At 43.0% G+C, this 144,179-nt stretch overlaps 4 protein-coding genes across 6 annotated transcripts; 2 read left to right on the top strand and 2 right to left on the bottom strand.

Annotated features, from left to right (window-relative positions):
• The first annotated feature begins 4,683 nt into the window (after positions 1-4,683).
• On the top strand, positions 4,684-19,618 carry LOC149451123 (uncharacterized). 2 transcript variants are annotated; one of them, XM_089690961.1, is made up of 6 exons: positions 5,328-5,457; positions 7,165-7,216; positions 9,367-9,529; positions 13,634-13,893; positions 14,637-15,164; positions 18,966-19,618. In XM_089690961.1, the coding sequence occupies exons 3-6, from the start codon at positions 9,430-9,432 to the stop codon at positions 19,488-19,490; spliced, it is 1,413 nt and encodes a 470-aa protein (XP_089547087.1). In that variant the 5' UTR covers positions 5,328-5,457; positions 7,165-7,216; positions 9,367-9,429; the 3' UTR covers positions 19,491-19,618. The 2 variants fall into 2 exon arrangements, with proteins under 2 accessions (XP_089547086.1, XP_089547087.1); XM_089690960.1 differs by lacking the exon at positions 7,165-7,216 and having other exon boundaries at positions 4,684-5,457.
• A 7,829-nt stretch (positions 19,619-27,447) lies between these two features.
• Positions 27,448-44,006, bottom strand: RPL18 (ribosomal protein L18). Its single transcript, XM_089690959.1, has 7 exons — positions 43,870-44,006; positions 37,425-37,511; positions 37,225-37,332; positions 34,468-34,566; positions 33,473-33,596; positions 31,203-31,272; positions 27,448-27,566 (listed from the first exon to the last, which is right to left on the bottom strand). The coding sequence occupies exons 1-7, from the start codon at positions 43,870-43,872 to the stop codon at positions 27,491-27,493; spliced, it is 567 nt and encodes a 188-aa protein (XP_089547085.1). The 5' UTR covers positions 43,873-44,006; the 3' UTR covers positions 27,448-27,490.
• A 132-nt stretch (positions 44,007-44,138) lies between these two features.
• On the bottom strand, positions 44,139-63,094 carry LOC149451121 (speedy protein E4A-like). Its single transcript, XM_089690937.1, has 6 exons — positions 63,049-63,094; positions 57,529-57,587; positions 56,733-56,822; positions 52,702-52,787; positions 50,543-50,702; positions 44,139-44,165 (listed from the first exon to the last, which is right to left on the bottom strand). Exons 1-6 carry the CDS (start codon positions 63,092-63,094, stop codon positions 44,139-44,141), a joined length of 468 nt encoding a protein of 155 aa, XP_089547063.1.
• Positions 63,095-82,913: 19,819 nt separating this feature from the next.
• Positions 82,914-142,569, top strand: SPHK2 (sphingosine kinase 2). 2 transcript variants are annotated; one of them, XM_089690957.1, is made up of 7 exons: positions 82,914-83,161; positions 94,186-94,348; positions 99,746-100,485; positions 117,935-118,084; positions 118,174-118,268; positions 122,895-123,010; positions 137,654-142,569. In XM_089690957.1, the coding sequence occupies exons 3-7, from the start codon at positions 100,071-100,073 to the stop codon at positions 138,660-138,662; spliced, it is 1,785 nt and encodes a 594-aa protein (XP_089547083.1). In that variant the 5' UTR covers positions 82,914-83,161; positions 94,186-94,348; positions 99,746-100,070; the 3' UTR covers positions 138,663-142,569. The 2 variants fall into 2 exon arrangements, with proteins under 2 accessions (XP_089547083.1, XP_089547084.1); XM_089690958.1 differs by lacking the exon at positions 94,186-94,348.
• The last annotated feature ends 1,610 nt before the right edge of the window (positions 142,570-144,179 follow it).

Genomic DNA, 144,179 nt, shown 5'->3' with positions numbered 1-144,179 from the left:
AGAGGAGTACGGCTGACGCTGGGAGAGGAGGGGTGTATTAGAGGAGTACGACTGAAGCTGGGAGAGAGGTGAATTAGAGGAGTAGGGCTGACGCTGGGAGAGGAGGGGTGTATTAGAGGAGTACGACTGACACTGGGAGAGGAGGGGTGTATTAGAGGAGTACGGCTGACGCTGGGAGAGGAGAGGTGAATTAGAGGAGTACGGATGACGCTGGGAGAGGAGGGGTGAATTAGAGGAGTACGGCTGACGCTGGGAGAGGAGGGGTGTATTAGAGGAGTACGGCTGACGCTGGGAGAGGAGGGGTGTATTAGAGGAGCACGGCTGACGCTGGGAGAGGAGGGGTGTATTAGAGGAGTACGGCTGACGCTGGGAGAGGAGGGGTGAATTAGAGGAGTACGGCTGACGCTGGGAGAGGAGGGGTGTATTAGAGGAGTACGGCTGACGCTGGGAGAGGAGGGGTGAATTAGAGGAGTACGGCTGACGCTGGGAGAGGAGGGATGAATGAGAGGAGTATGGCTGACGCTGGGAGAGGAGGGGTGAATTAGAGGAGTATGGCTGACGATGGGAGAGGAGGGGTGAATTAGAGGAGTATGGCTGACGATGGGAGAGGAGGGGTGAATTAGAGGAGTACGGCTGACGCTGGGAGAGGAGGGGTGTATTAGAGGAGTACGACTGAAGCTGGGAGAGAGGTGAATGAGAGGAGTACGGTTGACGCTGGGAGAGGAGGGGTGAATGAGAGGAGTATGGCTGACGCTGGGAGAGGAGGGGTGTATTAGAGGAGTACGACTGAAGCTGGGAGAGAGGTGAATTAGAGGAGTAGGGCTGACGCTGGGAGAGGAGGGGTGAATGAGAGGAGTACGGTTGACGCTGGGAGAGGAGGGGTGAATGAGAGGAGTACGGCTGACGCTGGGAGAGGAGGGGTTAAATTATAGGAGCATAGCTGACACTGGGAGAGAAAGGGTTGTATTAGATAAGTACGGTTGACGCTGGGAGAGGAGGGGTGAATTAGAGGAGTATGGCTGACACTGGGAGAGGAGGGGTGAATTAGAGGAGTATGGCTGACACTGGGAGAGGAGGGGTTAAATTAAAGAAGCATAGCTGACACTGGGAGAGGAGAAGTGAATTTGAGGATTATGGCTGACACTGGGAGAGGAGGGGTGAATTAGAGGAGTATGGTTGACGCTGGGAGAGGAGGGGTGAATGAGAGGAGTACGGCTGACGCTGGGAGAGGAGGGGTGTATTAAAGAAGTACGGCTGATGCTATGAGAGGAGGGGTGAATTAGAGGAGAACGGCTGACGCTGGGAGAGGAGGGGTGAATTAGAGGAGTACGGCTGACGCTGGGAGAGGAGGGGTGTATTAGAGGAGTACGGCTGACGCTGGGAGAGGAGGGGTGTATTAGAGGAGTACGGCTGACGCTGGGAGAGGAGGGGTGAATGAGAGGAGTATGGCTGACGCTGGGAGAGGAGGGGTGAACTAGAGGAGTATGGCTGACGATGGGAGAGGAGGGGTGAATTAGAGGAGTACGGCTGACGCTGGGAGAGGAGGGGTGTATTAGAGGAGTACGACTGAAGCTGGGAGAGAGGTGAATTAGAGGAGTAGGGCTGACGCTGGGAGAGGAGGGGTGTATTAGAGGAGTACGGTTGACGCTGGGAGAGGAGGGGTGAATGAGAGGAGTATGGCTGACGCTGGGAGAGGAGGGGTGTATTAGAGGCGTAGGGCTGACGCTGGGAGAGGAGGGGTTAAATTATAGGAGCATAGCTGACACTGGGAGAGAAAGGGTTGTATTAGATGAGTACGGTTGACGCTGGGAGAGGAGGGGTGAATTAGAGGAGTATGGCTGACACTGGGAGAGGAGGGGTGAATTAGAGGAGTATGGCTGACACTGGGAGAGGAGGGGTTAAATTAAAGAAGCATAGCTGACACTGGGAGAGGAGAAGTGAATTTGAGGATTATGGCTGACACTGGGAGAGGAGGGGTGAATTAGAGGAGTATGGTTGACGCTGGGAGAGGAGGGGTGAATGAGAGGAGTACGGCTGACGCTGGGAGAGGAGGGGTGTATTAAAGGAGTACGGCTGATGCTATGAGAGGAGGGGTGAATTAGAGGAGAACGGCTGACGCTGGGAGAGGAGGGGTGAATTAGAGGAGTACGGCTGACGCTGGGAGAGGAGGGGTGTATTAGAGGAGTACGGCTGACGCTGGGAGAGGAGGGGTGTATTAGAGGAGTACGGCTGACGCTGGGAGAGGAGGGGTGAATGAGAGGAGTATGGCTGACGCTGGGAGAGGAGGGGTGAACTAGAGGAGTATGGCTGACGATGGGAGAGGAGGGGTGAATTAGAGCAGTACGGCTGACGCTGGGAGAGGAGGGGTGTATTAGAGGAGTACGACTGAAGCTGGGAGAGAGGTGAATTAGAGGAGTAGGGCTGACGCTGGGAGAGGAGGGGTGTATTAGAGGAGTACGACTGACACTGGGAGAGGAGGGGTGTATTAGAGGAGTACGGCTGACGCTGGGAGAGGAGAGGTGAATTAGAGGAGTACGGATGACGCTGGGAGAAAAGGGGTGAATTAGAGGAGTACGGCTGACGCTGGGAGAGGAGGGGTGTATTAGAGGAGCACAGCTGACGCTGGGAGAGGAGGGGTGTATTAGAGGAGTACGGCTGACGCTGGGAGAGGAGGGGTGAATTAGAGGAGTACGGCTGACGCTGGGAGAGGAGGGGTGTATTAGAGGAGTACGGCTGACGCTGGGAGAGGAGGGGTGAATTAGAGGAGTACGGCTGACGCTGGGAGAGGAGGGATGAATGAGAGGAGTATGGCTGACGCTGGGAGAGGAGGGGTGAATTAGAGGAGTATGGCTGACGATGGGAGAGGAGGGGTGAATTAGAGGAGTACGGCTGACGCTGGGAGAGGAGGGGTGTATTAGAGGAGTACGACTGAAGCTGGGAGAGAGGTGAATGAGAGGAGTACGGTTGACGCTGGGAGAGGAGGGGTGAATGAGAGGAGTACGGTTGACGCTGGGAGAGGAGGGGTGAATGAGAGGAGTATGGCTGACGCTGGGAGAGGAGGGGTGTATTAGAGGAGTACGACTGAAGCTGGGAGAGAGGTGAATTAGAGGAGTAGGGCTGACGCTGGGAGAGGAGGGGTGAATGAGAGGAGTACGGTTGACGCTGGGAGAGGAGGGGTGAATGAGAGGAGTACGGCTGACGCTGGGAGAGGAGGGGTTAAATTATAGGAGCATAGCTGACACTGGGAGAGAAAGGGTTGTATTAGATAAGTACGGTTGACGCTGGGAGAGGAGGGGTGAATTAGAGGAGTATGGCTGACACTGGGAGAGGAGGGGTGAATTAGAGGAGTATGGCTGACACTGGGAGAGGAGGGGTTAAATTAAAGAAGCATAGCTGACACTGGGAGAGGAGAAGTGAATTTGAGGATTATGGCTGACACTGGGAGAGGAGGGGTGAATTAGAGGAGTATGGTTGACGCTGGGAGAGGAGGGGTGAATGAGAGGAGTACGACTGACGCTGGGAGAGGAGGGGTGTATTAAAGGAGTACGGCTGATGCTATGAGAGGAGGGGTGAATTAGAGGAGAACGGCTGACGCTGGGAGAGGAGGGGTGAATTAGAGGAGTACGGCTGACGCTGGGAGAGGAGGGGTGTATTAGAGGAGTACGGCTGACGCTGGGAGAGGAGGGGTGTATTAGAGGAGTACGGCTGACGCTGGGAGAGGAGGGGTGAATGAGAGGAGTATGGCTGACGCTGGGAGAGGAGGGGTGAACTAGAGGAGTATGGCTGACGATGGGAGAGGAGGGGTGAATTAGAGGAGTACGGCTGACGCTGGGAGAGGAGGGGTGTATTAGAGGAGTACGACTGAAGCTGGGAGAGAGGTGAATTAGAGGAGTAGGGCTGACGCTGGGAGAGGAGGGGTGAATGAGAGGAGTACGGTTGACGCTGGGAGAGGAGGGGTGAATGAGAGGAGTATGGCTGACGCTGGGAGAGGAGGGGTGTATTAGAGGAGTACGACTGAAGCTGGGAGAGAGGTGAATTAGAGGAGTAGGGCTGACGCTGGGAGAGGAGGGGTTAAATTATAGGAGCATAGCTGACACTGGGAGAGAAAGGGTTGTATTAGATGAGTACGGTTGACGCTGGGAGAGGAGGGGTGAATTAGAGGAGTATGGCTGACACTGGGAGAGGAGGGGTGAATTAGAGGAGTATGGCTGACACTGGGAGAGGAGGGGTTAAATTAAAGAAGCATAGCTGACACTGGGAGAGGAGAAGTGAATTTGAGGATTATGGCTGACACTGGGAGAGGAGGGGTGAATTAGAGGAGTATGGTTGACGCTGGGAGAGGAGGGGTGTATTAAAGGAGTACGGCTGATGCTATGAGAGGAGGGGTGAATTAGAGGAGAACGGCTGACGCTGGGAGAGGAGGGGTGAATTAGAGGAGTACGGCTGACGCTGGGAGAGGAGGGGTGAATTAGAGGAGAACGGCTGACGCTGGGAGAGGAGGGGTGAATGAGAGGAGTACGGCTGACGCTGGGAGAGGAGGGGTGAATGAGAGGAGTACGGCTGACGCTGGGAGAGGAGGGGTGAATGAGAGGAGTACGGCTGACGCTGGGAGAGGAGGGGTGAATGAGAGGAGTACGGCTGACGCTGGGAGAGGAGGGGTGAATGAGAGGAGTACGGCTTACGCTGGGAGAGGAGGGGTGAATTAGAGGAGTATGGCTGGGAGAGGAGGGGTTAAATTAAAGGAGCATAGCTGACACTGTGAGAGAAGTGAATTTGAGGATTATGGCTGACACTGGGAGAGGAAGGGTTAAAGGAGCATAGCTGACACTGGGAGAGGAGGGGTTAAATTAAAGGAGCATAGCTGACACTGTGAGAGAAGTGAATTTGAGGATTATGGCTGACACTGGGAGAGGAGGGGTTAAATTAAAGGAGCATAGCTGACACCGGGAGAGGAGGGTTTGTATTAGATGAGTATGGCTGACACAAGCTGTGTGCGCTCACCCATTGCTCCTACTCTCATTTGTTCAGGAGATGTGGGAGGACATAACCAGTGTATTCTGAGAGAATTTATACCTTCCAACAACAACTTTCACATCCGTAAAACGAACCACCGGAAACCACACTTTCACCTATTATTCCTTGCCCATACATCAGACAGAAAGCGCCATCTTTAAATCTGGCAAACAGTCAGCTATAGGGCAGGTTCACGTCTGCCATCTTGTTTTCAAAGTGAGGCTACAATTAACTTCCTTTTAATGTAGTCCAGGGTGAATGTACAGTCTTTCTCTTTGTATTGTGTACAGATATTTTAGTTCTGGGTCACATTTGTACAGCTGGGTGTCACAAAGTCTATACATGGAGTCTGAGTGTGAAAATGAGATCTCCGAGCGAGAGACGGCAGAGAGCGACACAGTCCAGCCCAGCAATGATCCTAAAAGCAGCTGCCATCTGATACAGGTAACAGTGCTACACTGACACTGACTGTACACGTGTTTTGATACAGCTGACAGCGCTGCCCATTCACTGACACCGACTTTACATATATCATCTGTCACAAGTAACAGTGTTATACCTCCACAGACACTGACTCTAGATGTCGTCTGTTACAGATAACAGTGCTATACCTCCCCAGACACTGACTGTACATATGTCATCTGTCACAAGTAACAGTGTTATACCTCCACAGACACTGACTCTACATGTCGTATGTTACAGATAACAGTGCTATACCTCCCCAGACACTGACTGTACATATGTCATCTGTCACAAGTAACAGTGTTATACCTCCACAGACACTGACTCTACATGTCGTATGTTACAGATAACAGTGCTATACCTCCCCAGACACTGACTGTACATATGTCATCTGTCACAAGTAACAGTGTTATACCTCCACAGATGCTGACTCTACATGTCATCTGTTACAGATAACAGTGCTTCCCATCCACCAACACTGTCTGCACACGTCATCTGTCACAGGTAACAGTGCTACACCTTCACTGACACTGACTGTACACATCATCTGTTTCAGATAACAGTGCTGTACATCCACCAACACTGACTATACATATGTCATCCATTACAGGCAACAGTGCTACACCTCCACTAACACTGACTGAACACATCATCTATTACAGATAACAGTGCTACACCTGCACAGACACTGACTGTACACATGTCATCTGTTACAGGTAACAGTGTTTCACCTCCGCTAACACTGTCTGCACTCATATCATCTGTCACAGGTAACAGTGCTACACCTTCACTGACTACACATCATCTGTTACAGATAGCAGTGCTGCCCATCCACCAACACTGACTGTATATATGTCATCTGTCACAGGTAACAGTGCTACACCTTCACTGACTGTACACATCATCTGTTACAGATAACAGTGCTGCACATCCACCGACACCGACTGTACATATGTCATCTGTTACAGGCAGCAGTGCTACACCTCCACTAACACTGACTGAACATTTCATCTGTTACAGATAACAGCACTACACCTGCACAGACACTGACTGTACACATGTTATCTGTTACAGATGACAGTGCTGCCCATCCACCGACATTGACTGTACACATGTCATCTGTTACAGGTAACAGTGCTACACCTCCACTGATGGTACAGATGTCATCTGTTACGGATAACAGTGCTACACCTCCACCGACACTGACTGTACATGTCATTTGTTACAGGTAACAGTGCTACACCTCCACTGACTGTACACATGCCATCTGATACTGGTAACAGTGTTGAACATCCACCAACACTAACTGTACACATGTCATATGATTTAGGTAACAGTGCTGCATCTCCCCCAACTGACTGTACACATGCCATTGGATACAGATAACCGTGCTACAAACTCCATTGACACTGTTCACGTAGCATCTTATTCAGGTAACTGTACTACCCATCCACTGACTCTAAACATTCCAGCTGATTCACATAATAGTGCTACGCATCCATCGACACTGGCTGTACATGTCATTTAATTCAGGTAAAAGTGCTACCTATCGACCGACACTGACTATACATGTCATCTGCTTCAGATAACAGTGCTACCCATTCACCCACACTGGCCATACATGTCAACTATTTCAGGTAACAGTGCTACCCATTCACTGACACTGACTATACATGTCATCTGATTCAGGTAACAGTGCTGTCCATCCACCAACACTGGCTGTACATGTCGTCTGATTCAGGTAAGACCCCTTTCACATGGAGCGGAACCCCCTCCGATCAGCAGGGGATCTGTGAGCACACAACCACACCCACTAGCTGTCAAAATACTGAACAGTTGTTGCATTTGACTGGATGCAGGTGCTGTTCAGCAGAAATTTCTCCACCGACTGTCGAATTCCAGCCAGTTCCTCATGAACCAGCTGAAATTTGCTCTGTGTATGGCTGTCTTTAGGGCGGCTACAATCACTCACTGTACTATAAGAGGAGCAGCATTGTCAACCTGTGTAGAGGTTACATATAGATTTTGATGAAATTTAACCCCTTAGTTCCTTCGCCTCCTGACCCTTTAAGAGATTTCTGATGCTGGAAGGTGGGGCAGGATTTTTGATGATGTGACTGCCGTGATTGGCTGTCACAGGTCACATGAACAGAAAGCACCAAATCGCAAGTAGAGATTGGGAGCTTTCCGTTAGCTGCCAGTAACTGTGCCAGGAGCGCACTCTCGGCACAGCTGTGTTTACATTGTGGTTGCATATATGCGTCCTCTTGGCATTAAGGCCCTACCGCCAAGAGGCTACATATATGCATACCGCTGGCGTGAAGAGCTTATTAAATTTTGACTCCAGCCATTTTTGTGTTTATTGAAGTCAGCAGCTACAAACACTGTAGCTGCTGACTTTTAATAAACACACACTTACCTGTCCCAGGGTCCAGCGATGTTCTCACCCACGCCGTCCCTTCTCTTCTCTCCACAGCACCAGCATCTCAACTGTGGGCACCAGGCTGTGAGAGCTTGCAGCTCTACAGCCAGGTGCCCACTGCACATGCGCGAATTACGCTGCGCTTCCTGATTGGTCCGGCAGTCTTCTGGAACCTGTTCCAGGTTCCCAGGAGACTGCAGTAGGAAGGAGGGGGCCAAACGTCCTGCACACTGCTCCGTGGGGAACTGAGCTGTAAATGGGAGCGGGTACCTGTGAAAACCCGGTAACCGCTAACCCCCCCCCCCCCTCCAAAAGGTGTCAAATATGGCAGTGGAGGGGGAGGAGGCAAGCAAATGGAGCTTCCACTCTTGAGTGGAACTCCGCTTTAAGCAGTTATGGGAACCTATGGTGTTTTTTTTTTTTTTCCCTTTTGGATGAAAAGATTTAAACCTCATCTCCTGGGAAAAGACAAATGCTCCCTTGCAGTAGGGCTGGCCCCACACTGCAAGGGTTACATGCCATTTAGGTCTAAGGAGCTTCAAAAAGCAGTTTGACTTACCTGAACGCCTGCTCTCCTGGAAGCTGGCACTCTCCTCTACTCCCTTATGCTCTAGCAGTGGATTGTCCCTTGGATCCTCCCATCCAGGGTTAAGGGCTCTGCATTAGACCTGAAGATACCAAAGGACCTACAACCACCAGAGCATAGGAGAGAAGAGGCAGCAGGTATAGGTCTTACAGCCTGGAGGAAGTCTGCAGGAGTGGGTAAATAAAACCCTTTTTCTGGTCCCCTAGACCCAAATGAGCATTAAGGCCTTGCAGCGTAGGGTCAGCTCCACAGCATGGGAGAATTTTTACTTTCCCTGGAATTCAGCTTCAAACAATATGAATAAAAGTTGACCATTGTAAGCACACTGTCAGTAGCCCCTCTCATACCTTATTGACACTAGTGACAAATCTTGCAAAATCACACAAAAAAAAAAACACTTATCATGCTTGAAGTGACATTCATTCGTAATGGCACCAAAAGGCACCAAGTCAAGTAAGAAGGGTTTCTTTTGCATGCAAGAGTGAATGGTACTAAAAGCATGGACAAGTGAAGTTTGAAAAGGTGCATAAGCGTCTTTTCCGCATCTGTGGAGTGTATGGCAGCTCATTAAAATGAACCTATCTCACTTTACACTCTCAAGTGCTGCATTGCAGGGAGGCCGGTGGCAGGTCAGATGCTCCTCCATACAATGCTTTTATTAGAGCAGCAGTGAGTGTCTGAGTAGAGCATGAATGGTGGAAAAAGTAAATCCAGGCACTGTAGGGGGCCTAGTACATGAGGCTGGGCTGGATTGGTCATTTTCTTATTTTAAAGAGGTTTGCTTTCAGCTCCCTAATTTTTTACTTGTATTTTTTGTCAATATATATTTACAGTGCCTGATTTATAGAACTGTATACATACATGTTTTCTTCCTTACAATCAGGATACGGAGCTCTCAAACATTAGTCCTCTTGATTATGTCACGGAACAAGAAGTTGCAGAAGACATGTGCATTTCCAAGAGAAAGCTAAACCGGAGAAGAAAGGATGGAAAAAGCATTAGAAAAAGAGCACAAAGTTATTCTCCGCAGATGTCAAAAGAGGCAGGTATGAACCAGACTTATGTAAAAGGATACATGCACATTATTATTATTATTATTATACAGTATTTATAAAGCTCCAATAGTTCGCTCAGCGCTGTACATTACAAAGGGGGACAGAACATGTGACAGAACAATACAATACAATGCAAAACATGAGGGGATCAAGGGCCCTGCTCCTTCAAGCTTACAATCTAGGAGGGAGGGGATGGTGGCACAGGAGGAGATAGCTGTGGGGGATGGAGTGGTAGGAAGAGTGGAGGAGGTTGGCAAGTTAGCAGGGGGTGGGGTAGGCTTCCTTGAAGAGATGGGTTTTCAGGGTGCGCCTAAAGGAGAGGAGAGAAGGTGATAATCTGATGGGTTGGGGTAGGGAGTTCCAGAGGATGGGTGACACCCTGGAGAAGTCCTGGAGGCGGGCATTTGAGGAGGAGACCAGGGAACTAGAGAGAAGGAGGTCTTGTGAGGAGCGGAGTGTGCGTGCTGGGTGGTACTTGGATATTAGGTCAGTGATGTAGTTCGGGGCAGTATGGTGGACAGCTTTGTACGTCAGTGTTAGGATTTTGAATCTGATCCGTTGCGCAATCGGAAGCCAGTGGAGGGATTGGCAGAGGGGGGTGGTGGAAATGGAGCGGTTGGAAAGGTAAATGAGTCTGGCAGCCGTATTCAGGATCGACTGAAGCGGGGATAGCCAGCGGCGAGGCAGGCCAGTGAGGAGGAAGTTGCAGTAGTCGAGTCGTGATATGATGAGGGAGTGGATGAGCTGTTTAGTGGTTTCTGGGGTTAGGAACGTGCGTATTTTGGCGATGTTGTGGAGGTGGAGTCTGCACGAGTTTGTTAAAGATTGGACTTGGGGCTGGAAGGATAGGTTGGAGTCCAGAATGACACCCAGTACTCTGGCCTGCGGGGCGGGTTTGATGGTGGCGTTGTTGGATGTGACGGAGAAGTCAATGGGGGGTGGTGTCCGGGCTGGGGGGAAGACAAGAAACTCGGTTTTGGAGAGGTTCAGTTTAAGGAAGTGGAGCGACATCCAGTCTGATATGTCGCTCAGTAGGTGGGTGATTCGGGCGGAGACCGAGGGGGTGAGGTGGGGGGTTGAGAGATAGATTTGTGTGTCGTCGGCATAGAGGTGGTAGTTGAAGCCGTGAGAGTGTATGAGTTGGCCAAGGGAGGAGGTGTAGATGGAGAAGAGAATGGGCCCGAGGACAGAGCCTTGAGGGACCCCAACAGAGAGGGGGAGTGAGGGGGAGGTGGTAGCATTATAGGTAACGCTGAAAGAGCGTTGTGACAGGTAGGATGAGAGCCAGGAGAGAGCAGAATCTCTGAGGCCGAGGGAGTGTAGTTTTTTGAGGAGGAGGGGGTGGTCGACTGTGTCGAAGGCCGCAGAGAGGTCAAGGAGTAGGAGCACTGAATAGCGGCCATTAGCTTTGGCGGTTAGCAGGTCGTTGGACATGGATGTTTGCAGGCGTAAGAGAGCTCTAGCATGAAACTCCGGCCATTTTTCCACATCCGGAGAGCCGCAAGTGATGCATACAGCCATGGCTATATGCGCTTGTACTTGTAGACTTGTGCATGGTTCCAAGGTTCTTTACCTGCAGGAGTACTAGCAGCCAGGCATTCTGTCAAAGTCACTGTTCTGGTTAAATGATCAGTTTAGGACAGCCTTTCTCAACCTTTTCAACACAGAGGAAACCTTGAAATAACTTTCCAGTCTCTGGGATCCCCGGGTAAAAATTATCATATCTAGAACTCATCATACATTAGTGTGATGGTCAGTGGGAAGACTGCTCCATACACTTGTGGTCACTGGGAGCAATTATCCCCTTACAGATAGATAAAAAGATCAAAGGTTTCAGTGGGAATTTATCTGTTAGGCAGAAATTGCTCAATGCTCAAGGAACCCCTAACAACCTCTGGAAACACTCTAGGGTTCCATGGAACCGTGGTTGATAAACCATGGTCTAGGGGTATGCTTTTTCTGATGATTTATAAACTTGATCTTGGTGCATTGTAACTGTGGGATACTCCAGCAACATTAAGTAGTAACTTGAGGACACCAACCTTCCTCCACAATATTCCGAGCACAGTCCTTTGCAGCAGCAAATAATGGGCTGAGTTACACAGGGACACCATGAACAATGTCCACTTGTCAGCAATGTCAGTAAGTGCTGACTCTAATGCCAGAGGGATAGCCGCTGCATACAGTCAATGGGATCTTTCACACCGTTCTGTATTCACTAATGACCTTGGATGATTGGATGCCTCCTTCCAATATCTTCCAGATGCTTCCACTGAACCAGACCCCAAAAAGAAGTCCCTCAGTCATCTCCAGCAGACTTCAGCAGAACAGAGCCCCCCCCCCCCCCAGCTGGGACCTCAGTGAGCAGTAGAAAGCACAGCCGGACTGCCCAGAAGGGAACCATCCCTTCGGGCTGGGATCTCCACCTCCTGGACAAGAACCCCTCTGTTCCAGGCCTTTTCCAAACCTGCAACCAGTGAGGCACCAGAATAGCCCAAAATAATTATAGGCAGCTCAAATGATTACAGTGGAGCCAAAGACTAAATCTTCCTAGCCTAGCACCTATCTAGGATGGTGCTACATGTATTTACCAAACATGGAGGTTTTGCATTCAAGAAATACATTATACACGGGTAAAAGCCAATACAAAAGAGCATTGTGTTTACACAAGTACACGTGCGCACAGCCATAAACTTATATGGCCAGCTGTATGGGTTGCCTGCGGCGCCTCAGTCAAGCAAAAATGCCAGGAGTGTTTTGCTAGACCTCCCATGTGCCTACAGACATTTGTGTTTGTACCCTAGATTTGATTCACAGACACCCTAGTCTTTGCTGTCACGTGCATACAGTATCCTATAATGTGATGCTTTTCCGGTACCTTTGGAGTTGCCTCTATTTGTGGAGCAAACTTCAAGGACTTATGTCTGGCCATAATAAGGACTAATCTCAGGCCATACACTTTGCAAATTTGATCGCATGGTCAGAGCAATTCAACAGATTTTAAACTACAGCGGTACACCACTCAGTTTTAAAATGATATAGAATTTAGAATGACAAAACATGAAGTGAAAACCAACTTAAAATGTCTGAAGTGTTTTCAGTTGTGGAGCTTACAACTTGAGGCTCAATTCATAAAGTTGTTTTTTTTTTGGATGTTATTTTCTGATACAGCTTCTATCTCAGAAGGCCTAATTCATACCAGGCTTTACTTTGTCTGCTCTGTAAGCAATGGTGTTTTATCACCAATGCTATTATAATGCTGTTGATGCTATTTGAATGGTCAAATGGCTCAATTCACAAAGCTGTGGCACAAGGTTCTATATTTTAGCCATGTGACTGTAATTTTCAAATCTCTTTTGGGCTGAAAATACATCACCTAAAATAACATAAAATAAGGGTTCTTATCATGGTGTGGTAGTAATCTAAATTGAGCATACTATATTGAAACACATTTACCATGATTACCGCACAAGTTATGTTAGTATGAACTTCAGTGTGCAGTAAAATTAACTCATTCATATTCGTGGACTGAGCCTTTGATGTGCCTGTCTTGTTGCCCCCAGCCACAACTGATGAAGACTTTACTGATGGCCCACCCATCTTTCTTGGAATAGTCATTGTATTCTGATGGTCCACCCAAAGCCTCTTCCTTCACGTATCCAATGTATTCTGATGGCCCTTGATGATTCCTGTAAATTTGGTATAAATTATTACCTTTCACAATCCTCCTGGCCAGACCTGTACCTGGTCTTCTGCTATAGTCATTGGTTATCTTTTTTTCTTTGCCATCTGTGCCTCATTGGCAGATTTCCCTTCACTTCATATCCTAGATGCTCTCCAGGAAATGAGAGAGTATCTTTCCAATATGGGGAAATCCTCCCCTTAGACAGTTGTCATGGGAAGAAGTGTCTCAATGGAAGATTTCTCTATTTCTAGTCTGGTGACAACTCGACATTTTGGGCTTACCCTCACTTTAAGGGTCACCACTTCGTGATGTAAAACCTATTCCTAAAATTCTGTTTAAATACTTGATGTTTGTGGTTATTGTTTTACATACTCATGTTTTTGTTTTGTTTTTCTCTTTCCTTTCCTCAGTGGAAGTTCAGTCCAGCATTGGAGACTTGGTTTTGGCAGCAGAGATGATGGAGAAAGCAAGTGAAACAATATTCCAAGACCCAAGTGCAGTGAATGAGTACATTATACATGACCATGGAGAATATTGTGTGCCGGATGATCCTGAGCTCCTGAAAAAGATGGTGAAAGAGCTAAAGAAGGTATCTCATCAGCAGAGCCAACGTCTCCTCTCACTGCAAGAAGCACTCAACAGCAAAGAGATTCAATGCCATACTCTGCAGGTACTGTGCATATATCATACTGCCATTAATCACTGTTGGCAAAAGGCCCTTTTCACCCTACTTTAAAAAACAAAAAAAATTCAAATTAATGCATATTCAACCTTAAGAACTAAAATGTCATATATTGCAACTCACCTGTGCTTAAAGTAGTATTAGACATTCACCATTTCTTTCAAGCTTAACACATTGAGCACAATAAAATAAACATTCCCCAGTAAACTATTTGTCACAATTCTTACCCCAGCAGTTGTTGACTAACAGTTGTTTTGGATTTTTTTTGTCAATCATATTGGTTTCCCCATGACAAGCTAGGTGCCATAGATGTCTTGACAGTGTACATTTATGGCATTAAATCCAGACTTAAGCAATATGAGTTTGTGTATCATGCATCCATCCTTTGGCCTCATTCACACAGACAGTGAGGCTCCAATGCTGTGAACAGGATGTTTTTCCAGTTTCTCTAGCTTCTACGTGTTGTGGCATGCAGCCCATTGAAGTCTATTTGGATGCAGTGGCTGCATGGACACAGCTGCTCTTCCCAATGTGACAGGGATGCAAGTGCGTGTGAGCAGCCCTGAACGCAGACAGTGTGCATTTTAGGCCACTCGCCCACCTGTAACATTAAAATGAACAGCTGTGTCCGTACGGCCGCGGCACCCTAATAGAATTCAATGGGCTGCATGCCACAACATCTAATTAAAGGCTTTATTTACCCTGTTTTCTACTTTTATTCCCAATTAAAGGAGCAGTGGGAGAATGAGAGATGGATGTTGATGACTGACATGGGTCAGCAAATTTCCCAGCTGGAATCAGAGATAAGAAATTTGCGCTGTGAAAATGAGATTCTGGAGAAGAAAAACAAAGATTTAGAAGAACAACTTGAGAGAAGTTCTGGGACAGTTCTGTACTTGGGCCAGCAGGTAAAGCACCAGGAGAACAGCAGGAATGATGGCGGATTCTGTATGAACAGCATCAAAAGTGATGGCAAGTGGGTACGTTTCTATACAGGCTTTGACAGCTATGAGCATCTCACAGACTTCCTCAACTTTCTGACTGCAGATCAAAAACTGTGCTCTGGCAAAATCCGTAAAAGGTCTGAGGTTGGACCTCAAAGTGCTCTGAGTTTAGAAGACCAGCTCCTGCTTGTCCTCACAAGGCTTCGTTTGGGTTTGTTGCTTCAGGATTTATCCTTTCGATTCAGAATATCAGAGTCCACTGTCTCCCGTTACTGGCTGAATTGGACAGATCTTCTACATGCAAGGCTTACTCAGGTAATATCCTGAAAAGTGACCTTTTTATCTACAATGGGGTTTATTCATTGTTTCAGACAAGTTAGTGAATTGGAACAGCTGCTTTTATTGTCTATTGTGTTATTGGCTGTGAATATTTCATGTAATAAATCCAAAGTATTTGTCTTTACTCTACATCAATCTTTCTCAACCAGGGTTTGTGGAATCTTAGGGTTCCTCCAGTGGTTGCTAGGGGTTCATTGAGCTGAGAGCAATGGTGAATTGATTTTCACTAACATCCAATGTAAAGGGGTCCCTTCTACACCATACGCTGTGTCCTACGCCACCATCTTCTTTGCCTCATCAGGAGGCCAACTGTCTCTTTTGACAGGAGGCCAGCTGTCTTTTGTGACTTTCAGAAGGGAGGATCAGTAAAATTAGGTAAACATAAACATTACTGTAGATTACCCAATTTTGTACAGATATTGATGCTCAGCAACAAAACTAAGAAGATCTGGCCAACCTGATTTGCCATGAAGATCTTAATATGTATGTCTAGCCAGAACCTTTTTATGTAGAGTGGAGAGTGGTTAGAATCCCTGTCTGGCTTTTACTGCTATCCGAGGTTCTGACATAGGTTTTTCCAGACAAGAAGGAGATATCTGCAACCAGGGGCGGACTGACAACTCATGGGGTCCCCGGGCAATAGGGGATCATGGGGCCCCTGTGTCCTTGCCCAAACTCAAAAAAGCCTATGAAAAAGGTACCAGAGGCAACTCATGGGGCCCCCTACTGACCCCGGGCCCTCGGGCAGTGCCCAAGTTTCCAAATGGTCAGTCTGCCCCTGTCTGCAACAGGTACACAGACAGCAATGAAAATCTATCAGGGGTTCTAGCCTTCCCTACATAATTAAAAAAGTGTGAGTGAGTGTGTATGTATATATATATATATGTATGTGTGTGTATGCATGTATGTGTGTGTGTATGATATATATATATATATATATATATATATATACACACGTTGGCGCCGGGGAAATTAATGTTTTTGCCTTAGATAACAGTAACAGGATTTCCAACCCTTCCCCACTGTGTTCAAAGCGTAGTATAAAAAGTTTAAATGTTTTAGCTGAACATGAATTTTAATAAGTCCTCTGATCAGGTTTTGCTAAACGTACATCTTAAAGGGACTCATTAAAGAATTATGGAGGCTGCCATTGCTGAATTGTCCTTTGGAGAATATTTGTTCCCTGGCTGTTATGCTGTTGGATTGTCTCCAATTCTAGTCATTTAAACAAGAAAAGTAGATTGTCTTTGTATAGTAATATGACACTTTCCTTATACCCATTTACAACATGTTTGTTCCCAGTTTGTGGTCTAAAAATATTTAAGCCCCTGTACGGCCTTCTTGACAGGTCACTTTAAAGATTATATCAAGTCCTTACTAGCATTCATTTCTGTTTTCTCCATTAAAACTGTTCTTACGGATCAAGCACCACCTGCAGGCTGTAGTAAGGTATTATCTAATTTGAATTTACCTGCATAAGAACTCTAGTTCAGTGCAACTATACAAGTCCTCATGCACACTGGGCGTTTTCACAGCGGCTGTTTTTGTCTTTTGCCATTTTTTTCTACATCTAGTAAACCCCCCTGCATGTTATCCTATGTGTCCATGCACACATAGACTGTAATCAATTGGCTGGGACGTTTTTTGGCTGGAAAAAAAACCCAGGACTAGTGGGTTTCTAGAGGAGTTTTTTAGCTGTAAAAACACTCTAACGATGAAAAACACGGTAAACCGGTGTTTTCTGACTTTTTTTGACAAAAAACCCCTGCAAAAAAGCAAACGCGGGTAAACACGCTAAACGCTAATGCAAAAATGCTAAAAAAAAAGCTGAAAAACTCACGTTTTTAACGTGACTTTACACAGCTAACATTGCCACCGTTGACAAAACGTCCAATGTGCATGGGGACTAAGGGTTATAAATATGTTCAATGCACTTTACTCCATTTACATGTCACTTGTTCCAGTATTTGTATAAAAGGGATCGTTACCCAACAGCAGGAAAATCTGCTGCCATATTTTAAACTGTGCTGCTGTCTGCCACCCATTATTTCTTCATATTCATAATCATCCTAAAATGTATCTAAAGCCAATTTTGTAGTTTTAAATAAATTGGTGCGAGAGGCTAGAACCCGCACCTGTTCCCGCAGCCGCAACCACCTGCATGGTGAAAAGCAGGAGATGCACTGAAAATTGCAACCACGCTGGGAATTATACTGTACTTCCTAGTTCCTATGTGGGCTGCGTTTTTTTTTTTTTTCTTTCAAAAATGGTTCAGGGACCTTTTCCCTGCGTTTCATGAGCCATGGTAGCTCATTCAAATGAATGGCTTCCTGTGCCTGCACAAACCACAGTTCGCACAGCCGTATATATGGGAACCTAGCCTAAATCAGGACTTTTGCTAAAAACAGGTAAATAGCCCATTAAAACACAAAATAAGAGACCCAGTGTTGGCTGCCATATTCATGTTTGGTCCAGAGATTTCCCACACAGTACTTTAATTTGCCACTAGATGTCAGGCTAGCATTATTTAATATACTTCTTCTGAGCCCAGGTGGTCACAGATCTGCCACAGCCTGTATAAAGACTGCAGACAGTGAAAGGCAAAGCCACACAGTGATTAGCTCCTCAATTTCCTTTTCACATATTTTTATCAAACTCTTTACACCCTGTTGAAAAAAAAAAAAGCCTGTTACAGGACACATTCTGGATAAAAGTGCACAGATGTGTCCCAAAGAAAATAAGTGAATGGTAAATGTCAACTATGATTAGTGGGGAAAACTCATTGCTGACATGGTAAAAACACAGGGACCACGTGTATCCGGCATCCCTGGTGACGTCACTGCGATGTGGAGAGTGACGTCACCCGGGACGCCGGATACACGTGGTCCCTGCATTGACAGGCATTCAACTCTCCACTGCTTCCCTCTGAGCGGACGTGCCATCCATCTTGGAACCTGGCTTCTTAAAGCCACAGGCTGGTGGTTTATCATATAAATTGTCATTGAAGGCACACCTCTATATAAGGTGTTTTACATAATTACAAAACTACACAGCGCCTGGCTCCTGTTTATATTGTTACAGAACACAGTAGCTCAAACTGAAATTTACACACATTTGATAGCTTAGCCCTTCCCAGAAGGCCCAGTCATATGTTAAAATCCCACTTTAAATTAGAAGTTTCAAAACCTATAACTGTGAAAATAACTAATACAGTAAATAAAATAAGAGGCCAAAAAAGGTTTATATTATTTATACCTATACTGAGAAACCTAAGTTACTACGGAGGACCTTCTTTTGAAACTCCTACTTGCCTGGCTGTCTCTGGCTTCAATCATTTGAGTCAATGACCCAAAATGAGCACTCTGCCAGTGAAATCAGAACACTGCTTGTATTATACGTGACAGCCAGATAACTAGCCTTTTCCAAGGAGAGGTGAGCAACTGCAGTCTACATATTATTCTCACTGCAAGGTAACTTTAATATGGCAGTGTGTCAGCTGGAATTCAGCTTTCACAAATATGGCAAAATTTATACTGAATTCTGGTTGATGGGATTTTTTTTAAATGTTCGCATTATTGTATGAAGATGCCAATGTTGTTTCATCAAACTCCCACTTCATCCCTGACGCCCTTCCTTTTCCCTTACCGTATGAATGAGGACTCACATTTTCAATTGTTCTTGTGATTTGCATGTTTATAAAAACTATGGACTAGACAGCTGATGATTGGTTTATTGTATATCTGCAATTTGTTCACAATTGTTTATTCCCCCTTCTAGATACCCATCCTATACAGTGCCAGATACCTAGAGCTCTTTGAACCCAAGAGAACAGTACAGTATCAAGGACTCAACTGTACTGTTATGGACTGTACAGATCTGTTCTTTGAAGTCCAGGCCAAGGACCGCACTAAGCCATCTTCTACACACCCCTCCAGAAACCATTATTTAAGGCGAGGTTACGCCATTGCTTCTTCCAATGGATTCATCACGTTTTCATCTAGCTTACCATTTGGAATAGCTACCAAGGTTATGGATGGACAACCACTTGAAGAAATAGTTGGTGGAATTAGCCCACTGTTGCACTTTCCAAATTTTATGCAAAATTCTCCAGTCCAGCTGACCCACCAGCAGCAGGAAATGAGCAGACAGGTTCTCAGTCTGCTGAGCCTCATAGACAAAGCATTAAACTTCCGATTTTTAAAGTGTGTATACCCGCAGAATATGGAAGCACAGGTGGATCGAGCCTGGATAATCTGTTGCTACTTGGCTTGCTTGCTACACGATCCCATGGGATTATCCTAAAATTGACTATGGGATATAAACAGCTGAACAGATAATGTTTTGCTTGGGTCCGGTTTTATAATTTTGCACTAAAATATTCCAGTTCCAAATTACATAAAGATGGTCTGAATAGATCCCTATTCTCAGTATAGTGGACAATCCTCTTTTTTTCTTTTGGTCTGCTTATGACAAAGAAAAAACCTTCAACTCAAAGGACAGGTTCACCTTTTGTAACATGTTACACCTGTATATAAGATGAAATGTTACTGTGCTCCAGTCCCTGCATTTCTCCTGACCCCCCGCTGTGACAGTGGGCAGGGGTTCCTTTCCCCACACCTGCTGTCACAATGTAAAACCAGCACAGCTTTGCCATGCTCCGCCCACAGAGCTGCGCCTTTGATTGATAGATATCATTGAATGAATGAACTACAAGTACTGTCTACCACCATGGACGATGGCTTGCTCTTCTCAATGAGCTGTGACAGTGTTGGTGAGTGCTTGTGTAGTTCATTGATCTTCCTGCAATTCAGTAGTTGTCTGGCCATATACAGGTACAGGTAGACAGCTATAGGTTCCTTTTACACGGGTGTGATCTGTTCAGTCACGTTTTTGCGAAGAAAAAATGGATTTAGTTCACATCCGTTTATCCATCTTCCGTTTTACATCAGTTTTTCATCTGCTTCTGTTATTTAAATAGAACAAAAATACAGACTTGTTAGGGTTACATAAAAATGGACCTTAATAGAAGTGATGGATGTAAACGGATGACGTCTGTTTACTTTAATTTGCCCATAGGGATGCATTGCTGTCCGTCTTTCATCTGTCAACAGATGGATGAAAAACGAAAAATTGGGAAACCGGAAAAATGGAACACCCGTGTAAAAGGGGCCGTGGGTGTCTGCAGGAGCCTGACAGTGCACCTGCGATCCATTGATCATGTGTGCAATGCTTTACAGTCTGTAAAATCTTGTGCATTTATTTATCTCTTACATAAGGTGAACTTATACTTTAATTATAAAAGGTAAGGTTGCCATCCTTCCATAAAAGAATCTACTCTTTCTTTTGAAGTTTCAGTCAAAACCCGGGCAATCTAAATTGATGTAGGCAGGGGTTATTTTGTGAAAACTACATGGTGTTTATTAGATCCAGAGGTATAGGCAGCTGAAAAGATATATACATGTTGGATTTTGTTTAAGAGCCGGTTCACACCAATGAGGGGCAGAGGAGCATATTGTCCCACATGGGAACTAGATCAGAAACAAGAATCGGCCGCTATTCCATTGCCACTCTGAATTGGAAGTACAGTACAAGATCAGGATCAACTAGGCATTTACAAACAATCCCAACATGCATCATGGAAAGGTTGTGTCGATACAGAAGGTAGAGGTAGGAGTACACCAGCATTTTTTTTTTTGTAGCTCGGTCATGCTAGGTATTACTATAAGTGGTGATTGCTATGCAAATAGAACAAACGGCTTACTTATGGTGTAAGTTAACCCTCGTAGTAATTAAGAACACACATTTGGAGCAAGTTATCATATGCTACTTGTGTAACTTTCACCATAAGGAGCCACATGTTCCACCAGTGTAGACGTAACTTGCCACTCTGAAAGTGTTATTAAACCCATAACAGTAAAATAAGTATGTATATGCAGTAAAGCATGCTTGTTATACTCACTGTGGAAACTAAGGGGTTAATCCCCTGCATTGTGTAAAACCGCTGTTTGATCCTGACCTTCTCTGATCCTCCCCTTCCACTGTCCCCTCTTATCTCCTGTTAAAACATGTCACCTGGAGTCATTTTGCACATGCTCAGATTGGTGTGTATTGCTAGAGAGATTTTTTTTCTTGGGAGAGTGCATTTGATCAGCACAGGGCCAATCAGCGCTGTCCTGACAGAAGTCAGGGGTTCTTCATCCTCCTAGAGCAAAATGAAACCGCCTGTGCTTTGCTGGACACTGATAGAAGTCACAAGACTGCTCCAGCTGCTGATGAAAAAAGGTATTTAGCAGTTTATATTTACTAAAATATTTGCACTTCCATGTTCTGTGTACTGTGGGAGACCAGATACAAAGAATGCAGGGTCCTGGGTTTTGGCTTTTTAGAAGCGTTAAAAATGCTCACCAGTTTTATAAGCATTTGCGAAGAGTTAAAACCACACCATAAACTGTAATGTTATTAATGCTCCACAACCGCACAGCAAATGCCTCACGAACGCCCAGTGCGTTTGGGGAGTGTCACTATATACTTGAATGGGGGGTGTTGAAAGGCTTCAAACTACTCCTGACTGGACATGAAGCAATGCGATGCTAACGCATCGTGTTTTCATAATGTGAACAGCATTGTGTGCTGCCCATAGTATAATTTGCATAGGTGTTTGAAAACACCTCTCAAACGCCTGCTTTCAAAGCCAGTGTGAACTAGGCCTAAAGCTCATTAACCTCCCTGGCGGTATTCCCGAGTGTAGCTCGGGGTAAAGTTTCAGTACCAAAAGCGGTAACCCCGAGCTACACTCGGGCTTACCCTGCGGCGCTGCTCCACGATCCCTCGGTCACTTACCTTGTCCTGCGCTCCCGCGATGTCCCTCCTGCAGTGTCCCCAGCAATGTAATCCGGCGAATGCCGGCATCTGTCATCTGGGTTCCGTCCTCTGCGAGCATCAGGACGTATGGGGGACGGAACGGCGGGAAATTTGAAAATGACAAAAAGTGACATTCACTAAAATCACATAGTAAAACATTACTGTACCAAACCATTTCACATACATTTTGTCCCTACTGCTTTGTCCTGTGCCCTGCCTGCATTTTTACTGTTCTTTCTGCCTGGAAACTGAGAAACGTCCATGGTGTCCAAAAAGCGTCCCTTTAGGTCAAAAGCGGTTTTAGACCAGCTAGAGAACAGCGATAGTAAATCAGAACCACTTGCAGAATTGAGTGATAATGATTTGTGGGGAAATTCGTCATCAGACACTGAAAACGATTTTGCGACTTTGCTCAGTGATGTGCGAACTTGGCGTTCTATTTCAAATTTCAGTGTTTTTGGTTTGATTATATTATTGAATTAAATATATTATTTTTTATGATTATTAAATTATAATTTATTTAGTGTTTCAAATTTTAACATACCCGGGATGTTTACTAGACTCTTGTTCGGACAGATTTCAGTGAGTTACTCCTAAAAATTACAGCCTACAATAAAAAAAAATACATATTTCCATGCAAAAAAAATGTACAGCTATGAGCACAGAAATATGGACATAATCAGACCGCTAGGGAGGTTAATGCCTGTCTAACGCCCATACTAAAGCTCAGTAACGCCTGTCTCATGCCTATACTAAAGCTATAGGAGCGTTCCGTAAGAGTTAGAGCTTGTTCACACTTGACTAAATTTCTAACACTTGAACCATTAGGGCCCTTTCATACTGATGTGTTTTTACCTTGCTAAAAACACAATAATAATATTTCCTTTTAAATCCTATGGGACTCCTCGCACCAATGCACTAGGAGTGCAGTGCATTTTGAAATGTCCTGCACGCTGGATGTGCTTATGTGTTTTTAACAGGGGCGTCTCTAGGCAAATGCGGGGGGTGCGTGCTCTACTGGGCGACACCGGACCCACGCCAAGAAAAGGTAAGTTGTAAAGCAAGCCGATGATCCCCGCAGGATGGATCGGATCTGTGGATTGATCATAATGGATCGGAGTGCGATTGGATCTGTGTATTGGGGAGCATAACGGATCGCACTCCGATCCATTATGCTCAATCAGCAGATCCGATCCATCATGCGGGGATTGTCAGCTTCCTTTACAACTTACCTTTTCGTGGAGCGGGTCAGGTGTCAACCTGTATAGGATGCATGCCGATGATCCCCTCAGGATGGATCGGATCTGTGGATTGAGCATAATGGATTGGAGTCAGATCCATTATGCTGAGTCCGCAGATCCGATCCATCCTGCAGGGATCGTCGGAGAGGGTGACACCAACCCTAGGGATGCCCCTGGTTTTTAACATACTTTTTCAACAGAACAGTGTGAAAACACCCTAATGATTTTGGTGGTGTTGAGCTTCTAAAAGTGAACTAAGTGGGCCAGTTCACACTATAGAAACGCAGTCCAGATGCATTCCGGATGCACTTCTGCATGCGTTCCAGAGCATTTTTAATGCAGCTGTCGCATCCAAGGACAGGTAACCTGCAATTTATTAATTTTTGTTTTTGGGTTAGATACATTTTAAAATGTATAGTGAGGATATATTCCCCAATTTATTTTTGTTAATTTATAAAAATGTGACCTCAGTGAGTCCTCATGCACACTTGTTTTTACAGCTGCTGTTTTTGGCTTTTGACGTTTTTTTCTACAGCTAGTAAACCCCCCAGCATGTTATCCTATGCGTCCATGCACACAGACTGTAATCAACGTGTTTTTGGCTGGAAAAAGAAAACGGCACTAGTGGGTTTCTAGAGGAGTTTTTTAGCTGTAAAAACGCTCTAATGCTGAAAAACACAGCAAACTGGCGGTTTTGGACTAAAAAAAAAAAAGCATGTAAACGTGGCAAAATGCCACTAAACGCTTAAAAAAACCCCTGAAAAACCTCACTTTTCAACGTGACTTTACACAGTTAATGTTACCAGCGTTATCAAAACGTCCAATGTGCATGCGGACTGAAACTTACCAATAAACTGTAAGTCCATTCATATTCAGATCTCACCTTTGAGCAGAACAGAGATGTTTCTGAGCAGTCATGTTCTATCTCTCCAATCTAAGCATTGAAATTGTGATCTCTGTAATTTACAGTTGTGATGAGATAGCGATAACTCCAATCTTAGTTGAATAACACAGGCAGTGACTCAATTCAGATGATATCTTGTAGATCCTGTGAAGTTTATTCCATAAACAGAGAATCTTACAACAATGAACATCGGATAGGTCAAAAGATCATAATGTGACCTGCTTCATGACATGAGGCTAGAAGCTGCAATGCATTACTGGGAAATTAATAAAAGGGTGGGGCTATCTATACAGCAGAAATAAACCAGAAGAAAGGGAAGAGCAGAGACAAAATACAAAGAACACTTAAAAGGCATATGACAGTCATGTGAAACATGACAAGTCACCTTAGGCCCCGTTCACACTGCCCCGGTGTGGTTTCCCCGCAGCGTGGGTGCAGCACAGTGGTTTTCTGCTTTTTCCCATCGACTTCGTTTAGATTGGCCGTTTTTGGTAAAAGCACACCAAAGATACAGCATGCAGGGATTTTGGTGGACTTTCAGAAAATGCGTCAAAAACAACCAAATTAACCATTAGCCTACAGGGCACTTATACCCCCTTCCTGCCCAGGCCAATTCCAGTTTTCAGCACTGTTGCACTTTGAATGACAATTGCGTGGTTATGCAACACTGTACCCATATGAAATTGTTATTTTTTTTGTGACAGAGAGCTTTATTTTGGTGGTATTTAATCACCTCTGGGATTTTTTATTTTTTCTTAAACAAACCAAAAACCACTGAAAATTTTGAAAACAAAAGTTTTCTTAGTTTTTGTTATAAAATATTGTAAATAAGTGATTTTTCTCCTTCACTGATGTGCGCTAATGAGGCTGCAGTGATGGGCACTGATGAGGAGGCATTGACAGGCAGCACTGATATATGGCACTGACTGGCGATGGGTGACACTGAAAGGCAGCTCAGATGGGCACTGATATGTGGCATTGATGTGCACTGGTGAGCACTGACCGGTGGCACTGCTGGGGCTACACCGATCATCAGTGCCCTGATGATCAGTGGTACATGTCCACTCTGAGGGATGCCGATTACCGGCTCTCCTCTCCTCTGTCAGCGTGACAGCTCGAGAGGAGAGAAATTCTGATAACCGGCATTTCCCTGTTTACATGTGATCAGCTATGATTGGACACAGCTGAGCACGACTGAGCCGACATCTTCAGCTCTTTCCGTGGATCGGTGATCTGCTATGTCCGAGGGACACAGCGCACCGCCGATCGCCACGCTCCGGGAGCCGCACATGCGCGGTGAGAATGGGAGGATGACATACGACATCCTCCCAGAACGAGAGAACCACCTTGCATCCATCATATTACTATATGGCGGGCGGGAGGTGGTTAAAGGCTATGTGAAATCGCGAGTACACTGCGGTGCACCCATGCTGCTGGAAAGCCACACCGGAGATGTGTGAAAGCGCCTGTAGGGCCAGTTCATATTACATGCGTTTCAGTTGCTTTTTTTTCCTGCATCCAAAACGCACAGAAAGAAGGTTAGATGGATGTCAATGTCATTGTTCATATCAGTGCTTGCAGTTCCAGTGCGTTATGGTTGCAGAGAAAAAAAATGTACAACATGCTGCATTTTTTTCTGCACAGACGTGCACCGGAATGCTGTAAAACTCCTGAGCTATACAGGTATTTGACTTTTTGCTATTACACATATCCAATAAAATAAAAAAATCTAATTTAGGCATACATTTAGGCCAAAATGTATTCCGCTACATGTCTTTGCTAGAAAAAAAAAATGCCAATATGTGTAAATTAATTGGTTTACATGAAAGTTAGGGTTTACAAATGGCAGTATATATACACACACTGGAATTTTTTTTTCTAGTAATGGCGGCGATCAGCGACAGAGGAGAGATCTGTGTTTATACACAGGTCTCTCCCCCGTCGGTAATAATCAACAATCACCGGCCAGGACCCAGTGATTGACAACCGAGGGCGCCCTGTAGCAGTATTTCTGCTATAGGGCGGCACTAAAGCAGTTAAAGTATAAGTACAGAATTGAAAATATTTTGGAAGATAAAACAGTAAACATTGCATATGAATTTCAACTGTGCATTTAGAGGTTTTCCTAGAATTCGAGCCACTGGCTGAAGTAAAGCAAGCGAGGACAGAATGAAGTCCTGATCTCATTTGTTTCAGATCAACATCTCTGTGGTGAAACCAACAGGACAGAGTCCCACTGAAGTTTTCAAACAGAAGTTAGCAAAAGGTAGTCTGCTCTTCTCTCAGCACGTTTCCTGTTCAAGGAAACACATTGCTGCTAGAAGTCCCCTATTTGTACACAAACTTCACTAGTACTGAACTGTAGGGAGATTGTGAGTAACCAAAAAAAGGGAAAGAAAAAACAAAACACAGTGACTGATTGCAGAATTGGAAACAATTGTCAAGGCCCTCAATAGTAGGTAAACCTTTGCAGCATATTTATAAAAATCATAAATAACATTCCCAGCATGTTTAGTTTTAAGGTCCGCAAATGATTCACCGGCACAATTTCCAACATTCACCAATATCTCTTCATCATTGGTATGATGTGTGTTTTACTTTTCGTCCTCATGTGCACTGGACGTTTTTACAGCTGCTTTTGGTGTTTTTTTTTTTCTACAATGAACTCCCCAGCATGTTATTCTATGTGTCCATGCACACATAAGCTTTAATCAGCTTTTCTTGGCTGGAAAATAACCCCAGAATTAGGTTTCTAGAGTTTTCTTTAACTGTAAAAACACTAACAGCAAAACGCTGCAAACTGGCGTTTTTGGGCATTTGAGTAATTCATTTAATTTTGTGTAAAAATGCTAAAAACATAAAATGTAGAAAACCACTGAACTTATGTTTTTAATGCGACTTTACACAGCTAATGCTACCAGCGTTGTTGAAACGCCCAGTGTGCATGGAGCCTTCTACATATACACAAACTTGTCTACAGGAATTGGATTCTCACATAACAGAGCATCCTGTTGGTACCAGATATGAACTTGCTATAACCATCATTTTCACTCAAGGGCTCACTATGTAGAAGCACTGTTTTTGCCATACATCTGTACCAGTTCTCCGGTTCAACCATTTAGAATTCATCTACAAGTAGTCACAGTACACGCAAAACATTTCCATCTCGAAAGACAAAAATGAAGAGATGTGCATTTTGGGTTTTAGAAAAGATTCAGCATCCACAGCAATGTCATAATAAAAACCAAGAAGATTATCAAGATTAAACATCTTTATTGAGTACAAAGCACAGATATTTAGTTCTTGTATCCTCTGCTTGCTCTACGTCCTCTAGCGCGCTCAAACTTTCTACCCTTAGAACGAACGTAGGGTCTAAGAGGGGAGAAAAAAAAAATATTATTTAGAAGGTGAAGCTGAAATACCAATATATTTATTTATAATGGTGTGAACCTCCTGCGCTCAAACACTATTAGTGTAAGCAACCTAATTGGGAGCTGCTGCTAACATTGAATCATATACCAATGATCATGTACAACAATTGCATGGAGGAATGTAGCGCTACTCCCATAAACTACTAAATAAAAAATATAAATTAAAATATAATATATAAGTGGGGAAAAAATTCATATAATATGTATTATAGTGAAAATTTAAGTGAAAACATGCCACATAATCAAAAATGATAATAAGTAACAAATACCATGTGACACTCCTCTATGTGGACACAAAAACACTCAACAGTGAAGTTGAAAAATTAATTCCAGCAGTAGGAATATATATAATCTCATTCAAACAATAATTGACTCATGAAACAATTTATAAAATGTGAGCAAACGTGTATATTAATACACACATAAAACTACAAATACTCCATTAAGTGATCAAATATTGAGTATATAAAATGTGTACAATAGTGAAGAAACAAAAGTGAAACTGCACCCAACAAAAAACTCTCTGTGCTCTTAATGTCCCAAAAAAAAAAAAAAAAAACCCAGACATGGATGACCACATTCGGATGAAACACTTGTGCTGATATTTGTGTGAACACGTGGCTGAGTGGTTGACAGACGATAATTCAACCACCGGCTAGATCAGCCTCTCACCTCAAAACTTTGACCCTTGCAGGTCAAAGAGCTCGATTGGATCCCTCTCACAGATCCTCCAAGTCTGCTGTCACTCCCACTGCATCAGCTCCCACCACTCACAAACCTCCCTTTAGGGGTCAGCACACCAATAATGGCTCCTCTCCAGGCAGTATTTGACCCTGCCTGGAGAGGAGCCATTATTGGTGTGCTGACCCCTAAAGGGAGGTTTGTGAGCGGTGGGAGCTGATGCAGTGGGAGTGACAGCAGACTTGGAGGATCTATGAGAGGGATCCAATCGAGCTCTTTGACCTGCAAGGGTCAAAGTTTTGAGGTGAGAGGCTGATCTAGCCGGTGGTCGAATTATCGTCTGTCAACCACTCAGCCACGTGTTCACACAAATATCAGCACAAGTGTTTCATCCGAATGTGGTCATCCATGTGTGTTTTTTGTTGGGTGCAGTTGCACTTTTGTTTCTTCACTATTGTACACATTTTATGTACTCAATATTTGATCACTTAATGGGATATTTGAATATATTTATACACCTGCAAAGCTAAAGGTTTAGGGTTTTTTGCCTTCTCGGTCATTCACAAAACTGGTGTCACTACACTCCCACAATGCATCGCAATCAGGTGGTGTAGCAGTTGAACAGGATTCCATTGTCCAGGCACAGAGCATGATGCATTGTGGGAGTGTAGTAAGTTCTGTGAATGGCAGAGAAGGCAGAAAGAGGAAGGTAGGCAGCAAGACTTTTCTCTGTAGAAATTGCAAGGGCTTGTACATACAGGCTATGGCTTGTATAAGAGCTGTGTATACGGCAATATTTTACAATGCATTTACAAAGCTTTTAGCTAGCTTTCAGCAACTTGCTGAACCCAGTTCTAGTTTGGGCAAGTTCAACAAAAATCATATAGATAGTGTAGTCATGTTAAAGTGGGAGAAAAAAAAAAATGATCTGAGCACAAGGGATGTTACTATCCATGTGATGTGTCCTTTGTGCTGATGTCTCCTGGTTTAGTAGAAAACTTCCTCCTCTGCATCCCTTCTAATTTACAGAGCTGAGGGAGCGGTGACAGGCACTCATCAAGAATGCAGACAATGCTATACTATCACAGATCAATGAGTGGAGGACAGATGGATCTATGAAGGGTCCACCTCCCCTACAGTACAGCTTCTATGAATGTGGGAGGGAGTGGAGGGCAGACATAGTCATGGAGGGCAGACATAGTCATGGAGGGCAGACATAGTTAAGGAGTACCTGTCACAGCTCCCTCAGCTCTATTAACCCCCGCTGCACTGAAAGATTACAGCAGTGAAGGTGGTGGTGGTGGTGATCAGAGAACGATTTCCACTAGACCAGGAGATAGCAGCACAAGGGACACATCACACTGATCGTAAGTAACATCCCTTATGCTGATTGTTTTTTTTTTGTTTTTTTTAACTAGAAAACATAGGCTTTAAATAACCTAGTTGAATTTTGAAAATGAAAGATAGAAGTTGACTGGTTACTATGTACGGCTGCTCCAGATTCTTGCTGCTCTTATCTTAGTACATTCCCCTCTGTGTTTCATCTCTGATGAAGATTTGGTGGTCTAAATACCAGACTTGTGTGTCATTGCTGATCAACAGTTTGGAAGACTTTTCTCTATAAACATCTGGGTAACTGCTTGAATGAAGGCCACACAGATACATATCTGTACCCAAAAGGACAGCTATGGCTACTTAATGCATACGGTAGTTTTTTTTTTTTTTTTTTTAAAAAGCCACAGCTACCCTTTTACGTTGAAATATATATGCAGGAAATTAAAGTAGACTTCCAGCCAACAATTCTCTTTAAAAACAAAACACACACCACAGTTGTAAGAGAAACAGTTGCATAGCAAACAAAGAATTATGGCAAAGTTAATAGGTTTCCTGGCTAGTAAACATGCTTTCCCTTCTCACCCCCTAAAACCTGTTACAAGCGACATTAAACTTTAGCCCCCCCCCCAATTCCTACTATTGGGGTGAAGACTTGCACAATTCAATGCTTGTTTTGTTTGTGCAGTGTTGCCATCCACTAGATTATATCTGTGGACCACTCAATACTAGTGCAGTTCTCCCTATTCAGGGCATGTCCAGTCCCTAACAGGGACCTGCGAAGACACCTTTCTGTGCATACTCCTGGCCAGAGCCGCATGTATCCACAAACAGTCCCAAAGCCTTAAGCCTAGTGCACATGAGGAAATCGGACGAAAACCACTTTAGGAGCAATCATCTGATATTCTATTCGTTAGTACACAGCTTTTGAGAGCCAAACATGACAGTTCAAAATATCCAAAAGGGACAAACATTTTTCTAGTAATATAACAGAATGAACGACTCTCATGTAATTAATATAGTATTTTTATGAAGAAACAAAATGACCAAGACCATGCATTCTCGGAAGCTAAAGAATAGATTACACTTCTGAACTTTTTTTCTGTCTTACGAGAATTTCTGTAACCTATTCGCTTTCGACATGAGACTAGCGTGCCAAAAACGCTTTAGGATGAGCAAGCCATGCCTCTCCTCTGGTCTCCTCAAAACCATGAAATGGACAGCTGCTGTCCATTGTGACTTGCTATATTGAGAATGCTCATTGGTAGCTGGTGATCCTAGCGATATGCAAGTGTTTGGGCACACTTAAAAAAAGATTATGTATTGCTTAAATGCATGCATAAAAAAAAAAGTTTAATTCTACTTTTAGTTCTGGGTCAGAGCTTACAGTGAATTATCCTCCTTGAATTGTGGGAGGCAAGAGAGTACATCATCTTTCCCCAAACCTGGACACACTGGTGGATCTGGGGCAAAGAGCAGGTTTCTACCCATCCACTGGACCTTATACTTTCCTCTGAACAGGCGAAATTATTTTTTTTACTATATATTAGCTTAGTCAACTCACTTGGTGTGACTGTGTGGAGTACCAGGTGCCTTTCCAAAGTGTCTGTACACCTCACGTGCCTTGCGAGGACCTGAAAGAAAGATTACACAGGTTAGTAGAACAGGCCTCTGGATATAAAGAGGTTGGAATTGACATAAAGTTGTGTCTTTGGATACGCTCTGTAAAATATATCTGAATGCAGTTGATTTGCTGGGTCTATAGTATTTACAAGAAAACTTGCTATTAAAAAAAAAAAAAATTCTGAACTAATGTATTTCCACTTATAAGGAAACCTTGCAGGCTGCCAGTGCTAAGTGCTCCTGAAAACAGGGTAAATAAAACAAGTCTGCAAGCAGTGAAGTTAGCGGATATCCAGGCAACTAGCAACTGCACAGCATCTTTCATAAGTTTCCTTTGAAGAGTTTACCCAAACATCTCTCATGGTACAAATTCAGCCACCAAACAGGACAGAAATTTAATTTGGGTGCAGCGTTGCATGACCACGCAATTGTCATTTAACGTAACACAGCACCATAATGCAAAAAGTGGCCTGGTCAGGAAGGGGGGGGTGGTAAATCCTCTGGCAGGCAAATGGTTAAAGAAAAGTCTTGTATTATAAGTATTTTCTCCCTTACTTTCATTTCTGCCTCTCTCAGCCAAAGCCTATGCCATCTTAGGACTCCTTTCTACATAGGGCTTCCACCCCCTCTCTATGAAGATAGCTGTAGCCTCGCGCATGCGCAGTGTGAATTAGCCAAGCCTCGCTTTCATTCTCAGTCGCTATGAAAACATAGCCCTGATTACTCGATTTCAGCTGTACCGGCTTTACATTTCATCCCCTTTTGACATAGCAAATCACATGGGGTGCTTAGGGGATGTACTCTCGCGTAATTGCAATGCAGCACCGCTGAGCCTGGAGGACGTGGGCATGGTATGGACTAATGGCACAGAGCATGCCGTGAATCGTGGCTATAGTGCGCATGTGCTTGTGACCCCATTAGAATGAAGGTCACTCAGTTTGTGTAGAATGGCATAGGACAGATTGTAAAGACAACACCTGGTACATTGGTTATTAACTAGTTCAAGGGATGAAAGTAGAAATGTTGAGTTTACTACCACTTTAATGTCTGGCTGTAATTGGCATGTTAAAGTAAAACTGTTGGCAAAAGAAAAAAAAATGACATACAGAAGAAGTCTCTCAGTTGCAATTCTGATCAAGGGGCTTGTTTACACTAAAGTCTCCCTCTGAAAAGTGATCCACAGTGGATTACTTTTCAGGAGAGTACTGGACAGGTGACTTGGTGGCGATTAGTCCCCTCCTCACCACCTGTTTTAATTCTATAAAGCCTGCAGCACTGCACCACAATTGTATGCATTGAAATTACTTGCCTGTTACTCTACCCACTAAACATAAACATAAGCATTTAAAAAGGCATTATAATCCTATCTGCCTGCACCTTATGTTGTTCACCTGCAAAAGATGTGCATGGATCATGTACTTTTACGGTGTCATTTGTCATCTAAGAACTGACACTTCCTGTGAAGACATGGATGCTCTGTGACCCAGAAGACATTGCCTGTCCCTTTACCAAGCTAAGGACAAGCTAAATGAATGAATATTTGGATAAAGGGGGATCGATCATCAATGAAACTACAAACTGCAACCCCAACATAAGAGCCCATCACTACAAAATGCAAAGCAGCACAAAATATGCTACCTATACAGTAATACCTAGTTAAAATAAATACAATGCCTTTAACACTTGTAGTGCAGGGAGCTCCAAAGCAAGTCAGGAGGTCAACTGCACTTGTCAGTATATTTTGAATAATCTCAAGTGTCTCAATTATGTCAAATTAAATATACTGAACACTGTTCATAACAGGTATTATATGTCCAGTCCCCATCTTATTAATTACACTGCTTTCCGGGACTCGGGAAACAGGTTTACCTTTTCAAAACGAATAAAATTGTCTAGACACACACTTAAACCACAATTACCAGAATACAATTTTTTTTGCTATACTGATCCTTTAAAATAGATTTAACACTACAAAACAAGCCACACGTGGAAGCCCAGAAATCATGCTGCAACTGCACCAAAGAAGCACCTTTTCAAAAAATGATGCATTGGTGTGAACAAGTGCCATAGAATATACTGTGATTTCCACGGTCTTGCAACGCTGTGCAACAACTGCATCAGAAAAACACACTAGTGTGAATGGGGCCTAAACATGACACTACATTCAAAGCTATTGAGTGAAAATGTAGTGCCCCAGTGGAGTGTCATTACCTGAAAGCAAAACAGTGTTCTGGCCTTTAGGGGCAGCGAGAGCCAACTGGTCAAATGTCAAAAGTTGTCCACCAGATGTAAGAATTCTCCTGCGTGCTCCAGAAGACACTTTAAGTGCACACACCTGAGGAAAAAAAAATACACACTTGTTACTTTTTTACAATTAACATCAATGAATCCCCAAAAGCAGAAAACATGAAATGCATTGAAGAGATATTTTTGCTGAATATACAAAAACTGAAGGGAAGACTCAACTCACAATGACATGTATGGGCGGACAATCCCTTCCATTTCATTTTTGCTGCTTACATTAGAAAACCAACATTGGTCAGGAAACATATTGCATTTTGAGCACCAATAACGTACACACTTTGACATGTCAGATACTTTGGATGCTGCATCTGCTTATGTAACAGCTCTGTGCCGATTCAACAAAGCAACTAGAGTTCACTTTACTCAGATCACAGATTCTGATTGCACGCATGGCATCAGAGTAAACCTGTATTTTTTCATAGCGCCATGGAAACGAATATAACAGTGCTGCTCAAACTGCACCCCAGTTCTATTATCAATGACAATATGAAGTGCAAATAAATTTGAAAAATTAATATCAAGTGCAAAAATCATTCCAAAGATGTGTCACGAGTGAAATTTATTTATAAGATATGCAGGTTGTCAATGTATACCGCATCTTCTGAAAGTGCTAGTTGCTTAACTGATAAGCAGCTACTATGACCGAAAGCCCAAGTCACTAACTCAAACCTTATGCAGATCCAATTTCAATCTGCATTTTTACTCTGGGTCAGTAACTTAAAAGCAGATATTCCCAAGCCAGGTGACCAATATTTTCAGAATAGCAGCCCCTTAACTCATTTCAAGTTTCAATTAACCACAAGCCACTTTATGCAAAAAAAAAAAAAAGAAAAAAAAGATACAGTATATACACAGCAACTAATAAGCAAATGTAAGTAATAATTCAGAAGCTGTGCACCTGCCTTGAGTTTGGGGATATCTTGAATCCTGATATCATCTGTGATGCATCCAACCACCACAGCCGTTTTGCCTTCACGTCCAGGTAGCTTCATCTTGCGAATCTATTAAAATAAATAAGTCGGTATTTAACATATGGTCAAGCTGAATTTGGATCCCTAACAAATCCAAACATTTCATGCTTTAGTGGAACTTGTATGAACCACTGTCCCCTTAATTGGCTTTTGAACTGCACTCTAAGAGGTCTTCTGCATTCCCAATTGCAGCAATTATAAAGCTATTTTCTCACTACCTTTAACCGCATGTATTACAATAAAGAAGAATCAGCAATAGTTAATACCAAGACACAGAAAGCAATCCAGAGCCCACCTAGAAAATGGTGCAAGTGTTCGTTACTGTACCTATGAAATGTTTGCATGGACAAATACAATAGAGCAAAGTAAAATAAAAAGCACTGCACCCAAGAGTATTAAAAACATAATTCAAAGTAAATATCATTTATTAAGATTCCTTATGAAAAGGGATTTTTTCTTTAAAGCCCAATTCTTGACATTTTTTTTTCCTTTATTATTTTTGCATGGACTGTAGAAGGGTTAGAACTGCAACTATTTTTTGCTGCCCGCATCCTCTTCACTAATTAATGCTGTCAGAAGGGAAGTGATGGAAGTCATCAGGAATAAAAACATTTGTTTTGGGAACAGCTATAAGTCTATATCAACACTAAACCTACAGCTCATTAAATCATTAAGACCTGAAAAGCTCCCCTCGGAAACCCTCATCAGTCACCAAACTGGCAGACTGTAAATCTCATGAAAATTTTGCACAAAATTACAAACTCTTTAGCTGGTAAAGTAGCTCATGTATACATTTCAACTATAGAATTAGTTGTTTGTCAGCTTGCAAGTGATACTAAAGCAGGGGTCCTCAAACTTTTTAAACAGGGGGCCAGTTCACTGTCCCTCAGACCGTTGGAGGGCCGGCCTATAGTTTAAAAACAAAAAAAAAACAAAAGAAAAAAAACAAAACTATGGTCATCTCCTGTACTGTGTTTGCATTTGTTCAAAGACTGCGGACATACAACGGTGGTGGTAATACTGGGCCGGCCGCTCTATAAGACGCACAGACATTTCCCCCCAAGTGTATCTTGTGGGGGGAGGAACAGCGCCCCATCGTTGGTGTCAGTGGGGGGAGGAATAGCGCCCCATCGTTGGTGTCAGTGGGGGGAGGAATAGCGCCCCATCGTTATCAGTGACACCAATGGTGGGGCACTATTTCTCCCACTGACAGCAATGACACTTAACTAGCCGACCCCTGTTCCAGCATGGTGCTGCTGCAGCCAGCATACCTGGTTGCAGCAGTACCACCTGCACGGCACACTTACCGGGCGGTCAGCTGTCCTCCTTCCTTCACTTCGGCCTTTCCCTCCCTTGATTTTCGCGGGGCCGCTCGGCTCCGCCTCCTCGCCAGTGATTGGCCGCCTGTGTGCCTTTCCTGAGCTACAGTACTGGCGCCCAATCACCGGTGAGGAGGCAGAGCTGAGCGGCAGCGTGGACATCGAGTGAGGGCGCGGCCAGAGTGAAGGAGCAGCGCATCCTGGACTGGATCGTCGTGGGACTGGGACCGGAGCCAGGTAAGAGACAGCAGCCCCCTGCCCGCCCCTGTACTTAGTGTCCCCTGCCGGCGGGCCGGATGAATGTGCTCGGCGGGCCGCATGTGGCCCGCGGGCCGTAGTTTGAGGACCCCTGTACTAAAGGTTCAGATCTTTTTTTTTAAATATGCTTTTGCACAGAGCAGTCCCAATCCTCCTTTTCTGGGGTCTGTAAACAAGCGTTCCTGGCTCCTCCCCTCTGCTGAGTGCCCCTAGAGAAAGCTGCTTGCTCTGGAGGCACTTGTGTGCACTCTCCCGAGCTACCTCTGTGCGTCTATAAGACACACAGAGTACGGCTTGACCTGCCCCCCGTTCCTTCCTCATTGGCTGTGATTGACAGCAGCGGGAGCCTTTGTCTGAGTCAATAAGGAGGAGGGAGAAACCCAGGAGAAGTGCTGCTCTCGTCCACAGTGCTGGATCGAGATCGGCTTAGGTAAGGATTAGGGAAGGGTGGGGTGCATGCTGAATGCATGATGGTAAAAAAATCTTCAGCCTTTAGAATCACTTTAAGCAGAACTTAATTATTATTATTTTTTTTTTTTTTTTTAAATGTTGGATAAAATGCTGAGAATTTCTTGACAGATAGCATGCCTTATCCACAAAATGTTGATTGGTTTCCCACATTTATGTAAATCTAAAGGAAACAGGATGACCTTCCTCTCATACATCTCTCTACTCCATATCCAAAATTAAACTGGTGACTTCAAATATGATATAGCCAGAGGGGGGCATCCCTAGTTTCACCTACCACCTATTTCTTCAATACTTCAAGGTCCAAACAGTGGTGAGGCTTGGGATCTAAGTGAGGCAAAGGCACCAAATGGCTGCTCAGGCAGAAGCCTTTGCTGCACACACTCCTAGACTTGGCTCAGACCCAGAAGTATTGGTTAAAAGGCTGGTAGGACCCCAGAGACAAATACATAAGTGTTTGTAAGCTTTGTGTAGAAGGAGCAAAAAAGCTGCAGTGAAAGTGTAGGTGGGTTTAGGCCTGTTCTTGCTGTTGACCTTAAAAAAAAAAACACAACTAAAATAAAATTCCAAATGCTCAAAGTGAAAATATAAATAAATCATTTTCCCTCACAACCATCCATCATAAGGCATTTTCAATTCTTACCAAACGGGACAGAGACAGTGGTGGCCTGTTGGTGCGGCTCATGAACAGACGTCTCAAAACCACTTTGTTGAAGCTGGCATTTGTACGACGGGCCAAGAAACGGTATAACTGGGAATAGCAAAAAAAAAAAAAGGTTCAGCTTTGTCTATACCAAAATTACTGCTGGCCAGCAAAAAAACAAAAGTACAAACGTTACTGACCTTAACCAGAAGTCGCAGATAGATATCCTGACTTTTGGGCTCTTTTCGCCGCACCTTGCGGTCTTTGTTGTGACGGATATCTACTCCCTGCAAGAGACACAAAATTAAGCAACAGTTCCTGACATATTCTTACAGACTACAAGTCCTTTGGGTGTTCTCATTTAGACAATTTGAAAATCTAAATGACAGACTAGAAACCAGCAAGTAGCTGACTGGCCAAAAGCAGAAACTACAGTAAGGCACCGTATTGGGTGTTTATACAGTATCTCACAGAAGTGAGTACACCCCTCACATTTTTGTAAATATTTCATTCTATCTTTTCATGTGACAACACTGAAGAATTGACACTTTGCTACAATGTAAAGTAATGAGTGTACAGCTTGTATAACAGTGTAAATTTGCTGTCCCCTCAAAATAATAACAGCCAAAAATGTCTAAACCTCTGACAACAAAAGTGAGTACACCCCTAAGTGAAAATGTCCAAATTGGGCCCAATTAGCCATTTTTCCTCCCCGGTGTCATGTGACTTATAAGTGTTACAAGGTCTCAGGTGTGAATGGGGAGCAGGTATGTTAAACTTGGTGTTATCGCTCTCACTCTCTCATACTGGTCACTGGAAGCTCAACATAGCACCTCATGGCATAAATTTTATTTATGATCAGAAGCGGAAGTTGTCCTCCCTCCCCGTAGTCTTCTGGGACACGTGACAGGTCCCAGAAGACTACAGGGCCATTCACAAAGTGAAGCGCTTCTCATGCATGCGCAGTGGGCACCCGGCTGTAAAGCCGCAAGCTGTCACAGCCGGGTGCCCAGACTGAAGATGCCGGCGCCAGGGAGAGAAGACTGCAGTGAAACCAGCGGTGGTGAGGACACCGTTGGTCCGAGGGACAGGTAAGTGTCTGTATTTTAAAAGTCAGCAGCTACAGTTTTTGAAGCTGACTTTTTTTTTTTTTTTAAGGTGGAACGCCGCTTTAAGTAGCAACAATTAAAGCATAAGTTCACCTTTTAGTAAAAAAATATACACTTTTTTTTGCAGGTAAAAAAGGTGCATTATTTTTGTCTGCAGAAGCCTGTAAACCACTGCACTAGTGATCAGCAGATTTCTGGTGCCATGCAGGTCTCCTACAGATCTGTCAGTATGTCAGCTTGCCCATATGGGATGTACGGGCAAGCAGATATACTGACAGGAAGAATGTATGAACTACCGCGTCGCTCCACAGCGCCGGGACTTGTAGTCTCATTCACAGAGGACTATGAATGAGTGTCTGAGCCCCGCATGGCTGCGATTTTTAAAAATTTGACAGCATGCGTGAAGGAAGAAGATCCCCCCCTTCATGTCACAGCGGGGCAGTGGGCCGATTTGATTGTAATTATGAGTGTAACATGTTACCAAAGGTGAACTTATCCTTTAAAGATGAGGCAACAAATATAAATAAGCAGACGCAGGACCACCATGACATTTCACTAAGGTTTGGATTTTTGCAAAGAATGACACATTATTGTGTGTTTTCAAAGTGCCCCAATCACACAAACGAGATCCTGTACAAAACACATCTGCCACATACTAGAACACACGATATTTGTGCAGTGGGGAGCAATGAAAAATGAACTGTAACCCACATAAGCAACATGTTACCGTGCATAGCCATAATGCGCTTTATTACAGCACAAGGAACAATGCAAAAAAACAAACAAAAGTATAGCTGCAAGACGCACCTAAACACCAACTCCAAACTAGCTAGAGATTCCCAAGAAGTCAAATCTTTACATGACTAGGGGCCCACTCACACCATCCTGACAAGCTGAAATGCAGTCTCACCAACAGATACACGTCAAAGCAGGAAGTGAGAGGAAATCGCTTCAAAGTGGGGGAATTCTAGGGTGTCCCCAGAAATAGTGTCCCCATGAGAAGATTTCCCCTTTATTCCTGTTCTTGTGTCAACCCAAAATTTGGTATTTTTTTTACCTTCACTTTCATGGAGAACAGTAAACAGGACAGAGAGGATGAGTCTTCCTAATGAGGCACAGACAGCAATAAAAACTGACAGATGTTCTAATCCCTCTCCAATCTATCCAGTACTACTAAAAAAGTTTCACCTTTAGTGACACTTTAGGCATGCGTATGTACTTTAGTGACACTTTAGGCATGCGTATGTACTTTAGTGACACTTTAGGCATGCGTATGTACTTGCCTACATTACATATTTTAAACTAGATAAAAATTTTACATTGAATAAGAAAATGGCTCATTTTGCTGCAATTAAACGCAGAGTAACACACTACAATGTGTCACATTAAAGTAGAATTTTATATAGCAAAAAAACAAAAAAACAACATACGGTTTTTATGACACAAAAGACCCTATTGACCTCTCCCATAAAATATGTCTTCCTGCCCGAGTAGGCACAACACTAAGGACCCTGCGCACACTATGTATGCTGCCTGAGCATTCTCAGAGCGCAAAAGACCTGTCCAGGACCACACACTATGCAAGTGTTATATGTGTTGGGACTAAATATCCCATAATTCCTTGCCCACCTGTCCTGCACATGTAGACACCAAGCACAATAAGGACCTTGGTCATGCTGCACATGGCACCTGAGTGGGTCAGGTGCCTTGCCAATGACTGACCACATGTGCCCTATACATGGCACCCAAGTCTGTACAGAATAAGAAAAACCTGGCCTGGAGATGATTTGAGACTACATCCCATGATTCCTTGCCCACCTTTCACACTGCACATGTACCCCCCCCCCCTCCCCCACAAGCATAATAGAGACCCCGGACACACTGTGCCTCCAATGCATAACCTCCAAGCATACACAGAACAAGAACTGGGAGGGCTCATATCAGGGTGGCACCAGGGAGAACTACAAGGCAATGTTCCAAATAAAAAACAAAACCGAGTAGGCAGCCTCTTTAAAGCAGAGAAGACATACAATAAAATTACTCTACTTGCTTAATTTATCTGAAGAAGGTACAGGGCGCTGCACATGCACAGTTCAGTTATATTCTAGCACAGATCCTGTGCGTCAGAATGAACTTCTGCGCAAGTGCAGGATTGACACCGGCCAATCAAAACAGCTGAAGACTGGCACCTGGAAGATGCCAATGGAGGACCTTGCAGGCATTGTGCTGCTAAAACTGATGTAAGCCTTGTGCACCTTAATTCTGCTTTAACCACTTGCCCTCCTGAGGATTTACCCCCCCCCTGTTCCTGACATTTTTTGCATTACGGCACTGCGTTACTTTAGCGGACAATTGCGCGGTCATACAACACTGCAATCAAATGAAAATGATCACCGCGAGGAGAGCCGGTGATCGTTATTTATTAGAGGGGACATCCACACTGATCATCAAGGCACGGATGATCAGTGTAGCCCCATCAGTGCCACCTGTCAGTGCACATCAATGCCACATATCAGTGCACATCAATGCCACATATCAGTGCACATCAATGCCACATATCAGTGCACATCAATGCCACATATCAGTGCACATCAATGCCACATATCAGTGCACATCAATGCCACATATCAGTATCTACCAGTGCACATCAACGCCACATAGTGCCCGTCATTGCCATATATGAGTGCTGTCTTTCAGTGCCCATCGGTGATTCCTGTCAATGCCACCTATCAGTGCCCATCACTGCAGCCTCATTAACGCACATCAGTGAAGGAGAAAAATTACTTATTTACAATATTTTATAACAGAAACTAAGAAAAAACTTTTTTCTTCTCAGCATTTTCAGTCTCTAGTTTGTTTAGCAAAAAAATAAACACAGTGGTGATTAAATACCACCAAAGGAAAGCTCTAACTCAAAAAAACCTATAAAAATTGTGTTTGGGTAGTGTTGCAGGGGCCTGAGCAGGAAGGGGGTAAATGTGCCCGGTAGGCAAGTGGTTAAAGTAGAACTATAGGCAAAACTTTTTTTTTCCATTTTGGATAGTTTTTTGGGGGGCTTTTTGCTCTCTTTGTCCCATTGTGGAGATTTCCCTTTGCTTCCTGTCCCATAGACAAACAGGAAGTGAGAGGAAATCCCTACAAATTAAGGGAATTCCTTGGGGACCCCCGGTCATTAGAACTAGTGTCCCCCATTGGAAGATGTCCACTCTGACATTTCCGGGGGGACAACCCAAAATGTGGGGTTTCTTTTACTTTCACTGTCAGTGATAATGGTAAACAGGACAAATAAAAAAGAGATAATGGTGGCACAGACAGCAAAAAAAAAAAAAAAACACAAAAACTGACAGTTATTCTAATCCCTCTCCACTCTATCCCAAACTTAAAAAAAAAAAAAAAAAGGAGGAAGCTTTGCCTCTAGTTATACTTTAAAGTGGTAGTAAACCTAATATAAAAACGTCCCCTACAAGGCAATGTCATAATCTAGTAGTAGGCATTGCATACCAGCACATTATGTGAAGCTTACCTTAATGTGATAGTAAACCCACTTTGTATCTTTTTACTCACAGCTAAGCTTATAATAAAGCTTTCCTGTAGGTAAAATGAATATCTCCTAAAGCTAGGTTCACATGTGCGGGTGATGCCGCTGTGGATCCACACAAAAATCCGTGCAGCCACACCACCCACACAGAATACAGACCTGCGGGTAGGTGCCATTACTTCTAATGGCATGCCGCCCCACAATGGAAATCGCAACCGTACTGGGAACCGAGGTTCCTGTGTGGGCTGCGTTTTCAGAAGTGCAGGGACTTCTTCCCTGTGTGTCCTGGGGCACGGGAGTCCATTCAAATGAATGGGCTCGCCTGCCCGCGCAAAACGCAGGCCACAGGAACGCGGACACGTTAACCTTGATAAATGTGCACCGTTTAGGAGATAGTCCAAGTTTTTTAGCAGCCGACACATGCACTCGGAAGAAACAGCATACCCGGGCCATTCCTTCAGACTACTGTGCCGTGTCCTGAGCCTCCTGTGTGCATGCTATGGACAGAGCACACAAACCCGGAAGGAAGAGCGGGTGAGGAAGGAAGCCTCTACAGAGTTGACTGCGCTCCGCTGGAGGGCTTCATTTGAAGGCAAGTTTTACACAATGGGCTAGTATGCGATGCATAACACATCTGTACCTTGCAGGGAATATTTTTTTTTTTTTTAAATATATGCATTTTACTACCGCTTTAAAACAAAGCCCTCCAGCAGCGTGCGATCACTGCTGCAGAGGATTCCATCTTCACCCGGTATTTCTGGGTTCTCAGGCTCCGGTGGCTAACATGGTACATGCACACGGGAGTCACTTTCTACGACACACAGCTCTAAAGGAACTACACGGACATACCATTCCCCCAGAGCACAGGTGCCGGAGCTGCTACACAAGTAAATATCTCCTTAACAGCGCACATTTAGAAAACATTAACAGTACCTCCAGGTAAGTTATTATAGGATGACCTGTAGGTACACAAACAGACTTTCCTGCCACCTCAAGGGCTACTTCTCACTGGAATGTATGCCTTTCCCTGCGCGCCGGTATGGACAATCCATTCATTTCAATGGGCTCCCAAGTGTACTGGTGTTTACTGACCCTACAGCTACATACAGAAGTGCGTGTAAATCACATGCATTCCTAGAGCAGTGAACGGTGGTGCCGCACAGAAACGTCTGATGTCCCCGTCCCCCCCACACCCGCAACACTGAGGGACGCAGTGCGGTTTCACACACATGGAAATTTCTGCGCAGTCAAGTTTTATGAGAGGTGCAGGAAACTCCGGCCAATGAGTAGGCTGCCTTGTCCGCACAAATGTGGTGCAGAGCGTCGCATAGATGTGAGCTGGGCCTAGAGTCCGGGATAACGCCTGTAGTCAGAATTCCCACGCACTATGCGTCTACAGTCCATTCATTTCAATGTCCTTCCACATGTGCAGGGGGGAGCAAAACGTACGGCCTGGGAGGCTGAACATTGATCCACACTGAACAGATTTACTGGACACACACATATATATATATATAAAAAACACACATATACATATTATATATACACACATCTCTCTCTATACACATACATATACATATACACATTATATATACACACACATATACACACACACGAGCGTTTTGTAGATGCGTGAGGGTGCCAACTACAATGATGGAGCCCAGTGGGGTCTGCAGATGGTGGGGTGCTCCCTGCTGGTGTGATCGGGTCCTAAGAGAACACCGGAGGGGACAGCGAGCTCCGTGTGATGGGCTGGACGGTGCGGAGCCCCAGGAGGGTCCTACACATGGAGGACAGAGCCCGCCCTATACACCCCAGTATACACAGCTATCCCCTCACATCTCCCCCTATGTCCGGCCTCTCCGCTCCCATTCCCCGTCCATACCGCCCCGACCCGGAGCCCCACACTCCGCCCACACCAGCGGAGCTCCCAGCACCGAGGCCGGACAGCCGGGGGAGCGAGATGGCGGTAGATTCACTTCCACTAAGGTCTCTCACCATGATGGCGGCTGTGGCAGCAGCGGCTTCTCGGGGAGGAAAGGAAGGAGGAGGAGGGGCCGCACAGGCTTATGGGAAACCCAAATCACAGGAAGCTGTCAGCCAGAGACCGGGCCGCTCTGTCCTCTCCGCTTTATGACCTGTGGAGGACTAAACTGTGCTCAACTCTCAAGACTATTTTGTTGTGTTCTCTATTAAGCACAATTTTCTTGTACAGTTTCTTTTAGATTCACCCAAACCATATAATATGAGGTCAAACGTACACATTTTCAATTTGTATGAGGCAGGTCCTCGCACTACATAGTGGAAGGTACATTTAACAGAAATTGAACAAGAACATTGTATAGTGTATGGCCAACTTAATAGAGATAAAAATGTCCTCACTTTTGTTGTCAGCGGTTTAGACATTAATGGCTGAGTGTTGAGCTATTTTGAGGGGACAGCAAATTTACACTGTTATACAAGCTGTACACTCACTACTTTCAGTGTAGCAAAGTGTCATTTCTTCAGTGTTGTCACATGAGAAGATACAATAAAATATTTACAAAAATGTGAGGGGTGGACTCACTTCTGTGAGATGTGAGATACTATGTATGTATGTATACACTGGGGAAAATAATGATTTGATCTCCTGCAGATTTTGTAAGTTTGCCCACTTACAAAGTAATGAAAAAAAAAAAAAAAAAATATATATATATATATATATAGACATATACATATGCTCAGGCAGGAACTAATATATTGCAAGGTATATATGTATACCTGGAGATGAATCCAGCAAGCCAGCCAGCAACACACAGGAGACCAAGAGGAACCAGGCACCTTCAAAAAGCCCAGGCTCCCTCCAAAAAAGAGAGCCACAGGCCAGAAGCTTTGATAGTGTAGTATTGCATTTATTAAGTAGTAATTCAAAATGATAAGAAAAACCACACTTACAAAATAAAGGTCACAGGAACAAGGGGCAGCTAAAAGATATGTCCAGACAGTGGGGGGGCACCTCCTTGACGCGTTTCGTGTCACGCACACGTTTTCAAGACGAGCTTTATGGGGATGCTGACTTCATTTTCCAGCAGAACTTGGCACCTGCCCACACTGCCAAAAACACCAAAACCTGGTTCAATGACCGTGGGATTACTGTGCTTGATTGGCCAGCAAACACGCCTGACCTGAACCCCATAGAGAATCTATTGGGCATTGCCAAGAGAAAGAGAGAAATGAGACTGAACAATGCAGAAGAGCTGAAGGCCATTATTGAAGCATCCTGGTCTTCCATAACACCTCAGCAGTGCCACAGGCTGATAGCTTCCATGCCACGCCGCACTGGGGCAGTAATTGCTGCAAAAGGGGCCCAAACCAAGTACTGAGTACATATGCATGCCTATACTTTTCAGAGGTCCGATATTGTTCTATGTACAATCGTTGTTTTATTGATTGCATGTAATATTCAATTTTTCTGAGATTGTGGATTTGAGGTTTTCATGAACTGTAAGCCATAATCATCACAATTATGACAAATCACGGCTTGAACTATCTTGCTTTGCATGTAATGAGTCTATCTCATATATTAGTTTCACTTTTAAGTTGCATTACTGAAATTATTGAACTTTTGCACGATATTCTAATTTTTCGAGTTTCACCTGTATATGTATACCTCCCAACTGTCCCTAATTTCAAGGGACTGTCCCTCTGCCCCTCTTTCCTCTTCATTTCTCCCTCATTTTGGTCTGATCTATATAGTTGTATATAAAGTGCACTTTTTTATCTTTTAAAAAGTGTTTCACAGCGATAAACCTTTTATCCAGTGTCTAAATTGCTGCATTTATAAACTTCAAGAGCAAGTATAAAGGAATAGTAGTGGTATAAAAGAAAAAAGCACATGTGGGTTTCACTAATTTTTTTTCTATAATTCTCCTTTAAGGGGTTGTGGCAGGGGGTATGTCCTATGACTACATATATTTGCTAGCAGTTGTCCCTTATTGCCATTTTTAAAACGTTGGAAGGTATGTATACACTGGGGAAAATAATTATTTGATCTCCTGCAGATTTTGCCCACTTACAAAGAAATGAAGGTTGTATATTTTTTCTCATAGTTGTATTTTAAATGATAGAGACAGCATATAAACAAAAAATCCAGAAATAAACATGATACAAATGTTAGAAATTGAGTTGCAGTCCAGTGAGTAAAATAAGTATTTGATCCCCAAGCAAAACATGACTCAGTACTTGGTGGAAAACCCTTGTTGGCAGGCTTAGAGGTAGGACATTTCTTGCAGTTGGTTATCAGGTTTGCACACATCTCTGAAGGGATTTTGGTCCACTCTTCTTTACAGATCTTCTCTAAATCCTTAAGGTCTCTTGGCTGTCGCTTTTCAACTCGAAGTTTCAGCTCCCTCCATAAATTTCCTATAGGATTAAGGTCTGGAGACTGGCTAGGCTACTCCATGACCTTCATGTGCTTCTTCTTGAGCCATTCCTTTGTTGTTTTGGGTCATTGTCATGCTGGAAGACCCATCCATGACCCACCTTCAGTGTTCTGGCTGAGGGAAGAAGGCTCTCATCTAAGATTTTACAATACATGGCCCCGTCCATCAATGTGGCAAATTCAGCCTGTACCTTTAGCAGAGAAACAGCCCCAAAGCATAATGTTTCCACCTCCATGCTTGACTGTAGGGATGGTATTCTTAGGGTCATAATCAGCATTTTTCTTCCTCGAAAAACGGTGAGTCAAGTCAATGTCAAAGGGCTCAATTTTGGTCTCATCTGACCACAGAACTTTCTCCTAATTCTTCTCTGAATCATTTAGATATTCCTTAGCAAACTTCAGACAGGCCTGTACATGTGCCTTCTTGAGGAGGGGGACCTTGCAGGTGCTGCAGGAATTCAATCCTTGGCAGCTTATTGTGTTGCCAATGGTTTGTTTGGTGACGTCTCAACTGCCTTGAGATCATTCATAAGCCCCTCCCATGTAGTTCTGGGCTAATCCTTCACTTTTCTCTTGATCATCCTTAATGCATGAGGTGAAATCTTGCATGGAGCTCCAGACCGAAGTCGATTGATGGTTACTTTGTATTTCTTACATAATTACTTTAACAGTTGTGTCCTTCTCACCAAGCTTCTTGCAGGTCTACAATCTTGTCCCTGATGTCCTTTGACAGCTCTTTGGTCTCGTCCATGGTGGTGAGGTTTGAATGGAAGAATGAGATTCTGTGGACAGGTGTCTTTTATACACATAATGAGTTGTCGTTAGGAGCACCTTTTTGACAGGAATAATCTGTGTACCATATGAGCACATAGTCAGTCTGTGGGAGCCAGAATTATTGTTGGTTGGTAGGGGATCAAATACTTATTTTACTCACTGAACTGCAACTCAATTTATAAAATTTTTATCATGTGCTTTTTCTGGATTTTTGGTTGATAATCTGTCTCTCATTTAAATTACAGGTATGATAAAAATCATAGACCATTCATTTCTTTGTAAGTGGGTAAACTTACAAAATCTGCAGGGGATCAAATAATAATTTTCCACACTGTATACAGTATATCTGTAACTATGCATTACAACTTTTTTTTTTATGATCACTGCATGTGTGATCATTATCACTAAACAAGAGTCCTGGCCAAAAATGAAACTGACATATATATATATGAAACATTTTTTTTTCCTTTTATTATTTTTTTTTTATGATCACATCATGTGTGATCATTATTACTAAACAAGAGTCCTTTGGTTTGATCAAGTGGCCAAAAATGAAACTGACATATCTTCAGCCAAAAGATTGCAAGCCTGCCCACCACGACAAGGTAGACTCTTTTAGGGCAGGACCTACACTAAACTACACTACGCTACCCTAATCAATGCTAGTCATTGTTTTTCTAATGTTGGATGCGTGTTTGTGTGAGACCTCATCCTAAATTCTGTGTGTGCAATCTACTCTATGCTAAAGTGGTTGTCTGCCTGTGTGCCTCTAGCTAGTGTTCCTGTGTTTTATGTCTATCAGTTAGAGTACAAGTTATCCTTCTTTGTTAGGTCATTGTATGCCAGTCAGTGCACGATGATCAGTAAAAGTTTGTTAAGCTGGACATAAGTGAATCAAAATTTGGCAGGTTCAATTTCAATCAATCTATGTCTCTTTTCACTTGGGAGAAGTCGATCTAAAGATCAGCTCCTCTTGAATGGGAATGCTGCAAAATTTGCCTTCAGTTAGCTTATGTAGATGATCGGATACAGTGCTGATCAGTGTATTCTGATAGCAGAGGTGTTCCCGCTGTCAGCATGCAATAAACACCGGAGGGAGGATTCCTCCATCCATCTCAACTGTGTTAATCAGGAATCCATACATCCTACTGGCTGATGGAAAAATGGCAATCCATCTATGGACAGCTTTAGTTACTGTATGTTATGTCCAAAGTGTAGAAGTTTAGGGAGGTTATATGGCATCTTGTCAACACAATCCTCCCAGTTTTATTATGGATAAATAAGTGTGCACGTGTGTTTGTGAATGTGTGTAAAGATCAGGAGTGTGTGTGTGTTTAGTAGTATGTGAAGTGTTGAGGTGGCAGAGTAGGATGTATGTTAGGGTAGAAGGGCATGCCTGTGTGTGTGTATGTGTGAGCAGGATAAAAGTAAGTAAAGGGTACAATATGAGCTGATGTGTATACGTATGTGTATGCATGTGGTACATGTGTGTATGTGGGAGCGTATGTGTGTATGTATGCATGTGGTACATATATGTTTGTGGGAGCAAATGTGTATATGTTTGTGTATGGTGCATATATGTGTGTAGGAGCGAATGTGTGTACGTTTATGTGTGGTGCAGAGGGCTGGATATACTTACACAGGGGACAGTCATATCTCATACCTGGGTACAAGATGACATCTTCCCCAGAGCGCCTGGCATGCTTTCTGACAGCCCATCCATGGTGCTCTGGGCGATCTCTTTTCCAAATCCAATGATTGCATCCTTTCATGACCTGGTCAAATACATCCTAATAAATGCCATTCCCTCTGATTTGGAAATCTCCTATATTCACTAAACAGTATAATGCAACATACAGTCTAAACAGCTTCTTACAGCTAGGAATCATTGTTCTACCTCCAGCAGGGGAATATATTATGCCTGTCCTACCTGCAATATCAAATTTGACCACTAGATGAGCCCCGCCGCTCCCCAAAGGTGGCAATCCTTAAGGGGGGGGGGGCAAAGCTTTGAAGCGGAACTTCCTTTTTTGGATGGTGCTCTGCTTTAAAGCTGAGTTCCACCCAAAAGTGGAAGCTCCACTTATCTGCCTCCTCCCCCCTCCTCTGCCACATCTGGCACCTTTTGGGGGAGGAAGGGGGAGTGGGTATCTGGTTTTGATAGGTACCCACTCCCACTTGCAGCTCAGTTCGGCATGGCGAACTGAGCCAGAAGTTCACACCCGCCCTTCCCGCAGCCCTCTGGGACACTTCACTGGTCCCAGAGGGCTGCATCCCATTCACAAAGTGCAGTGCGCTTTGCACATGCACAGTAGGAATCTGACTGTGAAGCCGCAAGGATTCACTGCCGGTTTCCCTTAGTCGAGATGGCAGCAGCATTTTTATACTACTTTTTTCAATTCTGTTTAGGCTGGTCATGTGACATGTTGGGTCCTTTTCTTCGTTGCTTTTTTTCTCGCACTGCTCATTCCTCAATAATACAGAGAATGGTGCTGACATTACGATCTCTGCATTATTGAATGAGAGTGCAGTGTGCCATAGTGAAACCCGCTAATCCCTCCTCAGAACATTGTGGTGGAAGGGAATTACTACATAGGACAGCTTTTTACATTTACACCTCCTGGGGCAACATTTAAGGAAAAAAAAAACATTTTCCAGAATGGGTCCCTAATGTACACCTGTCACCAGGGGCGGACTGACCATTCGAGAACTCGGGCACTGCCCGAGGGCCCGGGGTCAGTAGGGGGCCCCATGAAATGCCCCTGGTACCTTTTTTATAGGCTTTTTTTGAGTGTGGGCAAGGACACAGGGACCCCATGATCCCCTATTGCCCGGGGACCCCATGAGTTGTCAGTCCGCCCCTGTCTGTCACTCAAAATAATTATGTAGGCTGCCATTGCTGAACTCTGCTTTTGATTTGCTGGCTGTCATGCAGACAGTTTGGCTTCAAAATGTTCTTAGTCATCAACCGGGAACAAATATGGCAGTTGGGAATTCTGACACTTTTCAACAGCATTCTTGTTCACCAGCCTGTTATTCATAAGTATTAAAGCCAGAAGTAGGCAGGCAACTAGTATTTTCAGAATGAGGCCAGCAGTGACCATCCGTTTACTAATTCTAGGAACCTGGTAATCCTACAAAATTCTTCTACACCTTAGACTAGGGGTCTCCAAACTTTCTAAAGAAAAGGCCATTTTACTGTCCCTCAGACTTTAGGTGGCTGGACTGTGTCCAGTGGGAGTAAACAATGCCTGATCTTTGGTATTAAGGGGAGAAATACTTGGTGTCAGTGGAAGGAATAGTGCCCCACTGTTGGTGTCAGTGACAAGAATTATGCCAAGTTGTTGGTGCCAGTGGCAGTAATAATGCCTTAAGGGCTCAATAAAGGCAAGAAAAGGGCTTCATCCAGCCCCAGGGCCACAGTTTGGAGATCACTGCCCTAGACTGTCCTGTGATAGTGTGGGATGAGTTGCCTACCTGTTGGCACTCTTCTAAGGACACCCAGGCTTGCATGGCAATTCTCCTGAAGAAGTCCACCTTTCCATTCCTGAAGCTCTTGATGTCGGTGTGAAGCTGTACAAAGACCTTGATGGTATGATGGAAAAAACTTTCTTCTTCCATCTCGTTTGCAAGGTAGCTGATATAATGGAAAACATTTTGAACAGGTAATTATTTCCTGATTTATGCCTATTTATCACTCTTCGTAAACAATGGATACATTTATTATCAAACAAATTTTTTCATGCAAAATTGGCTTTTGCCTTTGTGATTCTCATCTGTTTAATAGCTAAGCAAGGGTATTCACACGCCTGGAAGTGTAGAATAATTGTAGTGGGCAGGGAGCATGAATCATTGGTGATTTTAGGACATTGGGTAGGTAAGTATAGGTGTGCTTCTTTTACATGGCTGACCTTCTTTTTAAGTGCTCCTCTGGTGATAGTCACTTTAAATAGGCAACAAATAAAGTGCTTGTTCACACTAGTTGGTGGGTGGCAAACCCCTGTGGTTAAGCCATGCTTTTACTGCCTTCCTCAACCATTACCCTCAGTCGGAAGTGTAAACATAATGGACGCTGTGTGGTAGGAATTATACCCCTCTTTAGAGAGCAAAGCTATTGTGAACAAGCCCTTAAATCAGAACTTCACTCTCTGAAGTTACATTGACTATTTTTAATCCTTATGCTGCTAGCATTAGTAAATTGCTAGGAAAGTATAATGTATTTACTTCTTTTAAACTTTATTTTTAAAATCTCTTCAGTTACTTCCTGATTTCCAGGCCTAGGCAAATGATGTCATACATTCTAATAATCTACAGGAAGGGAGGAGGGGTTTTCTCAGCTAAGCACACTTTCCCACTTGCATACCTAAGCTAAGGGAAGATGGATTCTAGGAAGTAAATGCTACATGAATCATCTGCCCTTATTCAGGATGGCCACAGCCATGCTAGGGAGTGTCTTTCAAAGTGATTTCTCAGCAAAACAAAACATGGCGACATGGATGAATGAGTAAGTTTACTTTGAATATTAAAAATTAATAAAATAACGTTTTTGGTTTGTGGTGCTCAGATGCAATGAAGTTCTAGTTTAAGGTCAGCTCCAGCCAAGGGTGGACTGACCATTTGGAAACTTGGGCACTGCCCGAGGGCCCGGAGTCAGTAGGGGGCCCCATGAGATGCCCCTGGTACCTTTTTCATAGGCTTTTTTGAGTTTGGGCAAGGACACAGGGGCCCCATGATCCCTTATTGCCCGGGGGCCCCATGAGTTGTCAGTCCACCCCTGGCTCCAGCTAACACTTTTTAAGCAGTTACAGCATTGTATTTTTCCTTTCTTGAAAAAAGGTTACTGCCATATACATAGCTGGAACCATCCCCATGTCAGCAATCTGTCTCGTTGCTTCGTCACTGCCACTAACATTTTCTTTGGTTTTTTTTTTCCATTGTTGGCTATCCTGAGTGGCTGGCTTAGAACTAATTCATCCTGACGCTCAAGTCAAGGCCAAAATTAATGCACTAAGCTGTGAATGATTAGCTGAACGTACCATAAAAAAAATTGCTGTCAAGAAAGGTAGCAGTTTATATGGCAGAAGAGTCATACAGAGCCTTAAATCCTACCTGCAGCACTTTTTAAAATTCTGCTTTAGTGTAATTGCTGTTAGAGAATGAATGCCATTTTATGTTCTGTATTTATTTAAATTAGAATTCTAGGCTAAACCTAACAAATCTTAAACATGCTCCCGCCCCCCACCTAACGCCTATGCTGGCTAACCTGTGTAAGAAAGATGTACATATATAAATACTGGTATATATTATTTATTTATTTCAGGTACTTCTATAGCGCAGTCATTTTACACAATGCTTTACATACATATATTGTACATTCACATCAGTCTCTAACCCTCAAGGGGCGTACAATCTAAAGTCCCTAACTCACATTCATACTAGAGTTAATTTAGAAAGTAGCCAATTAACCTACCAGCATGTCTTTGGAGTGTGGGAGGAAACCCACACAGACAGAACATGTAAACTCCAGGCAGGTGGTGCCATGGTTGGGATTCGAACCAACGACCCGAGTACTGCCAGGTGGAAGTGCTAACCATTTAGCCACTGTGTTGCCCATATTAGTATAAAGAATTACTTACAGGGCAGTGTAAAAATTGAGGACCGTATACTCAGAGATGGTAAGGCCAGCTCTCTTGAAGTAGATGAAGACCATCGTGAGGAGGTACTAGGAAGGAAAAACAAAAGGCTTATAGAGAGATGTAAATCTAAACCTATAAACACATTATAATTTTTGTCTGGTAATGAAATTGATAATTCATCTACATTTCCCTCATTGTGATATGCTTTTCAGATGAAAACCATGTGAACGGCTGTACCTCCACTGATGAAACGTCTGGAGGATCAGAACTGAAAACCTTACTATGGGCTAGAGCACAATGGCACATACACAGAATGTTCCCATAACAGCACTAAGGATACTTTCACACTCCGCCTTTGAAAAAAAACACAATAAAAATGTAGATGTGGCTGTCAGCCTGTAAAATGTTCAAATTGTGTTCCACCACTGTTCTGATCACACCAGACTTGCGGTAAATGCATGCACAAATAATGCACAATTAGTTTTAGGCCAAAGCTTGGTCCAGCACCTAAGGAGGGTATCTCCGTTCAAGAAAATTGTGATACATCTTTTCAAGTTACTGTCATCTATCGTCTTTCAGAAAAGATACGTAACACCCTCATGAACTGTGAGATGGGCAAATTCCGACACAGATGAGAGGGATGTGCGCTATGATATTGGAGAAGCGTGTTCCTATTGGTTGGTTTAGCACAGAGCGAAGTGTTGATAGTTCCCTGTGTGTTGGTAACTAAAACATCGAGGAAGGTGATCTTGTTTGATGAAATCTCGGGAATGAATACTATCCCTGGAACACATCATTCAGAAAAATTAAAAAAACTTGTCTACTTGACCGGACCAAATAAGAAAGATTTTGTCATCCAGCTCTTCACGTGTTCAATAAACGGAGTGGGTGGGTAAATGTGACATTCCTCCAATTAACTCACATACAGGTTCGTGAACTAAGGGGCTGCAGAGCCACCCATGGCAGTGCCTCGAATCTGTGTGTATATTTTCCCCTCAAATACAAAACAGTTACTAACAAGCACAAACTCATTCATACAAATGTAAAGGGATGTTATGTCCATCATAGCAAGCTCAATCATTCAATCGATTGTCCATTATTTGTGCATACATTTAACCGCGAGTCTGGTGTGATCAGAAAGACCTCACCTTAGGGTAAGACCCTTGATTGCTCATAGACGCAACAGAACCTTACACGATTACCATGTTCAGGCTGACCCCAGGCATAAATACACCAAAGCTCAGCCCAGGATCTCTTAGAAGACTGACTGCTTTAGGTGTTTCAATTGCAATGTTCGTAACTTGATCATTTGTGGGGAACACTACACAGGGGCAACCCATACTGAATATGCGATTATCTGAACTGCAACACAGATTTTTGCATTTATATCTTGAAATGCTCGTGTGCATCAACTTATGTTGTAAAAATGACTGGCCCCATTAAGAGACGATTTCAGAAACATGGGATGTCTAGACAGCCCTAGCAAAAACTTAGAGGGGTTGAACAGATTGATTTGAATAAACAAGTAGCGGTACATTTTGTGACATCCAAACATCAGCCCTGAATTACATAGTTACATAGTTAGTCCATCCAGTTCAACCATAAAAAAAAAAGTTATAATCCTATAGCCACAGTTGATCCAGAGGAAGGCAAAAAAAACCAGCACATCATGATCCAATTTGCTCCTGCAGGGAAAAAAATTACTTCCTGATCCCCCGAGAGGCAATCGGATATTCCCTGGACCAACTATACCTATAAATGTAAGTATCCCGTTATATTCTGTGTATCCAAGAAAGAATCCAGGACTTTTTTGAAGCAATCCACTGAGCTGGCCAGAACCAACTTTTGATGGAGTCTATTCCACATTTTCACAGCTCTCACTGTGAAGAAACCTTTCCGTGTTTGGAGATTAAATTTCTTTTCCTCCAGATGTAAAGAGTGCCCCCTTGTCCTCTGTGATGACCTCAGGGTGAATAGCGCTACACCGAGTTCACTATATGAACCACTGATCAGGGGCGGACTGACCATTTGGAAACTCGGGCACTGCCCGAGGGCCCGGGGTCAGTAGGGGGCCCCATGAGATGCCCCTGGTACCTTTTTCATAGGCTTTTTTGAGTTTGGGCAAGGACACAGGGGCCCCATGATCCCCTATTGCTCGGGGGCCCCATGAGTTGTCAGTCCGCCCCTGCCACTAATGTATTTATGCATGGTGATCATATCCCCCTTAATCTCCTCTTCTCAAGAGAGAATGAATTCAGTTCCTCTAATCTTTCCTCATAGCTGAGCTCCTCCATGCCTCTTATCAGTGTGGTTTCCCTTCTCTGTACTTTCTCAAGTTCCCCAATGTTCTTTTTGTGAATTGGTGCCCAAAAGTGAACTTCATATTGAGGTCTTACTAATGATTTGTACCGGGGTAATATGATATCTCTCTCTCTGGAGTTTATACCTCTTTAATACAAGAAAGGACTTTGCTCGCTGAAGAAACCGCAGCTTGGCATTGTATGCAATTATTAAGCTTGTGATCTACCAGAACTCCCAGATCCCTCTCCACCATTGATTCCCCCAGTTGAATTGCGAGGGATAGCTATCAAACCATATGTTAAACGGCCTACTAGAGGGGTTGATTGTGATCGCCTACTTCTCTGTCTAGAAGTTTACTGGATATTCACTTTAGGCACAGTACAACCTGGTGGGCTCAATACCAATCTGACATTCACATGTTTTCTCAATGACAGATGATTTCATTCCTAGATATACACAACTGGTTTTAGCTTGTACCATGATCATAAATGGGTTTTATTGTGCTTGACTCCCTGCCAAAATATGAGCGTTATCGCAGATTCTTTGGTGGCTGCAGTAGCTTCATGACTGAGGGTAGGGTATTGCAAATTCTTTACATTTTTGCTGTCCATTTGTGGTCTCTCTTTTTTTGCTTATCCCTTCTTTGTTCTTCCCTTCTTTTTTATTTCCTCCCCCTTTTTCTGGTTTCCCTTCTTTGCTGTTCCCTTTTTCTTTTTTAATTTTTTTCATATTCGGTTATTTTTTTTTCCGTTTTTGTTTCGATGGGCTATTTTTCCTTTTTTCTTTCTTTTTTACATTTTCATATCTTTATTTTTTTATTTCTATTTTTATTTTAATTTTATTGTCACTTTTTGTTGTTTTTTTTCTTCTTGTATTGTATTTATATCTTTATTTTGTTGTTTTTTGTTTTATTTCACCTAACCTTATTAACCTGCTAATTTTTTTATTTTTTCCTTCTGTCTCCTTTTTTCTTGTTTTTTTTTTTACGTTTTTCTCCACGATTCATTGTTTCATGCTTCACCCCTACTGTTCTGTTTTCCAGCTCAGTCTGGGTATTTCTCTAATACATCACACTCTGTTCCCTCCTCCCCCTGATGTAACAACTGTGGCTGTGCTGGAATGGTCTGGCATCACTGATTTCCATGGCCCCGCCGCCTGGCGTCCTCGGTTACTATGCCTACCACTAGCGCATTGCACATGCACAGGCAACATGTCTATAGGCAATTGGGCAAAAGAATGGTTACCTTGCCAACGGCAGTGCTGAGCCCCGGCAACTTCATGCATCGATCAGCCAGATGTATCCGACCGCTCCTTTGATCAAACCAGAACACAGTTTGGTCCTTATGTGGCACGCCTCCATCCTCCCCTCCATCAGTGTAGTTATTTAATGAGTGCAATTACCTGTTAACGTGTCTTGTACTAATGATGATATGTAATGTTTTTTTGTGCGATTATGACATCATATGATGTCCAAGGGCAGGGGGTGTCACCTTTTCTGTGTTTCTGACTGGCGGATTGCCCTTTAAATATTTCTGTGAAACAGTATGAGCCTTATCACATGCCTAATGAAAGGGATCTGTGCGGCTCCTAAACATTGCACTTGGTCTTTTTTGATGTGATCTTTCTGCAATAAAAGTTTTGGAATACATCTGATGATCCACGTTGTGTGGAATATGTGCGTTGTTTTATGACAATCCCAGTCTCCAGCTGGTATTTGCTACAACACCCACTGCTGATGAGCCTATGTCCAGGAACATGTGCAATGGGAATATGGACAATACTGTGATGCGTTTCAAGTACATTTTCTCGTTGGCATGCACCTGTGAAACATAGACATGTGAATCAAAAAATGCAACCGTGGTGTGTTTTTGATGTGTTTTGACACATTGCCATTCATTTCAATGGGGAGCTGTGTTTTTGGTGCGATTTTCAAAAGCACACTAAAGATGCAGCATGCAGGACTTTTCAAAATGCACCCACAGCGCAGTGGTGTGAAGAGTCCGATAGGAATTAAAGGGAAATATTTTTATTGCATTTTATTTATACATTTTATTGGGCCTTTACAAAAAATGTCATACCACTCACTGATACAAGACAATACACAAACCCCTAATAATGGGCTATTTTATGATAGGTTCAATTATATGCGGGTGCGAATGCGTGTGAATTGTATCTATTCCTGCACCCGCAGGCAAAACAAGCTGCTCTTTGGCAAAAGCATGGGGGTATGGCAAAAGCATGGTACCTTCATGTATCTGAAAATGCAGCATGGTTTCCGTGTGGCTGTGATTTTAAAAAAGATGCAGGGGACCTCCTTCTTGTGTTTCCTACAGGTACAGTAGCCCATTCAAATGAATGGGCTGTTGTGCCTGCGCTAATGCGGCATGCAGAAATCGCATATATATGAACCTAGCCTTAGAGATTATTCTGACCTGGTTTTCTCAGAATAGCTCAATTCATGTTCCTTATTGTGAAAATAGTTATGTAACATCCTTTGCTATTACTACTAAATATGAGAAATCTTACTTTGTCTGACATACGCAGGCATGAATCCGTGTCTAGGAGCTCCAGGATGTGAGGATTTTCTGCATTAACAAATAGAATTAGTGGAACTTAGGGCTGCAGCATTTAATTCATAAAAATAACCTGTCATAGTTACACTTTGCCTTGCAGCAGTATTCTGAGTTTGTACGTAATGAGTCTGTACAAACCACACTACTGGTTGAGGGGCTATAAATCACAGCGGTTGAGCCACATTTTTACTGTCACCAATCGCTCCCCTTTAAGCTGCAGACGCAGCAGCTTAGGGTGAACAGATGTTAAGGCTGTGAAACTTTTGCTTTGTGACTGCTACAGGAATTACACCCCCTGACGCATTTAGCGGTTGTAGTGCCTGCCGAACGTGACCCATTCAAGTGAATGATCCCTTAGTACCTTACCAATTAAATTGTAGAAAGCAACTCGCTCCTCTGCTGTGATGTCTGCGAACTTCCTTTCTTGGTTGTTGATGCTATAATCATGAAAATTCATATATTATTCATGTTTTATAGAGGTAATACTTAAACTGGTTCTAAAGGCTTGTTTTTTTTTTCTTTAAAATAGCAAACATGTCATATTCACCTGCTCTGCGTAATGGTTTTGCACAGAGCAGCCATGATCCTCCTCTTCTTGAGTCCCCCGCCGGTGCTTCTGGCCCCTCCCCAAGCTGCTTGCTTGCTTGCTTGCACGCACGTTGCACTTATGCTTGCTTGCTCCCAAGCCACCTCTGTGTGTCTATGGGACACACAGAGCGTGGCTTAGTCCCCCCCCACCCCCTCCTCATTGGCTGTGATTGTGTCTCAGCCAATGAGGAGAGAGAGATCTCGGAGAGCCACTGCTCTTGTACACATCGCTGGATCGAGATTGAGCTCAGGTTAGTATTGGGGGTGCTGCGGAGGGAGCTGCACACTGAAGGTTTTTTACCTTCATGCATAGAATGCACAAAAGTATACAAGTTTCAGCCTTTACAACCGCTTTGATGTGTATGTCACCCCAACATTTCATATTCCTGATATGTGTCTGTTGTACCATGTACTTGTTTTAAAAAGTATCCTGTTCTCTTTGGATTGTTTCTTTTGTGTGAAATCCCAGGTGTTCCTGTCAGTCCTTCTGCTTTCCTATTTCAAATTGACCATGCTAGGCATAGAAGCATCCCAGTGTGTTCAGTTTTCTGGTTGTGCTGGGGGCATAGCCTGCCTGTCCTCCAATGGCCAAGTCTTGTGCTGACACGCAGCACTTCAATGGGAAGATTAGGGTATTGCTCATTCTCTGCTTCCTGCTGACACACCTATCTATATATATATATATATATATATAAATATGTGTGTATGTGATGTGTCCCAGAACGCTGTGGGCAGGAGGGGAGGGGGCAAACTTACGCTTGAATCGCCTAGGCAATCTAAAACAGGAGTGGGAGAAGGTACCCCCCCCCAAAAAAAATAGGGTCCATAAGTGATAGAGGAGGGGGGAGGTGGCAGAAAAGTGGAACATCAACTTTTGGGTGAAGTTCCACTTTAAGCAGCTCACACTAAAATTATAATTTATCCAAAAATCACATCAATAAAAAGTGCAGTGTTATGACCTAAGCAATATTTAATTATGAAATAAAACAATCTGTGTCTATGTCATACTGTATGTAGAAGTGCAGTAAGCATGCTAGAATGAATCAGTGTCCATCAATGTGCACACATCAATACAATCCTGTGTTTTATCAGAAAACCCCAAATCTGATATCTTCATACACACTGATATCTCCTGTATTACCTGTCAGAGAAATTTCCTGCACTCATCTTGGAGCGGTGCTTCCAATAGATAAAGATGAGGACAGAACACAAATAGATAAATGTAGTGTATGTGGTATATATATCTATTCAAAAGTCTATACAAGTCTATCTATACAATAGGCACTATTTAATTCCTATAATAAAATTATAATTTTTACTTATTTAATGTAAGCACTCTAAAAATTACCCCAGTGGGATAAGCAACCCCCCCCCCCCTTTAATGTTGTATCTAACCCTTCCTACTCCCCCTCTTTACCCCTCCCCAATACCCTTAAATAGCCTAATTATTTAAGACAACTAAATGCAACTAAATTTCTAAGAATATATTATAAATAAGAAAAGATAGCCTGCTGATGAGTCCTCAGTTCTTCTCCAATATAGAAAAGCGATGTATCCAACGCTGTGTGAGTAGGCAATGAAGCTCCCAAGGTGGCTCCTGAAGCAGTTGACCAACTGTCACTGGCTGCCGGCAGGTAGTTGTGATGCAGCAATAAACCTATTGGCTGAATAAGTCACATGACCACACTGCATGTTGAAGTGCACTTTTCTGGACACATTTCTAGGCACGATTGTACACAGACACACTCCAAAATCTTGTGAAAAGCCTTCCAGAAGAGCAGAGGCTGATATAGCTGTAAAGGGAAGGCCAAGGCCATATTGAATTTCATGTTTTTTGTAATGGGATGACCAACTACCTTTTATAGCTATTTAAGTTCCAATTTGGGAGGGATTTCCTTGCCCAATGTATGCTTCAAAGTACAAATGTGGAACATGGTCGCATTGCAGATGTTTAGTGAATAGGGTGAAGAGAAAACTCAATCATATGCAAGTTAAATTATAAAATAGGATTTTTGATGACATGTAATTGGGTGATTAAAGTCAATGTAGTTTCACCATATTCACTAACCTAAGTGAAAATTCCCTTTGCAATGTAAACCCGCTCTATTTCTTTAGTAAATCAAGCGGCCCTAATGACAGATTAATGGTGGTAGTTATCTTAAGAACCACCTGCGCCTAATACAGGCAAGCATTTGCGTCAGCTTCGGTGACATTACCAACACGCGTGGCAAATTCAGGTAGTTCTTACTAAAGCCACTTTAAGAATCTATCACTATGCCAGCAACAAATTCTTGTAGAAATACGACCAGTCCTCCATTCAAGAAACTGGCGGTGATTAAGACCAACTCTGATATTAGAGAGGTACATGCCTGTCATGTAGGTGACAGCTTTGATCATGGAGCTGTAGCCCTTGGTTTCATTTACCTGTCTGTTGGGTGGTTCTCTGGTTACAAGATAAATGAACATTAAAGGGCTGAGGATACACTGATGTCATTACCCAAATAGAGGCAATGTCCATATTTAGGAATGGCTTTCATCGAGTGGGCAGAGCCTAATGGGGAACTGAGAGACTAATTCCCCATCAGGTCCTCTTCACTTTTGATTGACAGCACAAAGCAGTGAGTGGATTCGGAAGTCGCTGTTGGACTAAATAGCAGCTATAGATTTACCCATTGCTGTGCACTGTCAGTCAAAGTGGAGTGGACCTGATGGGGAACTAGTTTCTCAGTTCCCCATCAGGCTCCACCCACCTTTAGTATAAAACTCCTTGGAAATGCGCCATTTGGTATAGCAGTTGACACGTCTCCTCTGGGCAAAATGTAAACCAAAATTACATTTCATTTTTGTTCTGTAAAATACATCCTCAAACTCATATTTTTTCTGTGGAGTACACATCACTGACTGTGGGCTGAGCTGTTCCTTCTCTCTTCCTGTTCATGTATATGTGAGATAGCTGTGTGTGTACTGACAGGGGTTATAACCCTCCCTCACCCCATCCAAAATAAAACAAGAGTTTTCCCTTTGGATCTAAATAGTGTACTCCAGTCATTGCCATTTATTCCATATACAAGCACTTGTAGCTTTTGTATTTGTTATTACAGTTGTTTTGGATCATCTGAAGAGAGACTACCTAAACTAATATATATATTCTGGGACAGGGGTCTCCAAATCACAGTTCCTTGGTCTACATCCATCTGGCCTGTTATGACATTTTATCTGGCCTGCATTAGGGTCAGTGACACTTACTCAGGCTGAATGAGTGCACAGAATGATGACTCTGATATAAGGGGGCACTCTGATGGGGACCCTTATGTAAAGGGAGACTCTGGTGGGGTCCTGATGTAGGGGAAAACTCCAATGGGGCCATGATATTAGGAGAAACTTAGATGGGGACTCTGATGGAAGGGGGAACTCTGATGGGGACCCTCTTGCAAGGTTGTGGGGGGTGCTCTGATGAAGACCCTAATGTAAGGAGGGCTCTGATGGGGACTCTGAAGTAAGGGGGGACTCTGATATATGGGGAACTCTGATTGAGGTCTTTGATATGATGGGGGCTTCGGATGTCAAAGGGAATATCTAATGTGAAGAGAGGACTTCTGATGTAATAAGGGGGTTTTAGTGTGATTATTTCTTGGAACATATTTATTTATTCATTTAAATTTTAATTCACTCATTTAGAAAACTGATTTTTTTTTCAGTTCACAAATATTTGTAAAAATTTACGTTGTAGTCTCGTACTGAAATGTTTGGAGACCACTGCTCTGGGAGATGCTATAGAGTTAAGCCATTTGATGGTTTCTTGTATTTTTTTGTAAACTTCAAGATCTGATGCTCATAGTGTAAAGGCAAACTTTTTTTTAGTTTTGGATAAATTGGAGATGGATTAGAACACCTGGCAGTTTTTATTGCTGTCTGTGCCCCAATTAGGGAGATTCACCCTCTCTAATTGTCCTGTTTATTGTTATCATCAAAAGTGAAAGTAAAAAACTCCAAATTTTGGGCTGACATTGGAACAGTAATAGAGAAGAAATCTTCTAATGGGAAACTGGTTCTGGTAACCCTGGTAACACCCTGGGATTGCCTCACTTTGGATGAATATTCTCTCACTTCCTGTTTTGGCTATGGAACAGAATGTGAAGTGAAATCTCCTCTATGGGACACAGATGGCAACAAAAACCTGACAGGGCTTGTACCCTTCCTTACTCTATCCAAAATGAAAATAAATTGCCTTTAGTAACACTTTAAGTTCAGAGATCTGCACACATGCTTAGGACATTATGGCATGGTGGGAAATTATGACAGGCTGAGTTCAATGTTGGAGCATCCAAGGCATATAAGATGACAGGGGCTGACTTGCTTGCCAGGCTTCAACTACAATGCAAATGTCAATGTAGCACAGACCCCAGACTTGTCTTGCAGTTTTTTTTCAAGATTCTATTCCTTATTGGGTGCATAACCTGAGCTGGGACCTTGGTGCCTCTTCAGAAAGCAGGCCCCCCAGCTCTCCCTGAGCTGGGACCCCGGTGAACTCCAGCAGACTTTATCTAATCTGCCCAGAAGAGCAGCAGACCTTCAGGCTTGGTCTTCTCTTCCGGGACAAGGACCCTGCTGTTTCAGGACCCAGACTATTTATACATACCTCAGCCACCTACTGGCCATTATCTCCCTTATGATTTGGCTGAGGCTGTATGAATATTCAAGCCCAGTATCCATCCCACTACATTCTAGAACCCACTAGAAAGCAGGGGGAAGAATAGTAGTTGAGCTTGCAACCAGCAGGACTCAGAACAGTCAATAATAATCACTCCACTTTCTGAACATGAATCCTCAGGAACCAGTGCATGCAAAAACTGTAGCTGCTGACTTTTAAAATACAGCCACTTACCTGTCGCTTGGTCCAGTGATGTTGTCAGCACCACTGGATTCACCATCCGTCTTCTCTCCCTGGCGCTAGTATCTTCAGTGTGGGCCCTCGGCTGTGACAGCTTGTGGCTTCACAGCTGGGTGCCCACTGCGCATGTGCGAGAAGCGCTGTGCTTTGTGAATGGCCCCGTAGTCTTCTGGGACCTGTTACATATCCCAGAAGACTACGGGGAGGAAGGGGGTAGGACGATTTCTGCTTCCGATCGCCTAGGTGATCGCAGCGGAAGTGGGAGCGGGTACCTGTCAAATTCAGGTACCCCCTCCCCCCGCTCCCCAAAGGTGCCAATCCTAATGGGGAACGGAGGACAAAGGCTTAAAATGGAACTTCCCCTTCTGGGTAGAGCTCCGCTTTAAACATCCTTTAGCTGCAGTATAGGAGTATCAACCACAAAAATGCAAGTTGTAACTTTAAAGAGACACTGCCCCTGTGCCCAGCCAGGCAAATTCTAAAAATGTGCAGAACATATGGGTTGGCTTCACCCACAATGACACTACCTAAGGACAGGTGTTCCACTGTTATACCTACTTAAAATGTTTTTTTTTTCTCCCCATACCCTTCTTTCTTAATGTATGTATTATCCATGGTCCACTGCAGACTTTCTCAACCTTTTTAATATAGAGGAAATGTTGAAATAACTTCCAGGTCTCAGGGAGCCCCTTCCAAATAATATATATATAGCTCATTGGACATTGAGATGATGGTCAATGGGAAGAATGCTCTTTACATTTGTGGTCTGTGGCAAGACTCCTCCCTTTATAGACAGCTAAAAAATCATTGGTGTCAGGGGTACTTGTCTGTGAGGTGGAAATTGCTTATTGCTAAAAGAACCCCTTACAACCTCTGAAGGAACTCTGGGTGAGAAAGATCGGTATATTGTGGACTGAAGATAGAGAAGACTTAAATAACAACAAGACACTTGTGTGCTGGAAAACATGATGCTTTATTACTGTAAGAAGGTTATATATGCAAAATACAATAATAATAATTTTAATGTATTTACAACAGAACAATAAAGTCCGTAATTCCCCAGAACAGTTCTGTAATAAAGGAGTTTCCATTGGAGATCTTCTCTGACCATCCAACACTTGTCCTAAAAAATAAAATAAAAAAAAAAGAAATATACTATATTGCCATTGGATTCAGGTGTTCCAATCACCTCCATGACCACAGGTGTATAACATCAAGCACCTAGGCATGCACAGTGCTTCTACAAACATTTATGAAAGAATGGGTCGCTCTCAGGAGCTCACTGATTTCAAGCATGGTACCTTGATAGGTTGCCACCTGTGCAATCCATGAAATTTCCTTGCTACTAAATATTCCATGGTCAACTGTTAGTGGTATTATAACAAAGTGGAAGCAACTGGGAACAACAGCAACTCAGCCACAAAGTGGTAGGCCACGTAAAATTACAGAGCGGGGTCAGTGCTTGCTGAAGCTCACAGTGCACAGAAGTCCCCAACTGTCTACAGAATCAATAGCTAAAGACCTCCAAACTTCGTGTGGCCTTCAGATTAGCACAACAACAGTGTGTAGAGAGCTTCATGGAATGGGTTTCCATGGCCGAGCAGTTGCATCCAAGCCTTACATCACCAAGTGCAATGCAAAGCGTCAGATGCAGTGGTGTAAAGCACGCCGCCACTGGACTCTAGAGCAGTGGAGATGTTTTCTCTGGAGTGACTAATCACGCTTCTCTGTCTGATAATCTGATGGACATATTTGGGTTTGGTGGTTGCCAGGAGAACGGTACTTGCCTGACTGCATTGTGCCAAGTGTAAAGTTTGGTGAAGGGGGGATTATGATGTGAGGTAGTTTTTCAGGGGTTGGGCTTGACCCCTTAGTTCCAGTGAAGGGAACTCCTAAGGCGTCAGCATGCCAAGACATTTTGGACAATTTCATGCTCCCAACTTTGTGGGAACAGTTTGGGGATGGCCCCTTCCTGTTCCAACATGACTGCGCACCAGTGCACAAAGCAAGGTCCATAAAGACATGAATGAGCGAGTTTGGGGTGGAGGAACTTGACTGACCTGCACAAAGTCCTGACTTCAACCTGACAGAACACCTTTTGGATGAATTAGACTGTGAGCCATGCCTTCTCGTCCGACATCAGTGCCTGACCTCACAAATGTGCTTTTCAAAGAATGGTAAAGAATGCCATTAAAGTTCATGTGCGTGTAAAGGCAGGCATTCCAATCCTTTTGGCAATATAGTGTACATTAAAAAAAATAAGATTTTCTGACGCAAATAAGACTATGGACAATGACAGTCACTTTGAAGATAACTGAATAAGGGTTACTAATATGTTAAAGTGAAAACTAATTAAAGGGTAAGTTCACCTTGCTACAAAAAATTAAAAGGTAGAATAATGTCAAATATATTGGCCACTCCTCTGGCCGTGATGCCCTGTGCTGCTGGTGTAGGGGTCTGTACACTGTAATACACTGAGTCAGAGTGAGTATCCATCATAATGCTCCCAACGACAAGTGCTCATTGGTCAGCGCAGCCACATGATCCTGCTGATCAATGAGAAGTTAAAATGAGTCTTCTTCTTCTGACAATGTATCCAAGAATAAAGTGTTTTTCATTGGACAGCAGGGTCGTGCTTGCCATTATGAGCATTATGATGGATACTCACTCTGGCATTGTGTATTGTGGTGTGAGGCAAGACCACTACACTGACAGCACCGGCCATCACAGTGCAATGTGCATCCGGGTCCGGACAAGTGGCCAGGATGTTTGGAGTTAGCTCACCTTTTCATTTTTCGTGAAAAGGTGAACTTACCCTTCAAATGTATTCTACATAGACCTGGCACAAGTACTTGAGTCTTGATATTAGCTTTCTGTCAACCCCTGCAAAGCATATTGTAAGAGAGAGAAGGAACACTAGCAGCCAATCAGGTGGTGTGACATGCACATATGCAAACAGTGAACAAGAAAGCTGAGCAGTATGTAGAGTTAATGACTTATCTGACTTATCTATGTGTTGTTGATCCTTCACTGTCCAATAACCAGGCTGCAGATGGGCAGGAGACCCCTCTGTATTCCTAACCACTCACAGAGAAAATGATGTGTAGTGCTACCCTCTTGAGGGCCACTGAGTTTTGGGTCACCCTAAGCTCTGCACAGCCAGGCAACACACATTTTCCACACTTGCATCCAAAGTCAGTAAACAGTCCATCAGCTTGGTTTTTGTTGTTTTATTAGGGGTTAACAACTTGGATAGGGTCTAGGGGTATATGAGATGCCCAATGGAACTCAAACAACTTGGAGGTCAACTTCTTATGTACAAAAAGGCAAGAATTCATCAAAAAAGCACAAAAGAATAGACTGGGGACTGGACTTTCTACTCCTTCAGGAGCAGCTCTTGTCTTTTGAATAAATCAAAGAAGCAAGTCCCCTTCAATGAACCTCCTCAGATCCCAGATGAAAATCTTATCATTCACCTGGCTGTCATGATAATATCCCAGGGCAGGGGATTCCAAGACACACACAGAATGCAGTCCCAGGGGGAACTAGTTGGGTATTGCACCTGACTGCCTTTTCACTGGTAGGCCCAGGGGGTGTAGAGGTGCTCACACTGTCCTGTTCCTGTAGCTGTAAAGGTGAAGCTGCTTTCAGGTCACTATGGTGACACTGTACTGCTAGGGTGACAGTATGTAAAAAAAACCCCCATAAATAATAATATAAAAAAAATAAAATAAAAATGTAAAAACATTTTTTGAAAAATTATAATTTTTGGTTATAAACTAATTTGGGTTATTTTTTTTTTTACTAAAAAGATAACAGAATAAATTTTGGCCAAGATTTATGAAGAAAGATTATTTATTTGCAAAATGTTATAAGAAAAACACTTTTTTTCAAAATTTTTGGACATTTTCATTTCTATAGCAAAAAAATAAAAAACCCAGTGGTGAATAAATAACACCAAAATAAAGTTTTATCTGTCTCAAAAAAATGCTAAACAATTCATATGGGTACAGTGTTGCATGACCGCGCAATTGTCATCCAAAGTGTGATAGCACTAAAAGCTGAAAATTGGCCTGGACAGGAAGGGGGTAAAAGTGTCCAGACAGGAATTGGTTTTTAATGACAATCTCTGTCAAAGTGAGTCTCAAAGAGGAACATAGATACCCTTTTTAATGGCTCTGCTCACCCCCCCCCCCCCTTCCGCACTGCCATTATGGTGCTTGTTCAGATGTGTTGAAAGTCTCTGACCAGCCTTTGGATTCTGGCAGAGCCTTTCAATGTTTCTGTGCACGTGCATATTTCCTGCACATGCACAAAAACAGCAAAATCTTGAAATTTACATAATGGCCATCTTTGTGTGTGTGCAAATGTGCTCTGAAACCTTCATGTATGCAGATGTACCACAGTGCTCAGGGGGACCTGAAACTCTGTGGTATATCTGCACACATGCAGTATCTGGAAGAGGGGTCATGGTAAAACAAAATTTAACCCTGTAATGCCGCATAACTGCACCACAATCCTATGCATTGCACGCAATTTCTGCAAAGCCACGGCCTCTGAAGAGCAGCCCGTGGTGATTCACTTTTCAGATGGCATTTGACAGGCAGTGAGGGAGCATTATATAGCTTCATCACCAACTGATTTAACCCTTAACAACCTGCACCACACTCTGCTACTGCATGCATTGTACACAGTTGCGGGATGGCCTCATTGGCTGGAATGGGTCATGTTCGGCTGCCTATGTATAATGTTTGCCACTCTGTAAAGCAAAGCATAAGTACACCTGTATTCCTTCATCCACTGCCTTTGCAGTCATTGCTTGTTACCCTCTCCTAACCCTTGCACTCTATACGATACATAGTCTTGGCCCCCGCACTGTATGCATTACCCACCCCTGAACAATGTACATTACCTACTCCTGACCCCTGCACACTAAACATTAATCACTCCCGACCCCTGCACTCTGTATATTACCCACTCCCGACCCCTGCACTCTGTACATTACCCACTCCAGACCCCTGCATTCTGTACATTTCCCACTCCTGATCCCTGCACTCTGTACATTACCCACTCCTGATCCCTGCACTCTGTACATTTCCCACTCCTGATCCCTGCACTCTGTACATTACCCACTCCTGATCCCTGCACTCTGTACATTTCCCACTCCTGATCCCTGCACTCTGTACATTACCCACTCCTGATCCCTGCACTCTGTACATTACCCACTCCTGATCCCTGCACTCTGTACATTACCCACTCCTGACCCCTGCACTCTGTACACTATCCACTCCTGACACCTGAACTTTGTACATTAAAGTGATACTAAACCCAGGTCCCTGCATTCACTGGTCTCCCATATAAACTACTAAATATAAACTACTAAATACTTTTTCTCATCAGCAGTGTGACATCAACAGAACACTGGTTAAAGCTTGTAGGAGGAGTTTTCTTTCTGCTCTAAGAGGATGTGAAACCTCTGACCCTCTGTCTGGACAGTGCTCATTGGCCCTGTGATGATCACATACACTCTCCCAAGAGAATAAAAAAAAAACCTCTCTAGCAATACACACCAAACTGAGCATGTGCATGTGACTACAGATTCAGTCTGTAGCAGGTGGTCATTTCAATAAGAGGAGGGGCAGAGAAGAAAGGATCAAACAGCCTTTTTATACAATGCAGAGGATTAACCCCTTAGGTTCCACAGTGAGTATAACAAGCATGCTTTATTGCATATACAGACTGATTTTACTGTTGTGGGTTTAATAACACTTTAATACCTGACGCCTGCACTCTATGCGTTACTCACGTATGACTCCTGAACTATGAATATTACACACTCCTGACACCTGCAATGTGTGTGTTACATACTTTTACCTCCCGTGTGCTGTACAAGTTTTAAACCCCTCCCACTATTAGCAAAACTTTGCCATACCCATATTTCTGCACAATGCACGCTGCCTGAAGTGTGCTATTTCAGATGCACTAGGGGGCAGTGTGATTCAGTGTATCACACCTCTCTTTTTTTTTGTACAAGTTTTATTTGAAGTGTACAAAATGTCCACTTTTTACACTGCATTGTCGGACAGCACGATGCGCTGCACTATCCAACATTGTAGTGCGATTCAGGCCAGTGCGCTGTGATAAAATGCAGCATGTTTGCATTTACTGCAGCGCAGCGCTGGGCTGCATTGCAGTGTGAATGGGGCACACAGGAAACAATTATTTCCTGTGTGACTCTGTGGTGACAGATGTTTTACCATAAAACTTAAAACGTCTGTCACCGCACATGGTATGAAATGGCCCTTACAGCAACCTGGTGTAAGGGCCGATTCACACTACGCCCCGAGCTGAATCGCACATGGACGCGCTGTGCATTCCCGTGCGATTCATCTGCAGCTGTGTGCGGTGTGATTTCAAGCCTATTCATTTGAATGGGCTGAAATCGCACCGCACCAAAAGTAGCGCATGCACTGCTTTTTGAAACGCACGGCAACTGCATCACATGGTATTTTCTATCTTAGGACCCCCACCTTGCATTATTGAAGTATTATGCTTGTACAAAAACACACCTATGGGGTAAAAAGTTAAAATGTATGTTTGCCTTACCCCCAATTCTGCAACGCAGCATGTGACATCCTTCCAGCTTGATCCCCAGGAAATGCAGAGTTCCCCAAATCTCACAGAAAAAAGCTCCAGCACTTCAAGGGCTCTATTATACATGCGGCTATTATTGCTACCCCTCTGAAAAGCGATCATTGGTGCATTGCTTTTTAAAGAACATTTGACTGGCAGTGAGGAGGCACTGTTACCTCCTCACTGTCTATTTAAGCCTCAAAATTTTGAACCACAGCGCCTCAATGCATGCGGTTGCTGCACAGCGTCAGGACTGCACTGTGTTGGTGACAGGGAGAAGACGTTTTGTTGTCCTGTGTTTCTTTCCCTGCATCATTTGTGACACTGTTTGAATTCGGACATACACTTTATTGATTGGACTTGTCCGTTTGTTATCACTGTTGGATTATATGTAATGTACAAATGGATGTTTAATTTGGGTTTTGACTATATTAATTGAGAATAATTATTTTTATTTACACATATAATATTCCTATATCATGCATAGATCATTTCTTCATATATCAGGTTTTCTTTTTTAAAAATATTATTATACAGGATTTATATAGCGCCAATGGTTTGCTCAGCGCTTTACAATATATGGGAGACAATACAGCAACGATACAGTTCAATACAAGAGGGAAGCCACGTGACCGGTGGAGTAACGCGTAGGGGAGGGGCTCTGACGTCACCACGCCCAGTCGGCTTCTATACGGCGAGTACAGCTAGTGTGCGGTGCACACAAGGAGATATGCATTAAGGCTTGTTTTAATTATTAAAATGTGAGTGCAATACAATGGCTATGCAATAAAGTGTTTTATAAGGGTAAAGCACTATCTTTTGTTCTTTTTTTTGCCATTATATGTGTGGAGACTTCTGGAGTGGATCTAGGAGGATTAATCCCCTTCGAGACTTCTTTAGTGGATCTAGGACAGGGGTCTGCAACTTTTAAGACATAAAGAGCCACTTGGACCCGTTTCCGAAGGGAAAAAAAAGACTGGGAGCCGCAAAACCATTGCAACATTTAAAACAAATCCGACACTGCATATACAGTTGCAAGAAAAAGTATGTGAACCCCTTGGGATTACGTGGAGTTTTGCATGAATTGGGCATAAAATGTGCTCTGAACGTCATCTAAGTCACAACAATAGAAGAACACAGTCTGCTGAACATAATACTACACAAACATTAGATGTTGCCATGGTTTAATTGCACATAACATGTAAACATTCACAGTGCAGGGAGGAAAAAGTATGTGAGGCCCTAGCTTAATGACTTCTCCCAGAGCTAATTGGAGCCAGGAGTGAGCCAACCTTGACTCCAATCAGTGTGATGATATTGGATGTGTTGCTGACAGTTGTCCTGCCCTTAAAAAACACACACCTGTTTTGAGTTTACTGGTTTCAAGAAGCACTGTCTGATGTGAACCATGCCTCGCAGAAAAGAGCTCTCAGAAGACCTACGATCAAGAATTGTTGACTTGCATGAAGCTGGAAAGGGTTACAAAAGTATCTCCAAAAGCCTTGATGTTCATGTGTCCACGGTAAGACAGACTGTCTACAAATGGAGAAAGTTTAGCACTGTTGCTACTCTCTCTAGGCGTGGTCGTCCTGTAAAAATGACTGCAAGAGCACAGCACAGAATGCTGCATGAGGTAAAGAAGAATCCCAGAGTGTCAGCTAAAGACCTACAGAAATCTCTGGCACATGCTAACATTTTTGTTGACACATCTACAATAAGGAAAACATTAAACAAGAATGGAGTACATGGGAGGACACCACGGAGGAAGCCATTGCTGTCCAAAAAGAATATTGCAGCACGTTTGAAGTTTGCAAAAGAGCACCTGGATGTTCCACAGCACTACTGGCAAAATATACTGTGGACAGATGAAACCAAGATTGAGTTGTTTGGGAAGAACACACAACACTATGTGTGGAGAAAAAAAGGCCCAGCACACCAACATCAAAACCTCATCCCCACTGTGAAACATGGCGGAGGGAGCATCATGGTTTGGGGCTGCTTTGCTGCTTCAGGGCCTGGACGGATTGTTGTCATTGATGGGAAAATGAATTCCAGAGTTTATCAAGACATTTTGCAGGAAAACGTACGACCATGTGTCCGCCAACTGAAGCTCCGCAGAGGATGGGTGATGCAACAGGACAATGACCCAAAGCATACAAGTAATTCAACAAAACAATGGCTGCAACAGCACAGAATACGCCTTCTGGAGTGGCCCCGTCAGAGTCCTGACCTCGACCCGATTGAAATGCTGTGGCATGACCTTCAGAGAGCGATTCACACCAGACATCCCAAAAATATTGCTACACTGAAACAGTTTTGTGAAGAGGAGTGGTCCAAAATGACTCCAGATCGTTGTGCAGGTCTGATCTGCAACTACAGGAAACGTTTGGTTGAGGTTATTGCTGCCAAAGGAGGGTCAACCAGTTATTAAGTCCAAAGGTTCACATACTTTTTCCTCCCTGCACTGTGAATGTTTACATGTTATGTGCAATTAAACCATGGCAACATCTAATGTTTGTGTAGTATTATGTTCAGCAGACTGTGTTCTTCTATTGTTGTGACTTAGATGACGTTCAGAGCACATTTTATGCCCAATTCATGCAAAACTCCACGTAATCCCAAGGGGTTCACATACTTTTGATTGCAACTGTATTGTTTCTTACCTTAATGCTATATACAGGATCGTGCAGTTAGCTTCATCCCCCATATAGTAATTCATCCCCCATAGTAATTCATCCCCCATATAGTAATTCATCCCCCCTATAGTAATTCATCCCCCATAGTAATTCATCCCCCCTATAGTAATTCATCCTCCATAGTAATTCATCCCCCATAGTAATTCATCCCCCATATAGTAATTCATCCTCCATATAGTAATTCATCCTCCATAGTAATTCATCCCCCATATAGTAATTCATCCTCCATAGTAATTCATCCCCCATAGTAATTAATCCTCCATATAATAATTCATCCCCCATAGTAATTCATCCCCCCTATAGTAATTAATTCCCCATATTGTCTCAATTCACTTACCTTTGCTCCGCGCGTTCCTCTCGCTGTGTTCCCGCGCTGTGTTCCGGTCTTCAGGGCGGACTGTGAGAGGAGTTCGTCACGCTGCCCCTCCTACATCCTGGCTGCCCCGCCTACATCCTGACAGCTAATGTTCCACGCTCCGCGGGCCGGATTAAAAGAGTCCTGACTTTTGAGGCGGCCGCCCGAGAGGAGGGAGGGGAGCGGGCGCCCGGCACACAGAAGAGCCGCATGTGGCTTGCGATCCGCGGCTTGCCGACCACTGAAACCCTATTGCCTGTCACCTGGTGGGCAGTGTGCTCCGGAGCCGCAGCAAAGATGAAAAAGAGCCGCATGCGGCTCTGGAGCCGCGGGTTGCCGACACCCGATCTAGGAGGATTACTCCCCTTCGAGACTTCTGGAGTGGATCTAGGAGGATTATTCCCCTTGGAGACTTCTGAAGTGGATCTAGAAGGATTATTCCCCTTGGAGGTGAGAAGGAGGAAATATCCATCCATCCATACATCCACAGATCTGCATAGGATAGTAATGAGAGGAGAGACACCAGGTGGATAATCAGGAAATCACGCTGTGAACACATTCAAAGAAGGTGGTGAACATCAGTGCACATTTTATCCTTTTAGGATAAACAGCTTGTTTAGCCTGTATTTTTGGTCTAAAAATGGAGGTGAGCGCATAATTGAGCTTCATATATACCGCAATCATCTATATGTTGGAGTGAATTCATCTATTTGTACCCATCTCTCAGAAAAGGAGGATTGCACTTTATTATTAATATTGGACACATAATAATGTTATTACACTAATATTTCTCTATATCCTAAAGGGATCATTCAAGTAATTTTGTGTACTGTTTGGATAATATATTGTAAGGACTTACACTGTTTTTATAGTTTATTTACATCAATATAGGAGCACAGCACAGTTATTTGTTTTTAGATAGGAGGGCCCTGCTCCTCGGCGCTTACAATCTCTTCTTTATATATTATTTTTTATTTATGCACAATTTTTTCTTTTTGTGCATCCACATTTGCTTGATCCTACTTGCTACACAACTGGATGTGCCATCCTTTATGATTTAGTAACATTTGCTAAATGTATAATATGATGAGATATATGTGTTCATTTATGAACCAGCGGTAAATGATCGCTGCTCAGTTCTCCTGTGAATGCCTTTTATGAAGCAGTCCTCTGAACGAAGGGAGAACGGTCTACAAACGCTGGAGAACGGTCTACAAATGGTGGAAAATGGCTGATTTTACAATAATCTCACAAGATTACAGTAAAAGATCAGTTTACTAAGCAGAGGTAAATTATCGCTGCTTAGTTTGTGGTCCCTCCGATTCTCCAGCTCTGGGCAGGAGAATCTGGAGGGAGAACACAGATCTCCAGAGAAGGGCTGAACATGTTCTCCGCTGATCTCCTGAGTGTCATAAACTGTGAATGACCAGAGAATAGCTGCGATCCTCTGAATCGCAGCTGTTCTCTGTGTCATAAACGGACACCATAGTATGCAAACAAATCCAGTCAAATGTAATTTATAGATAAAAGTTGTCTGAGTTCAGTGGCTTCACGTTTTCTTGCTTTATTGAATAAGTTATTAAATATTATTTGCAGTTGTAAAATGTGTACATGTTTATAGCATTGTGTATAATTTGATATAAAAACTGATGAAAATTGAGGATTGATGGATAAAATGTGATTGTACTCTCAGACACGCCATAGACACATTGTAAATGAAACACTGCCACTTAGTGGAAAAAATGCAACTGAGAATGTTACTATGATTTCTAAGATTCTTAGGGCTCATGTAGACGGGGCATTTGGAAAACTCTTCTGAATGATGGAAACTGACTGCTGGAAAACGTAGGTTAAAAAACGTCAGTTTAGCCGCGTTTGCATACCGCATTTATGCATGTTTGCGTTTAGAAGCGTTTTTAAAAGATAACCTCAGGAGACCTTCCCAAGTGCTCAGAATGCACTGAAAAAATAGTAAAAAATTAACTATTTCAGACATTTTGAGAGGAATAGAGAGAACAGAAGCAGAGAGAGCAGTATGTGTTGAGATGACCTGTCTTTTTTGGTTGTATTCACTATGAATCCCATCATGAGCATAATGCAGCACGTTCTACCATTTTTTCCTTCACGTGAAACCTGGAACTGACTGCTCTGGTGTACTAGGTCCATTTGGTACCTGGAAAATACTTTGCATGTATTTCTGATGATGAAAAAAGGCTCTGGACAGCATCTGGATATAGAACAGTTAAAAAACGCTTCTAAATGCAAATGCTTATAAATGTGGTTAACCGCGTTTACAAGCATTTAGAGTTTGAAATGCTGGTAAAATCTACTCCTGAACACAAGTTTGGTGCGTTAAAAAAAACGACTGTAAACTCAACTGCCTGTAAACGACTATGTGTACATGGACACATAGGAAAACATTAAGGAGAGTTCAGGGCCTGCTGAAAAAAACGCTGAACAGCTCCTGAACGCCAGTTTATCAGCTGCAGTGTACATGAGCCCTTAAAGTGTGTGTACCTTTTTTACTGTTTTGGATATGGTATGTAAGAATTAAAACCCTTGCCAGTGTTTTGTCTTCTTTCTGTGTACCACTGGGGGCATTTTACTTCCTTTCCTGTCTCAGAGATGCAACAGAAGTTAGAACAAATCTCCCAAAGTGAGCGGACTTCTCCAAAATGTTGGATTTCTCCTGACTTTCTTTCTCATTAACAGTTGTTACCAGTGCAAATAGAGGGGTAAATCTACCCAAAAGGGACAGAGACAGCAATAAAAGGGTAACAGTCAGTAGATTATTTCAGGGCAGTTGGTGATGTAGGAGTCAGTAAGAAGACCAGAAAATTGACATTTCTGGAAGTGATGGTTTCTGAATTGGAGGACAATTTCTTTTCCTTGGAGTGACACAAGTCAGCATTACCAGAACATAGTGTGAGCTATGCACTGTCCTTTGTGAGAGGGTGCCGGAGACTTTCCTAATGTCTAATAGGGTTGGGCTTTGGCGAACAGATGAATGGTAAGGCTAATCGCCCGCCACGCCCCGCCCCACAATGTACTACGCTCTGTGCATTGTGATTGGACAAAGCAATGCACCTGACCACAGATCAGGTGCAATGCTTTGGCCAATCACTGCCCATGATGACATCACAGGGGCGGGAGTGACCCTTGTGACAACATCACAGTATTTAAGAATATGTCAGGCGGCAGGAGAGAGTGTCTAGAGCATTTTTTTTCTCTTTTTTCGGGTCGGCGGAAGCGGCGGGCATCGTGATTGACATTGGATCTACTTTGAGGGACATTTTTTTGGTTTTTAATAAAGGACTTGTCAAAGACTGCCTCCTGTCATTCCAGATTCAGATTAGCCCCCCACCCTCAGACCCCCATAACCACTAGCCACAGTTGTGGGGAAGAGGCCCTTGTCCCCATCAACATGCAAACAAGGTGCTTTGGGGGGAGAGCCCCTTGACCCAAAGCACCCCCCATATTGCAGGCATGTGGCCTGGTATGGTTCAGATTGGGGGGGGGGGGCTCGCTATAACATGGTCCCAAAGGTGAAGGTTCAATTTTTGGTGCTCAAATACAGTTTAGGTCCACTTTAAAGTGGAACTTCACTGCATCTGAGCACCAAAAACACTGTTTAACCGATTGCCTACCGACACTTATACCCCCTTCCTGACCAGGCCAATTTTCAGCTTTCAGCACTGTTGCACTTTGAATGACAATTGCGCAGTCATGCAACATTATACCCATATGAAATTTTTATCATTTTTTTCAAACAAATAGAGCTTTCTTTTAGTGGTATTTACTCGCCACTGTGTGTTTTATTTTTTGAGCTATAAACAAAAAAAGAGCAAAACATTTAAAAAAAAAAGTTTTCCTTTGTTTCTATTATAAAATTTTGCAAACAGGTAATTTTTCTCCTTCACTGATGTGCGTTGATGAGGCTGCACTGATAGGCAGCATTGATGGGTACTGATAGGCGTCACTGATGAGGTGGCACTGATACTCGGCATTGACTGGCAGTACTGATGGGTGACACTGCTGGGCACAGGTGGGGGGAACTGATGGGCACTTGTGGGTGGAACTGCTGGGCATCGATCATCAGGCCACTGATTATCAGTGCCCTGATGATCGGTGCCGATCATATGACGTCCTCCCAGAACTGGCCGGCTGCAGTGAAGCCGTCATTCGGCTATCTGCAGTTGGCAAGTGGTTAATTCATTTTTACTATTCAAAGCAAACTCACCTATCCATCCATGTCTATATGCTTTATTTTGGTGAGAAATCATGTTTTAAACCACCCCTAGCCTTTCTGACTGTGGCCATCTTAAGGAAGGGCAGGTGATTTGTGTAGCATTTACTTCCTAGAACTCATTTGCCCTTAGCATGAAGGCAGAAGGGTGTGTTTAGCTGAGAGAGCCCCTCCTCCCCCTGAAGATTCCTAGAATGCATGACATCATTTGTCTAGATCTTGAAACCAGGAAGTAATTCAAGAAATGTAAAAAAAAGTTTAAAACAGGTAAATTCAGTGGGGCAAAAAAGTATTTAGTCAGCCACCAATTGTGCAAGTTCTCCCACTTAAAAAGATGAGAGAGGCCTGTAATTGGCATCATAGGTAGACCTCAACTATGAGAGACAAAATGAGAAAAAAAATCCAGACAATCACATTGGCTGATTTGGAAAGAATGTATTTGCAAACTATGGTGGAAAATAAGTATTTGGTCAATATCAAAAGTTCATCTGAATACTTTGTTATATATCCTTTGTTGGCAATGACAGAGGTCAAACATTTCCTGTAAGTCTTCACAAGGTTGGCACACACTGTTGCTGCTATGTTGGCCCATTCCTCCATGCAGATCTCCTCTAGAGCAGTGATGTTTTGGGACTGTCGCTGGGCAACACGGACTTTCAACTCCCTCCAAAGGTTTTCTATGGGGTTGAGATCTGGAGACTGGCTAGGCCACTCCAGGACCTTGAAATGCTTCTTACAAAGCCACTCCGTTGCCCGGGCGGTATGTTTGGGATCATTGTCATGTTGGAAGACTCAGCTACGTTTCATCTTCAATGCCCTTGCTGATGGAAGGAGGTTTGCACTCAAAATCTCACGATTCATGGCCCCATTCATTCTGTCCTGTACATGGATCAGTCGTCCTGGTCCCTTTGCAGAGAAACAGCCCCAAAGCATGATGTTGCCACCCCCATGCTTCACAGTAGGTATGGTGTTCTTTGGATGCAACTCAGCATTCTCTCTCCTCCAAACACGACGAGTTGTGTTTCTACCAAACAGTTCTATTTTGGTTTCATCTGACCATATGACATTCTCCCAATCCTCTTCTGGATCATCCAAATGCTCTCTAGCAAACTTCAGACGGGCCCGGACATGTACTGGCTTAAGCAGGGGGACATGTCTGGCACTGCAGGATCTGAGTCCCTGGCAGCGTAGTGTGTTACTGATACCGGTAGCCTTTGTTACGTTGGTCCCAGCTCTCTGCAGGTCATTCACTAGGTCCCCCCGTGTGGTCCTGGGATTTTTGCTCACCGTTCTTGTGATCATTTTGACCCCACGGGGTGAGATCTTGCGTGGAGCCTCAGATCGAGGGAGATTATCAGTGGTCTTGTATGTCTTCCATTTTCTAATTATTGCTCCCACAGTTGATTTGTTCACATCAAGCTGCTTGCCTATTGCAGATTCAGTCTTCCCAGCCTGGTGCAGGTCTACAATTTTGTTTCTGGTGTCCTTCGACAGCTCTTTAGTCTTCACCATAGTGGAGTTTGGAGTGTGACTGTTTGAGGTTGTGGACAGGTGTCTTTTTTACTGATAACAAGTTCAAACAGGTGCCATTGATACAGGTAATGAGTGCAGGACAGAGGAGCCTCTTAAAGAAGAAGGTACAGGTCTGTGAGAGCCAGAAATCTTGCTTGTTTGTAGGTGACCAAATAATTATTTTCCACCATAATTTGCAAATAAATTCTTTCCAAATCAGCCAATGTGATTGTCTGGATTTTTTTTCTCATTTTGTCTCTCATAGTTGAGGTCTACCTATGATGCCAATTACAGGCCTCTCTCATCTTTTTAAGTGGGAGAACTTGCACAATTGGTGGCTGACTAAATACTTTTTTGCCCCACTGTATGTATACATACACTTCCCTATCTATTTACTAATGCTAGCAGTATAAGGATTCAAAATAGTCAGCATTGACTGAGAGGGTAAAGTTCTGCTTTAAGCTGGGTATACCTGGTTAGAACAAAAAAAAGAATGAATTCCCCTATCGCCACAAGCAAGATGAATGGAATAATACTCCTAAAACATTGTATTCTGACAACAGGACATACTGATCATCAGCTGCAGTCACTGATCAATGCAAGTTTTCCATCTTGGCCGTCAACGGAAATCAATTTAATGATTGGCTTCTGCTGAATAGGGAGGGCCACACACAGATCGGCTGGTCTCTGCTGATGCGGTTGAATTTCTGTACCCACCTTTTGAATCAGCATTGCCAAGGAAAAGATGTCTAAAGCACACTAAGCTAATCTGAAGCATGGCTGGTATTGGAAGAGTAATAATCCCTACAGGTATTACTTAATACCCTTCCTTCTGCTCCTGGGGGGATGTCAAGTGACGAAATGCATAGGGAGGGTCCTGGATGTGACATCACCACGCACAGCTGTGGTTGCACTTGGGGCTTGGAGTTTGCATCCGGAGACAACCTGGCCTATTACAAATGTGGTGATATACTTGTGTCATTGGTGACACTTGTTAATTTGAGTGGATTGATGTTTTTATACAATAAATACGTTTTAATGCCTTTCCGCTATGGGAGCTCCCCTCTTCTTCATTTCTTGATGATGCAATTGAGTGAAATACATGAGTGAGCTATTCTGAGAAGCCCTAAGAGGACCGTGAGGATGCAGATCATTACTCCCAGAACAACACGCACTTGAGCTGGTTTATTTGACTCTGGGGAGTTTATTTAGTTTGTTTGGTGGTTGAAGAGCACTATATTGGTGACAATAAGATTTTGTTTACACAAGAAATAAATTATTACTTGGTGGATTATTTAGTTATTTAAGATGGACACGATTTCATATGTGGGATTCATGAATTGCTGGTTATATACAATGTTGCACATGATATTTTGCACTTTATGAACATGGTATTGTTGTATATTTGATTTGATTTTGCACAATGTTGCACATTATACATGCTCTCATATGAGAGGTTTTTGTATTAGGTTAGTGCTGTTCTATTTACACATTTATTACTTAATACTTTTGTACCGAGGGTTCACGTGTCCAATAGGCAGTAGTAGTTCTTGATAAGGATTCTTGCATTCTTCAATGGAACAATAGAAAAAAAACAGTCCAGTTTTAAACACAGGATAACTCACCTCACAGAGCTTACACTTTTGTACTTTGCCGTGCTACAATGCAGCCATGTTGCAGTACACTGATGATCTATGCCGTGATGCAATCAATGCACTAAACATTGCACTGAAACTCATATCTACACTGTGGTGTGGTAATACGTTTTATAAAGCACATGATGGTGTGAACAGACCCTGAAGAAAGTGTTTAAGCAAATTATTCACAACTGCTATCTAGAGATTGCTACAGATTTCTGACATGAGTAAAGAGCCAAAAAACAAAGTCCTTACAATGTTCATGTGTCTGTGCTTTTGAATGGAACAGCAAGGGGAGTACCACGAATCCCTTTCAGTGGAGGGCAGAAACTCAAAAGCAACAATTTAGAAATGAATAGTTATTATGCTGAACACTCTGTAAACAGATGAAAATTGAAGCCTGAATGGTCATTATAATTTATGGCACATCCATTTCCTTTTATGAAAGTTTTATTGGATTTTCAAATATACAACAATTTTTTCTATAAGCATTAAACAGTGCAAATTGAGAAACTGCTGAGATACACATTGGGGGCATGTCAGTGTACATTTCCAAGAAGGAGGTAATACATAACTCTGCACATCCATTTTAAGTGTATGAACAGCCAAAACTTGTTTTCTTTGTTTTGGACAGAGAGGTGGGTTAGAACTCCTGACAGTTTTCACTGCTCTGCTACAGAGGTTGTCCCCCAGCCCCGGCCGTGCTGGCAGACACAGAGTGAAGGGAACACTCTAACGGGAACACAGACATAGAGAACAGCGGGTTTTCTTTAGTAGGACAGAGAAGGTAATATCCCCTGCGGGGTGTTCTTCTCTCTGTGTCCTTGTTGTAGAGTTATCCTCGCTGCCTGTCTAGAGCAACTGCTGCAAGCAGTACAGGAAGGTACAGCAAGTTCCTCAGATGACAGTGAAGAGACAACAAGAAATCTGATCCTTCCCCAGTCTTCAGAAACTACAAAACGCTTCTGACTTGACAGCACATTGTGTCTTCCAACCCACTCTACAGCACATCCAGCCCACCACATCAGTCCTCTCCATCACCCTACACTTCTCTATCGCCATGCAGCACCCCACACACTTCCATCTCCACGCAGCACATCGCACATCTTTATTGCCATGCAGCACGTCGCACATCTCTATTGCCATGCAGCACATCTCTATCGCCACGCAGCACATCATACATCTCTATCTCCATGCAGCACATCGCACATCTCCATGCAGCACATCACACATCTCTATCGCCATACAGCACATCGCACATCTCCATGCAGCACATCACACATCTCTATCGTCACGCAGCACATCACACATCTCTATCGCCATACAGCACATCTCTATCGTCATGCAGCACATCACACATCTCTATCGCCATACAGCACATCTCACATCTCCATGCAGCAGATCACACATCTCTATTGCCATGCAGCACATCGCACATCTTTATTGCCATGCAGCACATCTCTATCACCACGCAGCACATCACACATCTCTATCACCATGTAGCACATCTCCATTGCCATGCAGCACATCGCACATCTCCATGCAGCACATCTCATATCGCCATGCAGCACATCTCACATCTCTGTCGCCATGCAGCACTTCGCACATCTCCATGCAGCACATTGCACATCTCCATCGCAATGCAGCACTTTGCACATCTCCATGCAGCACATTGCACATCTCCATTGTCATGCAGCACATTGCACATCTGCATGCAGCACATTGCCATGCAGCACACTGCACATCTCCGTTGCTATGCAGCACATCACACATCTCTATTGCCATGCAGCACATTACCATGTAGCACATCTCACATCACCATGCAGCACTTTGCACATCTCCGTCACCATGCAGCACATCTCCATCACCATGCAGCACACTGCACATCTCCATGCAGCACATCTTCATCGCCATGCAGCACTTTGCATATCTCCATGCAGAACTTTGTATATCTCCATCACCATGCAGCACATTGCCATGTAGCACATCTCACATTGCCATGCAGCACTTTGCACATCTCCGTCGCCATGCAGCACATTGCACATCTCCATGCAGCACATCTTCATCGCCATGCAGCACTTTGCACATCTCCATGCAGCACTTTGCACATCTCCATCACCATGCAGCACATTGCACATCTCCATGCAGCACATCTTCATCGCCATGCAGCACTTTGCACATCTCCATGCAGAACTTTGCATATCTCCATCACCATGCAGTACATCTCTCTTCTCCATGCAGCACTTCACAAATCTCCATCACCATGCAGCACATCGCACATCTCCATGTAGCACATCTCCATTACCATGCAGCACATCACACATCTCCATTGCTATGCAGCACATTGTATGTCTCCATGCAGCACAGCACACACCTTCTTTGCCTTTCAGGACCTCAACCACCTGCAGCACCCCTCCATGCAGCACATGGCACACTTCCCTCACGCCTCTCCATCCCTCTGCAGCATATGTCACTCCCCCTCCCCCCAGTACGGCAGTGGTGCAGTGACACTCATGTAGTCATTCATGCTCCCTCTGCCCACACACACCTACCACCATTTCACAACACACGGTCACATGACCCGGCTGATCACTGGCAACTGCGGTCACATGACCCAGCCTCATCTCTGGGCTATCGCACCAATAGAACGTATCGGCAGCACTCTGGCAACCCCCGGGCAAACAAACGCCCACTTCTCCCCCCGCGCCCGTCGATTGGGTATTAATTCCCGGCCGAGGAAGGTGATTGGCCGCCCCTCCTGTCCGTCTGATAGTCGGGTCCCGCAGCGCTTTCTCCAAAGAGTTGTCTCCTCACTTCCTGTGAGCGGAGCGCTGAGTCAAAGTGCTGTGTGTGCCGGAGGAGGCAGGCGGTGCTGGGACAGTGCGGGGACACTGGGCGCCTTTGTCCTCTCTCCACACTCCGCAATGGCCTCATTATCTCCCTGTTAGTGAAGTGTGAGGAGCCTTTGTGTGCCGGGAGCAGCCGGAAGACTTGCAGTGTGTGTGAGCCTCCGTCCTCCTCATAGAAGGTGAGTGTACACCTGGACTACCTACCTGACCTCCCTGGTCATGGTGTGTGGCCTCACCCTGCTATGTTGGGACATGGGCAGTCCTCAGCCAGAACATTGATGACCTCATTACAATGGCACCTGACAATGGGTGGGATGTATGAGGCAGCAAGTGAACATGTTGGCCCTGAAGTTGATGTGATGAAAGCAAAGAAAACGGGCAGGTGTAAGGATTGGAGGGACTCTGACAAGGACCAGATGGTAATGGCTGGATGATGGGTCAGAGGAAGTCCAGATCTTGTCAGATGTCCCTGGTGTGCAGGGGTCAGGAGCTACAGAAAGTGCGCCCTGGAGGGGAGATCAGTGACGGGGTCATGGTGGCCAAGGGTCAGGAGCTACAGAAAGTGCGCCCCGGAGGGGAGATCAGTGACGGGGTCATGGTGGCCAAGGGTCAGGAGCTACAGAAAGTGTGCCCCGGAGGGGAGATCAGTGACGGGGTCATGGTGGCCAAGGGTCAGGAGCTACAGAAAGTGCGCCCCGGAGGGGAGATCAGTGACGGGGTCATGGTGGCCAAGGGTCAGAACATAAGTAAGACTCGACCTCCTCCCACCCTATTCTATCTAACCCTGGAAAGAAAAGATCGCTATACTTGGGCTGCTTTCACACAGCTCTGTATGACTCACACATATGTGCTTTTCTGTGTTGTGTTACATTTAACACCATGCATTTTATGTCTTTATGCCAGGTTTGTGTTGTGTTTTCCCCATATCACTTCCCGCTGATCTAATGCGATTTCCAGTGGACTATTGATGCCCCTTCAGTAGTTCTCAAGCCTGGCTTCACAGAATTCCATGACCAGGGAAATCAGATTATATCCTGAATTCAGTGTCATTTCTGCCCCATACACTTCTATGGTATTCACAGAAGTCACATCAGCATAGATCAGAAACATTCCTAGGTGACTTTGATGGACTCAAGTGGTGTTTTTTTTTTTTTTCCTTTTTTTTTCTCTTTAAACCTCACCTCTCCTCCCTCATCCATGCTGCCTAAAACCTAGGTTCACACTGAAGCCGTTTTGACCCTTCCATGGGTCCACGGGTCGGCGTTTCCATGGGTCCACGGGTCGGCGCTTCCGTGGATCGAAGGAAGGATTGATCGATTTAAGGAAGGCTCCAAAATTGCAGCTGTATAAAAATAAAGTATGGCCAGAAAGGAGAGGTCAAGGTTAAAAAAAAAAATACACTGAATCCATGAAAGTCCTATAGGCATGCTTCTTTTCTATGTTGGTGCAACTTCTGTGAGAAAACATAGAAGTCTATGGTGCTGAAATCGCACTGAAGTCCACCAGGAACCTTTTCCAAAAATGCTGAGTTGGGGACCATTGAATATTATTATTATACAGGATTTATATGGTGCCAACAGTTTGCTCAGCGCTTTACAATATAATGGGAGACAATACAGCAACAATACAGTTCAATACAAGAGGGATAGGAGGGCCCTGCTCCTTGCAGCTTACAATCTAAGAGGGAGGGGCTGGTGGTACAAAAGGTAGTAACTGTGGGGGATGGACTGGTAGGAGGAATAGAAGATTCCATTGTTAGCTGAGGGCAGATTTTCAGAGATCGCCTAAAAGTGATCAGAGTAGGCGATAGTCTCATAAATTGGGGTAGAGAGTTCCAGAGGATGGGGGCAGCTCTGGAGAAGTCCTGGAGACGAGCAGACAAGGGAGCTAGAGAGCAGGAGGTTGTGCGAGGAGCGGAGAGGACGGTTATAATGTGATTTGCCTTGTCGTGCGATTCTGTAATGCACAGGTGCATTGTGTTATTGATGCGTTTTTGATGCTTCCATTAATTTCAATGGAGGGGAGCATTTTTGGTGCGGGGTTTTTTTTTCCCACCAGACCAAACCTGTACCAGAAATGCACATGCAGGATAGGCTTCCCTGAAGAGAGGTTTTCAGAGATCGCCTAAAAGTGAGCAGAATAGGTGATAGTCTGATAAATTGGGGTAGAGAGTTCCAGAGGATGGGGGAAGATCTGGAGACGAGAATGGGAGGAGGAGACAAAAGAGCTAGAGAGCAGGAGGTGGTGCGAGGAGCGGAGAGTATGGTTTGGGTGATATTTGGAGACAAGATCGTTGATGTAATTTGAGTTATAAATGGCTTTATATGTTATTAATGTTTTTTGAATTTTATCTGTTGGGCAATGGGAAGCCAGTGGAGGGATTGGTAGAGAGGGGTGACGTACACTGAATGGGGGCCAGTGGAGGGATTAGCAGAGAGGGATGGAGAACACTGAATGGAGGCTAGTGGAGGGATTAGCAGAGAGGGATGGAGGCCAGTGGAGGGATTGGCAGAGAGGGATGGAGGACACTGAATGGAGGCTAGTGGAGGGATTAGCAGAAAGGGATGAAGGACACTGAATGGAGGCTAGTGGAGGGATTAGCAGAGAGGGATGGAGGACACTGAGTGGAGGGATTAGCAGAGAGGGATGGAGGCCAGTGGAGGGATTGGCAGAGAGGGGTGGAGGACACTGAATGGAGGCCAGAGGAGGGATTAGTAGAGAGGGATGGAGGACACTGAATGGAGGCCAGAGGAGGGATGGAGGACACTGAAAGGAGGCCAGAGGAGGGATTAGCAGAGAGGGATGGAGGACATTAAATGGAGGCCAGAGGAGGGATTAGCAGAGAGGGATGGAGGACACTGAATGGAGGCCAGTGGAGGGATTGGCAGAGAGGGATGGAGGCCAGTGGAGGGATTGGCAGAGAGGGATGGAGGCCAGTGGAGGGATTGGCAGAGAGGGATGGAGGCCAGTGGAGGGATTGGCAGAGAGGGATGGAGGCCAGTGGAGGGATTGGCAGAGAGGGATGGAGGCCAGTGGAGGGATTGGCAGAGAGGGATGGAGGCCAGTGGAGAGATTGGCAGAGAGGGGTGGCAGATACAGAACGGTTAGTAAGGTGGATGAGTCTGGCTGCAACATTCATGATAGGCTGAAGATGAGCTGGTCGGCCAGGAGGGAGGAGGGAGTTCCAATATCGTACGTTGTATCCCTCAGACTTTTCAGCATTTCCGTTGCTCCTCTCTGGACTTGGCCTGTGTTGTGAATGCTCCTACTATTCCCCTGTTGTGCCAATACTTTGTAGATCTCTTTAAATAAAGAAAATATAAAACAAAATGAGTGACATAAATCTGCCTTCAGTAAAGCTTTGGGTCCAGGAGGTTTTGTGGCTTCCATTTCATACCGTGGTGCTATCTTCCTTCTGATCCCTGGGGGGAGAAGATGCTTGCCGCTCAGTGTAGAGGTGAAGAGGTTTCCAGGCAGCTTTCCTAGTACTTCTAAACTATACTTTCCAAGTATAGTGGTACAAAAGGTAGTAATTGTGGGGGATGGACTGGTAGGAGGAATAGAAGATTCCATTGTTAGCTGAGGGCAGGATAGGCTTCCCTGAAGAGATAGGTTTTCAGAGATCGCCTAAGAGTGATCAGAGTAGGCGATAGTCTGATAAATTGGGGTAAAGAGTTCCACAGAATGGGGGAAGCTCTGGTGAAGTCCTTGAGATGAGCAGACAAGAGAGCTAGAGAGCTGGAGGTTGTGCGAGGAGCGGAACAGAGCAGTGTGAAGAGCTAGATAGGATTTAAAGGTATACAGCTTTCTTCCGCCTTTAACTGGAGAACAGACCAAAAGTGGTTCTGTGTGAAAGCAGCTTTACCTATTCTGCAGCCACTCTGGTCTCCAGCAGCGGCTTCAATGTAGAGGAGGGATCGCTGACAACGGTTGATAATGTCTAGATGACATCACTCAATGGGGTATCTGTTGTCATCTGCCCTGCTCTACACTGAAGCTGCTGCTGAGAAGCTGATCATGGGACGGGAGTGACTCCAGAATAGGTAAGTATTCAGATCTTTTCCTAACAGAGTTAGATAGAATAGAATAGCCTTAAAGTGGAGGTGGGATTAGGTTTAGCATTAAGGGGGTCATACATAATTAGAATATCATTTGAAAAGCGGTCAGTCTGCTTGATCATTTGACTTTAGAAATATTAGTGGGCTCATCTTGCTTCTTGAAAAGCAAAGTTTTATGGCCAAAAGAAGAACCGTCATGTTGGATTTTTGTAGCATAAACAATGATTTTCTAAACATTAGTAGTGGAATCCATCAGAAACAGTTGGAACAACTTACTGCGCATGCGTGTGTTAAATGTTACCCCGGAAGTACAAGCAACTAAAGAAAGATCTTTCTCCTTTATACAGTTGGCGAGTGGGAGGGCTCACAAAGGTCAAAAAATCTGTACATAATTTCTGCTGATCGTTCAACCGATCAACAAAAAGTTTACCATTTATGTTGTCAATGATTGATAATATGTTGACAATTGGGGGAAAATTCAATACAATGATGCCGTTATTGCATGCACATTTGACAGATCTTTTTCAGATACAACTGTTTTTTCGAACGATTTTCTGACCATGTATGGTCACTATTAGGTTTTTGCTTGTACTTACCCTGCATTAAAGTGGTTGTAAACCTCAAATATGAACAAAGAACATCCCTCTGTAGTGTGTACTTGTCATTTTCCAGAACATATGGGGGTTTATTTACTAAAGCTGGAGAGTCCAAAATCAGACTCCCTTCTGCATAGAAACCAATCAGCTTCTAACCTCAGCTTGTTCAATGAAGCTTTGGCAATGAAACCTGGAAGCTGATTGGTTTCTATGCAGAAGGGAGTCTGATTTTGGACTCCCCAGCTTTAGTAAATAAACCCCTAAGTGTCATTTCTGTCTGCTGCTTTGTTCCTCTATCAGCATGAATCGCTTCTGACAAGTTTTTCTGACACCAAGAGAAAAATGGTGACAAGGGTGGAAGCTCCACTAGATTGACAGCCCTGGCTCCTGTGAGCTGGGGGTGTGTCTGTTTCCTCCAATCAGCTCTCAGAGCTCTCCTTACTGAGCTCTGCAGAGTGTAACTTCAGCTCTCGTCCCCTATTTGTATTGTCCTCTCACCTCCCTTTTATACTTTCCTGAGTCCTATCCTGATGCAGTGCTGTGCCTGTCTGCAGCAATGTTTGCCTGTGTTCCTCTCCTCACAGGCTACAGTGATAGCAGTGAGGGTCATTGGCTCCCAAATCCTGTGAGGAGGGGTCAGGGCTGAGCTGTACTTTGTGTGTCAATTGACACACACAGCCCGGCACAGGAGCAAACCCACAGATGTTCCACCTTAGGAGTTTGCTTTCTTTTGTGGCTCACTGAGAAGAAGAGAAGCCAAGAGCACTGGTGGGGGATCTCAGAAGAGGCGGTTGCGGCATTCATGGGGCTAAAACAGGCAGTGAGGAGGCGAGATATCACCTCCTCATTGCCTATCAAACACATCTGAAAAGAGATCAGAGCGTGGATCACTTTTCAGAGGAGTGGTCCTTTTGGCTAGTGTAAACAAGGCTGCTGCTCTGTAATCTCGGCTCTTTTGTCATCTTTGACCTATTGTCTGCATTGAATTGAACAAACAGTCACAGTGATTTCAAAATTGAGTCACTGTCTGACCACATCCAGTCATGAGTCTCGCAGGCAGATGTATGTAGGGAAGGATGGTGATTCAGAAGCTGTACAATGCAACTGGTTATTAAAGTTTGCTAAACCTCTCAGACGTTTACCCTTCAGATCTCCGGGCCCTTTCAGATCTATGCTTGTGGGTAGTGGTGTGTCTTTATTGTAGCTTTAGGCAGGTGGGTTATCATTCAGGTTGACGTATGATTCCTGTGTGTGTGCACATGAGCTTCGAAATGCATTTCAGGATTTGGAATAGACAGTTATTGGTTAAGGCCTTTCAATACTTGTTGCCGGTGCCTTAAAATGCATGTTATACGTGGTGCCTTTTCAGTGACTTCTATGGACCCCCAATGTACAAAAAAATGCATGCCGTATGTTTGAAACTGCACTGTGAAAGTGAGATGGGAATGAACACATTTAGTATGGGGCAGGTGGACATGCACTTGCTAAAATACTTTTATTTTTTTTTTCATTTTAGATAAAGTAAAGAAGAGTTAAAACCCCTGTCTGGTTTTTGTTTTTCTTTGTCACCTGTGTCCCATTGAAGAAAATTACTGTCACTTCCTGTCCCATAGTCAAAAAAAGGGAAAGGAAATCCCTCCAAAGTGATGGAATCTCTGGTAGCCATCAGGTTTACTAGAACCATTCCTTACCTGAGCTCTCTCCGATCCAGCCATGTTCTCGACAGCCTCTGCTGTCTGGGGACTCTTTCTCCTCATTGGCTGAGACAGCAGCAGGAGCCCATTGGCTCCTGCTGCTGTCAAACACAGCCAGTGAGCCAATGAGGAGAGAGCCGAGCTGCAGCTCTGTGTCTTATGGACGCATAGAGCAGTGGCTTGGGGACGAGCATGCAGCAGTGCCCCCAGTGTGAGCAGCTTTTCCTAGGGGCACTGCTCGAGGGAGAGGAGCCGGGAACGCCAGTGGGGATCCGAAAAGAAGAGGTTTAGGGCTGCTCTGTGCAAAATCACTGCACAGAGCAGGTAAGTATAACATGTTTGTTATTTAAAAAATACAAAAAGCTTTGTCACTTCAGAAGCTTGTTCACACTTGACTCAAAATGCTAGCTCTTAAAAACACATAGCGTTATTGCATGTTAATATGTGCGTTTGACGTACATTTAACCCGTGTTAAAAACGCTCTGACCTATGCGCGTTTTTGGGATGTTTGATACGTGTTAAAATGACACTACAAACGCCTAATTTTTTTTTTAAAGGTAAACTGTAATGTTATTAACGCGCCACAAATGTATGCCAGCATGTTTGCAGTGCGTTACCATGGACTTGAATGGAAGGAGTTGAAATGCTTCAACGCCTTCAAATTACAAAAAAGCTTCAATTTTGAAGCAAAGCCCGCCTCCAGGACTTCTCCAGGGTGTCACCCATCCTCTGGAACTCCCTGCCCCAACCCATCAGATTATCACCTACTCTCCTCTCCTTTAGGCACACCCTGAAAACCCATCTCTTCAGGGAAGCCTACCCCACCCCCTGCTAACTTGCCAACCTCCTCAACTCTTCCTACCACCCCATCCCCCACAGCTATCTCCTCCTGTGCCACCATCTCCTCCCTCCTAGATTGTAAGCTTGAAAGAGCAGGGCCCTCGATCCCCTCATGTTTTGCATTGTATTGATATTGTAATGTACAGCGCTGAGCGAACCATTGGCGCTTTATAAATACTGTATAATAATAATAATAATAATAATGTTTTGATAAGGCACCATGCAGACTAGTGTTTTTTTTTCTGCCCCTAGAAGCTAACTAGTCTTATCCTATGTGTCCATGCACTCTACTTTAGGCTATTCGTGTTTTGTGCTTCAGCTAGGAGTAGAAAAAATAGTTTTTGTAGTGTTGTGTTTTTTTTTTTTTTTTTTTTTTTTTTTTAAGCACTTTTCTAGTGGAAAGCTCCTAAACGCTACTAAAACATTCCTAACAGCTTTTTTTCAGCTTTTTTTTTTTGTACTGTTAAAATGCTAACACTCCTAAACATTCCTAAATGGTACTACAAGCTGGATCAAAAATGCTGTTATCAGCATCTTTCTTCTAGCTAGCACTTTTTGAGCTTATAAAAAACACTAGTGTGCATGGGACCTAAAGCTTTTTTTTTTTTTTAAATCGAGTATTTTTATTTATTTGAAAACTGTTTTTATTAACAATTTTGCATGTATATACATAATGAACAGTACAAAACTGCAACTGCAGGCGAATGACAACAGTTATACAAGGAAAAACTATACAAGATGGGAAACAATGCCTGTGGTTAGTACAGCAAGTGTCTGTCTGTGATATATCATCAGGAGAGAAGGGACCTCTCTACAGTAACACATACAAAATAATGCAGGCCATAGACGGGTCAAACATCGGCCGATTTTTCGAACGATAAACGAAAAATCGGTCGTTCGTTCAGCTGACGTTACCACCAACGAGTAAAAAATTTGTCCAACTAAATCATAAAGTTCACCCATAACTTCTGTCCCTTTCAGGTCACAGCTCATGCGCAGATTTTTTGTTGTTAAAACAATCGTCCGATTTGGCCATCATTGCTGGGAAAATCGGCCAATCATCCAAATCGGCCGCAAATTTCCCAACATAACCGATAATCTGAAAGTGCAAAATACACGGAAAAAGAAGACAGACGAACTAATCCACTAATGGTACGAAAATTGGCCGAAAAAAATCTGCCAATTAACGACCCGTCTATGGCCTGCATTAGTCAGCAATATACACCGCACCTGCCCCCTGTCAAGGGAGATGTGTTAAGGACAAGACTGATAACTATTGAAGTCAAGACTTTCTTACTGGAGACAGTGCAGTAGTATGACGTAAGTAGACATATAGAAAATATTGTACTGCTCTATTAGCATAGGCAGCCTTATATAGTGGAAGGGCCTTGATTAGTAGAGCCTTCCAGCCTGCCTTTTTCCATGACAGTATGGTAAGTTTCCTTGCATAATAAAATAGGGTGGTAAGGAGAGTACTTATGGCTTTGGTTTGAGTTGAATCGTCAACTGAACTCAAGAGACCGTACCTTATGGATGGCTGGAGGGGTAGGGTGGTAACAAACTGAGCACACTGGTGCACCCCAGTCCAATACATCTGGATAGCCAGGCAGTCGGAAAAGATGTGCATGAATTTTGCCCCACTGGCCGAGCAATGTCAGCAGGAAGTATGACCAAACATTTTAGCGGGAGTTGGGTAAATACGGTGAACAAATTTGTAATGTTTGGCCTGGTCAGGAAGGGGGGTAAATCCTTTGGAGGGCAAGTGGTTAATGTAAGACCTCGTACAGAGGTCCCGTCCGATCGGTGTTCCACTGTGTCCGGAGGACACAGCAGGCACCAGATTGCGGTGCTGCGCGCTCCCAGGGAGCGCGCACAAGCAGGGTGCTGGGAGGCAGTCTATAAATGGCCACCTGACCCTGCGCTGCCACCGTCTGGGCGTCCAGGGTTGTAAAGAACTGAAAATTGTCATTTGTTGTGTTTGCAGCATATTTACTGAAATCAAAAGCTATTTCAATCAAACTTTTAACAACCTTTTAACTTTTTAAACATTTTAACAGGCCACGTTACATTTTAACATAGGACCCCTTATTTGATAGCAACTTCACACGTTTTATATTCATTGAACTTGTGAGTTTTTGGACAGTTTCTGCTTGAATTTGTTTGCAAGATGTCAGAATAGCCTCCCGCAGCTGCTGTTTGGATGCAAACTGCCTCCCACCCTCATAGATCTTTTGCTTGAGGATGCTCCAAAGGTTCTCAATAGGATTGAGGTCAGGGGAGGATGGAGGCCACACCATGACTTTCTCTCCTTTTATCCCCATAACAGCCATTGATGCAGAGGTATTCTCTGCAGCATGAGATGGTGCATTGTCATGCATGAAGATGATTTTATTACGGAAAGCATAGTTCTTCCTTCTGTACCAGGGAAGAAAGTGGTCAGTCATAAACTCCACATACTTTGCAGAGGTCATCTTTACACCTTCGGGGACCCTAAAGGGGCCGACTACCTCTGTTCCCATGATTCCGGCCCAAAACATGACTCCTCCACTGCCTTGCTGACGTCGCAGCCTTGTTGGAACAGGGTGGCCGTCCACCAACCATCCACTACTTTAAGCACTGGTCAATGTATTAGCGTTATTGGGATGTCAGTGGCAGTTAGTTTCCCCCAGTGTCAGAACGCCTGCTGTAGTCCTGCTATAAGTCGCTGGTTGACGCCATTACTAGTATTAAAAAAAAAAAAAAATAAAAAATTCCAGTATCTATACCGCCATTTGAACACGCTATTACTTTCATGCAAACCAAATTATTTACATTTATTGGGATTTTTTTTTTATGTTTAGTAAAGACATGTAGCACAATACATTTTGGCCTAAATGTATGACAAAATTTGATGTTTTTTTCTACTGGATGTTTTATAGCAAAAAGTCAAAAATAGTTTTGTTTTTTTAAAAATTGTTGGTCTTTTGTTTATAGCGCAAAAAATAAAAAACACACAGGCGGTCAAATACCACCGAACGAAGGCTGTTTGTGGGGGGAAAAAAGGACTTTAATTTCAGTTGGGTGCAGCGTTGTTTGACCGCGCAATTGTAAGAGAATTTCATGTTATCATACAGAACCAAATGCTGATGTGATTTTAAGTGAAAGGGAGGAAATGTCCCCTCTAAATATAAACATTTAGTAATCTTTATTCTTCTGTGTGAAGCTCTTTAAATGCATACACAAACACTGGGAAAATGTACTGTGTTCAGGATAAATTATTTTCAATTAGCATAGTTCCCACAAGTGCTCATCGCTATTACATGTTGATGGAAAAAACCCTTCATGTAGTAATGTTCCTTCAAGATACTGTGCTCCAGCTCCTCTGGATGGGCTACTTAGCAATGCACATTCATTAATGAGAGTCAAGTCGTGCATTTTCTGGGAGTGTAGTATGAATCAGCCATTCTTAATAACATACACACCTGCGTAAAGAATTTCCATTGCAAATTATCTGTTGGAACAAAGTCAAAAGATAGAAGCACCTTTCCCACAATTCCCAGCGTATATAATATAGGAGGATACTGCCTTGACTGCTGTTAACTGCTATCATATCAAAAGTCCACAGCTATATCATTTTAATCAATACATATGTTCATATAAAATCTGAAGTGATCTGCCTTTTTCTATACTGGATAAACCCAGGTCACCATTAGGACACACAGAAAACAGTCGTTTTCTCTCTGCCCCTCCTCACCACAATGCTGGATGTTATTGTAAAGCAGCACAATGCCCCCATGCTGCTGGGCAGTGGCATGAAGTGTCACTATGTGAAACTACAAATAAAGAGAAAGGAAAAAATAAAAGGTAATAGCAATGCTGTGATATGCTCATCGCAACGTTCCCTACTGCAGCCAACACTGACGTCAGCCTGCAGGGTGAAATTCTGCGTTTTACCGTGGAGGCTAACTCTTAATAAATAGACGCTCACCTATCCCAGGAACCAGCGCTGTACTCACACAGGTTGTTTTCTCCACAGGTCTTCAGGACACCCAGCGATGGCATCTTAGCTATGAGCACCCGGGTGTGACCGCTTGTGGCTTCACAGCCGACTGCCCAGTGCATATGCGCAAGCCCCACTGCACATTGTGAATGGTCCTGCAGTCTTCTGTGACCTGATCTGCTTTAAAGTAGAACTAAAGGTAATTTTATTTTTCATTTTGTCTAAGTAAGGGATGGTTACAATCCCTGTCAAGGTTTTTTTTTTCCATTTTTGTTCCATTGGGGAGATTTCCTTTCACTTCCAATCCCATAGTAGAAGCAGGGCTGCGCAAAATCGTGTGTGTGTGTGTGTGTGTGTGTGTGTGTGTGTGTGTGTGTAAATGTGATTTGCATTTTCGGGGGCGTGCGGCTGGGGATGTCAGTCACCGGGTCCCGGCTGAAGATTCCCTGCCAGCACCCAGCGATTGCCATGTAAAACTGACAGGGGAGAGAGCTGTGTGTAAACACAGGTCTCTTTTTTTGCCAGCAGGAGCATGCTGCTTAATAGTTCTCTGCTTAATATAAAGCAGCATGTCTCTGTAGTAAAACAGCACACACAGTTAACCCTTTGAACCCAAAAGTTAACCCCTTCCTGCCCCGTGTCATTAGTACAGTGTCAGTGCTTTTATTAGCATTCGTCACTGTATTAGTGTCACTGGGATGTCAGTGGCAGTTAGTTCCCACCCAGTGTCAGAATGCCTGCCGCAGTCCCACTAAAAGTCGCTGATCACCGCCATTACTAGTATTAAAAAAATAAATAAATTCCAGTATATATACCGCCATTTGTAGACGCTATTACTTACCAATTAATTTACATGTATTGGGATTTATTTTTTTTATGTTTTATAGCAAAAAGTCAAAAATATATATAATTTTTTTTTCTAAATTGTCAGTCTTTTTTTGTTTATAACGCAAAAAATAAAAACCACAGAGGTGATCAAATGGCACCGAAAGAAAGCTCTATTTGTTGGGAAAATGGACCTAAATTTCATTTATGTACAGTGTTGCATGACTGCACAATTGTCAGTTAAAGTAACGAAGTGCTGTATCGCAAAAAATGGCCAGGTCAGGAAGGGGGGTAAATCCTCTGGAGGATAAGTGGTTTAAGTGTGGAAATTACTGGTTGTTACCAGGGTCACTTGAACTAGTGTCCTTTTTGGAAGATTTCTTCTCCGTTACTGTTCATGTCAGTGAACCCAAGTCAGTAACCCCCAATGTCAGAATGTCTGCCGCAATCCCGCCATAAGTCGCTAATCTCCGCCATTATTAGTATAAAAAAAAAAAATCCCAGTATCTTTCCCGCCATTTGTAAACGCTATAACTTTCACGTAAACCAATTAATTTACACGTATTGGGTTTTTTTTTTTTTTTAAGCAAAGACATGTCACAGAATGCATTTTGGCAGAAATTTATGACTAAATTTGATTTTTACATTTTTTTTTATGGGACGTGTTTTATAGCAAAAAGTCCAAAATATTGTTTTTTTTCCTCAAAATTGTCAGCCTTTTTTTTTTTATAGCGCAAAAAATAAAAACCGCACAGGCAATCAAATACCACCAAAAGAGAGCTCAATTTGTGGGGGAAAAAAGGATGTAAATTTCATTTATGTACCGTATTGCATGACCGCGCAATTGTCCGTTAAACTAGTGCAGCGCTGTATAGCAGAAAAATGGCGTAAATTGCAGTATCTATACCATAGTTTGTAGACGCTATAACTTTCACACAAAGCAATCAATATACACTTATTGGAATTTTTTTTTTACCAAAAACATGTAGCAGAATACATTTTGGTCTAAATCTATAACCAACTTTGAGTTTACTATATATTTTTTATAGCTGAAAGTAAAAAATATTGTTTTTCTTCAAAATTTTTGGCTTTTTTTGTTTATAGCGTGAAAAATAAAAAGCGCACAGGTGATCAAATACCACCGAAAGAAAGCTCTATTTGTGTGAAAAAAAGGACGTAAATTTCGTTTGGGTGCAGCATTGCATGACCGCGCAATTATCAGTTGACTTAGTGCAGTGCCGAGTAGCAAAAAGAGGCCTGGTCATTAAGGGGGGGAAATCCTCTGGAGGTCAAGTGGTTAAGAGGACATCATATGATGCCCTCCCAGGATTGCACCTCGGGCGCAGCTGGGGATCTGCAACCCAGGCATTTACACAGTGGATTGGGGTGGAACTGTGTTGGATCTATGGGCTGTTGTGCCTATTTACCTTTTTTGTATTTTTTTCTTCTACCTTCCTTTTTTAATTAAAAATGTGAAAAAGTCTGGTGTTGACTTGTCTGCTTTAAATGCACAGTTGTGAGGCATTTAGTATCCAGCTGTGTTGTGTGTAAGCCCCAATAATTAGATCTTAGTTGCTATCTGACGGCATGAAAACCCAGAAAACCTACCCTTTGTTATTTATTGTACCCCAAGTGTCAACTTATTTATAAAACTTTAAGTGTCAGTCTAACATTATTTTTTAAATACACCTTTGCTTGAGTTTGGAGGATTCAGAGGAGAATGAGAGAGCACCTAAAGATCCATCAGAGTTACATGAATGTTGCTCTCCCACAGAAGGATCTTGCTTGGCTGTAGTGAGAGTAAAATGTAGAGCAAACCTGTCATGAGAGAAATGTGTGGCTCCCGCTGCTTGTAGTTGTCTTGCTGTAATGCTGATCCTTGCTGTAAGGCATTCTGAGTCAATGGGGTTGATTTTACTAAAGGCAAAATATATGTTCACTTTGCAAGGGCAAGTAGCTTAATGAATGTGGTGAATTTTCACTTTGCAAAGACTACCCAGTCATGTGAAAGGAAAAGCCTGTTTGCCTTTATTAGGTCAACCCCTGTGTGTTCTGACTTTCCTTCTCTGAATACTTGTTCCAGATCAGTGAATTTGACAATAATGATACCTGTGGTTCAACACAACAGCCAGGTAACTAACATTTTCAAAAGAAGGCCATTAATGGTAACCCCCATGTTTACCTTTTCAGCCTAGTGACCCCTCTTCCTGTGTACTGACTAGACTAGTGAACTAAACTTTGATCTTCTTAATCGTTTGAGTCTAGAGAATCATTTATCACGCTCCTATATAAATAGGCACGAGATGTCTTATTACACCAAAGTAGGCATGTCATAAAATAAGGGATTAAAGGTTGAAATGTATTGTAATTGGTTTTATTTCCTGTGTTTTCCAGAATGCGCATTACCAATGTAGATTCCAAAACACAAACGGTGAAATTATCTATAGCCTAGTACATATCGTCAAAAACGTTTATACATTTAAAGCCCAAATCTGGGGGTATAGGAACAGGCAGTATACCCTGACTCAACGCTTCGAGTCTCTTCTTCCTGAAGCTCCAGCCTGTGGGCGATTCCTCAGTAACTTCACATACAATGCAGGGCTATTAACTCTGCATTGTATGTGGAGGAAGCCGGCGTGTTTCACGGGACCGGTTGGACAGCTGCATTATTCCTGCGGCCTAACAAGAACTTCAAAGTGGTTTTATTTTTCCCCCCGGCCTTCATGCTAGTTGCAGGGGCCTAATAGTATATGCTCCCTCATGATTTCAGGGACAGTGGACTTGGAGTGGTTGCCTATCTGTGTTTTTCTAGGCTACTATTAGTATCCTAGCTGTGGGACCTTCCCTCCCCATCACCTTTTTGGTTTTCCCCAAGGTTTCTTCTCCACCAAAGGAGAAGCAACTATCCCCATGGGTGCCAAGGCTCTACTGGAGCCCTCCCTTACATTTGCTCAGGCTCTGATTCCTCGGTGGCTGGCTGAGCCCTTGACATGTGCTGTTGACTGGTATGGATCATGGTGGCTAGCTTCCCCATATCTCTTGGACAGAGATCAGGTTCATGCTCCATCCCTCTTCCCCCGAGTATAAGTGAGGTTGGGAGCAAAGGCATCTGGAGTTCCTGACTGTATCTATAGATTGTTTAGATCCCCACTTAGTGTTTTTTTTTAACTACTTGCCTACTGGGCATTTATACCCCCCTTCCTGCCCAGGCCAATTTTCAGCTTTCAGCACTGCCGCACTTTGAATGACAATTGCGTGGTCATGCAACATTGTACTCATTTTTTATAATTTTTTTTGAGACGGCACTTTCTTTTGGTGGTATTTAATCACCTCCTGGGTTTTTTATTTTTTGCTAAACAAACCAAAAACAACTGAAAATTTTGAAGAAAAAAAAAATTTTTTTCTTAGTTTCTGCTATAAAATTTTGTAAATAAGTGATTTTTCTCCTTCACTGATGTGCGCTAATGAGACTGCACTGATGAGGAGGCACTGGTATGTGGCACTGATGGGCATTGACTAGCAGCACTGTTAGGCGGCACTGATGTCGCATTGATGGACACTGACAGGTGGCACTGATGGGGCTACACTGATCATCACTGCCCTGATGATCAGTGTATATGTCCCCTCTTAGTAATGCTGATTACTGGCTCTCCTCTCCTCATGAACTGGCAGCGTGACAGCTCGTGAGGAGAGGAATGCCGATAACCGGCATTTCCTTATTTACATGCAATCACCTGTGATTGGACACATCTGATCACATGACCGAGCCGACGTCATCGGCTCTTTCCATTAATCGGTGATCCGCTGTGTCCCAGGGACACAGCGCACCACTGATCGCCACTCTGCGCTCCCCTGGGGGCACGCATGCATGCGCGGGAGTAGAGTAGGAGGACATCGTATGATGTCCTCCCAGAATGAGAGAACCGCCTTGCACCTGTCATTTTCTTATATTGCGGGCGGGAGGCGGTTAAAGGCCCCAACCATACCTGCTCAACAACATACGGCATCCCATTCACTTGAATGGGTTGCCCTGCTTGCAACAAACACACGAAAATAGCTCCTGCGCCTTTTTTTTTTTTTTTTTTTTTGGCAGTGAGCCTCATCCTCGTGTCTTTCTAATGTCTTAGATTGTAAGCTCTATCAGGCAGGCCCTCTGATTCCTCTTGTACAAAATTGTATTGTAACTGTAATGTCTACCTTCATTTTGTAAAGCGCTGAGTAAACTGTTGGCGCTATATAAATCCTGTATAATATCAGAAAAAATGCCAAAATGTTCATTTTGCCATAATAATGTGCATCTGCTAGCAATCTTTGTGATGTCATTAAGAAATCCTGGTACTGCAAGTGCGATGTGCATTTTGGCGTGTTTTCATGAATTTACAGGTATGAATGGGACCTAAGATAAAGCAGAAAGTGTAGGGAAATCCACTTTTAGATGGTTGTCATCAGAATGGTTGTCACCAGTTCTTCAGAGCCGGCAGTTTTGCAGACTGCATTCAAATATCCAGCCTTCTGCCTGGCCTGTCTGGTGAATATGCTGCAATAATTGTGCACACCGGGTACTGCTGAAAATCACCACACTGTTCACTTGACCCTGAAATCTCTCCTTTTAAGCCCACATTGGTGCCTTCCTTCTCCCTTCCAGTTGCTTACAGGACAGGCACTTCTGTTGTAACCCTAATTTTTCACCTTGAGTTGTGTTTTAAGTAATTCTATTAACAATGAAATGATCTTTTTTTGTCTTGATTTAATCTATTTTTTTCACCCGCAGAAGGAAGATCTAATGCTTGACTCTGGAGTTTCATCATTTGGAAGTGGGGAAGTCTGAAGTGTATTGGCTGTTTGGAGAGTGTACTTTGTTTTACAGACTTCTATTACTACTAAAATATGCAAACTTTTGATATGGTGGCTTTATCTCTTCAATGCCTTTTTTTGACAAAATGAAGGTTAGAGAAAGCTTGTTTTGTTCCACTTTATGGGATTTTTGATTGTTTCCTCCTGTTTGCCTTTATGCATTTTCTTGCCAAGTTTTATATTGTATGTCATATATTCTATGGTAAGGTCACAGATAGTGACATCCATACCAACAACATAAAATGTCCACAAAATATTGTCAGGCATCAGACACCCTGCTTCATGGAGAATTTGGTGTCTATCCATCCAAAGACATTCGTTATGTGCTCAGTCTGACCCAAACAGGGCTGCATATTCAAAGACTGGTGCCCAAACCTGAAGATGACCAACGAACAGTGCTGCCCATTATGGACATGGTGGGATGCCACACACTACGGAGTCGTGGCACAAATGATGTTTTTGCCTATTTTTCTATATATTCCTATCCAATGAAGAAGAAAAAGGTTGCAATGGGCTCCACACGCACTCGCCAAAGGTTGGTTCACACTTTTAAAGTGGACGAAGCCTCCGAATATGAGCGAAATCAGTCTGTTGCTGAGAAGTGGGCAACTGCAATCAAGTGCCTGATTCAAGATATCCCAATCTCCAGTGACATCGGTAAGCAAATTATTACAGCTAAATACATTTTTTTTTCCATTTTGTTGTCCATTCATGGGATTTGTATGTGCTTGTGAAAATCTAGCATCTTTAATATACCTAAGAGCATTCTGCACTGATGTGCCACAAAAGATATGCAGAAAGTACAAAGACATGCACTTGTTCTTCCAGCGAGTACACAATGAGAGAGGCAAGGGACAGGGGCTGAGAGGCGAGGAGGGAATTTTTTTGCAGTAATATATATATTATTGATCTACAGTTAAGTGGCCATCACCCCAAACATACTGACTAGTTAGGGTCCTGGTTTACAATCATGGTGATCATGGATCACCGCTTGTAGTTCAAGACACCACAGGTCATTGCTGCTTCTCTGTCTGGACCAGGAAGCCAGCTAAGAGATGTTTGGAGAGTGGGGAAGAGGGCTGGAGCACTCATGGACCACCGCACTGAGCGTGATGACGTCACCAGGAAACTTGCTAGTTTGTAAGTCTCCAGACATCGGCAGTGGTGACACCAGTGACATCTTTAATTACAAGCGGTGATCCATCGCCGTGGTGTTTAGATGTACCTTTTGTAACTTAATTATATGTGAAGTGCCTATTTATTGGTAAAATTTATAGAGTGTCTACACTTAGAGATGTTTCTCTTTCCTTTTTTTTTTTTTTAAATGTATTGGAGTCAGCTTTTGCTCCCCTTATGAAGCTTGCCCTTAGTGGATGGACAGTCCCTGTTTCTTTTTTTTTTTTTTTTTTTATAAATATTTATTAGTTTTTCAATCCACATACAAGTCATTTCAACATATCTCTTAAAATATTTATCAAAAACATATATTTTCTCCTTATAAAATTTATTCCTATATATGACTTTCTTTTCATACCATCCCCCCCTCCCAAACACCCCCCCCTCCTTCTCCCCGTCCCCTCCCTTCCCTCCCTCACCTTCCCACGCTCTATATTCTCTCTTCTCTCATTTACTCCATATAATTCTGTTATTCCTAAATCCAATTCTGAACCGACTACCCAGGACCTTATCTCTTCACCTTTTTCGCCATTTCTTTATATTCTCCCCATCCTTTCCATTTTTTATTGTACATCTCCAGCTTATCCTCGTGCGTATATTACAATCTCTCTGTCCCAGAAATCTGGTTTACTCTACCCATCCAGTCTTCCTCCGTTGGCACCTCTCTTTTCTTCCAGTACCTGGGTATCAAGCTCTTTGCTGCGGTTAAGTAATACCATATCCCTGACCTCTTATATACTTTTACTGGGAGTTCTGAGATATGGAGGAGGCATAATTCTGGGTCTAATCCTATATTGATTTTAGTAATCTTCCCTATCAAGTAAACTATCCTTCGCCAGAACACCTGTATTTCTGGACACTCCCACCACATATGATACCACGTGCCCACCTCTCCACAATCTCTCCAACACATCTGTGAAATTTCCGTTTTCATCTTGTGCTCCAGGTAAGGGGTAATGTGCCATCTATTCAAACACTTATAATTTATTTCCACTTCTCTCATACTAATATTTTCGTGAATTAATGTGAACATCTTCTCCTCCTCCTCTATTTTTCTTCCCATATCTCTTTCCCATTTCTCTATGTGCATTAATTCTGTGTCTGTGTCAAGTTCCATTAATATCTTGTGTATTTTTGCCGTTCCGTGTCTACCATTGCCCCGTGACTCAAAAATTCTGTCAAATGGATTCCAGTCTTTTCTAGTTCTTATAGGTTTTGGAAGGCTTTCAAAAAAGTTCTTCAGTTGGTAATATCTTAATCTATCCATCTTATTAAAGACTTCACCCTTTCTTTCCTCCATATCCTTATATGACCCAATTTCCTCTCCTACCATTATATCTCTCAATTGCGCCTCCTGTTTTATAATCCATTTCCCTGCTATACTATCTTTACCCGGGATGAAATATTTTGTGTTCCTAAGTGGTATTAGTTGTGAATTAAAAACCCACCCCTTTTGTCTATGTAATAAATCCCATTCTTTTAAAACAATAAGAGTGTATGTGCTTGTGCTCTCCTCTAATTCTCTGTATTGTGCAGGCACCCAGACACTATTACTCAAACCTATTCCATTCAGTGTTTTCTCAATTTTGACCCAACTTTTCTCCGGATTATGAATCCAGTCGAAGATTCTTGCGATAATCCCCGCTTTGTAATATCACCTAAAATCTGGTACCCCCAGTCCTCTTTCTTTACTTCTAGTCAACGTTTCATACCCTATTCTAGGCTTTTTATTCCTCCATATACATTTTATTATCATTTTCCTCAGTTCTTTAAAATATGCCTCTGGGAGTTTGATTGGGATCATTTGAAATTTATATAATACTTTGGGGACAATTACCATCTTTATCAAGTTTATACGACCTATCCACGATGGATTTCCATTTCCCACTCTCCTCAATTCCTCCTTAATTTCATTTAATAACATTATATAATTGGCTTTATAAAGGTTATTTGAGGTTGATAGTTTTATTCCTAGATATTTTAATTTTGTCTCTCCAAAGGAAGGGGAATTCTACTTGTCTTTCTTTTTCACTGTTTTTGAGATTTATGTTTAAGATTTCGGTCTTTGTCGGGTTAATTTTCAGGTTCGACAGGTCTCCGTACTCCCTCAATGCTTTCATTAAATTTGGAAGTGATGTTCTAGGGTTTCCAACATAAAACATCAGGTCGTCCGCATAGGCCGCTACCTTATGTTCTCTATCACCTATCTTTATTCCTTTTATGTCTATGTTCTTTCTAATCATGGACAGTAAGGGCTCCAGTGATAACACGTATAGCAGTGGGGACAATGGGCATCCCTGTCTTGTACCATTTGACATCTTAAAGTACTCTGATCTTCCTCCATTTACCATTATGGTAGCGGTAGGCCCTCTGTACAACTCTCCAATCCACCCTCTCATTCTATCTCCCACTCCCAACGCTTCCAGAGTGTCCATCATAAAACCCCAACTCACTCTGTCGAATGCCTTCTCAGCATCTATCGACATCAGTATCATTGGGGTTTTCCCTTTTTTGCCCTCCTGTATAAGCAACAGTGATCTCAGAGCATTATCTCTACCCTCTCTTCCCGAGACAAACCCCACCTGGTCTCCATGTACCCACTCCGGCATCAGCTGTTTCAATCTATTTGCCAGAACCTTTGCATATATTTTAGTGTCTACATTCAGCAGCGCTATGGGACGATAACTCGCACATTGTGAGGGATCTTTACCTTCTTTCTGTATCAATACTATATTCGCCTGTAAAGACTCTCCCCTTATCTTCATCCCGTTCCCCAAGGCGTTCATATAAATCTTCATTTTGGGAATTAAAAGCTCTTTATATTTTTTATAGTATTTGGCCGTATATCCATCCGGACCTGGGCTTTTCCCTCCCGCCATGCTTTCTAATGCTGATTTTATTTCCTCTGTGGTTATTTCTGCCTCTAGAGAGTCCAGTTGTGTTTCGCTTAGTTTCGGTAGGCCTGCCTCCTCTAGGTATATCTTTCTTTTCTCTCTATTTACTGTTTCCGTTTTCCTAAACGTATCCTGAGGTATGATATTATTCAACTCATTGTAATACTCTTTAAATATTCTAGCAATATCCTTGGTTGAGTGTACAAATTCCCCCTTGGGGTTTCTTATTTTCTCAATATAATTTCTATTTTTCTTCTTTCTTAAAGTTCTCATTAAATACTTTCCCGGCCTATCTCCCCATCTGTACCTTTCACTTGTTATTTTATTAAAGACTCTTCTTTTTTCCTCCTCCATTACATTCTCTAATTCTTCTTTCTTCTTTATTAACCTCTGCATTATCTCCTTAGTTCTTTCCCTTTTATGCACCTGTTCAAGATCATATATTTCATTTAATAATCTCTTTATCTTTTCTCTTTTTTCTTTTTTGCCCCCATTGCAATAAGTAGGCCTCTGATGTAAGCTTTATGTGCTTCCCACACCGTTGCAACCGACACATCCTCTGTTTCATTCTCATCAAAAAACCATTCAATTTCTCTCTCAATCCTTTGACCAATCTCTTCCGCCATGAGAAGTGCCTCATTCAACCGCCATACATAACCTTCTCTCCCTTCTCTACCCCATCTTAACTTCATTGCAACTGGGGCATGATCCGACAGGGTACTTCCTTCAATTTTCACTTCTACCACCCACTCTATCACTCGATGTTCTACTAATATGTAATCTAGTCTAGAATAAGTCTCATGAACGTGTGAAAAGAAAGTATAATCTCTCTCCTTCATATTCCTAATTCTCCAGATGTCCACCAACTGACACTCATGCATCAATTTCTTTAACATTCTCAAGGATTTGTTTTCCTCCCTCCTCACAGAGGAAGTGGTATCTATCCGTGGGTCCATGCAGATGTTAAAGTCTCCCGCTACTATCATACACCCACTTTTAAAATCCATCAATCTCTTCAGCACTTCTCTCATAAACCTCTGTGGTCTCTTATTTGGGCTGTATATATTTGCTATTGTACACTCAATTCCCTGTAGTTTACCTCTCAAAAATAAAAACCTCCCCTCCGGATCCGTTAATCTCTCCTCCACCTCGAACCTTATATTCTTTGCGAAGCCTATAGCAACTCCTTTTGCTCTTTTAGTTGGTGAATCCGCATAGAACCATGTTGGAAAATGTCTAGTCTTCAGTCTAACCTTTGACTCTATCTCTAGATGTGTTTCCTGCAAGAATACCACTGAGGATTTTCTATGTTGAAGTTCTTTAAATAACCTGAATCTCTTTCCTGGGCAGCTTAACCCTTTTACATTATAGGTTATATATTGGATTTCTTCCATCTTACTCTTTTCCTACCGTCTCCCTCTTCCTCCTTCCCTTCCTCTTTCTTATTGCTATAGAGCGTTTTTTATCCCTCTATCCTTTTCTCTCTCCCTCTCCCTCCCCCCCTCTCCCAATACTCCCCCCATTCCCTTTCCTCTCCCCCCCCCCCCCCCTCCCCCTCCCACACCACCTCCCCCCCCCCCCCTCCCCCCCCCCCTCCCCCCTCTTTTTAGGCCTTTACTTTGCCTAACCATCATTTGTGGAAGTAGCATCCACCTTTGACTTAAACCTTAGGGCTTCACTCATCCCATGGACATCCTCCCCTCCATCCAGATCCCCCCCTTGACCCCCTCTCTACTCATCTTTCTACAGGAGGAAAAAGGAGTCAAGCTGGAGGGACAAGGGGGGAAAAAAAAAAACCCAAAAAAAAAACCACACACTTCTCTCCCCTTCACTCTCCTTCCCCGCCCCTCCCCCTCTCCCCCATCTGTCTCCAACCCTCCCCTCTTTCTGCTCTTTCTTCCCCAGATTCTTCTTCCCAACCCTTTATTTCAATTTTCTGCATTTCAAGTCTATTGCAAAAATTTCTCAAGTCCTCTGGGAACCTCAAATGGGCTGTTATTCCATTTTTCCATCCTATTAAACACTCCGGAACTCCCCATCTATATTGCACCTTCTGTTTTTTCATCTGCTCCAGCAAAGGCCTCAGAGCTCTCCTCCTCCGGAGAGTCTCTGATGACAAGTCCGCATATATTTGAATATCCATTTCTCCATACTTTATTACTGGTTTTCCCTTAGTGTTCCTCCAGATTTTTTCCCTTTGTTGTAATTCATAAAATTTTACAAGTATGTCTCTTGGCCTGTCTTTCTCATGATTCCCCTGGAGTTTCCAGTTTCTAAAGATTCCTTCTATATTAGTCCTTTCGATTTCAGAGTTTCCCATTTTAGAGTTAAGTATTTTGCAAACCATCTCTTCTAGTATTTCTCCTTTTAAACTTTCCGGTACCCCTCTTATCCTTATATTTCTCCTTCTTTCTCTATTTTCTTGAATTTCCACCTTGTACTGCAATTTTTCCTGAGCTTTTTCCATATTAATTATCTTCTTCTCTAATTCGGAAATAATCTGGGTCTGGCTTTTAACTTTCTGCTCCGTTTCTTCCACTCTTAACAACAACTGCCCCAGATCATTCCGAATTTTTACCATTTCTTGCTTTATTGTTCTCTCCAGATCTTTGAACATTTCTGTCATCTCTCTTTTATTTGGGATTTGTAGTTCTTTTTCTGTCTCTGATATTTGTTGATTACTGATATCCAATTCCATTGACTGTTTAGGACTATTTTGCATACTTAAATCAGACTCTCCTTTATCTTCTCTGCTCTGGGGCCTTTCTGGGGTCACATTTCCCTGGGATGCATACTTTTTAATTGTCCCCGTTTGTGTCCCTTTAGGCCCGGTTCCCTTTGCACTTTTATTTTTCATTTCTTCTGTAACCTTTATTTTCTCTTACAAACTTATACTTTGCAAAACGAAGAAATTAATAAGGTGTAGAAATAGAATTCCCAGCTTTGTCTTCCCACCTTTCTGTATGCCTTTGCCTGCACCTTGCGTTCTTCTCCTTATTTTTTATTCTTATTCTCTGGGGGTCCCCCCCTTTTCTTTCTCTCCCTGCTTTCCTCCAACTCTATACAATTTTTGTGTTTGGGGCCACCGCCAGACTCACTCACCCCTCCAACTCGTGAGACGGCTCCAGGCTCCTTCCTCCAATTCTTTTCAGCAGGTCCGCTCTCTTCCTCTCAGGGGGACCCTCCAGGACTTTCCTCCATGCTCTTCTTCCTTGTCTTTGTTGGGGACGCTCACCATCGACCGCCTGTTAGGGCTCCCTGGATTGCAGGTCGTCCGGCAGAGCAGAATCTCTCCTGCTCCCTGTCAGCCTCCGGCCGGGCGGCCGGCTTTCTTGCCTCCCAGAGGTGCACTGCGGCCGGTCACATGTCCCGGCCGCGCCTCCCTGTCACCCGGCAACCAGGCTCGGCGTCCAGGCTCAGCGTCCCTGCCACACTCCGCTGGTCTCCGCTCTCAACTCCGGGGAGCCGCTCAGCCAGAGGAACCTGCCCGGTCGAGGTAGGTCTCTACCCTCTAGAGCTCCATCTGCTAGGGGGGAATTTTAGAGTCCAAGGGGGGGTCGGTCGGAAGAGGCCCGTGCGGGAGCTCCTACCACGAGCTCTCCGCCTCCGCCATAGTCAGGCTCCGCACCGATGTTTCAACCTAACCTATGGATGGACTTTTCTATTATATACCAGGACTATTTTGTTAAACATTTAGTGACTTTTAATATCTGGAAGTGTTCGTTTCTTTTTTACGCCTTTCTTCTACACTTAATTGTATTGTGTTTGTGTTCATTTTTTCCTAAAATTGTTGCAGAATTATTTTGCAACATACAGAAATGGACTACTGTCTTCTTATACCACAGGGCGTGTGCTTTCAACACATATAATGTTTTGGGGATTTAATACCATTTTCAGGCTCCGTGCGCACCAGCATTTTTTTTTTTTTTTGTTAAGCTAAAAAAAAAACGTTGGGTAAATAACGCTGGTAATAGTGGTTTTTAATAGCGTTTAGGAGCTCTAAGGTTTTATTAGCGTTTTTACAGTACATGTAAGGGAGGGGTGGAAGTTGCGTTTAGGAGCATTTTAGGGTTTTTTTTTTTTTTTCTGACGGAAAAACCCTCCCAAAAACTCTACAAAAACTATTTTTTTTTCCTGCTCCTAAATGCTGAAGCTTGAAAATGCTACTAGCCTAAAATAGAGTGCATGGACACATAGGATAACACTATTTAGCTTCTAGGTACAGAAAAAAATGCTGATAACTGCTTCTAGGAGCTTAAAAAAAAATGCTAGTGTGCATGCAGCCTCAAGCCAATGCAGAGTTTTAACATGTGTAGAAAAAGTAAAAAGTTTTGATGGTGAATTGGTTACATTTTGTACTTGTGTAGTTAACCATCATCATTAATTTTGTTACAGCTCAGTTAGGCTTAGTTTACCCTTGCGATTGGGGGCAGAAAATTCACAGGGTTGAGCCATGTTTTTACTGCTCCCCCCCCCCCCCCCCCAAGCTTCAAAGGCAGCCATACTGGGGTAATACACATACTGGGGCCATAATACTTTGTGAGCATTTTTCCCTGCTGTTGTGTTCAGTGGGCAGTACTGTCCAACAAGCACAACCCATTCATTTGGGCTGCTTGCAATACATGCATTTGTGGCGTGGTGGGTGCGGACTTTTAGGGAGATGGTGAAAAGGTGACAGACAAAAAGTGACATAATGCCTCCTCACCACCTGTCAAATGCCCTCTGAAAAGTGATCCACTATGGATCACTCTTCTGAGGGCCATCTTATGTGTAGATGAGCCAAAAATCCTGTACTATAGGACCACTGGTAAAAATTTTATTCACCGTGAGCTGATTTTGCTTTAATAGATTTTTGTAGAATTTAAGCAGTTATACTTCAACTATTTTTCCAGAAATAGTTACATTCAAAGCCAAACTGCAGAAAACCTGAAAATCATGAAGGGGTTAACTGCTCTTTTATGTCTGAGACAGAAAAGACGTTTTACTTAAACCTTTACTCTCCGGCAGATAGTGTTCCCCTATGCTCTGATGGTGGACTGTTCCTTGATTTCCTTACATACAGTGCAGGGCTATGGTCCCTGCATAAGTCTAGATGACATCAGAGGACCTTAGACCACTGGAGCATTGAGGGGAAGAGTAGTAGTGTAGTAGAGCCTACAGAAGCTGAGGGCCGGGTAAGTAAAACTGCTGTGCCCAGTCCCTCTGGACATACTGAAGCAGTTTACCCCCACATTGCAGGCGCAGCTCAAATGTGAGGAAGAATTTGTAGATTTCCTGGAGTTCAGCTTAGGTAGGGGAGGATAATTAGATTTCTAAATGTACAAGTTAGTTGTTATAAAATATTCAAAATAGAGAGCAGGAGGCAAACAAATGACTCTTGTGTGAATGTTACAGCAATAGCTTTAATACCTTTTTACTGAAAATCCTGTATAGTCTCCGATTTGAGCTGAGCAAGTCTTGGGAATATATTGACCTGGCATGGTGTGCTGACAATTGTTCAGCCCTGGGAAATGTGAATTTGGAGACGGTTGGAATGGTCTGCCCTTGATGTGGGCTCTTCTGGATTGCAGCCCAGAATTTGCATTCATGTCGATGAAAAAGGCTTATACAGCTGACCGCAGTATAGTTGCCTCAGGACGGCTTGCTTGTGGCTCCAAGCACATGATTCCTTGTGATGTACTCTGTGATGTTTCTTTAATAAATAGAACTAGCTATATAAAACATTTCTAGCTTGAGCAAATACAACAAACTAACATACTTCTTAAAGTGAACCTATGCTTTGCCAACATAGGGCAATACCATTGCTTCACTGTCATGTTATCCCCCTAGTGCTCATAGTTACCTTTTTGCTTCCCCGCTGTTTCATTCAGGACCTCTTCTTCCTTTTTTTTTTCTTTTCCCTTCTAACGTTCTGCTGAAACTTTGTGATTTGTATAGTACTGCTTGGACTTTGAAGAAGGGGACATACCCCGAAAGCTTGTCCTCAAAATTGTATGTTAGTGCAAATAAAGTATCACGGACAGCACTGTCGCAAATGCACTAATACGGCTACAATCACCTCAAGCATTCAGGAGCTGAGAATCGGGAGAAGAATCTCTGTAAAGCTTCAAGATGTTCTTCCTTTTGAAATTTCACTCCCCTGTTCATTTTTAGTGTGGCTATGCTGCCTTGCAGGATCCCCTGAAGCTCTGCTGTAGCCACCTTTTTATGCATGCATTCCCATCTGCTATGGGTGGAGGGACCAGCGTAAACTCTGTGAGGATGGGTATGCATGTACTTTCCTATGGTGGTACTTGTCTTTGTGGGACATATAGTTCCAGGCTCAGTCATGTGATCATTTTGTTAAAGTGCTTTTAATGTCTGTTTTTTACCTTAATGCATGCTATGCATTAAAGTGGTTGTAAAGGCTCAAGGTTTTTACCTGCATGCATTCTATGCATGCAGTCTTCTTTGTGCTGCAGTCCCCCCCCAACCCCTCCTAATACTTACTTGATCCCCATTGTGATCCAGCGATGTGCAGCAGAACCTCAGCTCTCCTGGGTCTCTGCTTCCTTATTGGCTGAAATTGCAGCGGGAGCCATTGGTTCCCACAGCTGTCAATCACAGCCTGTGACACAATGGGAGATGGGGTGGGGCCGAACTTCATCTCTGTGTTTGTAAATGGTCACAGGGAGCGGTGGCTCAGAAGCGCGGCTGCTCAGGTGCCCCCTTAGCAAGCTGCTTGCTATGGGGGCACCCAACCCGACAGGAAAGACTAGCCAGGAGCGCTGGCGGGGGACCTGAGTAGAGGAGGATCCAGGCTACTCTGTGCAAAACCACTGTACAGAGCAGGTAAATATAACCTTTAAAAAAAAAAAAAACAAAAACCCCTGAACCTTTTAGTATTGCTAAATTAAGGTAAAAATCTCCCTACTGCTTGTTGCCTGGTGGATATTAATATTGTAATTTATTAAAAGAGGAGATGCATAACTACTTTGCTCAGCCTTGGATGGACTTGTGCTTTTCAGTGGTAATAACCAAGTGCTGACATTTTACTGCTGGAATCCTCAATGCTGCCTGTGATGCTCCTGTCATTTTACTCAGACCTGAAATATCAGCCTTGGATGAACTTGTGCTTTAAAGTGGATGTAAATGCTCAAGGTATTTTACCTTTTATGTATTCTATGCATGAAGGTGAAAAACCTGTGTGCAGCTGCCACACCCCTCCTGCCCTTTCCCCAGGCCCTCCTGAACTTACCTCAGCCCAGTCTTGATCCAGCGATGTGCATGAGAGACTTGGCTTTCCTGGGTCCCTCCCTTATTGGCTGAGACAGCAGCAGTAGCCATCGGCTGAGCCAGTCTCCATGTGTGAATGGACACAGAGCAGCAGCTCGGGAGCGAGCCTGCTTGGGTGCTGCAATAGCAAGCAGCTTCCAATGGGGGCACTAGGCAAAAGGGAGGTGCATGGAGTGCTGATGGAGGACCCGAGAAGAGAAAGATCTGAGCTTAATATCACTTTAAATGAAAAGATCACACGCAGCATTGAGGATCCTAGCGCGTGTGTGTGTGTATAATGTGTGTGTGTGTGTGTGTGTGTGTGTGTGTAATGTGTGGTTTTTTATATATATATATATATATATATATATATATATATATATATAAAAACCCAGCAAGATCGCTTCTTGGTGTACAGTAGCAGTATTATTTATCAACACTGGACACTAGGGATGCACCGAAATTCCGGTGGCCGAAAACACCTCTTTTGGCTGTCGCCGAAATGAAAAAAAAAAAGCACTGATACAGGTGCTGAAAAAACTCCGCCCCTCGCCACATTCCCGTCCGCCGCTCGGTAGTTCAGTCTTACTTGAGAAACCATTGATCCCGGTGTTGGGCATAGATATAAGAGAAGGAAGGATGGCCGCCACACATCTCTATGCCCTTGGAGGACTGGAGCGATGTCCCTTCCGGTTCCGGCCATTTTTTAAATGTATTTATTTTTTTAAAGCACTAGATCAATGTTTTTGTTTTTTTTATCTAATGCTTTACATTTGCGGAGGAGAGATGTGGGGTCTTATTGACCTCATATCTCTCCATAAAGAGGACCTGTCACTAATTATTTCTATCACAAGGGATGCATGCATTTCTTGTGATAAGAATAAAAGTGATTACAAATTTTTATTAAAAGGAACAGTGCAAAAAACAAAACATTAAATACATTTAAAAAAAAAAGTTTAAAGTCCCCCCATGCTCACACATAGTGGTTAACGCATACATAGCCCATGCCCACATATGTAAATGGTGTTCATCGCCACGACTGTCAGAGCAATAATTGTCGCACTAGACCTCCTTTGTAACTTTAAACTGCTAACCTGTAGACCTTTTTAAAGCATCACCCATGGAGATTTTTAAGTACCTCAGTTTCACTCTATTCCACGAGCGTGCACAATTTTAAAGCGTGACATGTTGGGTATCTATTTACTCGCCGTAACATCCTCTTACATATTTTACAAAACAATTGGGGTATATATTCTTTTTTTAATAAAAGTGTATTTTTTTCCAAAAATATATATATTCATTTTTAAAAACTGCATTTCGGTTTTTGGCCAAGTACATTTTGATGTTTCAGTTTCAGCACCCAAATTTTCACCACTACTGGACACACTGTTCAGTGATTCGCTGAGCCGATTAGCCATCAATTATTGGCTTGGAACCTTTGATCAGATTGTGCTGTGCTGAATCACAGCACAGCTGGGGTGGCGGATACGTAGCCCCAACCTATAAGAGCAGATCATGTACTAGGTACCTGATCCAGCGCAGAGCTGCTGCCATAAATGTAAATGGTTCAGTCCTCAAATGGGTAAAATATGTGGCTAAGTGAGATAAGAATGTATGGGTTTTTTTTTTTTTTTTTTGTTTGTTTGTAAAAAAAAAATCATAATTCCAAAGCTCAGCATTGCCAAAAACATGAAGCTAACCACTAAGCCAGAATGCTTACATTTGCAGTTATGTCAACTGCAAATCTCATTGAATGGAAACAATTCCCATGTTGACATAATTGAACCCCCACCCCAAGAAGTAAGCATTTATAACTGGTGTCTCTCTTAGATCTTGCCTGATTACCTTGCAATCAATGTTGTTTTTATCTAATTTTTGTGTGAGAGGCCATAGTACAAGGCTGCTTGATACAAGCTGATACAGGAAGACTTGGCAACAATAAAATTGTCAGCGCACACATGTATATTGTAACCAGTCCATAAGTCCCAATAAAGTGTATAGTGGGTAACCGCTATTTAGCTGGCAGCCATCCCAGAGTAAGCCAGCTCTGTATGCATAACAAGGGAATGAGAGGAGAGGCTCCTTCTAGCTGCAGTATAAAAATATTTTAATGAGCCGCAAATTGGTAAAACTCAATGTGGAAGTGCTTCTTGTACTGCCCGGGCTACCCCTGGACTGCTCATGGTATGTCCTGGGGGCCAGACCATTGACTTGTTGCTCTCCTCCTACCCCATCTGCTTCTGTCTCCTCCTTTTTTCATCACCATCTCACTCCCGTGTGACTCCCCTTCCGCTCTTACCTTTCCCTCTCTTTCCCCCCCATCGGGACCGTTACCCCCCCCCCCCCTGTGCTCAATTGTGGACTCACCACCTATTTGCAGATCACATTCCACCATGGCACCCCTGAACGTATAGGGCTTCAACATCCCCCAAAATGTGCAACAAGGTCTTCGCTCATTTGCGTTACAAAAGGCGCATGTTGTCTGCCTACAAGAAACACACTTCAAACCCACTTCCACACCTACATTCTTTGGCCCCCACTATCCACAAGTCTTCACTGCTTCTGCGAAATCCAAACGTATCCTTATCGCCTTCCAAGGAGTCCCTTTAACGCTACATACTGAGATTGGAGACCCAGAGGGACGTTACCTCATCCTGTCGGGACTTTTCCTTGATTCTGAAGTCATTATAGTTTCTTACTATGCTCCCAACCAGGGTCCTCTTCCGTTCCTCTCCCACCTACTGGCTCTCATCGATTATCATAAGCGTGGCACCTTGCTTATCTGTGGAGACTAACTGCACCCTATACCCCTTCCTTGATAATTCCCCCCAACCACCCCTCTCATCTGCTCCAAAATGTCTTCCAACTCCTGAACTGCCACTCCTTAATGGACTCTTGGAGAGAGCGTCATCCAGTGAAACGCAGATACTTACTATTCCCATCCACACAAAACGTTCTCATGCATTGACCATAACCTCACGATCGTCAGTTGCTCGTCTTGTCTTCTTGCCTCAGATACCCTCCCCATTCCATGGTCGGATCACAGCACTGTTTTCATATCTGTCTGCTCCTTGACCCCCTCTTCTACCGACGCCTCCAGGGTAAGCAACGATAATTTACCTTACCCTGCACATAGCCTAGATGTAGAGATTGCCTTTAAAAAGTATCTGACGACAAACTCCACCCCAGATATCTCTCCTCTCCTATTATGGGAAACACACAAACCAGTCCTTAGAGGGGTCTGTATTAGCAAATCATCCTCCCTCAACAGAGAAAAGCATCGGACAGGCGCTTCAGTCTATTCCATCTCCTCGTAACCGCAAAGCTCTAGAACAGTCCCACTTGGAACTTGACCTCTTTTTAACGGACCAAGCAGAACTATCCCTCTGCAGATCTCAACACAAATATTACACCAAAGCAAACAAACCAGATACATTCCTGGCCATTTCACTCTGAAGACTAGACCGAGTCGCTAAACCAATCCGCCTGAAAATATATCAAGGTAGTTATATCAGCAACCCTACACAAATCTTTCAGATCCTCCGTAAACGCTTAGCTTTGTTATATTCTCAGGCAGAGCCCTTCGACCAGTCCCAAGCAGAAAATCTTCTCGCTCACCTTTCTTTCCCAACTTTGTCCGCTAATCATCTGGAAGTCCTCGAGATGCCGATCACACCAACTGAAACCCTGAACGCAATTAAAGACCTGAAGCTACGTAAGCGCCCTGGCCCGGACGGCTTCTCTGCCTCCTATTACTAGAAATTTGCCCACCTTTATTTCTCCTGTGCTAACCAATGCCTTTAACGTCATCCTAGCCGGCCAGTCCTTTAAACCTGAAACTGTATCAGCTACTATAACCATGCTCCCGAAACCTAATTCAGATGACTCTGCCTGGTCCAACTATAGACCTATCTCACTCCTCAATATCGACATTAAGCTTCTCGCGAAAATCCTCTCTACTCACCTGAACCCGATAATATGCTCTCTAATCCATAAAGATCAGGTGGGTTTTATTCCCTTGCGGCAAGCCGGTGACCATGTGCAACGCACGGTCCTCCTTTTCGCACATTGCTTGTACCCGCAAAATCCTCACTTGCTACCTGTCCCTGGACAATTAAGAAAGCCTTTGACACGGTCTCATGGTCCTACCTCAATTTTATCCTGCAACATTGGGGTTTTGGAACCCACTTCTTAACCTGGATCTCTTCTCTATACTGCAGCCCCTCAGCTAGTGTCTGCTACCTGGGCCACAAATCGCCCTCTTTCCCAATATCACGAGGTACCTGCCAAGGATGTCAGCTTTCACCATTGCTTTTTGCCCTAGCTATTGAACCTCTAGCCCTTTTGATCAGAGCAGATCCTGATATACGTGGACTAGATAGGTGGGTCTCACCACAAACTTTGTCTTTTTGCGGATAAAGTACTCTTCTTTTTGACCTCTCCGCTGACGTCCGCCCCCTCCTTACTTCGGCTTCTACAAGACTTTGGTCGCATCTCCGGCCTACACATTAACCCCCAAAAGTCAACGGTACTGAATATCTCCCTTTCCCCTCAGGAGACTTCAAATTTAAAACAGGTTCTCCAATTCTTTTGGTCCCACCTGTCTATTCCCTATGTAGGCATTAAACTGACGGCACACCTATGGGATTTATATCCCGCCAACTATTTGCCAACGCTTACTTGTCTTACTAGCCTTATGCACAACTGGTCTTCATTGCCGCTGGCATGGATGGGGAGAATCACAGTGGTTAAAATGTCCATCTTGCCTAAGATACTATACTTGTTTAGAGTCCTCCCCATCCCTGTTCCGGCTCATTTTCTTTGCATTCTACAACGGCGAACCTACACATATATATGGGGTTCTATTCGCCCCGTGTACCTTGTTCCACCATCTACAAGACCAAATTAATGGGTGGTCTAGGCCTCCCAGACTTTGCTAAATACTACCAAGCTGCACATCTTGCACAACTCCCGAAATACCATGCGACACACGAGATCCCTCAATGGGTTGTTCTCGAATCAGTTGACTGCGATCCTCTCTCAGTAGCCAATATACTATGGCCCCGCCCTCCGACCAGAATCCAGTTACATCCCATTATATATCCCTTTGGGATAGGATCAAATCCTGTTATCCCATCTAATCATCGCACAATCCTCTTTTCTCTCACACCTTCGGAATCCGGCCTTCCCTCCAACTTGGTCTTCTCCACGTTCTTTCACACATTGGTCCTCAGCAAACCTAATCTGAGCCCACCACTTTCTGACTAGCACTGATATCAAGTCCTTCCCCCTCCCTGCCTGATTCACATTCTGTACCAGCGTCGGAAATCTTTAGATACCTCCAACTGAAGCACTTCTATGCTCCTTTATCTGCAAAATGATGCTTTGACCACTAAATGACCTTTTTCGAATGCTCAAGTAATAATGACTCACATATGCAGGGCCTTATCTCTGCTCTGAATGCTCTCTTGCTAACTCCTGAGTCTTCCCCTGGCCCTTCTTATGTCGCTAAGTGGGAGAAGGATCTTGGATCCCAGTTAAGCCCACAATTGGGATCGCATTTGGTCGGCAACCAAATCCTCCTCACAGAACTTGGTGGCAGTTGAGGCTAACTACAAGGTCCTGGCCCGATGGTACCTAGTCCCGACAAGGATTGCTAAGTATACCCCGGGTTACTCTCCAGGCTGTTTTCGGGGCTGTGCTATGGCGGAAACATGTCTCCATATTTGGTGGGCCTGCCCAGCCGCTCAAGTTTTTTTGGGTTGAAATCTTCCACATGCTGTCCACTCTTTTTGCACTGACACTGTACTAATGGCACTTGGCAGAAATGGGTTAAACGTGAGGGGCAATCAAAGGGTTAACTGTGTGCTGGGAGTGTTTTGCTAGGGGGCGGGGGGGGTGTGCTTCACTGTAAGCACACTGCTCTGGATGGCTCTGCTCAGCCATCCAGAGCAGTGTGCCTAAACTGACAGGGAGGGCGGCTGTTGGTAAGTAGTGCAGCCTTCCTCCCTGTCGGTAATCACTGGGTGCCGGCGGGTAATCACTGGCCGTGACCCGGTGATTGACTCCCGGGGCAGCATGTGTGGCTCGCGAGCGACCCCCTACCCGGAAATGCAGAATCACTTATATATATGTGATCCTGTGCACAAGGGCCGTCCTGTAGCAGTAAATCTACTATAGGGCGACCCTTAATCGATTAAACAACACTTTGAGGTCACAAAGATCTTATTGAACCTGTTTAGGGGATGGTAAATGTATAGAAAAATCATGCTGCGTATGTGGTTGTAGTACTACTAGTGATCAAAGTACCCCAGGATTATTTTTCTGTATGTTTTATGAGATGGTTTTTATACAGTTTTTACTGAGTTGTAAAAACTAAAAATGGTTTATTTTTGTACATTTGGGTATATCACATTTATTTTTATTTTTATTTATTTTTTTAATTTTTATTTAATTGTACTATTGCTACACACATGGCCCCTCCCCGTCCTCCCTTGTTATCTATCTTCTCATCAGCTGCATTTAGTAAAGTGAGAGAGAATGGGAGCTGGTTCACACCTTAATTTTTTTTGTTCCGGATGCGTTTCGGAATGCATGTTTATGGTGCATTTTTTTGTTTTTGATGCGGACACAAATGATGGCAAAGGCCCAACCTACATGGGTGACTGCTGAGAGTCATGAAAAAGATATCTGAAATGTAATACCGGTGAAGACGATTCGCAACTTTACTGTTTTATCTGACTTTATTAATCCTGCTCTTCTGTTGACATTTTTAAATTTAGAAATTACTCCGGATCTCCAGCCCAGAGCCCGGCGATTATTGCTATTACTGAATCCTTGTGGTGGACGCGGCAATGCCCTACAGCAGTGTCACGCACACATTTTGCCCATAATTACTGAAGCAGATATCAGCTACAATCTCGTACAAACAGGTGAGATTTATGCATTGCAAATTGTGTGTTCTTCCTCAGCAATTATTGTTTGTGGTACTTGACTAACCCTTCTGTGTTGTTGCTTCCAGAGAGGCAAAACCATGCTCGAGAACTGGTACAGGCTATCAATTTGGAAGAATGGGATGGTATTGTTGTTATTTCTGGAGATGGACTTCTCTTTGAGGTAATAGCCAAATTTACATTTAAACATTAGTCTGAGGAAAGTTCCTTTGAAACTTTACAGTATTTGTCTGCACCTTATTTAAGTGGTGTTCAGCTCCATCTGCATTGCAGCTGCGGCCTGGTTGTTTGCCATTTTAAAGCTGAGATGCCCTCAGAAGCCAATGTTATACCGAAGCAACATTTTTTTTTTTGGTAGTTTTTCAAAATCCTAATATTCTGAAGCAAAAGCTACTAGCAGGCCCCGGGTTAACAGCAGCCAAATGTAGTAAGAAATATGTCCATAAAATGATCGTAAAAGTGGCCACAAAGTCTTTAGAGCATCTCCTCCACAGATAGAGGGATATCTGAAATACAGCAGAAGAATGCTTGAGGGCGCTTCTAAGTGCAGTGGAAACCACGTTATTAATAAGAGTCAATATTCACTCACGAGTGTGAACAATAAGATGCATATCATGTAAATCAAAAGCCATCATCTGTGGTCCCAGGCAGTGCCCTATCCCATAGCATCAGAGTGCATCGAGCCAGCGCCCGTAGTGAAAAAAGCAGGCAGCCAAGGAGAGAGCAGGAGCCACATAAGCCAATCCATCCTCTGTGGCGCCAGCTCCTCTCCCAGGTGGAGTGATACCAAGTGCCAAGTGGGTTAACAACTATTGGGCTGCTTTCCCACTGATCTGCAAGTGCAGCACAGTGCACTTGCGGCTTTCCTGCAGGTCAGCTGCACTGAGCCATAGACTTCTATGATATTCTGCGGGTTTGTCGCACTTTCAAAATGTGCACCATAACTGCAAGATCTCATAGAACTCTATGGCAAAGCGCAGTTAACCCTCAGTCACAGGTGCACTGCACTGCACCTGTGGTGCGGGTAAACAGCAGCGCATCAGTGTGAAAGCAGCCTTATAAGGGGGCTCAGGACACTAAGGGCTTGTTTACATTTGCGGTTTGGGGCATGGTAAACCACCATAGTTGAAACATGTTTTCACCACCCCCCTTTAATGGTAGATCAAATGATATTGTCAACCATTAGTATTATAAAAAATGTCTGAAGACGGCCTATTTATTTCCTTTGGCAGGCTCTTGCTTTACTATTGTTCTAATATTACCACTGCACAGAAAAGCTTCTTTCACGTTGAAGGCAGATTAGAGAGCTATTCCCACGCTGTACCAGAAGGGACAGGAAAGATCCTACATTACACATGCATATTTGTTGTTGTGTGGGAACAGCATGTGTAGAAGTTTGAATATTTTCTGTTTTATTTTATTATACTGTAGTTTACACAATGGAAGAAACAATTCCTAACATATTCCTTTTTATTATTTTTTAATTTTTGTTTTGAAATTAATTTTTTTTTGTTAGGACAGGAGAACTTTTGGTTATAAATTTTTTTTATTGCAATGTTTTTTCTTGATTAAAATACTGTGAACAGTCATTGATGCACTTCTGAAATCCTAAATCCCTGGCTTTCATATAGATCGTCTTGCTTCAGTATGTTCACTCGCTGACTCAGACCAAGTGACCAGGTCAGAACACCTGATTTCACAGGCTGTGTGCTCGCTCTAGGATAGTGACCTAGACACTAACAATTATCTAAACATTTTAGAAGTTGGTGACCATTGGTAGTTGCTGACCTCTAATGAGAAATAGCATGAATGTCATAGCATAATCGTTCCAAGTTTATACTTTGTTTCTCCAACGCGTTTTAACAGGACGCAGCCCGCTTCTGCAGGGAGACAAAGTATATAGTTCCATTAATAACATCAATGGCTCCGTAGGAGGCCAGTGGGAAACATGAGCATTGGATCCAGCCAGCAGTGCGAAAGGTCCCTCAATCAACAATGTAGATGTCCGCCAATTGGACAGAATTACAAATCCACCGTGGGAAGCACATCAGACAAGGTACTTATATGGTCCAAAAAGGCCCCAAGCAGCTCATGGCTATATTCCTCGAGAGGACTGGGAGGACTGCTATTACTGGACAAAGGATTGGTTTCTTTTTATTTTTTTTATTTTTTTCTTTATTTGATGCCAGAACGACTCTTATCTGCTTGGGACTTTTTGGACCATACAAGTACCTTGTATGATGCGCTTCCCACTGTGGATTTGTTATTCTGTCTATTTGGTGGGACTTGTAGTTCCCAAACAACAGAACACGTAGAGGTTGTGCACTCTTGTCATATATGCAATAAAACTCTCCAGTCTCGCAGCCTGCCCCAACACCACAATGAAAGAGACATCGTACAGGTACTGATGGTGAGATGTACTACAGAAAATCTAAAATTGTACCTACAAGAGACCAGTGCAGCCACCAACAATGTTCCTGATCGCTAGTCACTCCAGTCCCAGTGTCACCAGAACCAGTGCATGCGTCAACAGTGTCCCTGATTGCCACCACATTAGTAGTGTCATCAAGGCCAATGTAGCCCACAACAGTGCTCCCGATCTCTTCCACACCAGTGCAGTGTTGCCTCTGCCTGCCGCTTGTACTGACCTTGGCCTGTTTATTGACCACATTTCTGACTGCTGCCTGAACTGACCCATCTGCATGTCCCACTGTCTACATTTCGACCAGCCCCAGCCATCCCCTGTGGACAACTGGACTCCTGGAACCACAGGATATCTTTTATTTAGCCTCCTGTACTTTTTGGCCAGTGAACATGGCATTCTGGGGGGAAGCCACATACCAGTAGGCTGGTCTTGTTTGGCTTATAAGTATGGGACAGCTATAGGTGATGCTACATTAAGTTATATTTCCTGACAACTTGTACAGAGACGGCCATTACAATACACACTGGTTTTGGTACAATTAATTGATTTTTGTGACACAAGGTACAATGTCTAGTAAATAATCAGTCCAAACATTGAAAAAGTCTCTCAATACTCTGCAGGAGTCGCACAATCTGTTTTGAGGTGAAGTTCTAAGTATGCCCACAATGTGTGAAAAATATCTTATTAAATTGACAACTTAAAAAAAAAAAAAAAAATCTTTTTCATTTTCTTTCCACATTTTCTAAAAACGTAAGGCAAAATAATTAAGCCTTCAAAAGACTCACCATGCTTCATAAAAAATTCCTTGGGATGTTTACTCTCTGAAATGTGGTTATTTTGTGGGTGTTTTCACTGTCCCGGTGCTCTAAGGACTCTAAATGTGAAAGGTAGCCAGCAAATTAGATGGCTTATTCGTGCACCTAGAACTCATGAAGAGACACTTCTTGGATTTTGGGCCTATGTGGCTACGCTGTGAAAGTGTCTCACACAAGGTATCGCCATACTTCATTCATTTTCATTCTGCATGCCAAAAGACTCACCATACCTGTGGTGGTTTTTTTTCCAAAATGTCATTTCATCGGTGTTTCCACTGTTCTGGTGCTCCAGGGCCTCCAAAAATGTGATAGCTAGTCAGGAAACTAGATGTGTTTTATGCTTCTAGACTATATAATAAAAACCCCACGCTCTATTCAAAAATATATGTAAAAAAAGAAATAAACATAAATAATCAGCAGCTATCACTACAAAATGTGCACTCCTCACACTATAACAGAAAAAAATATTACAAACAGTGAAGCACTGATAGCGCTTCACTGTTTGTAATATTTTAAAATATTTTTTATGTTTGTAGATTGCCTGAAGGTGCTCCTAAGATTTTGGGACTCTATACCGTTCAGAAAATATTTTTGAGTGTCTGCTTTCCCAAATGGTATCCTTTTGTGGGTGTTACTGTTGTACTGGTACTTCAGGGGTGTGGGAATTTATGATAGGTAGGAAATTATATCAGTATTTTTCCTTTTTATGTAGCAAAACATTTAAACAATGGTGATTCAATTTCACCAAAAGAAAACTGTATCTGTCTCAAAAAATTATAAAAATTTCAGTTGGCAACAGTGTTGCATGAGTAATTGTCATTCAAAAATGTGACCGTGCTTAAAACTGAAAAATGGCAAGGGAGTGAAACAGTCTGGTCTTCAAGTGGTTAGGTAGTGGATGTGTGTGGATTGTTTTTTGGGAAAAAAATATTTAGTGTCACATTAAAGCACTGATCTCTTCATAAAACTTCAGTATTTACTAAATTCCCCCTCTTGTAGCATGTGGGCATCAAAAGTCATCACCCATTAACTTGAGTGTAAATCATTTCTGTATGTTGTTGGTTTTTTTTTTTTTTTTTTTTTAGAACTGTAAATATTGCTCTGGTTCCTTTTGTGTGTGTGTGTATAATTTTCTGAAACGGTATGTCATGGTAGATTAGTCAGGTTAATTATTCTATAAAACTAGTAAGATGGCCTACTGGTTGGGAGGTTGGAAACCTTTTGTTCTATATGACTTTTTTTTTTTTTTTTTTTTTTTTTTTTTGAGTACTAATATACCACTGTACTTTGAGTACAAAGACCAATAATGTGTTTGTAACCCATAACCACCAATCTAGAATTGTATCTTCTAGAAAGTTTGATGATATAGCTGAGCACTGATTATCTGCTATGGATTAGTGCACTCCATGCTTTTTCAATGCCTAGTTAAGTTTTAGATTTTATAGCGTTTGAAATCCAACAAACTATCATAGTATAGAGTACTAGATTCCAGCTAGTGTACTCGAGCTGTCCTATTTTCCTCACTAATGTAATTGTATATTCTGCTCAGGTTATTAATGGTTTGATGGAACGCCCTGATTGGGAAGATGCAATAAAGATGCCTATTGGGATTCTGCCTTGTGGCTCAGGAAATGCCTTGGCTGGAGCTATTAACTACAATGCAGGGTAAGCAAATCTCTTGCAGCAGAGATATTGAGCTGGTTCACACAGGAGTCAAATTTCTGAGCTGAGTAATGGAATATGCACTAAGAAGGAATTTAAATCGGGGTTTGTGTTGGAGAGCATATCCTGTGTATAAAGACACCTTTCACAGAGTGAGTGTGGACTTTTATTTTTTTATTTGTAGGGAATATATATATATATATATATATATATATATATATATATATATATATATATTTTTGGAGGTGAGCGCAATATATATTAATATTCATCAATGTTTTTCCCCATTTGCTGACACAAGTTTTTGGATTTATCAAGAGGACTGTTCATTTAACACAGAAATTGTTTGCATCAAGGCATATTATATTGTTTTTGTTATTTCAATATGTTTTTGAGTATATAGTTTGATTATGAACTGATAATCACTGTTGCAAGTTTTTTTATATAATTAATTTAGCATGGGAGCACAGCACTAAATATTATTCATTAATAGAATTTTTATTTTATTTATATATATATCAAATCTCTGTTTATACTGTTTGGGACCATTCACATGAGAGTATAACTTGCTTCCTTGGGACCTGCAAACAAGGCAAAATAATGCTTTCGGCTCATACATTGGCTCCAAGTGCACCTAAGCACCTATATGTGGTTTAAAGCACTTACCCTATTCAGGACCTCTCTCATTCCCTGAGGTTCTATACTAAGGAACAGTTGGCTTGGATGTGCACACGAACCATACCCTTACATGCACTTTAACTTTTAGGATGTACATCTCTGCTTTATTCAAGCACAAGCAATTAAATTACCCCAACGACACACATCATTACCCCAGAATTTGCAATTTATCTTAAAGGTACAGTGCATGTTTAAAGTATTCAGACCCCCTTTACTTTTTTCAATTTTGTTACGTTGCAGCCTGATACTACAGTTGATTACGTTCATTTTTCGCCTTCAATTTACTACAAAGTGAAAACAAAACTTTAGAAATATCTGTGAATTTATTTGAAGAAAAAAAATGAAATCTCACATGTACTTAAGTATTCATTCCCTTTATTCAGTACTTTGTAATTGCTGCCAAAGATGCTTCAACAAAGTGACAAGCTTTGCACACCTGGATTGGTGGATTTCCTACCATTCTTCTTTGCAAATACTCTTAAGATCAGTTAGGTTGGATGTAGTCTGTCGGTGGACAGCCATTTTCAGGTCTCCAAGTCAGGACTCTGGCTGGGCCACTCTAGGACATTCACAGAGTTGTCCCTAAGCCACTCCTGTGTTGTCTTGGCTTTGTGCATAGGATCGTTGTCACTTTGGAAAATGAACCTTCGGCCCAGTCTGAGGTCCCGAGTGCTGTGGAACAGGTTTTCATAGAGGATATCTCTATACATTGCTACATTCATCTTTCCCTCAGCCCTGACCAGTCTCCCATTTTTTGCTGCTGAAAAACACCCCCTACACCATGATGCTGCCACCACCATGCTTTACTATTGGAATGGTATTGGTCAGGTAATGAGCGGTGCCTGATTTCCTCCAGACAAAAAGTTTAGAATTTAGGTCAAATAGTTCAGTTGTGATTTCATCAGACAAGAGAATCTCGTTCCTCAGTCTGCGAGACCTTCAGATGCTTTTTTGCAAAGTCCAAGTGGGCTATCATGAGGAGAGGATTCCATCTAGCTACGCCGCCATAAAGCCTAGATCGTTGGAGGGCTGCAGTGATGGTTGTCCTTTTATGGAGCTTTGTCCCATCTCCACACAGGATCTCTGGAGCTCCGTCAAAAACAATCAAGTTCTTGATCACCTCTCTAAAGCCCTTTTCCCCTGATTACTTGGTTTGGCCGGGCAACCAGCTCTTAGAAAAGTCCTCATGGCTTTTGCTCTGAAACAATATACCTTGTCAGCTGTTATAGAGAGGTGTGTGTCTTTCCATGTCCAGTCAATTTAATTTACCACAGGTGGACTTCATTCCAGGTGTAGAAACCTCTTGGCAACGATTGAGAGAAATGGGAGGCACCTGAGCTGTATTTCCAGTGTTGCTGCAAAGGGTCTGAATACTTTTGCCAATGGGATATTTCTGTTTTTATCTTTAATAAATTCACAGACATTTCTATAATTCTGTTTTCATTTTGTCATAATGGGATACTGAGTGTAGATTGATGAGGAAAAAAAATAATTTAAAGTGTAAGTAAATCCACATTACAAAAACTATCAAAATGCTGTATTACATGGTGTTCATACTCACTCAACCACTATGGGATTTGTTTTCTGTATTCTGCAAAAAAACCTGGTTGATCCTGCTGTTCTCTATCTTCCTCTTTTGATTATGTCCTTCGTGCCGTTTTGGGGATTTTGCAGAGTAATGGTGGCAGCTACTGCACATGCTTAGTTGTCAGTGAGTTTCTAAGCTGAGTATTTCCTTCCTGTTACATCTGAGCAGCCCCTGGGACTATAGAGTTACACATGTGAGTATATATCCCCTCCCATGTTATTGCCAAAAATATAAAAGATTTGATTTCAAATATATATTTATATGATGATTTAAAACCGTTTTATTGATATCAATTTATTTATTTTATTTTGAGGACTAGAAGCTCCTCCTTATGTTTCCTTGCAGACAGAGCTTGGTCATGTGACAGCTCTATATCGATCAGTAAAATGGTACTATTTTTTAATTAAAATAATTATAGTGCCATCATCCATATACAGAAAGAAAAGGGACAATGAAAATAAACTGTGTGTCTTTTAGTATCACTTTAACCGTTTCCCGTCCGCCCCTATAGCAGATATACTGCTACAGGGCGGCACAAGTGCACAAAATCACGTGTGTATATATACGTGATTTTGCATTTCTGGGTAGGGGGCGTGCGCATGCCCTACCCACGCCGCCATTCGTGGCCGTGGCTGTCAGTCACCGGGTCCTGGACGGTGATTAATCGCCGGCGCCCAGTGATTGCCGAGCATCTCCAACAGGGGGAGAACTGTTAGTAAACAGAATTTTCCTCTCTGTCAACTCGTGCACACTGCTTTGCATGGGTGTGCATACAGAGAAGCACCCAGCACACAGTTAACCCTTTGATCGCCCCATATGTTAACCCCTTACTGGCTAGTGCCATTAGTACAGTGTCAGTGCTTTTATTAGCAGTGATCACTGTATTGGTGTCACTGGGGATGTCAGTGACACAGTCAGTTCCCCCAGTGTCAGAATGCCCGCCGCAGTCCCGCTATAAGACACTGATTGCCGCCATTACTAATACAAATTTAAAAAAAAAAATCCCAGTATATATGTTGCCATTTGTAATTGCTATAACTTTCATGTAAAACAATTAATTTACACATATTTGGGATTTTTTTTTGTTTTTTTAGCAAAGACATGTAGCAGTATACATTTTAGCCTCAATTTATGACGAAAGTTTATTTTTTTTTTTATTTTTTTACCGTACATGTTTAATAGCAAAAAGTCAAAAATATTTTTTTTTCTCAAAATTGTCGGCCTTTTTTTGTTTTATAGCACAAAAAAATAAACCCTGCACAGGCAATCAAATACCACCAAAAGAAAGTTCAATTTGTGGGAAAAAAGACATAAATTTCATTTGGGTGCAGTCAGTTAAAGTAACGCAGCGCTGTAATGCAAAAATTAGCCTGGTCACTAAGGGGGGGGGGGGTGTAAATCCTCTGGAGGGCAAGTTGTTAAACAACTGTAGAATCAGGTTGCAACATAAAATTGAAAAAAGTAAAGAAGGGGTCTGAATAGTTTTTGCATACACTGTATTTTTTTTGTCTCTTGACTGGGTGCACCTGACACAAACAACTTGTGGACTCTCTTATCAACAGCACTGACACCTACCCTATGCCCTATGGCTCTACACCTGTTCTGATTCATGCCCTTAGCTTGCTTATTTGACTCTGGTTATGCCTTAGTTGCTTCTAATATTAGTTATTCGCTGTGATTATATACTGGCAAGCATTATCATCACTTGGGGGTGGCTATCCAAGATTACCTCCTCCCTTTATCCTTTGCTTTCAGGCGCTTGTAGGCCACATGTCAACATTAAATGTTGGCTTTATGCTAACCTGAAACCTCTCCATGTTATGTTTTGGGAGCCCTACAATCACCTGCACACTTTGTTTTGTTGACCTCTGGCAATGTGTACCAAATCTACACCTTGGCTTTTCACTGGCGGCACCAAGGTACTTGGCTCAAACCAGCTTGTTAGTGATAGAACTCTGGCTTCTTACCTAATAATTCTCTGCTGACCCCACCTACCTCTTTGCCCAAGACTTGTGGCATCCACTTATTAGATAGTAACACTTTGACGTATGGCAGATATGGCACTTCCCCCTCGCTCCACTTCTTTCATGATTTAATGAGGGGACTAATTTATTTTCTGTTAGTGAGTGGCAATAGGTAGTGTCATAGGCCTGAGTGAAATGTGGTGTTTCCAATGACTGGCATGATTGAAATATTATCTGAATTGAAATGCGAACTATCACAGCTCTGTGCTTTCCTTTACCCCCCCCCCCCTTAGAAAAAAAAAATGAGAGTTGTTTTATTTGTTTTTTGCTTTTTTAAACCCTTCCAGTTACCAAAACATTCAGACCCTCATTCAGGATCTATAGACTATTTTCACTCCTAAATATAAACGTAAAAATCTTGGTGAAAGTTCTGACTTAGAGGGAAAAAAAACCCACTTCTGCCAACTCATGCATAAAGACCAAGTATTCGGGGACAATGTCTACTGTATGATACAACTCATCGGAGTCGCTTGCTCTAGAATCCCATGAAGCTATGTTGCTTTCCTTCAACATATGCAAAACCTTTGACACACTATCTTGGCAGTATTTGCTTTTTGCCCTTCACCACTGGGGCTTTGTGGACATCTTTTGCCCTGCTCACAGTTCTCTATGGCCTACTGCTTGCTGTGATAGAATATGCAGTGTTCAGTTCAGAATCCTTTCCCATACTTTGAGGAACCAGACAGGGATGCCTCTTATCCTTTATTTATGAGATATAGCACAAAAGTAAGGGGAAAAATGTTTCTCATTCCTTCTCCTTCCCTTCTCATAAGGCGCCCCCTAAGGGGTGATAGTTACATGAGCTACAGGAAATGAATTATAGTCTAAACCTCTATCTCCTGATGCTGAGGAGGTCCAGGTAGACTAAATTTTATCGAATTTACAGGGACAATCTCTAGCAATATGTCAGTTTGTACAGCGGCAAGAATTAATTCACCAATCTAATCTACAATCCTAAATTAGGAGGTTCAGGTTTTTTCCAATGTAGCGCATTACATTTTTTGGCATAGAAGAATAGGATTCATGTCCATACCTTTTGGGATTCACGGAGATCCTCCTCCCCAAAGTGCCAAGTAAACATCTATTAGGATTACATATATTAGGCAAAGCTAATTTGTCCCCCATAAATTTAGTGATAGAAGACCAGAAGGATGCAACCTCAGGATAGGCCCATACCATATTAAATAAATTCCCAATAGCAGCAGAGCACCTATGACACTGAGAAGATGTCCGCCTACCCATAGTATATAACCAGTGAAATAACACTGGTTACTTGGGACCCCACCACCTTGGGCCATGATTCATCCTGTAGTGGTGGGAGATTAGATTGCCACTGCTCTTTATGTTTGTCCGCCAGGGGAGTTGGGAGGGGTAGCAGTAGCTGACAATACATATCAGCTTAGAGTGTTCCTTCCCCAACAAAGCAGCCTCCAGTGCGTATGTTTGCAGGGCCACCTCCCTGGGGCCAAATTGGGCCGCAACTGCATGACAGAGTTGAAGGTAGAAATAAGAATAGGTAGCAGGTATGTTAAGTTCAGCCCACAAGGCAGCAAATGATTTAAATGACCCGGGGGAAAATAACTGATGTGTGTATCTGAGTCCAAACTGAGCCCAACATTTCACGTCAGGAAGCTGATGCAATTCCGATAAAGCAGGATTATTCCACAAAGGTGCATTAGGGGAATACTGGCAGTGGGGTGCCCTTGATTACAAAGATGGAAGCTTTTATAGGAATACTTTAGAATGGCAGCTCCTGTGGAGGGATACAGACCATTTCTGAACAACACATTGATTAAAGCTTCATAAGAGTGCATCAAAGCTATGTCAGTTGTCACCGCAGCATTAGGATGGTGAGGGGAAAAAAACAGGCATGTATGTGGGTCAATTGGGTTGCCAAATAGTGAGTGGTTGGCTTTACCTAAACTACAATGTTACTAACAAAGGGGAGTGGTCAGAAATAGCTCCAGGTAAATATTTAAACTCTAGGACACAATGGAGAAGGTCTGGAGATACAAAACACACATCCAATCAAGAAAGCGAATTGTACATAGTAGAATGACAGGGGTATTCCCTATCCTAAGGGTATTTCCAGCACCAACAATCTGTCAAGTTATATTTGGCCACATAATTACCCAATGGGGAGGATTGATGAGGGTCAACATGTGATGTATCCAGGGCATTGGAAAGTACCATATTTAAAGCTCCAACCAAAAGTATGGGGCCCTCCGCCACCGAAAGTACACACGCCATTACTTGATCCAAACCGTCACGGTAAAAGGAGGAGGAATATAAAGAGCAACAAAAGCTGTAAACTGAGATGTTAATCTGCAAGACTGCCACAACATACCTGCCAAATGAATCCGTAACCACAGTGGTAATGGAACAACCCAACAATTTGGAGATTAACATTGTAACCTCTCTAGAATAATTAGAGTACGTGGAATGAAAAGTGTGGGCCACAAATGCCCATTTCAAAGCCAACACTTTAGAACCAATCAGTTGAGTTTCCTGTAAAAATATCAGGTGAGGTTCATGTTTCTATATCTATATATTGAGAGACCAGTGAGCGTTTAATTTTAGAGTTCAGGCCTCTGACATTCCAAGAGACCACCGTTAAACTCTGCATATTCATTTTCCAAAACAGAAAAAGGTAAACCCCTCAAAAGAGGGGGGAAAAAGAAAAAACAAAAAAGGTAGCGGCTATAAGTAGAAGGAAGAGGCAGGTCAAAAAAGCTCACAGAAGAATAAATCTCCTAGTAAAAATGTGCACTGTAAAGGTATCATCAATTAATATAACAATTGACTTAAGCACCAGCAACCAAAAAAAGGAAAGGAAAATGGCAAACTATTTCCCATAAAAAATGCAATAATACATATAAAATAGTACAACACATTCCCCCCACCTGGCTCATAATCCCCAAACGATTTTGAGCTTGTACCCTGAACCAAGATAACAACATAGGGGGTGCAGTTCAGCCCCGTCCAGCCGGACGAGACAAGGAGAAATAAATGTATATAGAAGAGAGTTACAAAAGGTCCTAAGATGCTGCTCCTCTGTGGTCCTCTGTTCCAAAGGGAAGAGGCAGCCATACTCTATAGAATCATGAAAGTACCTCCAACTCGGCAGCCCCCTCATCAAGATGGGGGAAGAGAAAAATGATAGGAAAGAAGACCGAAAAACCAGATGGATAAGGAGAGCTGCGGGGCGCCAGATCTAAGTTCAAAACAGGAGAAAAAGCTTCCCCCTAACAACCGTAGAGAGTTCAGGATTTGCCCAGAAATTCCAGCCAGTAATCCGCCTCCCCTGGGGCAGTGAAAAATTGAGCCTTGCCATTATGCAGCAAACTCAGCCTAGCTGGGGTATAGCATGATGTAAGGGATGACGATCCCATAGCAGTTTCTTCACACTTGGAAAGGAAGCATGTTGTTTATGTTGCAGCGGAGAAATCAGGGAAGATAGTGATGACATTATTGTAGATCAGGTAACTCACGGGCCTTTTGAAGTGTCACTTTGCAATCCCTGAAGTAAAGGATACATGCAAGAAGTGGTCTGGCTGGGCCTCCTGGGGGGGGGGGAGGGGGGAGCTCTAAGAGGAATCCGATAGGCTCTTACAATAGCAAAAAAGCGGGGGAAAAGTGTCAGTACCTAAAGCGGTTTTCAACCATTCTGTGAGAAATTCCTCCAGATTCTTACCTTCCACCCCCTCAGGGAATCCCAGAAAGTGGTCTTCCAGATCACCCAGTTTAGCCGCATGAACTCTCTGCTCGGCCTGAAATTCTCCAAAGGAGGCAGAGAGAGGGTATATGTCCTCCTCCACCTTATTAAGCTGTTTTTTGGCATTAGAGACCCTGTGATGCAGTTTGAGCATTTTCTTTCAGGAGAGAAAAGTCCACTCTAAGAGTCTCTATGGTGTTTAGTAAGTCAGCCAATGGTCAGGGAGTTCAGTCCATCCAGTCTTGGGCACCCTCTTCCCAAGTAGGGGTAACAGTATGCGGCCACGCCAGAGGCTTGAGTGGTGTGGGTGCCATCTTGGGTCTTATGTGCGACACGGGCCAGCTTTTCGCTGGGAGGCACAGAATGGTCTTTCCCAATCTAGACCATCATCAGACTCCGCAGAGGAACTTCCCAAGCACAGAGGTAGTTCTAACCGGTGGTAGCAGCACTAGCTGAGCAGGATTATGTAGTAGGATGATAGTGGAAGCACGGAGCATGGAAAGAGAGCTACTCAAATACCGGAAGTTAGACACGCCCCCCCATCCCCATTTCTTTCTTTTTTTTTTTTTTTACCTAACCCCATAGTTGCAACCCGAAGCCTAGAAATCGCAAATACACACAATAATATTGTGTTTGCTGACAATATTCAACTGAATATTTACTTCCCTCACATTAATCTACCTAACCTATTCAATACGCTTTCAGACATCACTGCCATCTCTGGACTCAATGAAACAAAAACTGAAAGCACTAACTTTAACTCTTAACCCTCCTACCAATTCCAGTACACAGTCATGTTTTACAAGTTCTGCAGAGAAAAAGTCTAACTGTATATGCTATTTCTATAGACCAAGACTAGCTGCTCACATTCTATATCGCTACAAATTGACAGCAAGGCTTAGTGTCCTATATTTGAGAAAATACTAAATTGTGGCCCAGATAGTGCTCAGCGTCATTCCAAACAACTCAAGAATTGCCCGTATGGTTCCACCTGAATATCATAAACCGTTTACCAGTTCCCATCTACGATCTAATTTGGATTCCTACAAATCCTATATCTGATCCCACACTACAACATTCCTTGAAACTAAATTAACTATTCCACTAAGTTTGATATCATCTAACATTCAACTTTCAGGCTTTTCTTTTACAAGCCTTTATTTCTTCCAGCTTACAAAAACTCATTGGCTTTCTAATGGCATGATATGTTTTGTATACTTACATTGGTTCAGCTTGACACAGTGCAAGTATGCATATCTCATACCTGTTGGGCCACTGGGGAAGCTGAAAATCACTTTAGTATTCAGTGCTGCTGGGGTTTTCTGCAAGTAGCTTCCCATCTGCACTCTGAGTGAGTGGGTCAGTATCACCATTTATAGGATGCCTTGTATCTTTTCAGTGAAAACACTTTCCCTTGGTACATTACCTCTTACCACATAGTGCTTCATTGTAGTAGTTTTGGGGATGAAAAGAACTCTTTTGCTCATATGGTAGCAGTGCCCAAAGGCACAAAGACTCCTCCTCCATTCAGATTTGTATTTTGTGAAGATTTAACTCGTAACCTTTGAGAAGTCTTACTAAACAGACCATTCTCTAATCTTGCTAAATATTAAAGGAAATTGGTGGGGGGGTTTTCTCTTCCTTGCCACTTGGCCAACACTAGCTAACACTTAAAAGGAACCAACCCCAAATTTTTAGGAGGCACTATGGATACACAAAGAGCTATTCTTAATTATCTTCATCTTAAATTTCTCAAAATATTGTCTTTACAGCAAAAGCGGCATTCTAGCCACAAACTAATCCAAGAAACAAGCTAAGGCATGGGCTGCCCTGGCTGGACCCCATGTATTTCTTCCCTTGACACCCCGACACCCCCCCCTTGCCCAATAACTCAGTACCCCAACATTTTACCATTCTGAACACCATTAGTTTCCCCCCTCCTTTTTCTTTTTTTTTTTTTTTTATATTCTTTCTATGCTTTCCTTCTTATTCAGCTTGCCTCTTTTTCTACCTTCACCTACACTATCCCTCGTCAACCTCTCTTCTCTTATTCTTTTCTACATAGGGTCATAGAGATCCCAACCACCCCTTTTGCAGCCTCCGCAGCACTTGACTTCAGGTTTCATTTTAAATGTACGTTAATTACCATACTTTGTTTTCCTATCTCTTGTGCCCCCCTTTGGTTCTGATAAATCATTACAGTGTAATGTGTTGCATTCTTGTAAAACGGAATAAACTCAATAAAATATAGCCTAGTCCCATTGGTTTAATGTTAAGTTACTAAATCACAATTGCAATCAAATCTGCAATGGTGAGTCATAAGAGTGTGGTTGTCAATTAGCAGCAGGTGATGTCTGTAAAAGATCATTTAGCACAGTGGTGGGCAACCTTTTTTTTTCAACTGAGCCAAATCTCTCCAAAACCACGATTGAAATTTATTTTGAGAGCCACATTTTTAAAACCGAAAATACATAGGATGGTACACTGTTTTTTAGTTTCAATAAGTTTTTATAGTAATTCATCCCCCATATAGTAATTCATCCCCCATATAGTAATTCATCCCCCCTATAGTAATTCATTCCCCCTATAGTAATTCATCCCCCCTATAGTAATTCATCCCCCATATTAATTCATCCCTCATATAGTAGTAGTAAGTAAGTAGCAAGTAGTAAGCCAAGTCCCCCCTGTGTCAATTCACTTACCTTTTGCTCCGCGCGTTCCTCTCGCCGTGTTCCCGCGCCGTTCCGGTCTTCAGGGCGGACTGTGAGAGGAGCCTAGCTCCTCTCACGTTTGTCACGCTGCCCCACCTACACACATCCTGACAGCCACTCACTGGCTATCAGGATGTGAGTGGCAGCGAGACTGGCCAATCATTGCATTTGAGCGCGCTGCCCTGGCTGTTTTTTTTTTTTTTTTTTTTGGATCACGCTGCAGAGTCCCTGTCGCCCGAGAGGAGGGAGGGGAGCGGGCGCCCGGCACACCAGAGCCGCATTAAAGCGTGTAAAGAGCCGCATGTGGCTCGCCGACCACTGAATTAGCACATTGACATGCCAGATTTTAAAGCAACATGAGTCACCTATCTATTCCACTGCAGCATAGTCGCTATCTGAATTACAGATGTACTGGCCCCAAAAAAATGGGCTCATGGTAGCATATGACATGAGGGGACAAACTGCAGGAGTGAAAAAGGTACAGTGAACCTAAAGTGGTTGTATACCTCAGACATGAAATCTGAACAAAGCGCATATTTCTAACCTGTTTACTTGCCTCTTTCTAAAGCAAGTGTCATTTTTCTCTGCTGTCTAGTTCCTCTGTTATCAGGATGAGTCAGTTCTGACAAGTTTTCCCAGACACCAAGAGCTAAAAAGGTGACAGGGGAGGGAACTCCAGCACATAGCCTGTGATTGACAGCCTTAGCTCTGTTCCTGTGTTGTTGTGTCTCTTACCTTCAATCAGCTTTTAGAGCTTATGTACAGTGTGTAACTGCAGCTCCCCACCCCCTGCTTTGTGAATCTGGGAAAAATCCTTTTCATCTGAGTTTTACGAGGATGTACAGGACAAGTGGCTGCAGATACAGGTACAACTTATGTAGGAGGATTTGTTTCACCTTTGTGCATCACCTGAGGCCAGTCTCTTCACTGGCTATAGGTAAGGGTTTACAACCACTTTAAGCTGAAGGGGTACAGGAATAGACAACCACTTGGTAGGCTATTTGCTAAATGTCACTAAAAGCACAGCCTTCAAATATCACAAGACCTAATCCGTTTATCCACTGTTCACAAAGTCAAAATTTATAGTAGGATTGATATTTAGAAACAACTTGCATCTACAACCATAACCTGATGTGAGGTGTACAAAACCTGAAACCTGGGCCAGTGGGGGAAGGGGGGTATATTTGGAGAAAATGTGAAAGAATGTCTGCATCTAATGTCTGACCAATTTTAAACATGGTGGGCTTTATGTATTGGCTTAGACTGGCATCTTGTTGGAGTTGTTGGCTTTGATTTTTTTTTGTTTATAATGACCAAGAAATAAGGATATTCTCCAAGTGGGAACACAAAGCACTACAGTCCCAATAGGGGGTTCTAGACCTTCAGCACTGTAACCCAAAAATAGTTTTGGCTGATGTTTAGTGGTTGTCCACAGAAACCACTGTTCTGTGCTCTTCTACGTGTAAGTGGAGGCAATCCACTAAATACACAGTTATAATACATGTGTAAACCATATAAACTACTCAGTATATTGTAATTCTGTTTAGAATGTTTTCTAGTCCAGATACCTCTACCAGATAACATGAAAGGCCCTGACCTGTACATTTTTCCATTTCAGTCTAACCAATACATGTTGGTCAGAATTATGGCTAGTAAAGACAGCAGCTCACCGAAAAGGTCATCTGTCCTCTTTTCTACACTTGTCAAGTTTCATTTGTTACTTTCACAGCACTATGCAATGCAGTAAAGCCTGACTGGCTTACAATACTGGCTCTGCCCCTGTCCGCCAGCCTGGTGTGCAGGGAATTATGTGAAGCTAGTACAAAGACAAATATAGGTATAATTAAAAAAATATACAGCGGGTAAAATAAGTATTGAATACGTCACCATTTTTCTCTGTAAATTTATTTCTAAAGGTGCTATTGACATGAAATTTTCACCACGTCGGTAACAACCCAGTTCAATCCATATATACAAAGAAACTGAAACAAAGTTCAGAAAATAAGTTTTTTATGTGTAATAAAATGGAAAGACATCGGGAAAAAGTATTGAACACGCCAACTGAAATTTTAATACTTCGTACAAAACCCTTTGTTGGTGATGACAGCTTCAAGACGCCTCCTGTCTGGAGAAACTAGCTACGTGCATTACTCAGGTGTGATTTTTGACCCTATCTTCCAAACAAACTGTCTTCAAATCTTGAAGGTTCCATGGGCCTCTTTTATGAACTCCGATCTTTAGTTCTTTCCATAGATTTTCTGTTGGATTCAGGCGATTGGCTGGGCAATTCTAGCAGCTTTATTTTCTTTCTTTGAAACCAATTGAGAGTTTCCTTGGCTTTGTGTTTGGGATCATGGTCTTGCTGAAATGTCCACCCTTGTTTCATCTTCATCAAGAATCTCTTGGTATATTTTTCCATTCATCCTTCCTTCAATGATATGAAGTTTGCCAGTACTGTATGCTGAAAAAACAGTCCCACACCATGATGTTCCCACCTCCAAACTTCACTGCTGTGTTGTGTTTTTGGGGTGAAATGCAGTGTCTTTTGACCTCCAAACATGGTGTGTAATATGGCATCTTGATAAAAATTCCTGACATGAGGGGGGGGGGGGGGCTTGGGCGAGCTGCACCGCACTGCCTGTGTTTATGGATGCAGGCAGCACTGCGTGGGATCAGGCAGGTGTGCCACCATAGGAAGTGGCTTCCTATGGTGGCACACCAAGAAGGGGAGGAGTGCCAGCAGGGGACCCAAGAAAATGAGAATTGGGGCTGCCCTGTGCAAAACCATTGCACAAAGCAGGTAAGTATATCATGTTTGTTATTTAAGAAAAATTACTTTATAATCATTTTAAAGCCCATGAGCTTTTTTTCACCTTTGGACACATCAGACACCCAAATATGCAAACTAGTTAGAGATTTAAGGCATACAGATATATTTTGCATTTTTCCATTGATAATCTAAAACCAGGGGAGTGTTTTTTAATTCCTGAATATACTGTAACTTATTGCATATACAAGGGGGGCAACCATTAGAGGTTACACCACGGGTGCTTAACCTGTGGCCATCCAGGTGTTTGGGAACTACAAGTCCCATGCGGCATTGCAAGATGACAGCTACAAGCACGACTCCCAAAGGCAGAGGCATGATTGGGCTTTTAGTTCTGTAACAGCTGGAGGGCCACAGGTTGAGCACTCATGGCTTACACTGATAGCTACTGAGAAAAATTGGGTAATGCAAGGTGAATGAAAACGGTGTTTATAGCTTTTGCTTTATATATATTTTTTTTCTTTTTTTTTTTTTTTTTCTCTTTCTATGCATGGGTTTGTTTTTGCAGCCTAGACGTGTGTAGTGTAGGTTTAGACTGCAGGTCAAATTTTGTGTGCAACTGAAATGTTTTGCACTGTAGGGCTTTGAGCAAACACAAATAAGATAACCATAAAATTGGTCCTGTCACTTCAAGAAAGTAGTATTAGAAAGAATGTTTTGGATGAATTCTAGACACTTTGACTTATCCTGATCCTCCCACAACACAGTGCAGGGCCGCAGTTCATTAAACAGCACATTGTGTTGTTGGGTGTGTTCAAATAAGTCTTCAGTTCCATCTATGTAAATCCAAGAAGTAGCATACTGCAGATCACACCTGCCACAACATGTTTGCTTGAGTCTTGGCACCCTGCATCTATGGGTTCTCATACAAGTGGGTATAGTTTCAGAATCTTCATCTTTATGGTTAATGCAAGCACCTCTGCCCAGGAATATGTTTTGCTTTAATGTTGTGGTTTAGGTACTGAAATTACAAAAAAAAGGGTCATTGGTTTTATTTTATTTTAAAATAGTTAATGTTTCAAGCATTAATATGGAATTATTTATCTATCTGAAGATCTTTTTGTTTGACATGTTGTGATTTTTTTTTTTTCTTTTTCTTTTAGGTTTGAGCAGGCAATGGGTTCAGAGCTGCTACTTAACTGTATCTTGCTGCTGTGCCGTGGTACTGTTATGCCTATGGACCTTGTGTCTGTCACAACCAGCTCTGGTACTCGCTGTTTTTCTTTTCTTAGTGTGGCTTGGGGCTTTATCTCAGATGTGGACATAGAAAGTGAAAAGTACAGACACATGGGCTCTGCTCGCTTCACTTTTGGGACCATGGTAAGAGTTGCTTCCCTGCGTACTTACAGAGGACGCCTTTCCTATCTGCCTGTATTAGATGCTCACCGTCCCATTTGCAGGAGTATCACCCTATCTCCCAATGGAAGCCTTGCTCCATTACAGCGTTCCCAGCTGCACCGTACTATTTCTGATATGGGTCTTTGTGAAGAGCGTAATATGTATGAAAGAAGCTCTGCTGCACTCGACACTAATGAGCTACCAAGCTTTGAGACTTCACCCTCTCCTGGCTCTCCAACAGCATTGCACACCAACCAGTTCACGTTTGACTCCGTGCCTGATGACCTGCCTGAGCATGACCATGTGCTACCAAATGATGTAGAGCATTCTATTCACAACCAGGTAAATGGACCCATTGATGATCTTCTGCCTCCTTTAGGCCAGCCTTTGCCCAAATCCTGGGTTACTGTGGAAGGAGACTTTGTTCTAGTGCTTGGTATCTACCAGACTCACCTTGGAGCCGACTTATTCACAGCACCATTTTCCTACTTTGATGATGGACTGATTCACTTATTCTTTGTAAAGGCTGGAATCTCCCGGGCAGCCCTTGTTCGACTCTTTTTGGCCATGGAAAAAGGGACACATGTTGGAATGGAATGTCCATACGTTGTGCATGTTCCTGTTCGAGCATTCCGCTTAGAGCCTCTCACGAAAAAGGGAATCCTTACTGTGGATGGGGAGCGGGTAGAATATGGCCCAATTCAGGTTCAAGTACACAGAGGACTTGGAAATCTTATCACTGGGTCTGGTAGAGTCCGTATGACCCCTTTCTAGGCCTTTCTTTTATCCTAATGGTCTTGTGCAATGCAACAATCCCTCCTGTTTAGCTACCTTTTTTTAGTTGATCTAGAATACAAATGATTGTTCTGAATTAGAAATGATGACATTAACTTAATTTTGGCATGTGCCTCCTGTATTTTTCTGGTGCTAGTCACCGATGGGAGCATGGTTTGGATGTGTGAATTGGTGTAATTGATAATGTAAATATGCAAAGAAAACTTTAGGCAACTTTTGCTGATAATGCACTTAAGTAGAAATGCTTGCTAAAAATGTTATTCTAGTTTTCTTCCGGTTTATTCTTTATATGTGCTTCCTGAAAACTAATAATTATTTATAAGCCAGGAATTGGGTGTAGAAGATTGTACTTATAAAGTATAAGGCATCTGCAGGTCCCAAGCAAAATGTATTTAATTTCTATTTAAGGCTGCTAATTGTACTTAAGGCCTCATGCACACAACAGTACAGGGACTGTACAGTGCACAGAGCTACAGTACGGACATATCTGAGAACTGCTGCTGCCACATACAGTAGCCCATTGAGATGCATTAGAAGAGGCAACTGTGCACGTTGTTTGCCAGGCGTTGTGTAAAGCACCATTATGTGCACTGACATTTGCACCGAATGCAGATCGTGTGATATGGCAGCCTCTTCTAATAAATCTTATTTGGCAGTTGTATGTGGTGGCAGCTGATTCTGGAAATGTCAGTACACAGGCTCTGCATGCTGTATGCCCAGGTACATAAAACCTAAGGCAGTGCTGCTTACTGGGCAGATATGAAGTGCTACACAAATATAGAAGTCAGGAGCCAATTGTTCCTACCCTGGAATCAACAGGTGGGTTTTTTTTTTTTTTTTTTTTTTATACATGCTTTAGTTGACAACAATAGCCAGGCGTTATGGCAGAAGCAGAATTTTCTTGTTGGCATCTTAGCTTCTGGGACGTGTTTTGCCACATTGATGAGTAATGCTGCATTGATTACAATAACCTTGCTCATATAGCAAATAATTTTTTTAAAGGGGTTTTTCACTTTGAAAGTCTGGACCATTGTTTGATGCTGCTTACATATAGACCCTCTTATGCATGTCCCCATTCCACCTAACACATGCAGACTTGCTTTTAAGTAAAAAAGGGAAGTGCTGATGTACAGAATACACTGACCCCTATCAACCAATCGCATTTCACTTTACTGGAGTTAGATTAGTGAAAGATGCATTTTGATTGGTTGCAGTGGGTTAGTGCAATTTCCTTTTGAACATGGCTGTTTGCCTTGATGAATAAGCCTGTTTAATGTCATATTTCACAATAACCCAATGATCAGGTATATTGGTGCTCTCTCACTTTTATATCTGATATGACGTTCTTTTCTAAGACTCAGTACAGGAATGAGTTTCTCACTTATGCTTAAGGGATTTTGAGAAGCAGGCATTCTTTATGCTAATGAAATGGGAATCTGCTTTTCATTTGACAGCCAAAACACCTTTGGACAAATGTATTGTGAGCAATGAAAATGGTTCAGTTTTACTCAGCAATAAATACTTAATGATATACAGGTTACTTTCACTGTACACAAATTCAGTATTTGAAACCAGAAGTTTACATTCCCTTTTTCTAAGTAACATAACACTGCTTCTTCTTTGCCTACCCTGCATATTGCTATGCCTTAGTCAAGCACAGCCATGCTTGATGTACATGTTTCTACTCACTGATTCAACTGTCTTCTACATTCCTTGGAAACCATTTGACAGCCTTGAATGTGATTCTCTCCTTCTGTTCAGTTTATAGGCTGGCTTGTGAATGTCTGGAAATTATTTTTAAGATTGGCACAAATGCACCTTTTTCATGTTGCTATTTACAAAGTATTAACTGCTTGTTTTATTTGTTGCTGTGTCCTTGTTTACTGTCTGTACATTACTTCTTGATGATTGGTCACCAGATGCAACTTTTAAAGAGACCGGCTGTTGGTAACTGATAGTTTTGATTAGATGCAGGGAGAGACTGCATCACGAATCTGATGAGAAGGATTACCTCATTCATCAGCCATCAAGCTTCTGTCTTTACCCAACTGCCAATGCTATTAAAATGGAAGTAAACTCTGTGAAAAATACCTACCTCCTAGCATATGGTTTTCTGGAGGAGACACAGACTCTTCTGCCAAAAAACGTTTCTCTTTCTGTTAGCAATTTTTTTTCTGTGTACTCTGTATGGTTCATACACCATGAGGTGAACATTCTCGACTTTGGTACCAGGGATGATGTCATTTCTTTGCATGCACAAGAGTTAAATCTTCAATGGGCACCCAGCAGCTAGAGCAGCCTTTCTCAACCTCTTCAGCGGGATCCTTGAAATAACTTTTCAGTCTCGGGGAACCCTTGCTAAAAATTACCATATCTACAACCCATAATACATTAGTTTGATGGTTAATGGGAAGAATGCGTCTTACACTTGTGGTCATTGGGAAGAATTGCCCCGTTTTAGATAGCTAAAAAGATCAATGGTGTTAGTGGGAACTTCTCAGAGAGGCAGAAAATGCTCTTTGCTCAAGGAACCCCTGGTAACCTCTGGAGGAATCTTAGGGTTGCTTGGAACCCGGATTGAGAAACCCTAGGATAAAGGGGATGTCTGAAAACCCAGAAGTATCAGAGATGGTGGTGGGAACAAAGTCTGCTTTGCACGGAGCTGGAGAAGTGTACCCTTGTATGGTAGGTGTGCACATTATGGAAAATCCCACCCAGCACACAGTGCTTTAACACCACTTTATGATGAAAGGGCTCACACTCCCTTTATTTTAACTAAAAGGGGCTCAAACAAGAGTTGAGTCACTGAGGGAAGGGATGGAGTGAAGCATGGCCAATAACACAGGTAGATCTTATAGCTGAAATATTTGATGGGTAGATGATGTAGCTTGAGTCCTCAAAGCACATATGACAGAACCTGGTGACTCTGGACTCATCAATGTTCACTGAATTGTCAATGAGACCCTGGGAACAGCACATTGTAATTTGTATTCATACCTGTATGAAATTTTATATTTGGATATTACACGTAAATTTACTTATTGAGTAGGACACCTTGCTTACTGTGGTTAAGTGCCTCTATGCAGTTTACCCCACCATAGTCGCCTCCCCTCCCCCCCGTGGATGATCTCTGTGCCAACTACAGGTGTCATTTAGTGTGATGTCAGATGAATCCTGGTAAATGCTTCTCTTTTCATATCTCCATACAGAAGGTAAAGCTTCACAGTCCAAGATTAAAGATCAGCAGTCGGAAAGTTAAACTTGAGCCTACCGCCTGACACCCTTCTTGCTGAGTGTCCACTCATATGCTGTCTCACTGAAGTGGGGCTGCATATGTTCGTGTTTGTGCTGAGATCACACTGCACAGAGAACAAACTGTTACTCACAGCTGTATTGATCGAGAGTTGGAAAGGCCAGCTCTTAATTACATGATTGCTGTGATAGCCTATAATTTGCTATTACCGTGATCAGTCACTGTACAGCTCACCCTGTACTCATCTTTAATGGAGAAAAAAAATAAGTTGTATCTTTTTCTCTATGCTAGAGGAGAAGTAAAAAAAACCAAAACAAAGTCCTGTAAAGCAAACAAAAACAGTAAGGGTAAAATTAGCTAGGTCAGTGTTGGTGTAATTTAGTTAGGATTTAAAAAAAAAAAGTTTTCTTCATTTATCAGTGTCTGTGTTTTAGGTAGGATAAAAAGAATTGTGCATTATTGGTTCTGGGCCCAGCTATGGCTACAAACAAATAACATACACATATGTGGTATTGCTGCAATTGTCAGGAGCAGGAGAATTTGTTCTGGATTGTTCTTTGGTCATATGTCATGTTAACAGCAAGAAATGTACAGAAACAAAATCAAAATATATTCTATTTTTACTATTTTGAACCAGATTTTTTCCTTTTGATATAAAAAAAAAATAGGAGATACCCATTACCATTTACCACCCAGCGAAAGCCCAATTTGTCCTGAGAAAAAACAAGGTATAATTCACTTGGCTACACCAAGCAGTTGCTATATGTACAATTTTACTAATACATGCCAATGGTGCAGAACTGGGTTCAGACCTTCATCACAAAAGGGTTAAACACAAGCAGTGTTGCTATCTAGGAAGAAAAACAGTTTGCTTGATTTGAAATTGTTTAAATTAAACCACATTGTGGAGTAAGGGGATGTGTCTTATAATATATTTATAACTTGCTAATACATTATTTGGTAAGAACATGATTTTTGGCTTGTCCCATTTCCCCAACTAATGATCTAATTGTGGTTCCTTGACTGGTTTTATCAAGCAGAGGACAGTATATGATGTATAGTTATTTCAGTCAGTTGGAAATTTTGGCTTTTATTTAACAGATTATTCTGAAGTGTTGAAAGCTCATTTCAGTTTGCCACAGCATACCTCCATATATTTTTTTTTTTTCTGGTATTTAATCCAGCCACAGTTTAAAGTTCTTAGTCCTGATATCTGGCAGATTAAAGAGACCTTGTCACCAATGTAAAAAATTGTATGTAAAGTGCAGAAAAAATAGTTTATTTTAGTCCTGGTTCACACCGATGTGACTTTTCATGCGACTTGACAGGTCAAAGTCACGTGACAAGTCACACACTATTTGCAGCTATGGAACCGTTCATATCGGTGCAACTCTTAAAAAGGTTGCTGCACTATTTTTGCGATTTCATGTGTGACTTGAATTGACATCTGTGCATTAAGTCACACAGATGTCGACAAGCCGCACATGGAAGTTGCACTAATCGCTTTGAACTTGCGCTGAACTACCGCCATTTCAAAGCTGCGTTCTGTTCGAACCAGGTCTAATTCTTAATTTCAGTGTTTTTCCTTTCCATAAACCATTTTATTCACTTTAAATGCACCTTTCAATATGCTTGGAAACTTCAACATTCCAGGAGGAATTGACTTCCTAGTACAGTTGCCATTCCTAACCCTCTCCTCTTCTAGGAGTCTCTATTTGTCACGGTGTGTGCTGGCCCTGCTCCTTACCGCTTCCCCTCTATACATATTATATATAGTTGCTTTGGGGTGGAACAAAAGGAAATGCACTAAGATCCCATTTGAGTGACAGCTCTGAGTCTGCTGACATCACATCCAAGATGCCAGCAAACAGCAGCAGTCTTAGACCTTTTGGATGTCTACAGAAGGGATGCTTTTCCAGTAAATAACATGCATGAAGTATGATAAATGCAAATATAATCTTATTGGAAGATTTATCTTGAAATCAATGGTTTGGCGACAGTCTCTAAGTTGCATATGTTGCAGATCTTTTATGAAAACAAAAATGAACTGTCCTGAGCAGCAAATCAGGCATTGAGTTTATTTTGTGGTTGTTGGACTTTCACTGGTGATCTAAATGCAAAACCTCTCTTTCATACATATGAAGTGGTATCGAAAAGTTTTGACTAGTTTTGTAATGTACCCACAAATAGCAGCACAAGGCTGCATGCACAGTCACGGAGCACCGACCTTCATAAGTTAGTGT

The sequence above is a fragment of the Staurois parvus genome, unplaced genomic scaffold (genome assembly GCF_062004578.1).
Source record: "Staurois parvus isolate SC_StPar_1 unplaced genomic scaffold, SC_StPar_1.0 ptg000548l, whole genome shotgun sequence".
In the NCBI taxonomy this organism is placed as follows: domain Eukaryota; kingdom Metazoa; phylum Chordata; class Amphibia; order Anura; family Ranidae; genus Staurois; species Staurois parvus.
The sequence above is the reverse complement of the archived record's forward strand: the minus strand, read 5'-3'. Positions and strand labels throughout refer to the sequence as shown.

Excerpts from the sequence above, each read along its gene's own strand:
- SPHK2 (XM_089690958.1), top strand. The coding sequence starts at position 100,071 with ATGTCCACAAAATATTGTCAGGCATCAGACACCCTGCTTCATGGAGAA. Across the intron at positions 100,486-117,934 it reads CCCAATCTCCAGTGACATCG|AAATTACTCCGGATCTCCAG; the intron begins GTAAGCAAATTA and ends TTTTAAATTTAG. Across the intron at positions 123,011-137,653 it reads GCTATTAACTACAATGCAGG|GTTTGAGCAGGCAATGGGTT; the intron begins GTAAGCAAATCT and ends TTTTTCTTTTAG.
- LOC149451123 (XM_089690960.1), top strand. The coding sequence starts at position 5,272 with ATGTACAGTCTTTCTCTTTGTATTGTGTACAGATATTTTAGTTCTGGG. Across the intron at positions 13,894-14,636 it reads TTCAATGCCATACTCTGCAG|GAGCAGTGGGAGAATGAGAG; the intron begins GTACTGTGCATA and ends TCCCAATTAAAG. Across the intron at positions 15,165-18,965 it reads TACATGCAAGGCTTACTCAG|ATACCCATCCTATACAGTGC; the intron begins GTAATATCCTGA and ends TCCCCCTTCTAG.
- RPL18 (XM_089690959.1), bottom strand. Across the intron at positions 37,333-37,424 it reads ATCTGCGACTTCTGGTTAAG|TTATACCGTTTCTTGGCCCG; the intron begins GTCAGTAACGTT and ends TGCTATTCCCAG. Across the intron at positions 31,273-33,472 it reads GAACACTGTTTTGCTTTCAG|GTCCTCGCAAGGCACGTGAG; the intron begins GTAATGACACTC and ends TCTTTCTTTCAG.
- LOC149451121 (XM_089690937.1), bottom strand. The coding sequence starts at position 63,094 with ATGGTGAATCCAGTGGTGCTGACAACATCACTGGACCAAGCGACAG. Across the intron at positions 56,823-57,528 it reads GCCTGCGTATGTCAGACAAA|GTGCATGCCAACGAGAAAAT; the intron begins GTAAGATTTCTC and ends TATGTTTCACAG. Across the intron at positions 52,788-56,732 it reads TGGACATAGGCTCATCAGCA|TACCTCCTCACGATGGTCTT; the intron begins GTGGGTGTTGTA and ends TTTCCTTCCTAG.